Consider the following 144,179-nt stretch of genomic DNA (forward strand, 5'->3'; position numbering starts at 1 on the left):
CAGTCAAGTCTGAACATCAACTCTTAAGTTTACAATGCAAATTTTCTGCTGGATCTACTCTTTTACGCAGCAGCTATTTGTTGTGAGCTAACTGTGGTGTTGAATTTCCCCAGGGATCAATAAAGGACATTCTATTTCTTTTATTCATCCATCCATTTCTACAGCTTGTCGCGAAGGGTGTGGAGCCTCTCAGCTGCATTCAGGCGGAGTACACCGTGGACAAGTCACCACTCATCACAGACATTCGCACTCATATTCACACACAAGGACCAATTTATAGTATTGCCAATCAACCTATCCCCAGGTGCATGTCTTTGGAAGTGAGAGGAAGCCAAAGTACCCAGAAGGAACCCACGCAGTTACGGCAAGATGCAGCCAGGACTACTTAAGACCTTCGTATTGTGAGGGACATGTAATAACCCTTATGCCACCACGCTGCCCAGCAGCTATTATATACTGCAATATTATGTCATATCGCACTAGACTTTGTATCTGAGCTACTGTGCGGAACAATTTCCCTGGTGTTCACTAAACTGTTAAACCATGTCACATTAGCTTGAATTGTCAGTAAAATTGGGATTCTGGGCCTCCCCACTCAGCGTGGCGAAAGTTTAACCGAAACATTCAGTTTATTTGCTGGCAACATCACTTTTAACCATGATAGAATAAAGAGTTGAAAAGTGGCTAATGGTTGAATTAAATCAAATACATGAATGTGCATGTAGTTGACTTGCCGAATGCTTTTAAATAGGTCAATGCTAGGAATTTAAGATCAGCAGATAAAACTGTTATCCAAAGTAATGGTGGTTTGTAAAACTCAGTAACGCTTGCAAATTTAAGTGCAACAAAAAGCTTCAGAATATTCATAAGCCGGAAAAGTATTGCAATAGCTTTAGTATTTTGTGTGCCATGGATGGATGGGCTTTACCGCTAAATGTCAAAAATTAGGTGCAGGTTTGAAAGAAGTTTTCAGTCGAGCTATAAAAGCATGAGCTTTCCTAGAATCACCACTCGAGGAAATATATTCCAAATGAATCGTACTTATTGGAGAATTGCATATTTTTTTATTTATTTTGTTGTGGCACCAAAGCTACACATTGTATCATTTAAAGATGCCACATACCAAAGCAACGAGACAGGTCATACAGGAAACCTACCTGATGGGTGGCGTAGGAACACAATGCCACTTGGGTAGGAAACTCTTTAGCTGTGAAAGGATCCATGACCAAGCATCAGAGCTCACCCTAAAGAAAAATAAGTGTGTTAAGTGTGCACTATTAAAACTTTTTGTCAAAACAAGTCAAGAGCATGCAGCACTATTCATGGGTCTGAAACTCACCACTTAAGTGTAAAGAAAGTACAATTTAGAGGTACACTGTGGGGCGTTAAGACTACTGCGGTGAACTGACGTGGACAGGTCAGAATATTCCATGACTCAAAGAGGCCAGAGCTTTTTTTGGTGATTATCAAAGTGAACTGATGAGCACTACATTCCAGGGGCTTCAAAACATTTCCTCAGGTGTTAAATCAGGAAATTGGTATGTTTGTGGACGACTGATGAGGCAAGGACCAGAAAGAGCGACTCAACTTGGATCTGGGCATTCATGGAAACAAATGACAACTTTGAAGGATGTGAGCAAAGCAAAAGAGATTTTTACCTCACGTGCATTGATTGGCCTACTCTCTCCACAAATGACCTAGGCAAGAGCAGCTTTCATCTCAGTGGAGCACTTGGAGGACGTGTCGGATTGGCAAGTAGCTGAACTTTGAATGCAATGAGGCATTAACAGGACCAAACACCAGCTATACATTCCTGGCGCCGTGGCACAACTACAACAGAGTCAGTCGGCGCAATGCGCTACAATCATTGAGCTCAATTTGAAGGGTCAAATTTGGTGCATTTTGCTTTCAAGTTAAATTTTATCACAGCCAATTAGTACTTCAATGTGCACATCAAATTTGTGATCAATTTTCTCCATGCGACACTTTTGAAAGGCAAGAATCAAAGAATATTTTCCACAATCTGTTTAATGGGCTCCATGAAGCCGAACTGACAAAGAAAAAAAGACCATACAAAGAACATAAGTAGTACAAGTCTGTTCCCGATCGAGATTTTACGTTTTGGAAACTAAGTTACATTTTGTTTGGATCACTTGACAAGATTTGTCCATTTATACAGCACATTAAAAAAAACGTAAATTTTAAGCAAAGCACAGACGAGTCGTTGGCCTGACTGTCTCATGCTGCTGTTTGCAACCTCATGGACAGCCGGCTACTTCGGGTTTGTAGTTCACAGGTTTAAAAGGAAGTCTCAATTTTGGGAAAATTTAACACTGTTTAATTGTGAAAGGGCATAAATCCCCAAAAGTCTGTAAGAGCAAATGAATCTTTCTTCAAAGTTAAAACCTGGCAGGAGGTCAGTCAGTGATCAAGAGGGCAAACTTCAAACAAAAATGGGCCCCATCAAGTAATAATATGAAAAAAAAGATCAAGGACCAGGTAACATTTGAACGTTCTGGACAAAATGGCTCACCGAATTTGTGGCAGCGCAAAGAAAAGGCATGGGGAAGGTGTGGTTTGATCCCCAAATAGGGCTTTGACCTGGTGACTAATGTACTTCAGTTGGGAGGAATCATGTGACCTCCTAGGCAAGGAAAGAAGCTTAATCATTAATATTCCCGTTTAAACATGGATCTCTTGGGTTTTTAGAAAAAAAGAAGGAATGACCAAAACTCATGGCTACATTCTTTTAAAGATGCTTGAGCTACAACAACATAACTAAAAATCTAAGGGTCAGCAATAACACGTGGACGTTTTTTTTCTTGAGGAGCGCATCTTTGAAAAACAGCCAGCCAAGTGATGATCTTGAATCAGGGAGATGTTTACTCGTTTCCAGCTGAGGATAAGAAGTGGGCACACAGGTAAAGACACTGAAAGTTCCAAACACTGGAGTTTTCACAACATCCCACTCAGACCCTCCCACACCATTGGCACCAAAAAGGGACTGTCAGCTGACTGCGCAATAGCACTGCGGGCAAGCAACTGGTCTTGTCGAATTGTGGGCCGGCCTTGGTACTCCCCCCTCCCCCAATGAAGGACTGAATGGCAATAATTTGGTAACCCACTCAAAGGCGCTTCAGGGAGCAAAGAGGTGCAACAAATAGTGATATGTTGGGGCGGCAACATAGAAATTGCACTGATGTTGGCCCCAACATAAGTCTACACAGTATCAATTCAAAGATACTTACTATAGCTGTCGTATGTGTCGCGGTATGAGCTGCGGTCGCCATAGCCACCTTGACCTCTGGAAAACAAAATGAAAAAATGTACAATTAAAATGTAAACATGCAGCGCCACACATGTCAGGAAAAATATGTTGCTCACACTTGCAAGAAACGTCAGCAGCAGCTTCTGTATGCAGGTATCTCACGTGACATAATATACCTGTTGTCTCTGTAGCTGTTGTTGGAATAGCCTCCACTTCTGTATCCGCCTCCTCCGCTGCTCCCGCCAAAGCTTCTATCTCCGCCGCCAAAGCCTCTATCGTTGTAGCTCCTGTCGTATCCTCGGTCCCCGTTGTAGCTGCCACCTACAAAAGACAAGAGGTCGTCGCATTAATAATTTTACTTTGAAAAAGGGCCGATAGGAAGGAACCATTCAGCAGATCACTTTGTGATCTGCCTCTGGAATAACCTCCCCCACCTCTGCCCCTGGAACTTCCAAATCTTCCTCCCCCACCTCCTCCTCGATTTGAACGTCCGCCTCCCTTTCCGGCTTCATCCACGCGAATGTTTCGGCCATCGATAGTCTGCAGAGGTAGTTCCATTGGTGAAAACCCTTCCATTAACGCTCATTAACATAAACCACCATCTATTACCTTGCCATTCATGGCCTCCAAGGCATCCTTGGCATCTTCCACATTTTCATATTTCACAAAGCCAAAACCGCGAGACCTTCCAGTCTCCTTGTCTCGGATCACATCCACTGTTAAAAAAAGGAAAGATTAAGCATTCCCGTTAGACTTGAGACTATAGATTCTAGTAAAGATATAAAATAAAGACTAGAATTAACAAAATATTTTAACTGGGGAAATTAGCTGCTTGACAATTTTGCCTTAACTAACATCTATATATTTAGGAACTAACAGGACTTCCAAGAGTAATTAATTCTGAATAAAACTTGAAAATCTTTGATCATTTTATGTTAAATAATCTTAAAATTGTAATTGAGGGGGAAACTAAAATATTTCACACAATAGAAAAATAATGCTAAGACTATAGGAAAAATACACAAAATAGACCTGATTTAACGATTACATTAACTGCTGAAATTAGCTACCTGGCAACATAATTATGCCTAAAATAGGACTGCCAAGAGTACTTATTCAATTCTGAATAAAACCTGCAAAGCTTTGCTCATTCTAAAGTTAAATAATCTTAAGATTTTTGTCGTGGGGGCAAAAATAGAAACAATCCATGCTTTAGTTACGATTGGTCAACTATAATTAGATCCTAAAGAAAATACATCGTTAATTGCTACCAAGCGTACCTTTCTCGATGGCTCCGTATTTGCCGAAGGCCCCGGCCAACGAATCCTCCGTCGTAGTGAAGTTCAAGCCTCCAACAAACAATTTTCCCTCGTCCGTCATTATAACCCTGTAAGACCCGGACATAGAAATACATGAATAAAAAAAAATTCAACCTGTCAGATGGTGTTGTAGGGGGCATTTGGGAATTAAAATGAAGTGTTGGCAAATATTTCATATTTTGCTAATGTTTTATGGGACCGTTGTAATGATACAACGTTGGGTGAAAAGGGTAGCAAAACTTTCCATAAGCCATTTGTATTCAATTTCTGAACAACATGTTCCACATGTTTTCACTTCAGTCAAACAACTAAGGGTTCATTTGAATGCTAATTGCTCACCACCTTGACTCAGAACACCATAAAATAATTATAATAACATTACTCATTTTTATGAACAGTCAATTTTATTTGAATCAATAAAAAAACACATTTTCAGGAACTTCTAGGGTGGTCTATGCTGTATATAGAAATTGGCTTTGCGTATGATTTTGGTAATGTGTCATGTGCACAACACTGTTGGTGTGATCAAGTTCTGCATTGTTCTTCTGGCAACCAGCATGCATGTGCTGACTATGTTCACTTGCAGTAAAAGTCCAGGAAACAGTTCTTGCTGTCCGAGAAGCAGAGAGGTACTTCACACTTGTGGCATTGTGTGTTGGTGTACCCAGTAGGGCAATGCCTGCAGCGGCTTCTCGTCGTCTTTGGTAAATGCCCAATCTGATCGTGCCGTACATAAAGTGGCAGGTGTCCACACGATTTCTTGTATGGGGTGCTGGTTGAAGCAGAGGATGGTCTCTTGCCAGTGACTGGGCTGCCAGTGACTGTGTCCACCAGAATGAGAGCGGATGCCATCTGTGCTTGGAACCTTCGCAGGTTAAGCTCAGGCTTCTCCTTGAGAGCTTGGCAGTCGCGCTTGCAGAGGAGCCAGGCGTTGACCATTGCAAGTGTGATGGTGTGCCAGAAGATGTACAGGTACCAGCGGCGGGATTTGATGCGGAACTTGTATTTTACAGTGAACAAGTCCAGCAAATCAACACCTCCCATGTACTGATTGTAGTTACCCACAATGTACAGCCTTTCAACTTCAATGTAGGTCTTGTTGGCTTTGTCCCAGCGTTGAATCTTCTGCACAGGTTTCGTTCCAGCAAAGGACGACAAGTCTGACGGCCCTGTTGTCAAACCATTTGACAGCACAGATGTTGTGGTTCGCCTCCACTCTGTGCTCAAAGGTTCCCCTCCCTTTCTTCTTCAAGCTCTTGTCATCTTCAAGGTTGCAATTGGGGATGCAGACTTGCCTCGTTGTACCCACATATTGGATGCCAAGCCCGAGGAGCTTCCCGATCAGTGGGACTGATGTGAAGTACTTATCTGCATAGATCTTGTAGTTTTGGCCCGCCGGCAGAGTTGAAGCAAGCTTCATCACATCACCTGACAAACCAAGTTCAGATTTGGCTCGGACTCCATTGTTGCTCCCTTGGTAGACATCAAAGTCACACATCATGCCAGAGATTCTAGTTCTCACCCATACCTTGAAGCTCCATGGGTGCGGTTTGCCCTGCATGTATTGTTTGATGCTGCTGTATCTTCCTTTGAAAGCAATCATCTCATCCACTGAGTTGTGCTATTCTGGGACCACATTCAGGCACTTCTCTCTTTTCCAGTTGTGTGAAATTCTATAGCCTGTGGGCTATCCTTAAATACAAATTTCAAATGTAAAATCATTGTTAGACTGAACAATAAACCCCAATGACTATGATTTCTAGCATTAAAAGATTAAAGTTAGTACAAAATGCGGCTTCTAGACTTTTGACAATAAGTTTGATCACCTGCACTGGATTCCTGTGCACTTAAGATGTGACTAAGTTTTACTACTTACTTATAGACTACACGGTCTAGCTCCAGCCTATCTTGCCAATTGCATTGTACCATATGTCCCGGCAAGAAATCTGCGTTCAAAAGACTCCGGCTTATTAGTCCGCGGGCTATAGAGAGTTTTCCATTCGGGCTCCAGTACTCTGGAATGCCCTCCCGGTAACATTTCGAGATGCCACCTCAGTAGAAGCATTTAAGTCTCACCTTAAAACTCATTTGTATACGCTAGCCTTTAAATAGACTCCCTTTTTAGACCAATTGATCTGCCGTTTCTTTTCTTTTTCTCCTATGTCCTATTCTCCCTTGTGGAGGGGGTCCGGTCCGATGGCCATGGATGAAGTACTGGCTGTCCAGAGCCGGGACACAGGATGGACCGCTCGCCTGTGTATCGGCTGGGGACATCTCTGCGCTTCTGATCCGCCTCCGCTTGGGACGGTTTCCTGCTGGCTCCGCTGTGGACGGGACTCTCGCTGCTGTGTTGGATCAGCTTTGGACTGAACTCTCACGGCTGCATTGGGTCCACTATGGATTGAACTTTCACAGTATCATGTTAGACCCGCTCGGCATCCATTGCTTTCAGTCCCCTAGAGGGGGGGGTTGCCCACATGTGTGGTCCTCTCCAAGGTTCTCAGTAATCATTGTCAGACGTCCCACTGGGTGTGAGTTTTCCTTGCCCTTAAGTGGGCCTACCGAGGATGTTGTAGTGGTTTGTGCAGCCCTTTGAGACACTAGTATCTAGGGCTATATAAGTAAACATTGATTGATGTTATGTAGTGGGGGGGGGGGGGGGGGGGGGGGTCAAAATTAATAAACTTTTAACCCCTTTTTAAATAAAATAAAAATGTAAATGTATCACTGTGGGTCTTAGAGGGTTAAAAGGAAACATTTAAGATTTTTTCGGTAAAAAGGCGACGCTTTGAAAAAAACAAAAAAAATACGTCATGGCGTACTGCGAGAAACGACAGGGGGGAAAAGTAGGTCGCGACGTAAAAACGCAAAATGTCCCCTTGGCTTGGTGTATTGGCGTCATATGTCGTGGTGTTGCGAAATGTCGCTGAAAATACGTTTAATCGTGCTTTGAGGATATTGTAAAAGGGATACCATTTAAAAGGGCCTCGAGGCCGCAAACGTGGTCTGCTAGTTAGCTTGATGCTAACTAGCAATGGCTTCCTTCCTTTCGGCGCCATTTTAAGTGCGCCACTTTGTTCCACGGCCATACACCATTTGCAATAGCCCAGCGAAACACAGCCGATTTAGCCCTACACTTAAGAGTGAAGTCGTATGCATTTAATTTGCATGAGAAAAAAAAAAGAATTTGGGAAAAAATGGAAATAAGTTTATTAACAACGCTAACGGGTCAAACAAAACAGGCCCCGAATCAAAGCACAGCAAAAAAAAACAAAAATAAAACTTGTTCGAACATTTCACTAAAAACAACACAGTTTAAATGCAGACATATTAAAACCTTATAAAAAGCCAGATAATGAATATGAACAAAACCACAATTACCTTTTCAATAGCTGGAAGCGTACGACTGGTGAGAGGAGCAGCTGAGGAATGAGATCGACGAGCAATGTAGTGTCGTGTCGTTCGCGAATGATTCGTTCGAACGAACTAATCTTTTGAGTGAACGTACTGAACCGAATCACTTCATGAACTGATTCGTTCCTTTCTCAGTTCATTTGAGCTCCGCCGCGGCCATGCCGGTATGAGTGGAACTGGCGCATTCTGTGACTCACAGAACCCTCGACGTCGGCGAACGACGCAGCCAGCTACTCATCATGGGGGCGAGGGGAGGGACTGAGCGAACGATTCGTTCACCGCAGATTGACGACATGAATCACTCAGTGAACGACAACACTCTCGCTCTCTGCTCTGCTCGCCCCAATGCCGCGAGAAATTCTCCTCCCGTCGCGGGGATATGTATGGCGTCACATTATATGTTTCATGTCATTGGCATCCGTTCTCCATTCATTCTCCAAGCTAACGGCAAATGTTGACTCAAGGCACATGAAAACAAGCTATTTATTGTATTTTTTTTATTGCATATTTAAGTTGATATTTCCATTTTAATATTTTTAAATGTATGCTACTGAAATTTTAGTTTTGATGTTGGCATTTCTGGCACTTGGTTTAATATTTATTTTGTTTTATTTAAGGTAGCTTATTTATTTTCTTTTTGTTTGCACATTGAAGTTGATTTTTTCTTTGTTATATTTTCAAATGTAGGCTACAGAACATTTAGTTTTTATGTTGGCATTTCTGGCTCCTAATTTATTTGTTTTATTTTGAAGGTATTTATTTTCTTTTTGTTTGCATATTTAAATTTACATTTTTTTTGTTTCAGATCATTTAGTGCCGTGCGACGAGTCAGCGACTTGTCCAGGATGTACACTGCCTTCCGCCTGATTGTAACTGAGATAGGCGCCAGCGCCCCCCACGACCTCAAAAGGGAATAAGCGGTAGGAAATGGATGGAAGAACATTTAGTTTTTATTTTGGCATTTGTTAAGGGTTTCTTAAAGGCCTACTGAAATGTAATTTTCTTATTTTAAACGGGGATAGCAGGTCCATTCTATGTGTCATACTTGATGCTGTGCTCCAAATTTGGATTACTGTATTTCCTTGAATTGCCGCCGGGGCGCTAATTAATTTAAAACTTCTTCTCACTCCTGTGCTTACCAAAGGTATGCGATAAAAGTAAGCATGCGCTAATTATTCTAAAACCTCTTCTCACTCCATCACTTACCAAAGGTATGCAGTACAAATTTGAGTGTGATGTAAGCTTGGACCTTAAAGGCCTACTGAAATTAGATTTTCTTTTTTAAACGGGGATAGCAGGTCCATCATATGTGTCATACTTGATCATTTCGCAATATTGCCATATTTTTGCTGAAAGGATTTAGTAGAGAACATCCACAATAAAGTTCGCAACTGGAGAATAGCCCTGCCTCTACCGGAAGTCGCAGACGATGACGTCACACGTGTGGGGGCTCCTCACATATTCCCATTGATTTTAATGGGAACCTTCAACAAAAAGTGCTAATCAGACCGAGAAAAAGACAATTTCCCCATTAATTTGAGCGTGGAGCAAAGATTCGTGTTTGAGGATATTGATAGCGACGGACTAGAAAAAAAAAAGTTACATTAAAAAAAACGCGATTGCATTGGGACGGATTCTGATGTTTTTAGACACATATACAAGGTTAATTCTGGGAAATCCCTTATCTTTCTATTGTGTTGCCAGTGTTTTAATGAGTTAAATAGTACCTGATAGTCGGAATTGTGTCTTCACGAGAGTTTTGACGCGCAGTGTCTCAGGGGAGTCGACGGCAGCTAAGCTCAGCTTTTCTCCGGTCAGAACTGACTTCTTAACCACAATTTTCTCACCGAAACCTGCTGGTTGACATGTGGTCGGGATCCATGTTGGCTTGACAGCGCTCTGGTCCATAGGAAAGTGTCACCTCCAGGAATTTTAAACAAGGAATCACCGTGTGTTTGTGTGGCTAAAGGCTAAAGCTTCCCAACTCCATCTTTATACTGACTTCTCCAATATTAATTGAACAAATTGCAAAAGATTCAGCAACACAGATGTCCAAAATACTGTATAATTATGCCGTTAAAGCAGACGACTTTTAGCTGTGTGTGTGTGCAGCGCTCATATTCCTAACAGCCCGTGAGGTCTTGCGTACACGTCATCATTACACGACATTTTCAACAAGAAACTCCCGGGAAATTTAAAAATCCAATTTAGTAAACTAAAAAGGCCGTATTGGCATGTGTTGCAATGTTAATATTTTGTCATTCATATATAAACTATCAAACTGTGTGGTGGATAGTAGTGGGTTTCAGTAGGCCTTTAATTTAATATTTGTTTTTGCACTGAACAAACGAGGCCTACTTATTTAACTGTTAATTTCAAGCATTTCAGTATGCTATTGCTATTTTTTTTATTCCCCACTATTTTCATTTCAATGCAATAAAACATATTTTACAACCAAGACATTTAGTCACACTTTGTTTACTGGACAGGCTGGAAACGCACACACAGTGTTTTTAAAAGTAACAGAATCTCTACTACAGCTGCGGTGTCTGTTTGCGAACGTCAAGGGGAGTCTGTCAGGGCAGAGAGCGATTCACGTGTGTCGCCCTCTGGCCCACAGAACTGTAGCTGAGTGATTCAGGTTCGCTTGAAAAACCTACAAGAACTGACTGGTTGTCGTTGAGGACGTGATTCAGGTTCGCGCTGCACTCACTCACTCGTTTAGAATCAGGACTCGCGAACCTACTGACACAGAGAACTGACTGTGTCACGGAGGAGGACGTCACATTGAGGCTCTCATTCAGTCACTGTGCGCGTCGTTCATTGGGTGCTGAGGGCTTGTGTCGTTGGCAAACTGACACACACCGAGATCTGCCGCTGGGGAAGCTGTTACTGACTGACTCCTGATTCGCCGACCTGCACACAGATTCGTTCATTGGGTGCTGAGAGCTTGTGTCGATCGCGAATTTACACACACCGAGATCTGCCGCTGGGGAATTAAATGATGGAATGGATATTTGCAAACAGCTAAAATTATACACAAAGCAAACTATAATCTGCTACCCAAGAATATACAACAATTCCTCTTGTCAAAAGAGGAAAAATAAAATCTTAGATAAAAATGTAATTTAAAACATTTGTGCGCACATACAACACTTAAGACCTTCAGTATATCAGTACGTGGAATTAAATGATGGAATGGATTAAGTACAGAAATCAAACAATTTACTAATATGATCCAGTTCAAGAAACTCTTCAAACTTAGTGTTTACAAAGTACAAAGAAGAAGAACCGTGATATGGAGTAAATTGTGAATAAATTGACAACAGGAAGTGAACAAAAGTTTTAGCAACTGCTGTGTAAAGGACAAGGAATTGGATTAAATAAGCTCTGCTTCTTCCTACTCCTTTTTAAACATGTTGAATACAGAAACTGGAAATTGTGATGTATCATGTTGTATGCATGCATGTTCCAAACAAACTCAATGTCATTGCTTCAGTTTCTGTGGAGATTGGATAATAGAGTTCAGTGTCAGTTTCAGTTTCAGTTTATATGGAACATGCATACGATAGAATGTAGTGCATCACATATTTCCAGTTGTTTCATTAGAGCAGTGTTTTTCAACCTTTTTTGAGCCAGGGCACATTTTTTTTTGTGTTGAAAAACTCCGGAGGCACACCACCAGCAGAAATCATTAAAAAACAAAACTCAGTTGACAGTAAAAAGTTGTTGTCGCAATTGTTGGATATGACTTTAAACCATAACTCAGCATGCATCACTATAGCTCTTCTCTCAAAGTAGGTGTACTGTCACATCAGGTCGTGAGTTTTTTTTGGTGTTTTCCTGTGTGTAGTGTTTTAGTTATTGTCTTGCCCTCCTATTTTGGTGGCTTTTTTCTGTTTTTGGTATTTTCCTGTAGCAGAATATCCATTCCATCAAAGTCTTCCTTTGAGCAATATTTCCCGCATCTACTTAGTTTTAGCAATCAAAAATATTTCAATCGTATTTATCCTTCTTCGTGGGGACATTGTTGATTGTCATGTCATGTTCGGATGTACATTGTGGACACCGTGTTCGCTTCACAGTAAGTCTTTGCTGTCGTCCAGCATTCTGTTTCTGTTTACTCTGCAGCCAGTTAGTTTCGTTTTGCATAGCCTTCCCTAAGCTTCAATGCCCTTTTCTTAGGGCCATTCACCTTTTGTTTATGTTTGGTTTAAACATTAGACATCTTTTTACCTTCACGGTGCGTCCCGCTGTTTCCGACATCTATCAAGCAATTAGCTACCGCCTGCCACCTACTGATATGGAAGAGTATTACACGGTTACTCTGCCGAGCTCTAGACAGCACCGACACTCAACACAACACATCATTTGCAGATTATAATTACGGGTTTGCAAAAAATATTTTTAACCCAAATAGGTTAAATTAGATTAATCTCCCACGGGAGATTATCTAATTTCACATATTTGAGTTAAAAATATTGTATTGCACAGTGGTTGAAAAACACTGCATTAGAGCACGTCCGAAAAGCAGTAGGAAGAAGCTGAGTTTATTTAATCCCACCCCTTTTCATACCATAGCAATTTTATCCCATTTTTTTGTTCTCTGTAACAGAACAGTGAATTAATAAATAAATATGATATAGCAAGTAAACAGACACTAATATTAAATACATACATAATCTTTATCTAAAAAAAAGGGTTCAAAATGTTCATAATTATTGTTCTGTGTACTTTGTGATCACATGTAGTTTGAACAATCTTAAACTGAATCACTTTAGTGCTTTATTTGCTTAATCCATTCGATAATTTTATTCCATATACAGAAATGCCAACGGTTTTGAGTGTTGTACGTGCATACAAATATTTTCCATTAGTTTCTTCTTAGGTTATATTTCTCTCAAAACAAAGACTTTGGCATATTATTTCAAATTGGGGTATTAAAAGGGTCCCTTCGATGCATTTTATTTTGCATTGAGCTGACCGAAGCAGAAGGTTAGTGGATATAAAAAGGTAGTTGTATTATTCACTAAAATAAAGTGGTGAATCTTCTTTGAATTTGAATTAAATGTGGAAAGTATCTGCAATAATTTTTAGATTGCATTTGACTTTAACTTGTGTACACTCTGCTGGACTCTCCTAATTGATGAACAATAGATGTTTTAATTGTTTGTCGAGGGCTCTTTTTGTGCCCTCTTCTGGAAAATGGTGTACCAGACAGAAAACTGATCAAAATGAGCACTTTTCATCTGATAAGTGAAGAAAACATAGCGTTATCATCAATTAATGAAAACCCAAACTGTACATGGTCAGTTGTTTTTATTTTATAATAAACAGTTGGACGAACACACAATTGGCTTTCCTTGTAGAACATTAACGATGATGGCAATGACGATACGGGTGAGATATTTGTGACAACTTTGAGCTCCTTCGAATTTGCTTGTGATGTCGCTGCTGGTCCATTAAAAACTGCAAGCGCTTTAGCTTGCAGTGCATTGTCTGATTCTCTTCTGACGCTTTAAGGAACCTGTGAGTCTCCTCATCTATGGGCAAAAAAGCAGTAACAATAAATAGTACTGCAATGGTGGCAGGTGTGGCCAACCAGTCAGTGACCGAGGGCCACATTTTATACTGTGTACTGCAAAGAGCCACATCATACACATGGGTGGGCGCACACACACACGACAGATTCATTGAAAATGTTACACACCAACGTGACAGAGGTGAAGACTTGGGTGAGCCGCACTGTAGTTTGGACACCCTCGCTATAATATGATAGCAGTTCAGAAAATAACACTGCGCTCACCTGTAGTTTCAGCGAGGTGCTTTGCCTTGTCTTTGTGGTTGTGCAGCGAGGGGTCAGAAGCATGATAAAAGGGATTTTCCTGGGATGTCTGGTATCGTGAAGCAGCTTTAAAGAGGTCGTCAATAATTTGCATAATAATAGCAATTCCTCGTCGAGGATGGCTCAAGCTGCTTCGGCTGCACGGCGCCAGCAAACCTGTGTGGACGAGAGGTATTGAGTTGGTGGAAGTGTATTATTTACATGTGTTGCACAACATTTGCTTGGAACAGTGGTGGATCAAATCAAATCAACTTTATTTATAAAGCACATTTAAAATTTACCACGGGGGTAACCAAAGTGCTGTACAATGGGCAAGTTAAAAGATAATACCAGAACCGAGCAAACAACACAACACAAACAGAACATGATAAAAAAAAATAAAAACAGGTTCACAGCAGGTGTATAATGGGGCGCCATTGCAGGATGGATATCACTCAGTGTTAAAAGCCAAGGAATAAAAGTATGTTTTTAAAAGAGATTTAAAATCAGGAAGAGAGGAGGCTTGTCTAACACTCAGAGGGTAAGTCGTTCCAGAGTTTGGGAGCAGCAGCGGCGAAAGCTCTGTCACCTCTAAGCTTCAGCCTTGTGTCAGGGACCGGCAGTAGCAGCTGATCTGCTGATCTTAGGGATCGAGTGGGGCAGTAATGCTAAAGGAGGTCGGAGAGATATCTTGGCGCGAGGTTTTTTAGACATTTAAAAACAAATAGGAGTTTAAAATTGATTCGATAACGCACAGGGAGCCAGTGAAAGGACGCTAATATAGGGGTGATGTGCTCACGTGTGCGGGTCTGTGTTAGCAGACGAGCAGCAGAGTTCTGCACGAGCTGCATGTAGACGAGGGAGGACTAGCTAATGCCTACTTACAGGGCATTGCAGTAATCTAAACGATAAAGGCGTGAATTAATTTCTCGAGATCTTGTCCTGACAGAAGCGGTTTCACTTTCGCTATTTGGCGTAATTGATAAAAGCTTTTTTGAACGACGCTGCTGATTTTTTTTCAAATTTAAAATCTGAGTCGAACTTCACCCCCAGGTTTGTGACACAGTCGCTGAGATACGAGGTCAGAATGCCGAGGTCACCGTTGGGGGAGGGAGAGCGACTTGGACCGAACAACATAACTTCTGTTTTGTCTTCATTTAGGGTCAGGAAGTTAGCTGAAAGCCAGGCTTTGATGTCGTGCAGGCCGTCAATGAGATGTTGAACAGTGTTGTTTTGTGCCATGGGAAAATAGATCTGGCAATCATCGGCATAAAAAGGAAATGCAATACCATACTTCCTAAAAATAGAACCAAGGGGGAGAAGGTAAAACGCAAATAGGATTGGGGCAAGGATTGAGCCCTGGGGGACCCCGTGTGGTAGAAGAGCTGCGGAAGACATAAAACTGTCTATTTTTACACAAAAACTCCTGTCGGCTAGGTACGACCGGAACCAGTTGAGGGCGGCGCCCTTAATACCCACACAGTTCTCAAGACGAGTGATTAAAGTTGGGTGGTCGACGGTGTCCAACGCAGCAGACAGATCTAAAAGCACCAGGATGACATATTTACCAGAATCAGTTGACAGGAGGATATCGTTAAAAACTTTTAGAAGCGCTGACTCTGTGCTGTGGAGGGCTTTAAAATCGGACCGGAACAGCTCAGCGATACCATTATCCTCTAAGAAGGGCAACAACTGACTGTAGACAACCTTCTCTAATATTTTGGAAATGTATGGAAGATTAGAGATAGGTCTAAGGTTAGAGAGGAGAGAGGGGTCGGGGCTTGGTTTTTTAAGTAGAGGTCGTAAAAACTGCATGATTAAACTCTACTGGAACTATTCCAGAAGAGAGGCTACTATTGATAATGTTAAGGACACTTGATCCAATAGTAGCAAATACCTCCTTAAACAGGCGAGGTGGGAGGGCATCTGCAGGAGAACCAGAGGGCTTCATATGACTAACTGTGTCATTCAAAAAAGAAAAGGACACCGGCTCAAACTGATGGAAAACAGAAAAGAAATGCAGAAGAACAGAAGGGTCATATGAAGGCTGGGATAAACTGGCTCTAGTTGACACAATTTTGTCAGTGAAAAAATGGAGACAATTTTCACAGAATTCAAAAGAAGCATCAAAACCAACAGATTTGGGAGCATCAATGACAGTGTTAATAGTTTTGAACAGAACTATAAAGTGGATATAGCAAGCACGCACCATTTTGGACGGCACAATTTTACCCGGAACAATATAACCCGAAAACATTAAAACTGACACGGCTAAAAGATAATTGTGGAGGAGCAGTTGCACTGCAGCCGGCGACACATACAGTGAAGAAAATAAGTATTTGGAAACACTGCTATTTTGCAAGTTCTCCCACTTACAAATCATGGAGGGGTATGAAATTTTCACGGTAGGTGCATGTCCACTGTATGAGAGATAACCTAAAAAGAAAAATCCTGAAATCACAATTTATGATTTTTTAACAATTTATTCGTGTGATACGGCTGAAAATAAGTATTTGAACACCAACATTAATATTTGGTAGAGTAGCCTTTGTTTGCAATTACAGAGGTCAAATGTTTCCTGTAGTTCTTCACCAAGTTTGCACAGACTGCAGGAGCGATATTCGCCCACTCTTCCACACAGATCTTCTCTAGATCAGTCAGGTTTCTGGGCTGTCGCTGAGTAACACACACTTTCAGCTCCCTCCAAAGATTTTCAATTGGACTTAGGTCTGGAGACAGGCTAGACCACTCCAGAACCTTGATATGGTTCTTACGAAGCCACTTCTTGGTTTTCCTGGCTGTGTGCTTTGGGTCATGGTCATGTTGGAAGATCCAGCCACGACTCATCTTCAATGATATGACTGAGGGAAGGAGGTTTTTGGCCAAAATCTCACAATACATTGCTGCAGTCAACCTCTCCTTAATACAGTTCAGTCGTCCTGTCCAATGAGCAGAACAACACCCCCAAAGCATGATGCTACCACTCCCATGCTTCACAGTAGGGATGGTGTTCTTGGGATTGTACGCATCATTCTTCTTCCTCCAAACACGCATAGTGGAATTTTGACCAAAATGGTCAATTTTGGTCTCATCTGTCTACAAAACTTGTCATGACTCCTCTGGATCATCCAAAAGGTCATTGGCAAACTTAAAGGCCTACTGAAATTAGATTTTCTTATTTAATCGGGGATAGCAGGTCCATTCTATGTGTCATACTTGATCATTTCGCGATATTGCCATATTTTTGCTGAAAGGATTTAGTAGAGAACATAGACCAGGGGTGGGCATTACGTCGATCGCGATCGACTGGTCGATCTCAAAGGGTGTGTCAGTCGATCTCAAGCCAGGCATTAAAAAATATACATAAAAATGAGCAATCATCAATCATACCAAGACTTCACTTTCGTCAGTTGTTTGACATTCTCGGCACCCGAGGATCTTGTGAGATGACGCTGGCTGCTGCGAGCTCATATTTAAGAAAAAAATCACTAACAGGGCGGACGCAGAGAAACACATTTTATTTCTAGAGACTCCGTACCTACTGTCAAAACTCTAAAGACCGACTGCACAGTTCCTGTCTTCACCATAAAAGACCTGTTTCATCCTGCCTGTGCTAACAAAATAAGAGTCTCAGAAAGCTAGCGTGCACAAGCTAGCAAGCTACGGAGTTTGATGCCAATGTATTTCTCCCCCGCCCTCAGCGACCGCTTTCTCACTTGCTTGCCCACCCGCACACTCACTGACGTCACTCACCTGCTGCCAGACATTAAAGGGCCACACATATGCTACTCTCATAACAAAGTGTTTAAAAACGAGTATGCAAGTTGGACAAATGAGATGCCAAATCCAACCACTTTCATGTGGTATTGGACAGAAAGGAGGACTTTTTTTTTTCCTCCATTTGAAAATGCGGACGTTATCAGCACCACTGTCTAATTCCAATCAATGCAAGTCATCAGAATCAAATACACCAACTTATATTCTTGTCTTCATGAAAGAAAGGAATCTATGTGTGTTAAACATGCTTGTATTATCATTAAACACCATTAACTTGTTAACAAAAATGTGTCTTTCATAAATAAATAAATATAAATTAAAAATAGGAATGAGGTAGATCTCCTCGACTTGGTCAATTGAAAAGTAGCTCGCCTGCAGAAAAAGTGTGAGCGCCCCTGACATAGACGATAAAGTTCGCAACTTTTGGTGCTGATAAAAAAAGCCTTTTTCTTAGCGGAAGTCACAGACGATGACGTCACAAGGGTGAGGGCTCCTCACGTCCTCACATTGTTTTTAATGGGAGCCTCCAGCAGCAAGAGCTATTCGGACCGAGAAAACGAAAATTTCCCCATTAATTTGAGCGAGGATGAAAGATTCGTGGATTATATTGATAGCGAAGGACTAGAAAAAAAAAAAAGGTGATTGCATTGGGATGGATTCAGATGTTTTTAGACACATTTACCAGGATAATTCTGGAAAATCCCATATCTGTCTATTGTGTTGCTAGTGTTTTAGTGGGTTGAATAATACCTGATAGTCGTAGGGGTGTGTCCACAAGTGTCATGAGGCCAGTGTCTGAGGGAAGTCACAGCAGATACAAGGACGGCGCAAACTCCACAGATCTCCGGTAAGAGGCGACTTTTTAACACAATTTTCTCACCGAAAACTGCCGGTTGACAAGTGGTCGGGAACCATGTTCGCTTAACCACTCTGATCCATAGTAAAGCTTCACCTCCGGGAATTTTAAACAAGGAATCACCGTGTGTTTGTGTGGCTAAAGGCTAAAGCTTCCCAACTCCATCTTTCTACTTTGACTTCTCCATTATTAATTGAACAAATTGCAAAAGATTCAGCAACACAGATGTCCAGAATACTGTTTAATTGTGCGATGAAAAGAGACGACATTTAGCCGCAAATAGTTCTGCGCTAATATTTCCTGACAGTCCGTGACGTCACGCGCGCGCGTCATCATTCCGCGACGTTTTCAACAAAAATTTAAAATTGCAATTTAGTAAACTAAACCGGCCATATTGGCATGTGTTGCAATGTTAATATTTCATCATTGATATATAAACTATCAGACTGCGTGGTTGGTAGTAGTGGGTTTCAGTAGGCCTTTAAGACTGGCCTTAACATGTGCTGGTTTAAGCAGGGGAACTCTGTGCCATGCATGATTTCCAAATATGACGTACGTCTTGGTGTATTACCAACAGTGACCATGGAAACAGTGGTCCCAGCTCTTTTCAGGTCATTGACCAAGTCCTGCCATGTAGTCCTGGGCTGATTCCTCACCTTTCTTAGCATCATTGAGACCCCACCAGGTGACATCTTGCATGGGGCTCCACTCCGATTGAGATTGACCGTCATGTTTAGCTTCTTCCATTTTCTAATGATTGCTCCAACAGTGGACCTTTTTTTACCAAGCTGCTTGGCAATTTCTCCGTAGCCTTTTCCATCCTTGTGGAGTTGTACAATTTTGTCTCTGGTGTCTTTGCTCTTAGCCATGCTGAATGTTTTGGTCTTACTGATTGTATGTGGTGGGCAGGCGTCTTTGTGCAGCTAACAACCTCACACAGGTGCATCTGATTCAGGATAATACAGTGGAGCGGAGGAGGACTTTTAAAGGCGGACTAACAGGTATTTGAGGGTCAGAATTCTAGCTGATAGACAGGTGTTCAAATACTTATTTTCAGCTGTATCACTCGAATAAATTGTTAAAAAAAACATAGATTTTGATTTCTGGATTTTTCTTTTTAAGTTATCTCTCATACAGTGGACATGCACCTACTGTGAAAATTTCAGACCCTTCCATGATTTCTAAGTGGGAGAACTTGCAAAATAGCAGGGTATTCAAATATTTTCTTGACTGTACATGCATGAGCTGTACTCCCCCCCAAACCTATAAACCGAGAGGACCCACTTAATTACTCAACTATTTCTTTAATTTGACTCTTTATAATTGTTCTGAACTCCTGTTTTTCATGCCAACTGCTGTATTCGTCAGAATAATGTTGCTAGTCCATGGCTAATTTCACATTTTAATTTAACTAGTTGAGACTGAAACAACATTGCCTTTGCTGGTTGCAGCCAAGTAATGGACTTCATTTTGCCTCAATTGCTATAAGACAAGTATTCATTAACTGCACACAACTGTATGGAAGCTTGTTTCCGACACTGAAAAAAGAAAACATGGTGGTACAAAATGGATGGATGGTTAGTCATTATGAGATAAAAAGTCGAAATGATGGAATAATTAGTCAATTATGAGATAAAAGTCATCAATATGGAATAAAAAGTAATCATTATGAGATAAAGTCTACATTACGCAATAAAGTCAAAATTACGAGATAAAAAGTTTGAATTACGAGATAAAAAAGTAAATTTAAGACAAGTAAAATCAAAATTATCAGACAAAAAGCTAAAAAGGCAAAATTTTGAAATAAAAAAATTGAAATAAGAAAGTCAATCATATGGAAGTCAGTTTCCGCCACTGAAAAAAATATACCCCAATTATAAGTCACCATAAGACAGAAAGTCATAATTATGAGATAAATCGTCAAAATTATTAAATAACAAAGTCCAAATTGTGAGGTAAAAATTAAAAATTATGACATATGTCCTAAACTGCCAAAATTATGAAATACAAAATAATAAAATCATTGGATAGCTGGAATTATGAAATAAAAGTCATAATTATTAAATAAAAACATTGAAATTATTAGATAATAAAATCATAAACATATAGAAGTCAGCCACTGAAAAAATTATACTCCAATTAGAAAGTCATTATTATGACATAAAACATCGGAATTCCTATGTGTCTTGTTCATGTTAAAGAATTGAAAATAAAATAATCTTGAATCTTGAAATGAGGTAAAAAGTAAAAATCATGACATAAAAAGTCCAAATAGGTAAAAAGTCATAATTATGAGAAGAAAAAAAATCATTAGATTGATGAAATTATGAAATAAAAGTAAAAATAAGTAGGTCAAAATTCCGAGATAAAAAGTATGAATTATGAGATTTAAAAAAAGTCGATTAAAGACATAAATGAAGCCAAAATGATCAGACAAAAAACACTGAAAAAATTCCCCCCACAGTATGGGATAAAAAGTCATAATTATGAGATAGTAAGATATAAATATGAGCTATAAAGTCAAAACTATGAAATAAAAAAGTCAAAATTATCAGATAATAGTCATAATCATATAGAAGTCAGTTTCCGCCACGTAAAAAAATAATACCCCAATTATAAGTCATTATAAGATAGAAAGTAATACTTATGAAACAAAACTTTGAAATTATTACTTAAACCTATTATATGGAAGCCTGTTCCTGCCACTGTAAAAAAACATAGTAAGTTAGGACGACAGAGTCAAAATTATGATGACATCATAATTACAAGATAAAAACAAAAATGATGATATAAAAAGTCAAAAATATGAGTGACTTCTTATCTCATACCAAGGGGGTATTTTTTTTCAGTGTGGGAAACAGGCATCCATACAATTGAGAGACTTACCAGAGAAAGTTCCGGAAAAAACTCCTCGAGAGTGACCAACAAAACTTTCTATGACTGCACCTGCTTGCTTGACGGGTTGACCAGAGGAGGAGTGAGCGCTCTGTAAAACATCAAAAACAAAGTGCTTTAAAAATCCCGATCACAATGTGAACAATCCAACAAGGCTGACCTCAGTGAAGGTGGACGCGGGTAAAGGACTCTGAGGAGCAGCACTGGAGGGGTTAGTAAAAGAGACGGGTGTGCTCGCTGGCAGCGGACATGTGGGAGGCGTTGATATGATGGTGTGTGGACGAGAATGCTGGGAAGATGGTCGGCCATTGCACGTTACAGCAGAGACAACAGTCTGGGGTGGACTCTGCATGCAGTATGCAGCTGGACAAGTGTTACTTGTGGCAGTGCGGGAGCAGGTCTCAGGTCTGTTCGGAGCTTCTGAGGGCTCATTCAGCTGCAGTTTAGCCACGTCTTGAGCAGACAGCTGCAGCTGCAAAAACATTGCATTGGCACCCATTGCCAGTTTAAGGGTCAGAGGTGTACGGCCGGAAAGGAAGTCAGTGATCTGTGTGAAGGAAACGGTTAAAAGTCAGACATACTAATCATTGATTTATCACTAAAACACAATAATGGGTTATTTAACACTTAATACCGAGGTACTGATTCTGGGCAAAATACAAAATGTAGCAAAATCCTACACAAAAGCGGATCTGATTAAGTTATTATAAGCCCTAAAACAGGTTAAACGCAACTTAAAAGTCAAATTGCTGCCAAACATACAATCTACAGTACAGGCCAAAAGTTTGGACACACCTTCTCCTCATTCAATGCCTTTTCTTCCTGTGCTTGAAGCTCATCGAGAGAATGAGCTCCACATGTGTTCATTCATAGTTTTGATGCCTTCAGTGACAATCTACAATGTACATAGTCATGAAAGTTCATGACTATTTACATTGTAGATTGTCACTGAAGGCATCAAAACTATGAATGAACACGTGGAGTTATGTACTTAACAAAAAAGGTGAAATAACTGAAAACATATTTTGAATTCTAGTTTCTTCAAAATAGCCACCCTTTGCCGATTACTGCTTCGCACACTCTTGGCATTCTCTCGATGAGCTTCAAGCACACCTGTGAAGTGAAAACCATTTCAGGTGACTACCTCTTGAAGCTCATCGAGAGAATGCCAAGAGTGTGCAAAAAAGTAATCAGAGCAATGTGGCTGTTTTAAAGAAACTAGAATATAAAACATGTTTTCATTTATTTCACCTTTTTTTGTAAAGTATATATCTCCTTGTGTTCATTCATAGTTTTGATGCCTTCAGTGACAAACTACAATGTAAATAGTAATGAAAATAAAGAAAACACCTTGAATGAGGTGTGTCCAAACTTTTGGCCTGTACAATACATCCATCCATCCATTTTCTACCACTTATTCCCTTTTGGGGTCTGTACTGTACATTAGATCTGAATAAAACTGATATGAGAGAGGAGTTTGTTGACATCTAATTGTATCATACACAACCACAATAAACCTAAAGTATCAGTAGAGTGGTAAACAAGTTTGCTTCTATATTGAAGCTATTATCATTTATGACACCAAAAGACTTCCAAAGTTTGCGAATAAATAGATATTATAGATTATTTTTAATTTTAGAAAGTTATATGGTTGAAACTGATAATGATGCCAAAAACCCTAAAAAAACATGGTAAGTTCTCTAATGCTTATTTTGAAAATATAATTTTGTTTATAGATTATATGCAATCTGTTGTGTTACCCAATTCGAGCGACTATAAATGAAGGTGTGTGTTGCTGAGCCCTGGACATAATCTGGACTGCACCTGCTTTTAAGAAGCCTTTATACTATCTAAGTTCATTGACAAGCTGGTGTGGTGACGATAATGTCCTTTATTTTAAAAATACAAAACATTTTCTTCAACAAAAAAGAAACTAAAATAAAATAAAAACATTTACATAGAAATTTGTAATGAATTAAAATGAGTAAAATTAACTGGTTAAAGGTTAGTACTATTAGTGGACCAGCAGCAAACACAATCCTATGTGCCTTACGGACTGTATCCTTCGCAGACTGCATTGATATGCAGGGGATGGCATGGCGAAATTGGTAGATTGGCCGTGCCAGCAATCCGAGGGTTACTGGTTCAATCCCCACCTTCTACCATCCAAGTCACGTCTGTTATGTCCTTAAGCAAGACACTTCACCCTTGCTCCTGATGGGTCCTTGTTAGCGCCGTGCATGGCAGCTCCCGCCATCAGTGTGTGTGTGTGTGTGTGTGTGTGTACGGGTGAATGTGGAAATAGTGTCAAAGCGCTTTGAGTTCCTTAAAAAGGTAGAAAAGCGCTATACAAGTACAACCCATTTACCATTATTGTAGGAACCAGAATATTAATAACAGAAAGAAATAACCCTTGAGTATGAATGGGGGTGGAGGGAGGTTTTTTGGGTTGTTGCACTAACTAAGTGTATATTGTGTTTTTTATGTTGATGAAAAAAAAAAGACGATTTTCCTACTATAACTGAAAAATCACATGCCTGAAGCATATAAAGCCAACTTGTTTTTCCACTCTACTGCTACTTTAACTTAATAAGACTAAAATATATGGCTGGGCGATATATCGATATAAGTGATATATCGCGGGTTTGTCTCTGTGCGATATAGAAAATGACTGTATCGTGATATTCAAGTATACGTTCTCACGCAGTTGTTTTTAGCTGCAGGCATTACACTACAGGCTCTTCCCACTCCATGTGTCTCCTCACGGAATGTAAGCGCACCATCTTACATATGTATATGCCTTCGCAGGGCAGAGAGGTAGCAGCATGGGTAACGTTAGCTGTGATGCTAGTGGAGCCGTGCAAGTGGTAATACGAGAGAAAGACGATGCGAATCTGGTAACAAATGAAGGAAGAATTAATTCCCAAGCAAAACAGCACGGGGTCCATCGTCTGGCGGTCGTTTGGCTTCAAGCAGGAATATTTCGAAAAGACATCTTTAATTTGTCAAGTGTGGGGCACAAGCGTTGCTACCAAAAGTAGCATTACTGCTAATATGTAGCATCATTTGAAAAGTCACCTGCTAACAACTGTTTAATAAAAACAGTTATGGTCATTTAACTTAGTTGTAATTTCCTTCTCTGCATGAAAGTTTAAAATGAGCATATATTAATGCAGTATGAACAAGAATGTTTTAAAACGTAGACAAATAGAATCATCATAATGCTGTGGTTATATGTATCAAGTGTTAATTCAAGGCTAAGGCAAAATATCAAGATATACAGTGGGGCAAAAAAGTATTTAGTCAGCCACCGATTGTGCAATTTCTCCCACTTAAAATGATGACAGAGGTCTGTAATTTTTTTCAACTCTGAGAGACAGAATGTGAAAACAAAATCCAGGAATTCACATTGTAGGAATTATAAAGAATTTATTTGTAAATTATGGTGGAAAATAAGTATTTGGTCAACCATTCAAAGCTCTCACTGATGGAAGGAGGTTTTGGCTCAAAATCTCACGATACATGGCCCCATTCATTCTTTCCTTAACACGGATCAGTCGTCCTGTCCCCTTAGCAGAAAAACAGCCCCAAAGCATGATGTTTCCACCCCCATGCTTCACAGTAGGTGTGGTGTTCTTGGGATGCAACTCAGTATTCTTCTTCCTTCAAACACGACGAGCTGAGTTTATACCAAAATGGATACATGGATGATACAGCAGAGGATTTGGAGAATGTCATGTGGTCAGATGAAACCAAAATAGAACTTCTTGGTATAAACTCAACTCCTCGTGTTTGGAGGAAGAAGAATACTGAGTTGCATCCCAAGAACACCACACCTACTGTGAAGCATGGGGGTGGAAACATCATGCTTTGGGGCTGTTTTTCTGCTAAGGGGACAGGACGACTGATCCGTGTTAAGGAAATAATGAATGGGGCCATGAATCGTGAGATTTTAAGCCAAAACCTCCTTCCATCAGTGAGAGCTTTGAATGGTTGACAAAATACTTATTTTCCACCATAATTTACAAATAAATTCTTTAAAATTCCTACAATGTCAATTCCTGGATTTTTTTTCACATTCTTTCTCTCACAGTTGAAGTGTACCTATGATGAAAATTACAGACCTCTGTCATCATTTTTAGTGGGAGAACTTGCACAATCGGTGGCTGACTAAATACTTTTTTGCCCCACTGTATATCGCGTATCGGGATTTGGCCTAAAAATATCGAGATATTAAGAAAAGGCCATATCGCCCAGCCCTACTATAAGGTACAGGCTTGTATAGCAAAAACAAAAAAGTCTGGCAGAATGTTACGTATTAATTAATATGTTTTATTTGTTTACTCAAATCTTCTTTACCTGGCATTCTGTTAAACTTTCCAAAACCTCCACCATCCTCGCAGCTCTCGCACGCGAACACTGTGGATGCAAAAATAATGAGTTGGACAAAAAACAACTATAGATGCGTTTTTCTCCCACTGGTGTTTCACTTAAAGGCCTACTGAAATCCACTACTACCCACCACGCAGTCTGATAGTTTATATATCAACGATGAAATATTAACATTGCAACACATGCCAATACGACCATTTTCGTTTACTAAATTGCAATTTTAAATTTCCTGGGACTTTTTTCTTGAAAACGTCGTGTAATGATGACGTGTACGCGTGATGTCACAGGCTGTTATGAATATGCGTATACACACAGCTAAAAGTCGTCTGCTTTAACCGCATAACTGCACAGTATTTTGGACATCTGTGTTGCTGAATCCTTTGCAAAAGTTCAATTAATATTGGAAAAGTCAAAGTAGAAAGATGGAGTTGGGAAGCTTTAGCTTTTAGCCACACAAACACACGGTGATTCCTTGTTTAAAATTCACAGAGGTGAAACTTTAATATGGATCAGAGCAGACATGAATCCCAGCCGAATGTCAACCAGCAGGTTTCGGTGAGAAAATTGTGGTTAAAAAGTCGATTCTTACCGGATATCAGCTGAGCTTGTGCCTCCCGTACAGCTGCCGTCGACTTCCCCGAGACACTGCGCGTCAACACCCGGCCGTGGACGTACACTTCCGACTATCAGGAACAGTTAAACTCACTAAAACACTAGCAACACAATAGAAAGATAAGGGATTTCCCAGAATCATCCTAGTAAATGTCTCTAAAAACATATGAATCCGTCTCAATGCAACGCGATTGCAATCGCGTTTTTTTTTTCAACTTTTTTTTTCTTTTTCTAGTCCGTCGCTATCAATATCCTTAAACACAAATCTTTCATCCTCGCTCAAATTAATGTGGACATTTTTGTTTTCTCGGTCCGAATAGCAGTTTTTGTTGGAGGCTCCCATTAAAATCAATGTGAATATATGAGGAGCCATCAACATGTGACGTCATCGTCTGCGACTTCCGGTAGAGGCAGGGCTATTCTCCAGTTGCAAACTTTATCGTGGATGTTCTCTACTAAACCCTTTCAGCAAAAATATGGCAATATCGCGAAATGATCAAGTCTGACACATAGAATGGACCTGCTATCCCCGTTTAAATAAGAAAATCTCATTTCAGTAGGCCTTTAAGGCCTTCACGGTGGCAGAGGGGTTAGTGCGTCTGCCTCACAATACGAAGGTCCTGAGTAGTCAGGGTTCAATCCCGGGCTCGGGATCTTTCCGTGTGGAGTTTGCATGTTCTCCCCGTGAATGCGTGGGTTCCCTCCGGCTACTCCAAAGACATGCACCTGGGGATAGGTTGATTGGCAACACTAAATTGGCCCTAGCGTGTGAATGTGAGTGTTGTCTATCTGTGTTGGCCCTGCGATGAGATGGAGACTTGTCCAGGGTGTACACCGCCTTCCGCCCTATTATACCTGAGATAGGCACCAGCGCCCCCCGCCACCCCAAAGGGAATAAGCGGTATAAAATGGATGGATGGTGTTTCACTTACGAATAAACCGGCTTCAACAACTCCGGGCACCTGTAGTGTGAGTCTGCTGCCATCTGCGACACCTTGCTCCGTTAGACTCCCCGCAGTCAGCTGCCTGTGGTAACGCAGGAACACGTTTCCATTGAACCCCGACAGGTACCATCACGTCAATGCATTGCTTTTGAGCGTGAAGCTAGCATGGCTTACTTGTTTTCATGCAGCAGGGCGATTTTGTCGGTTTGCATTTGAAGTTGACGAGAGAGGCGCGTCCTCAGACCCTCCAACGTCTCTCCTTTGGGGACGAGGAGCTCCACCGGGCCGCCGATGGAGGTGGAGGTGATGAACAGACGCATGGCGGTGGAGCCCGGCGTGAAGACGGTACCCCCTTGTTTCTTTTCACAGCTTCCCAATCCACTAACTTGACACTATATCGTCGTGTTATCTGTCGAATGAGTTTAAAACATTAAAAAAAAAAAATAGTTAGGGAATGTTACTGGTGACAGAGCAAGTAATGGCTTTGATTTGACCGCAACAGCTTTACTCGAACAGATAGTCCACGGTAAGCCCCGCCTAACCGGATGAACAGCCAATCAGAATGAATCGACGCGAATCGTCAACAAGGAGGAGCTTGCTTTCTGCACGTCACCGCCCACTTTAGTGCCTTCCTTAATAATCCTCAAGTAATTATAAATAAAGGTTTATACAAATAAAAAAAAGTCAATTATGGGATAAAAGTCATCAATATGAAATTAAAAGTTATCATTATGAAATAAACAATCAAATTGATGAGATAAAGTCAAAATTCCGAAATAAAATGTCTGAAATACGAGATAAACAAACGTTGATTAAAGGCCAACTGAAACCCACTACAACCCACCACGCAGTCTGATAGTTTATATATCAATGATGAAATATTAACATTGCAACACATGCCAATACGGCCGGTTTAGTTTACTAAATTGCAATTTTAAATTTCCCGGGAGTTTCGTCTTCAAAACGGTGTGTAATGATGACGTGTACGCAAGACGTCACGGGTTTTTAGGAAGTATGAGCGCTGCGCACACACACAGCTACAAGTTGTTTTTTTTAACGGCATAATTATACAGTATTTTTGACATCTGTGTTGCTGAAACTTTTGCAATTTGTTCAATTAATAATGGAGAAGTCACAGTAAAAAGATGGAGTTGGGAAGCTTTAGCCTTTAGCCACACAAACACACGGTGATTCCTTGTTTAAAATTCCTGAAGGTGAAACTTTACTATGGATCAGAGCGCGGTCAAGCCAACATGGATCCCGACCACATGTCAACCAGCAGGTTTCGGTGAGAAAATTGTGGTTAAAAAGTCCGTTTTTACCGGACGAAAGCTGAGCTTGTGCCGTCCGTAGCTGCTGTCGACTCCCCTGAGACACTGCGCGTCAAGACACCCGTGGAGACACCCTTCCTACTATCAGGTACTATTTAACTCACTAAAACACTAGCAACACAATAGAAAGATAAGGGATTTCCCAGAATCAACCTAGTAAATGTGTCTAAAAACATCGGAATCCGTCCCAATGCAATCGTGTTTTTTTTTTTTTTGTAGTCCGTCGCTATCAATATCCTAGAACACAAATCTTTCATCCTCGCTCAAAAGAATGGGGAAATTGTCGTATTATCTGTCCCAATAGCACTTTTTGTTGGAGGCTCCCATTAAAAACACTGTGAATATGTGAGGAACCATCACACGGGTGATGTCATCGTCTGCGACTTCCGGTAGAGGCAGGGCTTTTCTCAAGCACCTAAAGTTACAAACTTTTTCGTGGATGTTCTCTACTAAATCCTTTCAGCAAAAATATGGCAATATTGCGAAATGATCAAGTATGACACAGAATGAACCTGCTATCCCCGTTTAAATAAGAAAATCTAATTTCAGTAGGCCTTTAAAGACATTAATAAAATCAAAAACCACTGAAAAAAATTCCCCACACAGTATGGGATAAAAAGTCATAATTATGAGATAATAAAGTAGAAATTTTGAGATGGGAAGTCATAAATACTAGTTAAAAAAGTCAAAATGATGAAATAAACAATAAGTCAAAATTATGAGATAATAGTCATAATCATATAGAAGTCCGTTTTCGCAACTTAAAAATGAATACCCCAATTATAAGTCATTATCAATCAATCAATCAATGATTATTTATACAGCCTTAAATCACAAGTGTCTCAAAGGGCTGCACAAACCACAACACAAACCACAAGGACATCCTCAGTAGAGCCCACATAAGGGCAAGGAAAACTCACACCCAGTGGGACGTCCGTGACGTTGGTTCCCTCTAGGGGAACCAAAAGCAATGGATGTCGAGCGGGTCCAACATGATACTGTGAAAGTTCAATCCACAGTGGATCCAACACAACCGCGAGAAATGAGATGATTGAATAAGAAAGTCAAAATTATGAGGTGAAAACAGCTTATATAAAGCTTTATTAAAAAAAAAATGTGAATATACATTTAAAACAAATATGTCATTAATAAGTATAGTATTACCTTGTATATTTTTCTCACATAATCTGGTTTTGTTTTATTTTTAAATTGTTGCTGCTTATTTGTTGAGAATTGTTATTATTATTATTTTCTTTTATCCCTCCAATCCCTTTAGTCATGTTTTTGTAATAAAAACGATTAGCAAAGAAATCTGGCATTTGAAAAAATATAAATGAAATAAAATAAAATAAATAAATACATATTAGTCAATTACCAAAATCCACACAATCAACATAAAACTTATTTATATTTACTCCACTTTAGGATTTCAAATGACTTCAATGCATCCACTAGTCATTCAAGTGCATCTTTATTATTGTGGTTCACACATCTTACTGCAACATGTTCATATTCTACCACAATAACAAGCATAATGTTAAACGGAACACTTGCATTGGATCCTATTAGACCACAGGTATCAAACTTACGCCCCGGGGGCCATATCTGGCCCGCCACATCATTTTGAATGGCCCGTGAAAGCTTGGAAATAATATGTATCAATTAAGTACTTTATCTACTTAGCCATATGATTTAAAAGCAAGTTATCCATCACATTGTACTCTGTAAACATGACAATATATATATATATATATATATATATATATATATATATATATATATATTTTTTTTTTTTTTTTAAAACAGCTCGGTCTTCAGAATCGTACCGTAAGACAAAAAAACTGTGGTACCATATTTACATTTACCATAATACACTGTGAAAACAGGCAACCATATTGTTTATGCAAAAAAACAACAAAAAACTGGCAGCTCAATCACCAGAATTTTACAGTAAAATAGACTGTGACCATTTTTGCTGTCAATTTTATAGTAAAATTCTGCCCTTTTTTTGACCGCAAAATCCACAGATTTTTTTTCTTACAGTGTAGGTCAAAGGTGTCAAACTCAAGGCCTGGGGGCCAGTTCTGGGCCGCCACTTCTTGTGACGTGGCCCTTCAAAGCCTGGAAAAAATTGGTTTCACTAAAATACTTTTGAAAAATTTATTTTATTTTTTATTTTTTTTACTAAATGCATTCGTTATTTCAATTTGGACAGAAAAAAATGCATAATTTACTTTAATATTATCTGATCATGCCAATTATATTATATACTGTATTGCAAAACTATTTTTGTGAGATAAAAACATTTAGTTAAATATCCGCTTTACACATATATTTATGATTTTAAAGCAAATTACACATACAAAAATCTAATAATCAAATGTATATGCATTTTGATTAATATAAATAAATAAATAAATGGGTTGTACTTGTATAGCGCTTTTCTACCTTCAAGGTACTCAAAGCACTTTGACACTACTTCCACATTTACCCATTCACACACACATTCACACACTGATGGAGGGAGCTGCCATGCAAGGCGCTAACCCGTTGTGTCGTTCTCAGGACACTACGGACGTGACGAGGTTGGTACTAGGTGGGGATTGAACCAGGGACCCTCAGGTTGCGCACGGCCACTCTGCCACTGCCCCACATGATCAACCACAGGTTATTACCCACATGCATAATCCATCCAACCATTTTCTACAGCTTATTCTCTTTGGGGTCGCTGTAGCCTATCTCAGCTACAATGATTAATCACAGGTTATTACCCACATGCATAATGTAAATTAATTAAAAAAAAGAGGCCCTCTGAAAGCAGCCATTACTGCGATGTGGCCCTCAATGAAAATTCATTGTACGCCCCTGGTGTAGGTAAAATGTACATTTACTAATCAAATGCATTAGTAATGGTGTGACAATATCATGCAGCTAATCCTTATACATGTATGTTTCTTTTATTAATGTTACAAGCTGCCCTCTAAGGGCAACCAAAACTGCAAAGTGGATCTCAATGAATACAAGTTTGACATCCTTGTGTTAGATGGTACAAGTGCATTACATTTGGCAGGCAATACAACAGACCTGGGCAAATTAGGACCCAGGGGCCGCATGCTGCCTGTCAAGCTTTTCAATCTGGCTCGCCAGACATTCCAAAATCCACCCATTTTCTACCGCTTAAACCCTTTGGGGTCGCGGGGGGCGCTGGTGCCTATCTCAGCTACATTCGGGCGGAAGGCGGGGTACACGTGGGTGGGACGGCGTGGCAAAGTTTGTAGATTGGCTGTGCCGGCAATCTGAGGGTTATTGGTTCAATCTCCACCTTCTACCATCCTAATCACATCCATTGTGTCCTTGGGCAAGACACTTCACCCTTGCTCCTGATGGGTCCTGGTGAGTGCCTTGAATGGCAGCTCCCGCCGTCAGTGTGTGAATGTGTGTGTGAATGGGCGAATGTGGAAATACTGTTAAAGCGCTTTGGGCTCCTTAAAAAGGGGTAGAAAAGCACTATACAAGTACAACCCACTGCGATGAGGTGGCGACTTGTCCAGGGTGTACCCCGGCTTCCGCCCGATTGTAGCTGAGATAGGCGCCAGCGCCCCCCCGCGACCCCAAAAGGGAATAAGCGGTAGAAAATGGATGGTTGGAAGTACAACCCATTTACCATTTACCATTTACACCCTGGACAAGATGCCTCCTCATCGCAGGGCCAACACAGATAGACAGACAACATTCACACTCACATTCACACACTAGGGCCAATTTAGAGTTGCCAATCAACCTATCCCCAGGTGCATGTCTTTGGAGGTGGGAGGAAGCCGGAGTACCCGGAGGGAACTCACGCAGTCATAGGGAGGACATGCAAACTCCACACAGAAAGATCCCAAGCCTGAAATTGAACTCAGGACTACTCAGGACCTCCGTATTGTGAGGCAGACGCACTAACCCTTCTTTCACCGTGCTGTCCCATTCCCAAATCATTTTTTTTTAAATCTTTAAGATGGAAACTGTAGCTCCCATATAATGTGCAGTGATGTTTTCAAATGACTGTAGGTCTTGAACTATACAAAGTGTTTCAATGGTTGCAATCTGCGCTTTTGCATGATATACAAGTTACTGTGTTACTGTAATTAGTTACTATGGTAATCATATTAGTTTCTCTGGTGATCTACGTCACAGCAGTTCAGACAAGGCACCAAGCAGTGTGGGTGAGGAGCGTTTCCACAGAGTGTCAGCTTGAAATGCTGGTGTCAGGGACAGACGTGGAAGCAGATTTTTACAACAAAGTTGTAAACCTTAGTAATATATCGGATGTATCAGATTGCAGGTGGGGTTGTTTATTACCATTCACGTTCATATTTAGCTGTTTTTGTTGCGATTCGCTTGATTGTAAAATATGTCAATCGAGGGTGTGTGTGACATTCATATGTTGTCAATATTCAGTGTTTTATCATTCATAGTTAATATTGTAAATCCCACATTCTTTATTTTCATGTACATTCTGGGTGTCTCATTCAGTAAAAAAAAAAAAAAAAAATCCATTTTGTGTCTTAAGGCGGTCCGTCTTAACGTCTTAAGCTTTCAATCAAATGTGTGGTTTTGTATTTGTGTTCTAAAAAATAGATATACCAACCCCCACACACATTTTTTTCTCAAAATGTGTCCCCTCGGGTCAAAATAATTGCCCAGGCCTGCAGTATAGCAAGATGATATAGCAAGAAAACTATTTTATTGTTCATTTGTAAACATTCCAGGTTGGATGCACTGTACCTGCACGTGTGGCTGTTTTATTTCTCCGTGTTCAGACAATGAGAACAGTCCCTCCCTTTGTATTCCGCAGACATCATCCCTGCCTCGTTAGTATTCATGGCCTACCTTTGGTGCGCAGCCGGGCTTTGGGGCTGCACCTGTCGTACGATGCACAGAGGAGAGGGACTCGGCTCATACGTGTCTCCTCACGGCGTCTAAAAATAGGTACACCCACAACGCCCCCACTTTTTCCGGTCTCGTGCGTCACTTTTTCTTTGGTCCAATAGCTACCTTGCTTTTTGTGTTCTCTCACAGTGTGTACATCGGCGCCCTTGGGACTGTGATGCATGTGAGCGCCTCTGTACACACATGCTTCCATTACGCTTATGAGAATGGAGGAGGGCTGGGCTACTTTACATTCTCACAGCATCGCCAGAGAACAATTCCACAGGATGTCCTGCTCTACCGAGCGTGCACAAACGCAATTCTGACGTCAGAGATCACGCAACACGCACACACCGAGACGGACACTGTGTTCCTCCAGCTCCTTCGCATTCCTCCCGCCTCTCCATGGCCTCTCCCTGGCCTCTCCCTGGCCTCTCCCTGGCATTATTCCCCACGTGTTCAATCCTCTGGTATGTTGCACCTCGGCACGTTCAACACCACCACATGAAAGGAGAGTCCTCATTCAGTTTCAGAGGCTATACGGCTCCTAAAGCATTCTAAAAATGCAGTTATTGTACGGCAGGGGTGTCCAGACGACAACCCGTGGGCCAAGTGTGGCCCACCTGGGCTTTTTGTTTGGTCCGCCAGACGTCACAAGTTTAATAAGGAATTTGCTCCGTGGCGTTCCAGCCGCTTTATTTTAAATACTTGTGTGACGGACTCCCAGCCGTCCGCGTGTGGGTTGCGGTGACACTGGACACACGACGCGTCGTAGCAGGTTTGATTTACTTTTATTGTCTCACACGACCTTTCTTCGGGCCAGTTGGGCGCGCCCATTTCTAGTGCGCCGGCTCCTCTTCCTGGTCGCGCTGCATCTTTCGGTGCTCGCCTGCTACGTCTGTGGCGGGGACTCATTTTGGCGTGATCTCGGTTGTCGGGCTCGTGGTCGGGCTGCCGTGGTTTCCTCCTCTCTCTCTCCATTGTGCCCCCTTCGCCTCTCTTAAAGTGTAGGAGCAGATGCGCAGATTGTGAGCAGGTGTGTGTCCTACGCACCTGACTCCGATTGCCGTACTCCTGCCGCTCCGCGAGCGTCACGCTCTCCTCGCCGCCGCGTGCCCCGCCTCCTGGCCTCCATCTTGGTCCAGAGGGCCTCTCTCAGCCCGCTGTCGGCCCCTCGGCTGCGTCTCTCCACAACTTGACTGTCTGATTACTCCAAATTTGCTGCCACGTTGTGGAAAATGTGAGTTAGTCAGATCACCAACCATTAATTTTACCGTATTTTTTGGACTAAAAGGCGTGCTTAAAATCCTTTTATTTCCTCAAAACTCGACAGTGCGCCTTTTAACCCGGTGTGCGGAATAATTTGGGTTGAGCTTACCGACCTCGAAGCTATTTTATTTGGTACATGGTTGAATGATAAGTGTGACCAGTAGATGGCAGTCACACATAAGAGATATGTGTAGACTGCAATATGACTCAAGTAAACAACACCAAAATGTTATATGTTCCATTGAAAATATAGAATGTTACACACAACGCTTAAGAATATATTAAAATGTTTTAGTAAAACTTTGGTAAGCTATGAAGCTGCACTGCTTGATGGATTGTACTGTGCTTCAACATAGGAGTATTATTATGGTGTGTGTATAAGGTAAGACATATCGTCTGGCGTTTTCTTTTGCAATATTATGCAAAAGCAACTCTTCTTACCTTTTTGTACATGTTGATCTGTATTTGGGATCTGCATAAATCCTGAAAATTTGCACGCGTCCGCCTTTGTAGTCCGTTCCGACAACGTAGTCGATAAGCTTCTTCTTTTTCTCTATCTTCTTGTTATGGGACATTCATCCTCTGCTGTTGACATTTCTAATATAAAGTAGTGAAAAATGATTACTTATATCTGTCAATAAACTCACCAAGAAAGCACTGAAACATACCGGTGTAGTGAGTTTACATAATTCACTCAAGGAACTTTAGTTATTAGAGAGTTCCGGTCAGACGTTTTTTCATGTGACACATTTCCGGCATTTTTGTTGCACTAATGAGCCACGGATGAGAAGATGCTGCTCCGTTATTGATTGAAGTAAAGTCTGAATATCATTAAACAGTTAGCTCCATCTTTTGCCACTTCTTCCACTCCTGTACTTGAACGCTACAACAAAGATGACAGGGAGAAGACGCTGCCGAAGGTGAGCCACGTAAATAAGACCGCCCACAAAACAACGCATCGTGCAGCGACTGTCACAAAGCGGCTTAAAAATGATCTGTAAAACATCATCTGTGCAACATTTTGACCAAAGAACCACCATTACATGTTATGTAGACCACAAGGAAGTGTCTCCCATTTAGAAAAAAAATCATAACATGACCTTTCCAGTGCACCTTTTGAATGAAAATAGACCTGTCTAGACCCGCTCATCGGTAGTGCGCCTTATAATCCGGTGCGCCTTATGGTCCGGAAAATACGGTACTTTCACATTTGCATGGCTTAACTTTTCCCACTCGTGGCGCAAATTGTGAGCGACACAGGAAGTTAACACACATGGCCGCACGTTACACAACCTTCTCACTGAACTTAGTGGATATTATAAAAACACGTTCCATCGCTATACATAAATAAAAATTACACCTATTTAAAGCCACTACAATGCATGATGGGAAAAATGCTAAACACTCTCCACACTTATCCATGTTTGGTGCATTTTATCTGCTTGATATTTTTGATTGATTACAAAACTTTAAGGAGGTCGTCACGTAAGTAAACAAGGTCGAAATTTCTTTCTCGTACTCTTGATATCCAATTATATTATCATTAGTATTGATGTAGTCTAGTTCATATCCTTCCAGATCAAAATATATTCCATTTTTTTATCATCAATCCATGTTTCTGTGACAGATATCACTTTTTTAGGGTTCGTTGATGTGTTCCAAAAAGTTCTTAAATAATGTTGTTGTAAATTGCATACAAGCTTCTGCTGTTGAAATGAATAACTGACAATTTGTTATCACATTTAATGTTGCTATTATGTTGTTCATCTGTATAATAAAAACAATTATTACTGATGTGGGAGAAAAAATGTGTATCTGGATCAATATCATTTTCCAAATCCTGGTTTTTGTGATCTTTGTTGCAGAAGTTTTTTAGTTCCATATTTTCTTGTTCAACAAACTTTGATGTTGTTTCAATAATCTCTAAAAGTGTAGGTGGATGCAATCATGAATCTAGATCTTCTTGTTTAGTCGTCCTTGGATCATAGTAGTGTTGATGTTGAATTTAGGTGCTTGTTTTCTGTCAGAGTCCATTATCATCGTTGTTGTGGAAGCTGTGTAAACTTTAAAATTTGTCCAGGTCCTTGATGTCATGGACAACAAGTACTCTTGCTTCTGGACTTCCATTTAGCTTGATGTAGATTTTACAGTTGGCGCTCCAAGTTCCCTGGATTTTTCCCTGCTTTCTCAAGTCTTGTGCTTTCTTGGCGATTCCAGCATTACGTTTTGTGAGATGCTCATTCATGTACATATTTGTTCCCTACAGCTTCTTTCCCTGTCTCAGCAATGCCATTTTAGATTTTCATTGTACGAGTTTCATGAGGACGAATGGAGTGGCGTTGTGGTTTTTTCCGTACAGTCACCCGTTGATGGCTCCTCACATCCTCACATTGTTTATAATGGGAGCCTCCAACAAAAAGAGCTATTCGGACCGAGAAAACGACAATTTCCCCATTAATTTGAGCGAGGATGAAAGATTTGTGTTTGAGGATATTGATAGCGACGGACTAGAAAAAAAAATAAAAAATAAAAATCAAGTAAAAAAATAAAAAAACGCGATTGCATTGGGACGGATTCAGATGTTTTTAGACACATTTACTAGGATAATTCTGGGAAATCCCTTATCTTTCTATTGTGTTGCTAGTGTTTTAGTGAGTTTAATAGTACCTGATAGTCGGAAGGGTGTATCCACGGGTGTGTTGACGCCAGTGTCTGATGGAAGTCGACGGCAGCAATTTGGACAGCGCAAGCTCAGCTGATCTCTGGTAAGTGGCGACTTTTTACCACAATTTTCTCACCGAAAACTGCTGGTTGACAAATGGTCGGGATCCATGCTCGCTTGACCGCTCTGATCCATAGTAAAGCTTCACCTCCGTGAATTTTAAACAAGGAATCACCATGTGTTTGTGTGGCTTTCTACTTTGACTTCTCCATTATTAATTGAACAAATTCCAAACGATTCAGCAACACAGATGTCCAAAATAGTGTGTAATTATGCGGTTAAAGCAGACGACTTTTATCTGTGTGTGTGCGCAGCGCTAATATTTCCTAACAGTCCGTGATGTCACGCGTACACGTCATCATTCCGCGACGTTTTCAACAAGAAACTCCTGGGAAATTTAAAATTGCAATTTAGTAAACTAAACCGGCCGTATTGGCATGTGTTGCAATGTTAATATTTCATCATTGAAGATCCGGGGGAGAAGGTGTAAATCTCGCTCCAAGCCTTACCCATATCCGCAGCAGGTCTCCAAGGTGAACAGCCTCTGGAGACCTATAAGGGTAAATGTAAAGAAACCATTAATGTTGAACTGCCGTAATAATTATGTTGTTGACAGCGCTTGAACTTCAAACCATCATTTTGAAGACTGCGTGGTCGGTAGTAGTGGGTTACAGTAGGCCTTTAATGCTGAAAAGTACATACAGGTTTTGGAGCAACATATGTTGCCATCCAAGCAACATCATTTTCCATGGACGCCCCTGCTTATTTCAGCAAGACAATGCAAGCCACATTCTGCACGTGTTACAACAGTGTGGCTTTGTAGTTAAAGAGTGCAGGTACTAGACTGGCTTGCCTGTAGTCCAGACCTGTCTCCCATTGAAAATGCATTATGAAGCCTAAAATACCACAACAGAGACCACGGACTGTTGAACAACTTAAGCTGTAAATCAAGCAAGAATAGGAAATAATTCCACCTAAAAAGCTTCAAAAATTGGTCTCCTCAGTTCCCAAGCGTTTACTGAGGGTTGTTGAAAGGAAAGGCCATGTAACACAGTGGTAAAAATGCCCCTGTGCAAATCTTTTTGCAATGTGATGCTGCCATTAAATTCTGAGTTAATGATTATTTGCAAAAAAAAAAAATGTTAGTTTCACAGTTGGAACATTACATATCGTATTTTTGCAGTCTATTGTATCAAATACAAGTTGAAAAGGATTGGCAAATCATTGTAGTCTGTTTTTATTTACCATTTACACAATGTGCCAACTTCACCATGAATTGATTAACGTGGACCCCGATTTAAACAACTTGAAAAACTTATTCGGGTGTTACCATTTAGTGGTCAATTGTACAGAATATCTACTGTACTACTAATAAAAGTTTCAATCAACCAATCAATCAATTTACTGGTTTTGGATGTTGTATAATATTATGAGGATGGAGGTTTCCCTCTTTGTAAAAGAAAAATACATTTAAAAAAAAAAAAAAGGAAAATCATAATACGATGTACACTTGACTATATCAAGTCAATGCACAGTGGTGGGTTCATGTAATCTCAAAGTATGGCCCTCATGTGTGTTTTCAGTTGCTATGCTGCCCTTTGTTGAAGTAGGTTGGTTATAGTTGCTCTAGGAGCTAACTGAAGTCCACACAAGCACAATGATGACATGCAATCTAAGAGCATTCGGCCCAGATTGAAACCAGAACCTCTTGGTTGCCATACGACCAAATATGGTGACATGACTTCCCTATGTCACGTTCAAATTCGCTCTCTGGAATGTTTTAGGGTTCCTTGCCTGAGTTAAATAACTTGACACAAGTTGACACAGTCAGTGTCTTTTCTTCACTTTCTGCACATCTATATTTAGATTTTGTAAATAAATAATAAATGGGTTGTACTTGTATAGCGCTTTTCTACCTTCAAGGTACTCAAAGCGCTTTGACACTACTTCCACATTTACCCATTCACACACACATTCACACACTGATGGAGGGAGCTGCCATGCAAGGCGCCAACCAGCACCCATCAGGAGCAAGGGTGAAGTGTCTTGCTCAGGACACAACGGACGTGACGAGGTTGGTACTAGGTCGGATTTGAACCAGGGACCCTCGGGTTGCGCACGGCCACTCTCCCACTGCGCCACGCCGTCCCAGCTGTCTGCAGCTTTTATATACACACACACACACACACACACACACACACACACACACACACACACACACACACACACACACACACACACACACACACACACACACACACACACACACTTTATTGCTCTACCAATGGGATTATTTATTTTGATATTTTTTTATATGTAACTTTACGTTGTTTTCTCTATTTAGACAGCCATAAAAATGAGTCATATAGCATGCTAACGTGCTAACATTAAAGTGCTAACTTTTTGGGGGCAAATGTTATGTAAAACATGCTAACTGTTAGCGCACTAACAGTCACATACCAAGTTATATGAATGTAGTGTAAACAGTTGCAAATGTTGCTCAAAAATCTAGCACATTAATATTAGCGTGCTAACAGTTAGCATGTTTCACATACCAAGTTATATGATTGTAACGACCTACCTCTGAGTGTTAGACAAGCCTCCTCTCTTCCTGTTTTTAAATCTCTCTTAAAAACATACTTTTATTCCTTGGCTTTTAACACTGAGTGATAACCATCCCGCAATGGGGCCCGATTATACACCTGCTGTAAACCTGTTTTTATGTTTTATTTATTTATTTTTTATCATGTTCTGTTTGTGTTGTGTGGTTGGCTCGGTTCTCGTATTATCTTTTAACCTGCCTATTGTACAGCACTTTGGCTACCCCTGTGGTAAATTTTAAATGCGCTTTATAAATAAAGTTGGATTGGATTTGTAAGGTGTATGACTGCGGAATTAGAGGAAAAAAGTGTAAAATTTGCCCCCCAAAAAGTTAGCACTTTAATGTTAGCACGTTGGCATGCTAAATGACTCATTTGTATGGCTGTCTAATTACAGAAAACAACGTAAAGTTACCTAAAAAGTTGGTATGTGACACTTGTTAACTGTTAGCACGCTAATGTTAACATGCTAGCATGCTTACATTGATTGACTGAAACTTTTATTAGTAGATTGCACAGTACAGTACATATTCCGTACAATTGACCACTAAATGGTAACACCCGAATAAGTTTTTCAACTTGTTTAAGTCGGGGTCCACGTAAATCAATTCATGGTAAAGTGCTAACTTTTTTTGTGCAAATTTTGCACTTTTTACTTTAACTTCACAGCCATACACATTACAGTCATAAAACATGGTATAAATGATAAATGGGTTGTACTTGTATAGCGCTTTTCTACCTTCAAGGTACTCAAAGCGCTTTGACACTACTTCCACATTTACCCATTCTCACAAACGCATTCACACACTGATGGAGGGAGCTGCCATGCAAGGCGCTAACCAGCACCCATCAGGAGCAAGGGTGAAGTGTCTTGCTCAGGACACAACGGACGTGACGAGGTTGGTACTAGGTGGGGATTGAACCAGGGACCCTCGGGTTGCACACGGCCACTCTTCCACTGCGGCTTTCCGCCGTTTGTGAAACAAGTTACCTGTTAGCATGCTAACATTTAAATCAGGGGCGCTCACGCTTTTTCTGCAGGCGAGCTACTTTTCAATTGACCAAGTCGAGGAGATCTACCTCATTCCTATTTATAATTTATATTTATTTATTTATGAAAGAGACATTTTTGTTAACAAGTTAATGGTGTTTAATGATAATACAAGCATGTTTAACACACATAGATTCCTTTCTTTCATGAAGACAAGAATATAAGTTGGTGTATTTGATTCTGATGACTTGCATTGATTGGAATTAGACAGTGGTGCTGATAACGTCCGCATTTTCAAATGGAGGAAAAAAAAAGTCCTCCTTTCTGTCCAATACCACATGAAAGTGGTTGGATTTGGCATCTCATTTGTCCAACTTGCATACTCGTTTTTAAACACTTTGTTATGAGGGTAGCATATGTGTGTGGCCCTTTAATGTCTGGCAGCAGGTGAGTGACGTCAGTGAGTGTGCGGGTGGGCAAGCAAGTGAGAAAGCGGTCGCTGAGGGCGGGGGAGAAATACATTGGCATCAAACTCTGTAGCTTGCTAGCTTGTGCACGCTAGCTTTCTGAGACTCTTATTTTGTTAGCACAGGCAGGATGAAACAGGTCTTTTATGGTGAAGACAGTAACTGTGCAGTCGGTCTTTAGAGTTTTGACAGTAGGTACTGAGTCTCTAGAAATAAAATGTGTTTCTCTGCGTCCGCCTTGTTAGTGATTTTTTTCTTAAATATGAGCTCGCAGCAGCCAGCGTCATCTCACAAGATCCTGATTTAAATGCTAACTTTTTCAGCTAATTTCACACTTTTATAACATTTATCAACAACACCCAGAAACGCCACTGGCTTCGCTAGGCCCGAGCTTATCTAAGATGGACTGATGCGAAGTGGAAAAGTGTTCTGTGGTCTTACGAGTCTGCATTTCAAATTGTTTTTGGAAACTGTGGACGTCGTGTCCTCCAGACCAAAGAGGAAAAGAACGATCTGGATTGTTCTAGACGCAAAGTTCAACAGCCATCATCTGTGATGGTATGGGGGTGTATTAGTGCCCAAGGCATGGGTACACATCTGTGAAGGCACCATTAATGCTGAAAGGTACATACAGGTTTTGGAGCAACATATGTTGCCATCTAAGCAACGTTATCATATACGCCCCTGATTATTATAGCAAGACAATGCCAAGCCACGTGTTACAACAGCGTGGCTTCATAGTAAAAGAGTGCGGGTACTAGACTGGCCTGCATGTAGTCCAAACCTGTCTGCCATTGAAAATGTGTGGTGCAATATGAAGCTTAAAATACCACAACGGAGACCCCGGACTGTTGAACAACTTAAGCTTTACATCAAGCAAAAAATGGGAAAGAATTCCACCTGAAAAGCTTCAAAAATTGGTCTGCTCAGTTCCCAGACGTTTACTGAGTGTTGTTAAAAGGAAAGGCCATGTAACACAGTGGTAAACATGCCCCTGTGACAACTTGTTTGCAATTATAAGTTAGTGATTATTTGCAAAAAAAAAAAAAAGGTTCTCAGTTCCAACATTAGGTTTCTTGTCTTTCAATCAATCAATCAATGTTTACTTATATAGCCCTAAATTACTAGTTTCTCAAAGGGTTGCACAAACCACAACACAAACCACTACAACATCTTTGCAGTCTATTCAATGAAATCTAAGTTAAAAAAGGATTTGAAAATAATTGTATTCTGTTTTTATTGACCATTTACACATTGTCTATCTGTGTTGGCCCTGCGATGAGGGGCGACTTGTCCAGGGTGTACACCGCCATTCCGCCTGACTGTAGCTGAGATAGGCGCCAGGGCCCCCTGCGACCCCAAAAAGGGAATAAGCGGTAGAAAATGGATGGATATATATACAACGTGCCAACTTCACTGTATGTACAACATTTCTAGTTGTCTATGAAGGACTCGGCTGCGTCGCCTGCTTTCAGTCGAATCTGTCGGTGCAATGTCGCCACCGCGTGGCACCGTTGTACTTTTTTATTTATTTATTTTTTTTTAATTTTTTTTTTTTACAAGCGGATACCTTCCGACACCATGACAAAACAAACACACGATTAGATGCATAAAGAAATCGAATCAAACACACTCAAGTCATCGATTGTAACACGATGACTGACACCAGCTGTGAATGGAAGAGAGTAAGGGAGGGAGGGGGAGGAAGGAGATTCTCCTCCATCACGCATCATCACCACCATCAGCGGCATCGTCAGCGCGGGTCACGTGGTGCGTCGGAAGCAGGCGGGCGGGTGGGTGTGTCCAATGGCTTTCATTCATAACTCCAGTGCGTTTTTTGGAAGCCCTAATTCAGGGATGCGGAGGACGTCGGGAGCATGCCTGGACCGCAATCTTCATCTCGGTGAGTCCCTTCGCAGCAAACACAGGCGAGTGGACGACGATGCTGATGATGATGCTGATGCTGATGTTTGCTTATGTAAGAAAACGCTGCTGCATGTGGAAGCATAATCAGCCTTCCTTAGCCAGACAAGACAGTTGACAGTTGCTTCCTGGGACTCAGGCGAGTGGAAGATGCTGAGGATGCTGAGGGACGCGCTGTAGGGAAGCTGCTTCCACACCTTCTGTTTTACAACGTAAGACCATGTACTCTACGAAAGTATTCACTCACATTCCTCATGTACTGTATTTCTATGCAACACAATTATAGCATGACGTCTGCAGCTGATAGAGACCCTATCACTGTCGCCGTGTGTGAGAGATTACATAAAATATTGTCTGAGTCACATTGCTGGAGAATGTGCAGCACTTTGCAGTGTGAGTTTGTGTGTGTTCTGGTATTTCTACCCATCTTGAGACATCAACAAGGAAAGGTACCTTCCATAGAAGAAGAAGAAGCATAGACTTTATTGTCATTATATTTGCATATAACGAGATTAAAGACTCCAACTTAAAGGGGAACATTATCACCAGACATATGTAAGCGTCAATATATACCTTGATGTTGCAGAACAAAGATCATATATATTTTTTAACCAATTTCAGAACTCTAAATGGGTGAATTTTGGCGAGTTAAAAGCCTCTCTATTTATTGCTATCGGAGAGATGACATCAGAACGTGACATCACATAGGTAATAAAGCCACCATTTTCTCAAACACATTACAAACACCGGGTCTCAGCTCTGTTATTTTCTGTTTTTTCGACTGTTTTAAGTACCTTGGAGACATCATGGATCGTCGGTGTGTTGTCGGAGGGTGTACCAACGCTAACAAGTTGCACCACTGACCCAAAGATGCGAAAGTGGCAAGAAATTGGACGAAATTTGTTCAAAATGCGAGGGTGTGGGGAAAGCCGACGAAATGGTCAGTCGTTTGTTCCGCACACTTTACCGACGAAAACTATGCTACTACAGAGATGGCAAGATTGTGTGGATATCCTGTGACACTCAAAGCAGATGCATTTCCGATGATAAAGTCAAAGAAATCTGCCGCCAGACCCCCATTGAATGTACCGGAGTATCTGCACATTTTACAGGCGATGCTAAGGCAGACATGGCACAGAGATGTATGGATAACCTGCAGATGCATTTCTAACGATAAAGTCAACGAAATCACAAAGGCAAGTTTTGTTGATGTAATTAACTTATGTGCTAATCAAACATATTTGGTCGTGGCATGACTGCCAGCAAATCGATGCTAACATGCTCTTTAGGCTAGCTGTATGTACATTTGTAGCTATATTTGCATCCAGCGTTTCCCTCCACCCACATTTAATGCCAAACAAACACTTACCAATCGACTGATTAAAGTTGATCCAGTGTCACAAGATGCGAAAGTCCCGAACGTTTGGTCTGCATATTTTACCGACGATGCTAAGGCAGACATGGCTGAATAATGTCAATAGCTATTCGCTCAATAGCTTCAGTTTCTTCTTCAATTTCGTTTTCACTATCTGCCTCCATACTCCAACCCTTCGTTTCAATACATGCGTGATCTGTTGAATCGCTTAAGCCGCTGAAATCCGAGTCTGAATCCAAGCTAATGTCGCTATATCTTGCTGTGCTATCCGTTTGTTTGTATTGGCATCGCTGGATGGCGTCACAGGAAAATGGACGGTGGCTTCACAGATAGCGAAAATCAGGCACATTAAAGCCTTTTTTCGGGATATTCCGGGATGGGTAAAATTTTGAAAAAAAAACTTCGAAAAATAAAATAAACCACTGGGAACTGATTATTATTGGTTTTAACCCTTCTGAAATTGTGATAATGTTCCCCTTTAAGGTGCGGTTGTGGGAACAAATATGGGGTAAAATAAATAACACAAGAGGTAATGAAGGAAAAACTAACAATTGAAATAAACAGACTACTATCCAATAAAAATAACAAGCAATCCTGTACAATATGCAAAACACTACAGAAATACAAAATACTGTACAATATACAGAACATATGAGGAGGTGTGAACAAGTCAGGACAAAAATCATGGTCACAATACTGGAAAACCATTGCATCTAATAGAGAATGTCTCATTTGCACCCCTGGTGGTGAAATCTATCAAAATGAGGGAGGTCCAGAAAAGGAGACATTTTTCGAATCGACAGTTTTAAAAGTGCTTCCCCTCTGGACAACATATATAATAACAAGTGTGTGTAAGCAATTGAAATGCAACCCCTTTGATCAAAATTAATAAAAAATAAAAATAAAATAAATACATATATAGAGAGATACTGTAATGGCAAAGTAAATAATGAAGATTAGAAAACAATTACAAAAAATAAATAACTAAAATCCTATCTTTTTTTTAATATTTGCATAGTATGTATATGTATGTCATTAATGTTGTAAATACAAATCTTTATATATCTAGAAAGGGTGGTCCTAAAGTGCTAGGCATTTTTTGGCGGTCTCAAGAAGGTAACAAACACAAGAATGTGTGTGTGTGTGTGTGTATTTCCCCCGTCTTGAGACATCCATCCATCCATCCATCCATTTTCTACCGCTTATTCCCTTTCGGGGTCGCGGGGGGCGCTGGCGCCTATCTCAGCTATCATCAAGGAAAAGTACCTTCCATATTAGGAGGTGGGAACAAGTAAGGACTCCCCTTCGTGCTCTCCCCCTCTGGCCAACTTGTGTAATAACAAGTGTGTGTAAGAAATTGAAATGCACCCATTTTGGCCTAAATTAATGAAAAGAATAAAAATAAATATGTATATAGAGACATACAGTAATAACTTGAAGTAAATAATAAAGATTAAAAAACAATTAAACCAAAAATTTAAAACACTTTTTTTTTTTACTAAAAGCCTACCTTATTTTATATTTGCATAGTATGTATATATTAATAATGTTGTAAATACCAATCTTTATGTATCTAGAAAGGGTGGTCCTAAAGTGCTAGGCATTTTTCAGACTCAAGAAAGTAACAAATACAAGAATGTCCGTGTGTGTTTTTGTATTTCCATCCTTCTTAAGACATCAAGGGAAAGTACCTTCCATATGAGGAGGTGTGAACAAGTTTGGACATAAATCATGGTCCCAATACGGAAAACCATTGCATCTAATAGAGCAGTGGTTCTCAAATGGGGGTACACGTCCCCTAAAAGTACTTGAAGGTATCCCTAGGGGTACGTGAGATTTTTTTAAAATATTCTAAAAATAGCAACAATTCAAAAATCCTTTATAAATATATTTATTGAATAAAACGTTAAAAAAAATGAATGTAAGTTCATAAACTGTGAAAAGAAATACATCCATCCATCCATTTTCTACCGGTTATTCCCTTTTGGGTTCGCGGGGGGCGCTGGTGCCTATCTCAGCTACAATGGGGCGGAAGGCGGTGTACACCCTGGACAAGTCGCCACCTCATCGCAGGGCCAACACAGATAGACAAGAAATACAACAATGCAATATTTAGTGTTGACAGCTGGATTTTTTTGTGGACATGTTCCATAAATATTGATGTTAAAGATGAATTTTTTTGTGAAGAAATGTTTGGAATGAAGTTGATGAATCCAGATGGATCTCTATTACAATCCCCAAAGAGGGCACTTTAAGTTGATGATTACTTCTATGTGTAGAAATCTTTGTTTATAATTGAATCACTTGTTTATTTTTCAATACGTTTTTTTGCTATTTTTATGTCTTTTTTTCCACATACTTCAAGAAAGACCACTACAAATGAGCAATATTTTGCACTGTTATATAATTTAATAAATCAGAAACTGATGACATAGTGCTGTATTTATATATTTTTTTCAACAAAAAATGCTTTGCTCTGATTAGGGGGTACTTGAATTAAAAAAATGTTCACATGGGGTACATCACTGAAAAAAGGTTGAAAACCACTGTAATACAGAATGTCTCATTTGCACCTCTGGTGGTGAGATCTATCAAAATTAGGGTGGTCCCAAAAAGGAGGGATTTTTCAAATGGACAGTTTTAAAAATGCTCTCCCTCAGGCCAACATATGTATTAACAAGTGTGTGTAAGAAATTGAAATGCCCAAAATGTATTAAAATAAATAAATAAATAAACATGTATATAGAGACATACTGTAATAACTTGAAGTAAATAATGATTAAAAACAAATTACAAAAAAAAAAAAAATAACTAAAAGCTTACCTTACTTATTTGCATAGTATGTATATATTATTAATGATGTAAATACAAATCTTTATATATGTAGCAATGGTGGTCCTAAAGAGGTAGGCATTTTTCGGAGGTTTTAAGATACCAAATACAAGAATGTGTGTGTGTGTGTTTTGTTGTATTTCTACCCTTCTTGAGATATCATCAAGAAAAAGTACCTTCCATATGAGGAGGTGTGAACAAGATAAGTCATAAATCATGGTCCCTATACTGGAAAACCATTGCATCTAATAGAGAATGTCTCATTTGCACCCCTGGTGGTGAAATTGATCAAAATGAGGGTGGTCCCAAAAAGGAAGAATTTTTCAAATTGACTGTGTGTCAGTTTTAAAAGTGCTTCCCCTCTGGTGAACATATGAAATAACAAGCGTGTTCCGCCCGATTGTAGCTGAGATAGGCGCCAGCGCCCCCGCGACCCCGAAAGGGAATAAGCGGTAGAAAATGGATGGATGGATGGATGTAAACATTTGAAGTGCTCCCTCTCTGGCCAACATATATAATAACAAGTGTATGTAAGAAATTGAAACGCGCCCCCTTTGGCCAAAATTGATAAAAAATTTACACAATTAATACAAACATAAATAATGTATTTAGATACATATTGTAACAACTTGAAGTAAATAATGAAGATTAAAAAACAATTACAATATAAAAATTAAACATTAACTAAAAGCTTACCTTTTTTATATTTGCATAGTATGTATATATCAATGTAAATACAAATCTTTATATATCTGGAAAGGATGGTACTAAAGAGGTAGGCGTTTTCAGAGGTCTCAAGAAGGTAACAAATACAAGAATGTGTGTGTGTGTGTGTGTGTCAGGACCCCATCAGGGACCGACAGGTACATAATAGTGTGTTACTGCATGAGTGTTTCCATCGACAAATGCATGTTTTGGCCTAAAATGAGTCCTTTACTTTTACCAAATGTTTGAAAGGACTTAATTCCCCGCAGTTGGATGTGCCCAGATGTGATTGTTTGGGGGGAAAAAATCCTTTTATTCTAATTATTTTCCGTGCAGGGAATTACTGCAATCGCAGATAACAGCCTGGCAAACAACAACACCACCGCCACATCAAATCAGCAGTCTATATAATTGCCCTCAGAGTTTATACTGGATGTCAGTGGGGATTTTCATCAGACACAAAAATGGCTGTAACCCAGCCATCAGGGACTAACTGAAGGCCCAGCAACAGAGTATCATGGTCCACATAGGGACTAAATCAGGGATGTCAAACTGGTTTTCATTGAGGGCCACATGGCAGTTATGGCTGCCATTAGGGGGCCGTTTTTAACAATGAATAATGTATGAATTTGCCTCTGGATTTCATTATTAATTATAGAAATTGTTTTAAGTAGACTGTCAATTTTACAGTGAAAGCTTTACATTTACAAATTGTTAATGTAAAAGTGTGTTTTTAATTTTTCACAACATTTTACGGTAAATGGAAAAACAGTACCACCTTTCGTTCGTTTGTGTGTGTGTGTATGTGTGTGTGGGGGGGTTTACATAAAAAGCCGGCAGCTAACATTTTGTGTTAACTTGACATTGGCTTTTACAACATTATATTGTTAATGGAAAAATAATACGTTATTTCTTTATTTTGGCAACTTAGCAGCCATTTTTTTTACCTGACGGAGATAGATATCTACATATATCCATATTTTAGAGTTATTTCTTTATATTCATAGTCATATTTTAAAACAGGTAGTGTTCTTCCATTTGTTCTCTGTTTGTCTGCAAGTAGACCGTGTGTTAACCTTGGAGCTTTAGGAATGTAGGGAGTAGAAAAACTCCTTCTTCTTATGTCATCCTGTGCCCAGCTGAGGAGGAACAATAGGCTTGTGTATTAGTTCTGGAGGGTGGAGGGCGAGCAACGTAGTGAAAAAGACAGCGCTTCCGTAAGATGTTTGGATCAATTTGGGCAATGCGATTGAAAGGTTGTATCTAGATTGGTCTCCCAAGGCTTTGGTAATAAAATATCAAAATGAGCAACTCTGTCTCGGATTGATTTAAAACCAGCTTATGTGTCGTTGAAAGAACCTGGGGAGGTGACTGGCGGAAGACCGGGTCAAATGCAACATACCGTAAATACAAATTTAGTGTCTTTCCATTTACAGTGATACACCGTTAAAAACAACAGACGTAGATTTTACAGTCAAAAACTGGCAGCTCAGTCAACAGAATTTTAACGCAAAAAACAGTAGTAGTTTTTTTTCAATTTACAGTAATATGGTGTAAAGAAGAATGTAACATCTATTGTCATTTTTATTAATTTGATGGGTAGTTTGCTGTAACCTTGAGTATTTTTATTTAGACAAAAACATGTTTGGAAAGTATGATAATATACCGTAATATTTGTTGCAATAATGGATACTATTAGTTTAAAAGGCATGCAATTTCAAGCAGTACATATATTTTTTCAGTCAAAATGAAAAAAATCCATTACATTTAATAAGAAAATATAAAGTCCTTTATTGACTCATCATTTCCAGGTGTTTGTGGACCAGAAAAAATTATGTTAGGGCCAGATCCGGGTTAAATTTTACACCTGTGGACTTGATTTAGCACTTTCTGGTCAGGTACATGAGGTAGTACATGAAGCAGGAACTACAGCGTATTCAGAAAATATTCACAACACTTAATTTTTTCCACATTTTGTTATGTTAGGCTAATTCCAAAATGGAATACATTCATTATTGTCCTTAAAATTCTACACACAATACCCTATAATGACAAAACTTTTATTTATTTATTTTTTTAGAAATCTTTGCAAATCAATAATTAAAAAAAAATCACATGTATAAGCATTTCCAGCCTTTGCTATGAAGCTCAAACGTGAGCTTAGGTGCATCCTGTTTCAACTGATCATCCTTGAGATGTTCCTACAGCTTAATTGGAGTCCACCTGTGGTAGATTCAGTTGATTGGACATGATTTGGAAAGGCACACACCTGTCTATTCATAAGGTCCCACACTTGACAGTGCATGGTGGAGCACAAACCAAGAATGAAGTTGAAGGAATTGTCTGGAGGCACACATCTAGGGAAGGGTACAGAAACATGTCTGCTGCCTTGAAGGTCCCAATGAGCACAGTGGCTTCCATTATCTGTAAATGGAAGCAGTTTGGAACCACCGGGACTCTTTTTTGAGCTGGCCGACTGTCTAAACTGAAGGACACTAGTCCGGAGGTGACCAAGAACCCAATGGTCACTCTGTCAGAGCTACAGCATTCCTCTGTTGAGAGAGGAGAACCTTCCAGACGAACAACTATCTCTGCAGCAATCCACCAATCAGGCCTGTGTTGTAGAGTGGCCAGAAAGAAGCCAATTGTTAGGAAAAAGTTTGCCAAAATGCACCTGACAGACTCTCAGACCATGAGAAACTAAATGATCTGGTCTTATGAGACAGATATTGAACTATTTGGCATCAATCCCAGGTGTCATGTTTGGAGGAAACCAGGCACTGCTCATCACCAGGCCAATGCCATCCCTACAGTGAAGCATGGTGGTGGCAGCATGCTGTGGGGATGGTTTTTAGTGGCAGGAAATGGGAGACTAGTCAGGATTAAGGGAAATATGAATGCAGCAATGTACAGAGACATCCTGGATGAAAACCTGCTTTAGAAAGTTCTTGACCTCAGACTGTAGCGACGGGTCATCTTTCAGCAACGACCTCAAAGGAATGGCTTCAGGACAGCTCTGTAAATGTCCTTGAGTGGCCCAGCCGGAGCCCAGACTTGAATCCCATTGAACATCTCTGAGATCTTAAAATGGCTGTGCACCAACACTTCCCATCGAACCCGATGGTGCTTGAGAGGTGTGTCAAAGAGGAATGGGCAAAACTGGCCAAAGATAGGTGTGCCAAGTTTGTGGCATCGTCTTCAAAAAGACTTGAGGCTGTAATTGCTGTCAAAGGTGCATCAACAAAGTATTGAACAAAGAATCTGAATACTTATGTACATGTGATTGCATAGTTTTTTACTTTTGATACATTTGCAAAAAAAAAAGTCGTTATAGGGTATTGTGTGTAGAATTTTGAGGACAAAAAATAATTTATTCCATTTTGACACAATGTGGAAAAAGTAAAGCACTTTGAATACTGTCCAGATGCACTGTTGATGCAACTGGTGCGAGGTACAGATAAAGCAGAATCCAGAATACATAAAGCAGGCATCATCAACAATAAATCATGGCCCAGGTACATTCATATGATACAGATCAGTTATAAAATACAGTAGGTACTAGATATAGCAGGGACTAGATAAAGGAGGCACTACATTAAGCAGACAATAGACAAAACAGATTTGAGGTACAGAATGGACTATATATACAGTAATAAGCAGGTTCTAGATCTGGATCCATCCAGTTCTGAATACAATAGGCTCTAAGTATAGCAGAAATGACCAACAATATATCAGGGACCATATAGAGCAGGTTCTATGTCCATACAGTATATAAGTCAGTTACTAGATACAGGGGATACTACAAAACCCAAAACCAGTGGAGTTGGCACATTGTGTAAATGGTAAATAAACACAGAATACAATGATTTTCAAACAATTTTCAACTTATATTCAATTGAATAGACTGCAAAGACAAAATATTTGATGTTCAAACTGAGAAACTTATTTTTTTATCTGCCAATAATCATTAACTTAGAATTTACATGGCCTTTCCTTTTAACAACACTCAGTAAATGTCTGGGAACTGAGAGCCATTTATGAAGCGTTTCAGGTGGAATTCTTTCCCATTCTTGCTTGATGTACAGCTTAAGTTGTTCAACAGTCCGGTGTCTCCGTTGTGGTATTTTAGGCTTCATATTGCGCCACACATTTTCAATGGTAGACAGGTCTGGACTACAAGCAGGCCAGTCTGGTACCCGCACTCTTTTACCACCCAGTCTTGCTGTTGTAACACGTTTAGAATGTGGCTTGGCATTGTCTTGCTGAAATAAGCAGAGGAGTCCATGAAAAAGACGTTGCAGGATGGTAACATATGTTGCTCCAAGACCTGTATGTACCTTTTGGCATTAATGGTGCCTTCACAGATGTGTAAGTTACCCATGCTTTGGGCATTAATACACCCTCAAAACCATCACAGATGCTGGCTTTTGAACTTTGCGCCTATAACAGTCCGGATAGTTATTTTCCTCTTTGGTCCGGAGGACACGATGTCCACAGTTTCCAAAAACAATTACAAATCTGGACTCAAAGCCGGCGGCGTTTCTGGGTGTTGTTGATAAATGGCTGTCGCTTTGCAAAGTTGAGTTTTAACTTGCACTTACAGATGTAGCAACCAACTCTAGTTACTGACAGTGGTTTTCTGAAGTGTTCCTGGGCCCATTTGGTGATATCCTTTACACACAGATGTCGCATTTTGATGCAGTACCACCTGAGGGATCGAAAGTCACGCGCTTGTCACTTATGTGCAGTGATTACTCCAGATTCTCTGAACCTTTTGAGGATACTATGAAGCGTGGATGGTGAATTCCCTAAATTCTTTGCAATAGCTGGTTGACAAATGTTCTTAAAGATCGGCAATTTGCTCACGCATTTGTTCAAAACGTGGTGACCCTGGCCCCATCCTTGTTTGTGAATGACTGAGCATTTCATGGAAGCTGCTTTTATGCCCAATGACACCCACCTGTTCCCAATTAGCCTGATCACCTGTGTGACGTTCCAAATAAGTGTTTGATGAGTATTCCTCAACTTTGTCAGTCTTTTTTGCCACTCGTGCCAGCTTTTTTTAAACATGTTGCAGGCATCAAATTCTAAATGAGCTAATATTTGCAAAAAATAAAGTTTCTCAGTTACAATGTTAAGTATCTTGTCTTTACAATCTATTCAATTAAATATAGGTTGAAAAGGTTTGGCAAATCATTGCATTCTGTTTTTATTTACCATTTACACCAAGTGCCTACTTCACTGGTTTTGAGTTTTGCTTTTTTAATACCTGGCTGGCGATCTATTGACACACCATCCGTGATCGACCGGTAGATCGCGATCGACGTAATGGGCACCCCTGCAGTAGACATTTGATTTTGATCTGTTTATTCTTCTTACAAGAGGGCTTTGTTGTTTTAAGGACCTTCTGCAAAGAACCCAGTCAAAGACCATCTTTATGACAACACTCTAGTGTATTTAAATATCTGCTGGAAAATTTGACTCTCACAAGTTTTTTGAACTGAATAGCTCAAATGATGAAAAAGAGAGGATCTTAAGCAGAGCCTTACTAAATGTATTCTTTTTCTTTTTTGGGAGAAAAAAATATGTGAACTCCATATAATCACAATTTATGTTAACTTAAATATTGTCTAATTATGCAAAACTATATTATTAAGCATTCAAACTATCTTTTAATATAAATAAATACTAATAATAATGTTTTCATAGCAAGTTACCCATCAAATTGTGCAATATAAAAGTAGCAATATATATCATGGTAAAATTGTGAAATTCACTGTGTTTTTTTTTACAGCATTTTTCTCAAAATTAAAAAAACCTGTACTTTTTAAACTGTAGTGCCCTTTTGGGATTTACAGTAATACATCGAAAAATATAGTTGATTTGTGGTAAAAAAAAACAACTGGCAGCTCAGGTGTCAATTATGCTGTAAAATTCCAGTTTTTTAAAGTAAAAAAACAAATGTACATTTTACAGTAAAATTCTAGCAACTGAGCCTTTTTGATTGAAACTTAGAATATTATTTTTACATTGTAAGTAAAAAAAAAAATCAACTAATAAAATGCATTCAAAAATTGTTTAATAAAGTTAAAAGTTAAAGCCCCAGCGATAGTCACACACACACTAGGTGTGGTGAAATTATCCTCTGCATTTGACCTATCATGTTCAGGCCCTGGTAAGTGAGGAGAGCAGTAAGCAGCAGCGGTGGCCGCCATCGGGAATCATTTCGTGATTTAACCCTCAATTCCAACCCTTGATGCTAAGTGACAAGCAGGGAGGCGATGGGTCCCATTTTTATAGTCTTTGGTACGATTTGGTTTGAACGCACAAAACTTCCAGTCTCAGGGCGGACACTAACCACAAGGCCACTGAGTAGGAAACATAATAATAATAATAATATTAAACAAATATTACTATTCACTGTTAGAAGCGGCCCTCTTGGGCCAAACATAACTTGCACGTGGCCCTCAGTGAAAAAGACTTTGACACCTCTGCTCGAGAGAGACCAGGACTTAGACACAGACGACTCCAATAAGAAGGGCAAGCAAAATAGCCTTGCGATAAAACAGATTTAAGTTAATCAAGAACCTGATGGAATACATTCCATATTGGAACAGTTACTAAGTAGAGCAGGCTGGAGATGTGGCACGTTTGAGCTAAACATGCACCAGTGGGGGCTTTAGATGAGCTAGATAGAGCCAGCTCTGTCTGGTGCTCAGTAAAGCGGGCTGAAGATAAAGGTTTCAGACGGTAAATCCAGTGGATATCAGAACACTTTCTAGAGACAGCATGTACCACATAGCATTTTTAAAGAAAACAAGCACGCGTTCAGTTTCCTCACCTTCAACGTACACAATGACATTGAGGTAACAATGATGGATTGTGCTGATGGTTGGACTGTCTCTGACTTTGGTGGTCCTCTCCAGGGTTCACCCACGCTGACCTGGACCATGAGCAATGATTCGCCTGCTCTGACAAGTCTGACAGAGAACTCCACTGTGAGTAATATTTAGATATATTTGAATATGTACAGTGTTAGGACAGCTTGATGTGTATTCAAAGAGGATTGATCGCGTTGTTCATTGTGGTAGAGGTAGTGAAAGCAGCTGATTTTAATGAAACACGTAAGTACACGTGCAGATGAACGAGCATCAAGGTGGATTAACCAACTGCGGATTGCACTCAGCACACAAACATATGTTGAAACGTTACAGGCTGTAGATTACCAGTGCTGCATTTGATGAATATACTAAAAACACACATGACAGAAACGGGGTGCTTGTTGGTTTATTCTGCCCAATAGGCACACTGACTTAGAAACAGGTGTTAAGAATTTTGAAAAAAACTACACATGCGGGCGTATCTTTCAAAGGTGGGGAGGCAAAAAATAACATTTTGTACAGTGGCTTTAATCCTATGTAAAAATCCATCCATCTATTTTCTACCGCTTGTCCCTTTCGGGGTCGCGGGGAGTGCTGGAGTCTCTCAGCTGCATTCGAATGGAAGGTGGTTGTACACCCTGGACAAGTCGCCACCTCATCGCCAACACAGATAGACAGACAACATTCACACTCAACCCATATAAAATAACAAACATGAGATAATTAAAATAAGAATTTTGCACTTAAATTAATACAAAACTAAGATTAAAATAGGTGTGAATAAATAAACCTGACATATTTCATTACATACATTTTATTTTTTACAAAGTATAATCATAACTTAATTATGAAAATAACATTCCAAAATAATTGAACAGATACTACATTTCATTTTTAACCATTTAGTGTATTTAATAAAAGGGTTTTATTATTATTTTTAATTAGACAATACAGTCTAAAAGTTTGGACAAATCTTCTCATTCAATGTCCATCCATCCATCCATCCATATTCTACCGCTTATTCCCTTTGGGGATGCGGGGGGCGCTGGTGCCTATCCCAGCTACATCCGGGCGGAAGGCGGGGTATGCCCTGGACAAGTCGCAGCTCAATCAATGTGTTTTCTTTATTTTAATGAGTATTTACATTGTAGATTGTCACTGAAGGCATCAGAACTATGAATGAACACAAGTGGAGTTATGTACTTAACAAAAAAAGGTCAAATAACTGAAACATTTCAGTTTCTTCAAAATAGCCACCCTTTGCTCTGATTACTGCTTTGCACACCCTTGGCAATCTCTTGAACTTCAAGAGGTAGTCACCTGAAATCGTTTTCCAACAGTCTTGAATGAGTTACCTCATTGAGAGAATGCCAAGAATGTGCAAAGCATTAATCAGAGCAAAGGGTGCCTATTTTGAAGAAACGATAATATATAACATGTTTCTGTCGTATTTCACATTTTTTTTATTAAGTACATAACTCCACATGTACATTCATAGTTTTGATGCCTTCAGTGACAATCTATAATGTCATGAAAATAAAGAAAACTCATTGAATGAGGTGGCCAAACTTTTTGCCTGTACTGTATATTTTATTATCCACGTGCACAGTTTTTTTACATGGTACAATTATAACTTAATTATAAAATATTCTAAAATAATTGTACAGATACTACTTTTGAATTTTAACCCTTCAGTGTACTTTAGTAAAATGGTTATATTTCTGCTTTTAAAAAAAAAATGTTTTTAATATATTTGAATTGAATTGAAATATTTATTTCAAACCTGCACCGTACAACTAAACACAGTTTTTGTTTTTTTTACATGTTGGCAAAGATATTTATGGAAGGCTTGAAAAGGGGTTGGATGAAGCAGCTGCTTATAATAGCCCAACCCCTCTCACTCATTCCACATTTGACATAAACAATATAATACAAAAACAATACTCTATAAACAAAACAAGAAAAGCTCCTGTACACTAACAATACCATGAGACAAGACAAGATGAGACAAAACACACACATGCATGCATACACACACACACACACACACACACACACACACGGGCCCAAACACTCTCCAACCATACACCTCTCTCCCATCGCTCTGTGGTGAGGGCATCACTCTTTTTCCTCATCGTACTTCTTCAGTACTTCTTTTTTAAACAGTGTTTTAAATTGAATCATGCTAGAACACGTTTTTAACTCGTCCCCTAAGTTGTTCCACAGACTGACTCCACGCACTGAAATGCACATTGATTTTAAAGTGGTTCTAAATTTAGGCAAATATAATTTGTTGTTTCCTCTTAAACTGTAACTGTGGTGATCATCTCTGTCATGGAATAGGTTCTGTATATTGGATGGTAGAGAGTTTTGGGATGCCCTAAACATAATTTGAGCAGTTTTAAAATTTATCACATCGTTCAGTTTAAGTTGCTTTAAGTTCATAAATAGTGGATTTGAATCATGTCTGTAGTGAACATTGGAAACAATCCTGATGGCCTTTTTCTGCAGAGTGACTAAAGGGTGTGGATGTGATTTATAACAATTTCCCCAGACTTCAACACAATAGGTTAAATATGACATGATAAATGAATTATATAATAACAGCAAGGCATTGGTGTTCAATAAATGACATGATCTCCTCATCATTCCAACACATTTAGCAGGACAACTATTTCTATTAAATTTATTGCTCATTATTACTGTATATTCAAATCCACCTTTTATTTTCATAGTTTAAAAACAATAGTTATGATAAACTTACTGAATATTACTATACAACTAAATACATTATTATATTAATAACTAAATGCTTGATCTGAATGTAATGAATAACAATAATAAACAATATCAATCAATCAATCAATCAATCAATGTTTACTTATATAGCCCTAAATCACTAGTGTCTCAAAGGGCTGCACAAACCACCACGACATCCTCGGTAGAGCCCACACAAGGGCAAGGAAAACCCACACAGGTGAAAGTTCAATCTGGACACAACACAACAATCTAAGAGTTACTAAAAAAGAACATGATAATGTGTTTGTTTTTGCAAGTTCATTGGTCGTCTTAATCTTTGTAAAGCCTTTTTACCTGATACTCAGCAATTAATGGTAACTTTTAAACATGTTGATCTGTGAAACAGTAATCTAATTATATTTCAGTCCCAAAAAACAATCACAATAACCTTTTTTGGGCTTTCAATCGATCGCAACCGGACTGTTCAGTTTGTCATAGAAGATCTTCCGCCTCTGATCTCAACAGGCCCCACCAGCTCATGCTCATAGTATATAATATATATAGTAATAGTATAAAAAACATAATACAACCATAATACATAATAAAAACTAAAACAATACAGTATACCAAAGCTAATTTATATTTAATACAAAATATTTAAATTTAGTACCTTGAAGGCATTGAAATGTGTTTTTTCCTCTGAATAACCCAGTTACTTGTCACTATCTTTGGAATGTGACATCAGAACAGATGCTGGACGTTCCGCTTGCTGCGGGGATCGTTCATGTGCGTCTGCATCCTCCTCTCATTTCCATTTTTAGCTTGCCGAGGCCTCATTCTCCCAGCCAAACCGCCCCCTCCTCCTCATTGAGAAGAGCTTAGAAATTAAATTAAGGGTCTCGCTGACGTTTCGATTAGCATCCCGGCGCTCACTCTGCCAAGACTGACCGGGAGAGTTTTAAATAGAGCCAGTCCGGGCACAAAAATCACTTGCCAGTCCACACTATTCATTCTATTCCTTATTATATTGACAGAGTATTGAAAAAGTAGCATTATTGTTTCAGCAGTACTAATGCATGATGAGCGAGATATGTGACAGTTGTGTTTTATAATGGTCACATATGCTCACTTATGCAGACAATCTGTCAACATTTAGGCTATTTAATGAGTTAGAAATACATGGAAGTAAGCAGGGAACAGACAAACCTCACTTATAAAGGTCTACATACATCTAGGATGAATGTATGTGGGTGTTTGCATTCATGTAGATGCTAAGCACAAAAATAGAATGTATTCATATTTTCCCTGTAAAACTCCAAATGGAAGCACTAATGCACTGGAACAGAATAAAATGAGTGGTCTTGTTTTATCCCCGACAGGATGTACCTGTGTCGGCAGGCCGGGTGGAAAATTATGTGTTGCTCCTGGTGCTGCTGAGTGTTTTCGCAGGGGGGACGCTGGTCCTCCTCTCTCTGCTGCTGCTCTTCTGCCACCGCTGCTGCAAGGGTGGGCGTCGCTACTCCAGGTGGGCGCTGCATTTTGTCTCACACAGAATAGAATGAAAGATTTTATGTAAAAATAAGCTTTTTTGACCAATTGTCCACCAATGCAAAAACACAGGTAAAACAAAGTTTGGAAATAGCTTAGCACTTATGATTGAAATGGACTGTTTTGGTTTTCACCAATCAAGAATGACATTAGTACATCTGAGTCTTGGGCAGGACATTATGAGCTTTGTTTCTTCATAACCCTGTATGGCACCCCCTTTTTTTTAATCTTTTTTGTGTTAGGCCCCTACAATTGTTTTTTTTACAAATGACAATTTTGTATTGAATAAGCTTTCTTTCGTCTTTCTTTTGTGGAGATAATGAGTATTTTTTGGTCACCATTTGTGTCTGAAATAGTAATTAAAAAAACCTTATCATTTTTTTTAATGTTTAGAAATTATTAAAATTGTTACTTTTTTAAAGAACAAAATATAAAAAAAATGACATTTTAATTTTTATTCTGGCAATATGGATGCAAAAAATTACAAAAAAAAAACATAATAAAAAAAGTTAAAACCAGATAAAATATTATATGAGTAAGAATAACCTTACAACCTTGGGACGGCGTGGCACAGTGGTAGAGTGGCCGTGCGCAACCCGAGGGTCCCTGGTTCAATCCCCACCTAGTACCAACCTCGTCACGTCCGTTGTGTCCTTGAGCAAGACACTTCACCCTTGCTCCTGATGGGTGCTGGTTAGCGCCTTGCATGGCAGCTCCCTCCATCAGTGTGTGAATGTGTGTGTGAATGGGTAAATGTGGAAGTAGTGTCAAAGCGCTTTGAGTACCTTGAAGGTAGAAAAGCGCTATATAAGTACAACCCATTTATCATTTATTTAACCTTAAAAAGTGCCAAATGCTATTTATGAAGTGTGTTATTACTAACAAGCTAATGTAAAGTCTGAATCGGCATAAAATGTGGTTGTTTTAAACAAATTTGTCCAAGACAACCTATCACAGACTAACCTGCAATTTTGCACAATCAATAATTCCAATAAACAATTCCCCTGATTTTAGTATTTCTATACCAAAGCCCAATGAGAATCTGCTGTTTCTGGTGAATTCATTATAAAATTCATGAAGTAAATAAAGAAAAACTGTCATCTGCTGAATGTGGTTAATTGAAATTCTGTTTTAAATATATAATACGAAACAGTACCATTTACTAGATCTGGTGGTGCAGCGCCCTTTCTTGCCCCTAATTTTCTTTTTTCCCCAGAGCGAGCGATGACCCTGAGAAGACCAACACGACTTATGTTGAAGACTCTCAACCCACCCATGGTAAGAGCTGCAAATTTCGAGGTGATATATTTATATGCACTTACTGCATTGTCATCTCTCTCCTTCCATCGTGTAACTTAGAGATCACAATCCGCCTGGATGAATCCGACGCCCTCTCGGCTACGAGCTGCCACGACATGGAGTCAGAGAGGTTCGTTTCCACCGGATTGACGGGCCGCAGAGTCTCCTTCAACGAGTCTGCTCTGTACGAACAGGAGAGGATGGCTCAGGAAAAAGGACGCAGGTACGCGGAAAAATAGTAGTTCTTAATAGAATATTTCTGGTTATAACAATTAATCCCTTCGTCGCTGTGCTTAAGATATACCCTGACCGAGGGGGATTTTCACCATCTGAAAAAGGCTCGGCTGACCCACCTTCACCTGCCGCCAGCTCCATGTGACCTCAAGATCCTCACCATCATGGAGTGCGACTCCACTGAGAGCAGCACTGCTAACATCAGCGAGGCACCAGTGCCCAAACTGCCACTCTCAATCTACCAGGTAAGGGGGATCCATCTCAGCTGTTCCTACAATGAAAAATACAAGGGTGACAACCCAAAAATAATAAATAAATAAAATTATACATATATATATATATATATATATATATATATATATATATACACACACAGTGGGGCAAAAAAGTATTTAGTCAGGCACCGATTGTGCAAGTTCTCCCACTTAAAATGATGACAGAGGAATTTGTAGGAATTTTAAAGAATTTATTTGTAAATTATGGTGGAAAACAAGTATTTGGTCACTTCAAACAAGGAAGATCTCTGGCTCTCACAGACCTGTAACTTCTTCTTTAAAAAGCTCTTCTGGCCTCCACCTGTAACCTGTACTAATGGAACCTGTTTGAACTCGTTATCTGTATAAAAGACACCTGTCCACAGCCTCACACAGTCAGACTTCAAACTACACTATGGCCAAGACCAAAGAGCTGTTGAAGGACACCAGGAAAATAATTGTTGACCTGCACCAGACTGGGAAGAGTGAATCTACAATAGGCAAGCAGCTTGGATTGAAAAAAATCAACTGTGGGAGCAATTATCAGAAAATGGAAGACATACAAGACCACTGATAATCTCCCTCGATCTGGGGCTCCACACAAGATCTAATCACGTGGGCTCAAAATGATCCTGAGAACGGTGAGCAAAAATCCCACAACCACACGGGGGTGGGGTGTGGGGGTTGACCTGCAGAGAGCTGGAACCAAAGTAACAAAGGTTACCATCAGTAACACACTACACTGACAGGGAATCAAATCCTGCAGTGCCAGATGTGTCCCCCTGCTTAAGCCAGTGCATGTCCAGGCCCGTCTGAAGTTTGCCAGAGAGCACATGGATGATACAGCAGAGTATTGGGAGAATGTCATGTGGTCAGATGAATCCAAAATAGAACTTTTTGGTATAAACTCAACTTGTCGTGTTTGGAGGAAGAAGAATACTGAGTTGCATCCCAAAAACACCATACCTACCGTGAAGCATGGGGGTGGAAACATCATGCTTTGGGGCTGTTTTTCTGCTAAGGGGAAAAAGGACGACTGATCCGTGTTAAGTAAAGAATGAATGGGGCCATGTATCGTGAGATTTTGAGCCAAAACCTCCTTCCATCAGTGACAGCTTTGAAGATGAAACATGGCTGGGTCTTCCAGCATGACAATGATCCCAAACACACCGCCCAGGCAACGAAGGAGTGGCTCCGTAAGAAGCATTTGAAAGTCCTAGAGTGGCCTAGCCAGTCTCCAGACCTCAACCCCTTAGAAAATTTGTGGAGGGAGTTGAAAGTCCGTGTTGCTCGGCGACAGCCACAAAACGTCACTGCTCTCGAGAAGATCTGCATAGAGGAATGGGCCAAAATAGCAGCTACTGTGTGTACAAACCTGTTAAAGACCTATAGTAATCGTTTGACCTCTGTTATTGCCATCAAAGGTTATATTACAAAGTATTGAGTCAGATTTTTGTTATTGACCAAATACTTATTTTCCACCATAATTTACAAATAAATTCTTTAAAATTCCTAGAATGTGAATTCCTGGATTTTTTTTTACATTCTGTCTCTCACAGTTAAAGTGTACCTATGATGAAAATTACAGACCTCTGTCATCATTTTAAGTGGGAGAACAAAAAACAATATTTATTATAAAGAACATTATAATATAGCATTATTTTACGTAAAATAATTGTCCTGTTTGTGTCAGTTTTCTAGGTAGAAACAATTAATTTTTTGAAAAATAGTTGTTCTTGTTTACGTCATGAATTGTGTGGTCACTCACTGATCAGCAAGATGGTAAATCATCACTTAATCCAAACCCAGCGCGGAAAAAGGCATACTTCATTGAAATAATTATATCTTCATTAAAACATTTTCTTCTCTTTTATTCACAGGTTTGCATGGCCACTTGTTGCTAGACAGAATTAATTCGGCACAATAATTAGTGCCCTTGAGCCCAATAGAAACATTGATATACTTTAATACACTGGTGTCAAACTCAGGGCCCGGGGGCTTGTTCTGGCCCACCACATCGTTTTATGTAAAACCTGGAAATAATGTGCGTCAATAAAGTACTTCATCTTTTATACTAAATGTATGTACTGCATAAAATTGCATATCTTTTAAACTTTATTATCTGATCATTCAACAAATATGTTACAGTAGACCAGACCTGGGCAAATTAAGGCCCAAGGGCAGCTTTTCAATCTTTAGTGTTTGATCGTTCATAGGTAATATAGTCAATCCGGCATTCTTTATTTTCATGTATATTCTGGGTGTTTCATTCAGTAAAATGTTTTTAAATTCCATTCCGTTTTTAAGGCGGTTTGTCATAACAGTTTTAGCATTCAACTAGACATTATTGTGAGGTTTTGTATAAGTGTTCGTAAAAATATATAAACCGGCCCTCAGACACATTTTTATTCTCTAAATTTGGCCCCCCGAGTCGAAATAATTGCCCAGGCCTGCAATAGACGCACATTGTTTTGGTAAAATTAGATAACTGAATATCTGCTTGTCCCCTTGACGTAAGATTTCAAATCACACTATTGCATAATCAAATGCATTGGTCATTGTGTAATTTAATATTATGAGGTGATTACACTGTACATTTATATTTATTCAATATTACAATTGGCCCTCTTAAGGCAGCCATAACTGCGATTAAGCCCTTAATGAAAACAAATTTCACACACGTTTTAGTACATACTTTTCCTGTTTATGACATATGTTTGCATGGACACTTGTTTCTAGGTAGAATCTGTGGTGCACAACCATTAGCGCTCTTAGTCCAATTGAATGAATGAAACCGTTTTAGCATATTATTGTTAGAAAAAATAGTCACAGGTTTGCGTGGCCACTTGTTGCAACAATCACAGAAGCTGGACTACAAATTGTTTTCTTTTTACTAGCCGACTGACAGAAGAGTGCCTGACTGGTTGGATCAGAGCCTTAGTGGAGGTCTTCCAGGAGACACACATCACTCCATCGTCCTGAACCAGATTCCTAGACAGGATTTGGCCTTGCAAAGCAAACGCTCTCTCACTGTGAGCATTAGCCGTTTTTCTCAGTAGAAGAATATTTGTCATACTGTATTTGACAGATCACTGTAATTGATCACCTGGTCTCTTGGGTTAGTTGGAGGTTCTTGGGGACCGACTAGATCCTCACAGTGATCACACAATAGGAGAGTACGCTCAAGCACAGAGGCAGTCTTCAGTTCTTCAGTTCTTATCGAAACTGCGGCGCCACGCCAGTCTGGAGGGAGCTGGGCCCTATTTTAGGAGGTGGAAGTTTGACAGCAGCCACCGAGCCGCCAGTCTGGATGCCAAAGGTTTGTTTGGGAATTTGACCTTTTAGTAATCCTGAGAAACGCATATTAAAAAGCTAGCATGTGACGGTCTTTCAGGATCCCCAAAGAGAAGGCCTTTCCAGAGGCAGAGAGCTGCAAGTGAAACCACTGACCACACAGGGGATGACTCTTCTCTCCGAGATGATCCAATCAGGTCTTTTCCGCAAACTCCCAGTCAGACTAGTGGCTTGCAGTCCCTGTCTGCCGAGTCCCTCTCACAATCTTCCTTGGGTCCTTCCTCAATCTTTCTCCACAGGTATATCTTGTCTCAAAAATTTGCCATACATACCTTAAAGTCTTAATGGAATAATCGTTTTATCTCTCTGTTAAGGCTTAACCTGGAGGTAGGGAGTGTCACCAGCAGGACAGAAGAACCCGATGAATGTTCCATCCAGAGACAAGAGAGCATCTCAGGCGACCCACCAGGAGTGCAGACAAAGTTACAACAAGATCCCGTCAAAAGGATGGACACTGGAGGGGTTGCGTCTGAATCTTTAGAGGACGACGACTTGTTTGAGCCACAACCGGAAGACTCAACCAGGAAAAATCCTGAAAGTGCAGTGAGGCAAAACTGTGAGGTAGACCAAGATGAAGATAAAGACAGCGTGTTGGGAGCCGAGATCAGACAGAGGGCGGGTTCAGGTTCTTCTCTTTTGTGCATGGAGGCACATTCATCTCTCTACAAAGACATCTGGAGCTTGAGAGCCTCTCTGGAGCAATACGCCTCCTCGGACCAGAGCAGCACAGACCGGGAATCCATCCGAAGTGATGCTGAAAGTGTTTCATCACTGGGCTGTCCAGGCGCTCGCACTGGACATCTAGACAGCTGCTTGTCTCAAGACCTGGACGATGAACCAGAAGCAGAAGGAGAGGCGATGGAAGGAGGTGTCAGAGGGGCATCAGGCAGGGGAAGTGAAATGGGAAGCTTCGTCGACGGAGAAGCTGACGTGGGAAACCGCAAGCTCCTTCAGATGGATAGCGGCTACGCCTCCATTGAAACTCCATTCAAGGCACCAGAGGATATGCGGCTTTTCGGGACTCCTGCAGCCCCGCGTGGGAAGACGGCATCAGAGCGGAGGTTATTCTTCACAAGCTCAGGGAGGAAAGGTACTGTGTGCGAAAGCACAGAGATCAGGTTGTTCCAGGAAGAGTTGGAGGACGACTTACCAAAAAGCACAGAGGGTAACCTCCAAGAACAATATCCACTCACCAAACCACAATCTCAGCTGTTCAAGCCAATCTCTCAGCCCTCCAGTCCTCACCGACCTCGTCTCCACCGCCGCGACTACAGCATCGACGAAAAGACGGACGCTCTTTTCAACGAGTTCCTTCGACACGACCCGCGGTTCGACCAGCAAGACTCACCGTTTCGGACCAGGCATCGATCGAGAGTGAATCTCCGTAAGCAGTGGCAAAGACACAAGCAATATAGCGACCCCGGCTCGGGGACTGGGCGGTACTCGCCATCTTTAGAGAGGCAGACGTTCACTCCACTTCCAAGAGGCGATAGTGCAAGTTACCCTCTGGACACCAGGTATCACAGCACACTGTCACGCATCGCCAGTGCAGCAGATGAAGAAGCCAGTGAGATTGCGGCCGGCGAAGAAACAGCCAAAGAGAGCACAGCATCCAGCGATGGAGCCAACATGACCACCCCAGAGCCCACCAGTCTGGGTGACAAGAATCACCAAACCTCTTCCGGCACAAAAAGCACAAGCAGTTTACCTCGAAGCTGGATGGACCCCAGAGTGGGCAACAGGAACAACAACAGCAGTCAGCAGGTGCGGAACAGCCTGACGGATAAGCTGGCGGAAGCGGTAGAGGAAAGGCTCTACGGCGGCATAAGGAGGGCAGAACTCGGCCAGGGTGGAACCAAGTTGGTGGTCACCGCCTCTCACACAGCCTCACCTGACCACAGTCCTAAATAACCTCATCGTATCCTGTCATCAACTCTTTCAACAATCACATAATATAATCTGAGGGCCAGCATTTCCTCTCAGACCTTGACTTCCACTGTGATGCCCTTTTTAGCTGGTATTGCACAGGTAACTTAGCGTCTCCATATTTAGGAATATTTTCAAACATAAAAATTGTGTATTTTCCGCATGCTACTACTACTACAACTGTAATGTGCAAAGAAATTGTAAGAGAAGACTGTACAGTTTTAAACCTACAAACAAAAAAAGCACTTTCTTGGGAAGTAACAAGCCCACGTTACCCATTTGTATCATGAGCAACCATATCCTCCGCAAGTGTCCTTCTTGTTTCAACCTACATGAAGGCAACAGGGGATCGTTTTTGAGACCACCAGTGTTAGCATCCTGTTCTTATTGTGAAAGGACAACTCGGGCCGGGAGCCAACGGAAATACAGTGGATTATTTTTGTGCACAATGAAGGGAATTCAGGTTAAGTGTTGCATCACCCAAGTGGATGACAGGTGGGGAAGGTGTCATGAAGTTCATATAATGTATTTTGCCAGAAAATCCTCTCCATTGTGACCAAACCTCATCCAAACATTAGGTACACTTACACAATCCAATAGTGGATAACCTGTCTGTCTGAGAGCTGTATCCTAATTGCCTTTCAATAGATAGCCTTACTTCACAATGTTTATTATAGTGTGTTGCATCATACTGAAATGACCGTATAATTATCTTTGTAAAGGCACATTTCAGTATGCAGCTCTTGTATTGGGTCTGATTACAGTAGATTTTGCAGGTATACCTAATAAAGTGTTTCATGAGAGTACTTGTCAACTGTTTTCTATTAAGCCAAGCAACAGTAAATTGTGTTGCTGCGAGATAAATATGGAAATAGTGTTGTAACGATGGCAGCACGGTGAAAGAGGGGTTAGTGCGTCTGCCTCACAATACAAAGGTCCTGAGTAGTCCTGGGTTCAATCCCAGGCTCGGGATCTTTCTGTGTGGAGTTTGCATGTCCTCCCTGTGACTGCGTGGGTTCCCTCCAGGCACTACGGCTTCCTCCCACCTCCAAAGATATGCACCTGAGGATAGGTTGATTGGCAACACTAAATTGGCCCTAGTGTGTGACTGTGAGCGTGAATATTGTCTGTCTATCTGTGTTGGCCCTGCGATGACGTGGCGACTTGTCCAGGGTGTACTCCACGTTCCGATCGATTGTAGCTGAGATAGGCACCAAGGCCCCCTGCTACCCCAAAGGGAATTAGCGAAACCAATATTTTGGTACCGGTACTAAAATTATTTTGGTACTTTTCTAAATAAAGGGGACCACAAAAAATTGCATTATTTGCTTTATTTTAACAAAAAACCTTAGGGTACATCAAAAACATATTTCTTATTGCAGTTAAGTCTCTAAATAAAATAGCGAACATACCAGACAACTTGTCTTATAATAGTAAGTAAACAAACATAGGCTCCTAATTAGTCTGCTGACGTATGCAGTAACATATTGTGTCATTAATCATTCTAATATTTTTTCTACATTATTAAAGACAAGTGATAGAAAATTATTAATGTACTTGTTAATTTAATGTTAATATCTTCTTACTTTCTCTTTCAACATGTTCTATCTACACTTCTGTTAAAATGTAATAATCACTTATTCCTGTTTTCTTTGATACTTTACATTAGTTTTGGATGATACCACAAATGTGGGTATTAATCCGATACAAAGTAGTTAAAGTATCATACATTGGTCATATTCAAAGTCCTCATGTGTCCAGGGACATATTTATTGAGTTTATAAAAATAATATAAATTAAAAAAAAGATATGTGAGGTTAAAAAATATTGATGTAATCATAGTAGTCTCGACTAGATACACTGTTGGCTGAGCGACGTCAGTGAGTGAGTGGGCGAGCAATGAGAGAGAGAGAAGTAGAGCTTGCACGTGTCCTGCAAAATTAATACTAAAACAACCAGATTGTCACAATTGGCGGTCTTGTCATTCTGACGTGAAAGTGGAGCTCCTCTTCTTTGGCATGCATTAGAGCCAAACAGCAGTACAGGTGTAACAACATCATTACCTGTCACTCTTTAAACTCCTAATGCAGATCTGAATGCTTATTATTTAAATGTTTATCTAAGTATGAAGCAAAGGTGCTCATACTAATCGTCACATTGCTTTAAAGCAACACTTGCAGAGCGGCGCTTCAGTGTTTTTAAAGCGTCTCCTTTATTGTTAGTTTTAAAGTCCAAATACCTCCATATTGCGCTTCACGCACACTATTAACCAGTAGAATTGTCATTTTTTGCCATTCCTTCGCTCTAAGATGTTATTGCTTGTATGCACTTTGTGTGTGTGTTTTAACACACTCAACATCATGCGCCTCGGCTCTGTGGTCACCACCACACAGCGGGGATTCGGATGAAAGGACGGTACCGGTACTTTTCAAATGCAGTATAGTATATATTTCAATCAATTAGAATAGCGGTACTTTATTAGTACCGGTAAACCGAACAACCATTTATGGAAACAAACATCACTCACTGAGAGACGTCTTCCACAGTCTGGGTCCCACTAAGTCCAACACAATCTGTTCTATGATGCTCTTTAACTTTCAAGTGGTTCCAAAGTCTAAAATGAAATATTTAACATGAATTACTTACTTGGAGTCATCATTTAAAATGTATTACCTGCACAAGCATGCTTAATGACAAACATTTCCCTCTTTGTACAATAAAACCAGAATAAAGTCTTAAACTATACAAAGTATTTAAATGGTTGGAATCTGCACTTTTGCATGATATACTAGTTACTATGGTAATCTAAGTCACAGCAGCTCAGACGAGGCACCAAGCAGAGTGGGTGGGGAGCGTTTCCACAGAGGCCAGCCTGAAATGCGGGTGTCAGGGACAGACGCGGAAGGAGATCATAACGGCTGTGTTGGAGCCACTATGGATTGAACTTTCACAGTAGCATGTTAGACCCCCTCGACATCCATTGCTTTCGGTCCCCTAGAGGGGGGCGGGGGGGTTGCACACATCTGAGGTCCTCTCCAAGGTTTCTCATAGTCAGCATTCTCCCTGCCCACTGGGTGTGAGTTTTCCTTGCCCTTTTGTGGGTTCTTCCGAGGATGTTGCAGTCGTAATGATTTGTGCAGTCCTTTGAGACATTTGTGATTTGGGGCTATATAAATAAACATTGATTGATTAAACATTGAAAAAAATTCTAAAGTTTAGTGATATATTAGATTGTACTTGGGTTTTTATTTTTTACCATTTGCATTCATATTTCGTTGTTTGTTGCATTTTTGTTGCGTTTCGGTTGATTGTAAAATATGTCGATTAAAGGGGGGGGGGGGTAGTGACATTCATATGTTGTCAATATTCAGTGTTTTATTGTTGCTAGTTAATATTTGTAAATCCCACATTCATTATTTTCATGTACATTCTGGGTGTCTCTGAGTAAAAAATTTAAAATCCCATTCCGTTTATTAAGGTCTGTCATAACGTTTTTAGCATTCATTCAGACATTGGGAGGTTATGTATGAATGTTTCTAAAAATAGATATTCTGGCCCCCAGACACATTTTTTTCTCTAAATTTGCCCCCGCCCCCCGAGTCAAAGTCCAACGCAATCTGTTTTATAACGCCGTTTGACTTTCAAGTTTTTCCAAAGTCTAAAATTAAATATTTAACATGAATTACTTACTTGCAGTCATCATTTAAAATATATTTTCTTTACAGGCCAACATTTCCCTCTTTGTACAATAAAACTAGAATAAAGTAAACTTACTCAACCTTTGATTGACGAGAATGTATTTGCAGCGAGATACCGTCACCTCAGATCATTTTTAGGTAATTCTAGAAATAAATGTACAGTACAGGTCAAAAGTTTGGACACACCTCCTCATTCAATGCATTTTCTTTATTTTCATGACTATTTACATAGTAGGTTGTCACTGAAGGCATCAAAACTATGAACAAACACATGGGATCATGTACTTAACAAAAAAGGTGAAATAACTGAAAACATGTTTTTTTTTATCCTAGTTTCTTTAAAATAGCCACCCTTTGCTCTGATTACTGCTTTGCACACTCTTGGCATTCTCTCGATGAGCTTCAAGCACACATTTGAAGTGAAAACCGTTTCAGGTGATTAACTTTTGAAGCTCACGGAGAGAATGCCAAGAGTGTGCAAAGCAGTAATCAGTGCAAATGGTGGCTATTTTGGAAAGGAAAAAAAAAAAAAAAAAAAAAATAGAATATAAATCATTTTTTCAGTTATTTCACCTTTGTTTTGTTATGTACATAACTCCACATGAGTTCGTTCATAGTTTTGATGCCTTAAGTGACAATTTACAATTTAAATAGTCATGAAAATAAAGAAAAAGCATTTAATGTGGAAAAAGTGTGTTCAAACTTTTGGCCTAGACTGTATTTGCAGCACAATATTGTCACCTCAGATCATTTATAGGTATTTCTAGAAATAAATGTACTTCCATTTTCTGCAGATTACATTTTACATTAGCATCTGCATTGAATAGATTTTCATGAATCAAAATTATTTTCAAATGTTAGGTTCCCTTTCCTGTTGTAAGATTTTTGTTTGTATTTTGCCTTCCCTAATATCCCTCTGTGGTAGTTTTGCAAAAAATAAAAAATAATATACACTTGTAGAAATTCCTGTTGACTTTTTTTATGGAATTAATTCAATGATAAGTTAATTGAATCATTCTTGGACCAGCTGATGAAAAGCAGCATTCCCGGGCGCAGCCACAGCTGCTGCTAACTGCTCTCCTCACCTCCCAGGGGGTGATCAAGGGTGATGGGTCAAATGCAGAGAATAATTTTGCCACACCTAGTGTGTGTGTGACAATCATTGGTACTTTAACTTTAATCTGGAACATTGAACAGATGTAATTAATTACTCATCAAGCTGTTAATTACATGACGGGCATGTCCACAAGGGTGCATAATGTACAATCCGCTGTTTCAAACAGAAGACCTGAGCTGTTGTGTGTGTGTGTGTGTGTGTGTACATCTTGCGTCGTTGTGCCGCACTCTTGCTGATTTTATAGCGAGATGAGTCATGCACAAAATTCTATCTTTCATCCTTGACAAAGAAGACACTAAGGGAGATGACTTCGACTAAAAGGAGAAATGTACTATTTACCCATCGTTTTTGACGTGAAAGTGTTTTTCTTCAGCCTGTGTTTGTGTCCTGTGAAGAGAGAAATTGACCTTGCTGACGTAAAAGGTGCAGCACTCTTTTTCGCTCAGTCGTGACTCACCTGCTCTCTGATCTATTCTCAGAAGGGTGGGGTGGTGTCCAGATAGGTGGGGGCTGCAGGGCTCTTGCTGTTGTGATCAGCACCAACGGATGACAGCTGCAGCTCTATCAATTCTTACGACAAAGACTATGTCAAGAAGTGGCTGAAGGAAATACAAATAACATCGAGCAACAGAAATATTCTCAGTTAAAACGGGGGGTTGAAAAACAGTCAACAGAGCAGATTTTTGGGACATTTTTATATAAATAATAATTAAAAAATATTCATTGGAAAAACAAAACTAAGGGAAATCAAAAGTCCCCAAAAAGGTGGTTGACCTAAAAGACAGTCAGTCAGTCTGCTCTTCCAGCTTTGTACAGCATGCAGGTTTTATGTCGGTAGTAGTAGCAGCACAAGAGCATCATCTTGTCAGATTTAAAAATTGAACTATGCATCAATTTTTTGCTTTTTCTCTTTAGTTACTTTCCCTCCAACACATCACACTGTGCCTTAAAACTGCTATAAGGTTCTGTAAACCCCTGCAAAAAATTGCCAAAAGCCACTTTTAGACATAATTCTGTAATACCGCTGTAAAAAATGACTCCTGGCGCTATTATGCTGCCACAGCGCATCTGTGGCGGATGGCTTGCTAACCCGGGTGACTCTTTTTGCTCCGAGAACTGACTACACTCGCGCAGATTAGTGGAGGGACATGCCCCTCTTCCATTAGTATTTGCTACAGATGTGACAAGAAAAAGGATGAATGATGGGCTTGTGAAGTCCAGTGCACCATTTGCCACCCTCCTGATAGGAGGAGGTCATCATGAAGTTAGGACACTCCAGGAGCTTAACAAGCAAGATCATTGGAGGAAATGGAGGGTTGCCTTCATCTCAGGGCAAAGAGAATGTGTCATGGTGTCCACCTTCTTCACTCGTCGCTTTAAGGGCAGGCTTTTACATGAAGACAGGCCAGTGGTCCATGGAGGTATAAGAGCTCAGCAAGTTTCTCTGCCCGCTGTGGACAGGAGGAGGACAGGGACAGAACACCTGGAAGACAAAGTAAGAAAGGAGATTGACGCACATGCCCTGCTCCTAAGTGACGCTGTTAACACGGAAGGACTCATGTTGTTGTGAAGGAGAGACACAAACATCCTACAGGTTTGGTGCGGCTCCTTCAGGGTGAGTCATTGCATCGTCACGTCAACACGCAGCGACTCCTCCGCGATGCACCCGTGACTGATAAACCCAGAGCATACGGCAGCGTGTGAACGAACGACTTGGGGTAGCTCTTTGGAACGGGAAGTCGTATTTACGTTACAGGCAGGACAGATCGATTTCTGTCGATCGTGTGGCATTTGATCAATCGACTGCCATGAATCAACTGAAGTGTAATGGATTCTGCAAACAGCAGAAGGTACACTCCAATCAGGCCCTTAGTCTGTTACCTAAATAGCAGAGTAATCATGAACACCAAGTAGGAGTGAATATTGCGATACCACAACTGATCACAGTCATTTGGCATTCAGAATAGGCATTTGCATTTGATTTTTTGACTCTGAACCACAAGTACAGCTGTTTTTATGATTTTATTGGAACACGTCGTTAATTGTGTAAAAGCTAGGGTTTAAAATTCCTTCATGGTTCTTTGAAAAACAAAGAATACATAGAAAAAAACGAAATAATGGTATTTTCTCGACCATAGGGCGCACCGGATTATAAAGTACACTGCCGAGTCTAGTTTTTTTCATATTTAAGACACACCGTTGCATTAAAGCGCGCATTAAAGGGGTACGATTACTATTTTTTTAATTTAAAACATTTCCTTGTGGTCTACATAACATGTAATGGTGGTTCTTTGGTCAACATATTGCACAGATTATGTTTTACAGATCATCTTCAAGCCGCTTTCTGACAGTCGCTTCAGGATTAACCGTTTTGTGGGCGGTCTTATTTACGTGGCTCACCTTCGACAGTGTCTTTTCTCCGTTTTCGTTGTTGTAACGGTCTAGCGTGCAAGGACGGGAGTGGAGGAAGTGGCCAAAGATGGAGCTAACTGTTGACATTCAGACTTTACTTAAACCAATAAAAGAGCAGCTTCTTCTCATCTGCGGCTCAAAAGTGCAATAACAACGCTGGAAATGTGTCCCGTGAAAAAACGTCCGACCGGAACTCTCTATAATAACGAAAGTTCCTTGGGTGAATAATGTAAACTCACTACACTGGTATGTTTCAGTGCTTTCAAGGCCAGTTTACTGACAGATATAAGTAAGAACTTTACACTACTTTATATTAGTAGAGGATGAATGTCCCATAACAAGATAGACGAAAAGAAGCTTATTGACTGCGGTGTCGATATGCAGACCCCAAATACAGATCAGCAGGTACCAGAAGGTAATGAAAGTTGATTTTGTATAACATTGCGAAACAAAAAGCCAGATAATACAGTGGGGAAAAAAAGTATTTAGTCAGCCAGGGATTGTGCAAATTCTCCCACTTAAAATGATGACAGAGGTCTGTAATTTTCATCATAGGTACACTTCAACTGTGAGAGACAGAATGTGAAAAAAAATCCAGGAATTCACATTGTAGGAATTTTAAATAATTTATTTGTAAATGATGGTGGAAAATAAGTATTTGGTCAACCATTCAAAGCTCTCACTGATGGAAGGATGTTTTGGCTCAAAATCTCACGATACATGGCCCCATTCATTCTTTCCTTAACACGGATCAATCGTCCTGTCTCCTTAGCAGAAAAACAGCCCCAAAGCATGATGTTTCTACCCCCATGCTTCACAGTACATGTGGTGTTCTTGGGATGCAACTCAGTATTCTTCTTCCTCCAAACACGACAAGTTGAGTTTATACCAAAAAGTTCTATTTTGGTTTCATCTGACCACATGACATTCTCCCAATCCTTTGCTGTATCATCCATGTATCCATTTTGGTAGTATGCGCCTGCCTAAAATTACTGCCGGGTGAAACTCGTTTTGCAAAATAATTAGCACATGCTTAGCATTACCGCCAGCTCAGGATTAACGCCGGGTCAAACTCGTTTCGCAAAATATTATTTTTATTAGCGCATGTCTAGAATTTCCGCCGGGTCAAACTCATTTCGCAAAATAATTAGCATATGCGTGGAATTTCCGCTGAGTCAAACTCGTCACGTCACGAGTGACACTTCACCCGTCATCATTTTCAAAATGGAGGAGGCTGATTTCAATAATTTGAAATCGCATAGAGGGAAGAAGATTAAGAGCTTCTCAGTGGGATTTAAGGATTAAGCTATTGAATATGCTAAAAAGAACAGTAAGCATCTATGTTTTATTACTATACCGTAGCTGCGTGTGTCAAATATGAGTCATTAAAGGACTTCCGCATCCTAGTGGTAGAGGGCGCTAGTTATCCTTCTTGCGACTACTCGGCTGCAGAAGAAGTGACAACAAGCAGCAAGAATGAGCAGCGATCGTTTATTTTTTCCTCTCGCTTGCACTTTTAACATGGAGGATTACATATAAAAAATAAAACAACTATTTTCTAAACCGGACTTTCAATCGAAGCAGGAGGTAATAAAGGAAGATCTCCATCGAGACAGAGAGACTTTTAAAACTGAAGAAAGATAAGACAGACTTCTATAAACAAGTTATCAATGCTTTTGATCAGAAGGAGCCGCGCATGGACTTCATTTATAAGTAAAGGTAAGACCATAGTAACGTTTTTTTTTATAAAATGTGCTTTTCATGATGGTATCCTTACATCCCACTCAAATTTCTAAGCGCAGGGCTAAATTTACCGCATGCCTTTGGTAAGCGCCGGAGTGAGAAGAGGTTTTAAAAATAATTAGCGCTTGCTTGCCTTTACCGCATGCCTTTGGTAAATGCCGGAGTGAGAAGAGGTTTTAAATTAATTAGCGCACCAGCGGCAATTCAAGGAAAGACGGTAATTACTTTGATAGTCACACAACATTTTTAACAGAAAAGGCTACAGATCCGACACCGACCATCTGATACTTCGCTGGAATTGTGCATTTTGGACCACTCAACCAAACAAGTACCTGAATGAAACAAAGGAGTGCAGCACAACCCATGGTATGTGGAACTCAGTTCATTCATACTGTGAAGTACACTTGCCTGGACACAGTTGATGCTGGTTACTGCTGCATATTGGATAGCTGTGGCTGTCATTTTGATGTCATTATTGCTTGGGATTGAATTAATCTGTGGAAAAGTGGTTTGCTTATTTGTGCACAATAAAAGGAGTGATGTTAAATGTGGAAATTTGATGCATTTATTGCCGATGGTCAAGCCTGAAATAAAATGTGGATTTGGAAGCAATAGTGTATTCATGTATGGAGTCAAATTTGTTTCAAAACAAAGCAGCAAAGTTTGATGTGGATTAATGATGCAAATGTGGATTGGGACATATGCTCTCTGAAATTTTGTGGTGCACATATTGCTGGATTTCAAGATGAGTGGATCCAAAGCTGGTTCAAATGTAAATGAAATTGATTTCAATGAAACTGTTAAGAGAAAAATAATTCTCACTGAAAAGGACTTGGTGTGCAAAATGGAGAAGCTTAAAAAAAAAACACCAAGCAAGAGGGAATACAATGAAATGTATCGGCATTGTTTTAAAGAAGCTTGTGGAGCATGATGAAAATGTTTCACAGGTGAAAACAACTGGATGTTTTGATGCAATTACATAAGGAAACAACTTCCCTGCATGAGTCATTGGTGGAAATAGTACCTGAGGTGGAAAAGGACAAACAAAAGGCGTGGTTTGCAAGCATCAATAAATACAACAAAGGATTTATTGAGGATGTGACACAGTGGCTCTCTGAAACTAAGAGACCAGTCTCAGGATATGCACCAAATGACAATGTGGAGGAGAAGGCCACATAGAAAGTAGTGCATGATGACATTCAGCTAGAGGACAGCATTTCAAATGTTGGAAGCAAAAATCATGGATCAAAAACTGGGACTTCAAGAACTTCAAACTCCTCCACTTCCTCTTCATGTGTCAAAGCAGAGGCTGAAATGGCTGCTATTCTCGCTCGTCAAAAATTGCTCAAACAAAAGAAGGAGCTGGATCAGCAAGAGAAAGAAATAAGGAAAAGGAAAGAGATTTGAGCTTGAAGTGGAGAGAGCAGCCGCTCAGGCTTGGATGGAGGTCCTAAGAGTTTCAGGAAGCAGTGTGAAAGGCACCAGTTATAAAAAAAAATTGGATGGTATGAAATCTTATATGGTCAAAGGAGCACATGCTGCTCTTAATGCTGGGACTGATTAATTTGTGCCTGGTGGTCATGGAGTGTATGACAGTCAAAGTACATCAAAGTCTTATTTAACAAAGCCAAATGAAAGGAAAGTTACTGTTGATGTTGGATCTCAAATATTTCAGCAAAGGCTGCCTGGACTCCCAATGGCTCCTAATGTGAACAGTAATGCTTCAGCTTCTCAATACACAACAAATTCAAATGTTCAAATGCCAGTCATTAATGACAATAACAATTTGCTATCCATAATGGCAAGGCAAAATGAGATTTCTGCTCTACTGGCGAGACAACAGAACATCTCTCATTTGCCAAGGAGAGAGACCCAGGTGTTTGATGGAGATCCTCTTCAATATCATGCCTTTATAAGATATTTTGGCCTACTCAGTGGCCTAGTGGTGAGAGTGTCCGCCCTGAGATCGGAAGGTTGGGAATTCAAACCCTGGCCCACTCATACCAAAGACTATTAAAAAAAATGGGACCCATTGCCTCCCTGCTTGGCACTCAGCATCAAGGGTTGGAATTGGGGGTTAAATCACCATAAATGATTCCCGGGCGCGGCACCGCTGCTGCCCGCTGTTCCCCCCACTTCCCAGGGGGTGATCAAGGGGATGGGTCAAATGCAGAGGACACATTTCACCACACCTAGTGTGTGTGTGACAATCATTGGTACTTTAACTTTAACTTTTGAACACAATGTTGAAGAAAGGACAGGTGACGCTGGAGATTGCTTGCAATTCCTGGCACAATTAACACAAAGGGACAACCACATGAGCTTTTTCAAAGCTGTCAGGGAATGCCTCCAGACAGAGCATATCAAAGGGCAAAGGCTTTTTTGGAAGAGCATTTTGGGAATGGGCAAAAGATTGCTTCTGCTAATTTGGACAAAGCACTATCATGGCCTTTGGTTAAAGCAGAGAATGCCACTTTTTAAGAGGACATTTTAATTCCATGGATGACAGAGTACATGTCTGAGCTTAACGTGCCTGCGAACATGCTGATAGTGAACAAGAAGTTACCGTATAAGCTGAGAGACCAATGGAGGACGGTAGCTTGTGATATTCGAGAGACCCGTTGTCGAAAAGCTACTTTCTCTGACATTGTCAGTTGTATTGAACGTCAGGTAAAAATTGCAACAGACCCTATATTTGGAAATATACAGGATCCTCCAAAGACTCCATGTACTGCATCACATTTTGTTTCTTAGTTTTGAATGTATTACTTAGTTATTCAATAAATATAATTAAATGTATTTAAATTACTTGCCTGTTCAACGTCAATGTCAGAAAATTCCATATATATACTTTTTTTCCCCCCAGAACGTGCCTGATTTACTTTTTTAAGTACCGGTTCGAGCATTGTTTTGTAAGTACCAATTTAGTACCGATATTGGTTAAAATGTAAGCAATACCCATTTCCTAATCAAGATACGACTTAACATTTCCACATGATATTTGGAAGAACTCTTAACAAAATCCACATTAAAAAAAAATTTAATAAAAAGCAGCAATCTATTCAAATCGCTGTCCCTATCTAGAATGTGCTCTTCTTCCTCATGAAAAGCTACACTCTAACCCACAGCAGTGTTAATGGTGATGATGGGAATGTTTGAGTGTAGAGTTTACAGCTGAGTCAGAGTACTGCTTGCTGAATACCAATAACGGCCGCTCTCTGAATGCCACTAATACGCCTCCATCTGCATGATAATCTGTCTCATTTCTACTATTTATTGTTCTATTAGCAAAGGCTGTGTCTTCTTTTTCTCTTTCAGTAACTGTCTCCGGTTGAATGAACTCCCAACGCCCACTTTCTCTTTCAAGTTTTCTCATGCAAAGTCACACACTCACCAGGTGGGCTGCTGCTGACAGAGACCGGAGAGTAGAGGGACGGAACGTCACTGCTGTTTGCAGGTGGAGAGCTTTCGGATCTTGCTGACTGTGGACACCCCTTTCCGGGAGGGGTTGGATGAGGACGAGGGCCGACGTTCCACTTTAGCCTTGCTGGTTAGAGACACTCCTTCGGTCCCGTTCACACAGACGGGCTTAGTCACTGGCGGGCTGTAGTCTGCGAGGCCAAGATCGTGGTCTTCTTCAGCAACTTGACCTACATGTCCAACACAAAGATGGACGTGATATCAGTTAATAGCCATTGAAAAGGTGTTGTTTTAAAGTGCGAGAGGGACCAGAAGACTTTAGAAGAGATTTCAAAACATTTTATCAATCTTAGGATGAATACAATTGCCCCGGTATGTTTAAAAGCAAAATTAATCAATTTTTACTTACTACGATGACTTAGAAAACAGGATAGGCAGAAAATGCCACACAATATGCTTCAGAAATCAGTTTGTCAGGGCCCAGTTGTAATAGACTTAGACAAACTTTAATGATCCACAAGGGAAATTGTTCCACACAGCAGCTCAGCTACAAATGATGGAAAGGATCATGCACACAAGGGCACAAAAAGAGGGTGAAAACAAAAGGTACGATGTAAACTAAAAATGTAACATAGAAGCAATATAAAATATAACATAATAGTTACATATCATATGCACAGTATATAATATATCCTATTATATTATTTTATAATATATACAATTTATAACAAATTCCAAATACCATGTACAATATTACAGTAACAGCTGCAACAAAAAGAGGGCAGCAAAAAATAATGAGTAGATCCAGCAGAAAATATACATTATAAACATAGAGAGGTAGCTAACATAGAATAATACAGTACAGGCCAAAAGTTTGGACACACTTTTTCATTCACAACAAAACTGATGGTCCCAACCCCATTGATAAAGCAAAACATTCCACTAATCAACCCTGATAAGGCACACCTTTGAAGTAAAAACAATTTCAGATGACTACCTCTTGAAGCTCATCGAGAGAATGCCAACAGTGTGCAAAAGCCGTAATCAGATCAAAGAGTGGCTATTTAGAAGAAACTAGAATATAAAACATGTTTTCAGTTGTTTCACCTTTTTTTGTTAAGTACATAACTCCACGTGTTCATTTGTAGTTTTGATGCTTTCAGTGACAATCTACAATGTAAATAGTCATGAAAATAAAGAAAATGCATTAAATGAGAAGGTGTGTCCAAACTTTGGCCTGTACTGTATATTCACCAAGGGCGGAGTTCAGGATGCCATACTTAAACTCCTGCATTAAATCATAAATGATTGAACTACACTGCTTTTTTACTACGGTTGCCGTAGCGGTTTCTCGCCATGCATTTATGTGACAAGTGTCAACGCAATACGTACAACATTGCTTTGAACACATGGGTGTGAATCCTGGAAAACAGTTCACATTTTCAACAATAAAACCATCTCCACTGGACTATTTCTAGAGCACTCCATTCACATTCTGCGGCTCCATCTGGACTTAAGTGGGCCAACACTTGTAGATGTTCGGTCAGCACTGACTGCTGCATTTATCATTGCAGGCTGTTGCCTAGCAACTGATATAGGTCGCAGATGAAAAAAGAAGGGAAGGAAGTCTTCACGTCACAGAAGATATGGTCATTATTTTCGCATCCAGAATTAATTCCACCCTCCGTCGAGAATGCACTGCATCCTGATGTCATGTCAAACTAATAACCTGCCATTGCCTCAGCACATCAAATACTTGGAAGCAAAAGCAAGCACTTAGCACCAAGCTAAGGAGAAAGTGTAAAAAACAAATAGTGCCTAAAGTGCCCACAAACCTGGCACAGTGAAATCCTGAGTGTATATGATCTCGTCCTCGCCATCATAAAGCTCGTCGTCGTCCTCTTCGGTGTAGCCATGGAGGTCCTCCAGGTAGGGCACCACCGTCATGCTGCGCCAAGGGTCCCTGCCCTCGGCACTAGCAGGGATGGGCACGGGGAGCTCAGTCGGAGGGTGTTTCTTACGCACCCAGCTGGCAGAACAGGAGAATTGGCGCATGAGTGACAAACATTTCTTTTTTGATTCCTTAGAAGAGTGGAAACTGTTTCCATATTTGGTTCAAAATGGCTTACTTGTGTTGCCTTATGTTTTGTATGGAGAATCTCTTTGTAGGGTCATACTCGAGCATCCCTGAGAACATAACATATACATCAAGTCAACCAATATTTTTTTATAGTCGTCTTATAGATTACTTTTAATAAACACATAAATGACCCTCATCATTGATTAGAAGACATTCAAGGTACAATATTAAATGTACCAAAGAAAAATGTGTCATTTATGTTTGGTTATACCAAAAAACACACTTTATTAGTATTTTGAGTGGGATTTGTTCTATCTAAACCAGTCTTTGATGGTATAAAATGTAGCGCTTTAACAGAAGACAGTTCGCAAAGAGCGGTAACAAGCAGGAGGATATCATACATTCATTTAGTTGTTGCAGCCAACCACAAATAAACATATAAACAAAAAAACATTTTTAAGATTAAAAGTTAGAGCTTCCATGTAATATATGTGCTGCCCTCTCCCGAAAATCATATCCCACATAACATTGACTACGTTAGTTGTTTAGAGTTTGAGGCAACAATACATGCACATGATCATTGAAAATTGCACTTTTGAAATGTGTGTATTGATTAAAATAAAGAAATAAAAAAACTCTTCGCCATTTTCCGCCACACAGACCATGGCCCCCCACACGCCACCAATCTCATAGGCACAATATTGCAGCAGCTGTGCGGAAACTATGTCCACATACACAAACACAAACCCTTTATTTATTGAATCACAGATATTGAAATTCGACGATTTTGTGAATTTGCAAACTGCTAAAAGTATGTACAAAGCAAACTATAACGTGCTACCCAATAATGTACGATTCTTCTCAACAAAAAAGAAATATAACCTAAATCCAAATTAAAACATTTGTAGGCTTGTGCAACACTTAAAACCTTTAGCATATCCGTATGTGGAATTAAATTATGGAAAGGATTAACCAAAGAAATCAAACAAAGCACTAATATAATTCAATTTGAGACTGTTCAAACTACAAGTGTTCACAAAGTACACAAAATGATAGTTATGAACATCTTGAACCGTTTTTTTTTTTTTAGATAGAGATTTATGTATTTAATATGTGTTGACTAACTATGGTATATTATTTATTTATTCACTGTTCTGTTACAGGGAACAAGGAAATGGGATAAAATTGCTATGGTATGAAAAGAGGTAGGATTTAATAAGCTCCGCTTCTTCCTGCTCCTTTTCGGACGTGCTGTAATAAGACAGCATTACATTGTATCGTATGCATATTCCAAATAAACTGAAGCTGAACTGAACATATTTAAAGCTACAGACAGACCATAGAATCCAGATTTTTTTTATTTTTATTAATTACACTCAAACAATTAATCAAAACAACAAAACATAAATCAACACTTTGGTCTATTGCAATAAATTTATTTAACTGATTAATAATATTCAGTTAATAATTTTACCTATTGACGTGATTGTCTCATAATGGATGTCATTGTCAATGTTCCGACATCTACTTTCCAAAACAGTTTTGTCTTTTCCAAACCGCTTCTATTGGCGGTATCTTAGAGGGATTTGTTTCAATCAATCTGATATTTTGGTATGGCAAACTGTGTCAGGCTGTTTAGGATATTGAAACACATCCCCCAGTTTGACCTGCCAACAGTGAGCTATGTGAATATGAGCACTGATGATACATGTTTGGCTCTCTCTTATCCGGTGGGCAGAATGTGGCAATAGTAGAATGTCAGCATGATGATACAGCGGTGATGTGTTGCAGATACAGAACACATATAATAAAGATCTCTCGGCAGTGCTGATCAGAATGGTGGGTTTATTTTAGTCAGTGTCATTACGGGCCGACTATCTCTCAGGTGATGTGTCATCACACACAAACGTCATACACAAGCCTGAAGTGTTATGACACCTTTGCAGAGTGCATGCTTTAAATTGAACAGTGACAGGCATTGATGAAACCCAACCCTCAAAAGGCCTCAATCATTTAATCGTTCTTGTCGTACTCATTGGGCTAAATCTGGGGACCTCAGGTTCTAAATTTTGTGCCATCTCATGTGTGCTGGTGGAGCAATTAATTAAGTTCCTTAAATCCTTGAACTAATCTCTCCTGCATGGAGGAATGCTTCATTTGTAGGAGCATACCCCGCCTTACGCCCAAATGCAGCTGAGATAGGCGCCGGCACCCCCTGCCACCCCAAACGGGACAAGCGGTAGAAAATAGATGGATGGATGGATTTCCATATAAAAAAAAATTTAATACATTTAACATGTAAGTGTTTAGTGTCAAGTCTTGACACCTTCACATAAGAGTCTTGCCAGGGTTTTTTGGGGGGGAATCTTAGGGCTGTTACTTTTGTTTTGACATAAAGCCAATACAAGGTCCACTGTTTAAGTCTCTTCACTTCTTTTGTTTTAGCAGGGGGGCTTTACAGCATTTCACAGGGGAGATGCGGAGTCTTCCGAAGTGTTTAGTATTCAGCTGTTGGCCCCAGATCAATAAAAACTACGTCAGCAGCTGAAGGGATTTCTATAGCGTGGGTAGGGAAACATGCAATGCTGGCAAGATTCGCAATGTCAGAGCACCATCTGCTGGATATATTAATAAAATACACTGGGTGGGAATTTTGTCACTGCAGGGATAGCAATTGCCTCTGTCAGAAATATGTGTTGCCGTTAGTTAGCACGATTTTGTAAAAATAATTTAAGATGTATCAACATAACTTTGCACACGAGTGGTGAACGAGCAAGGACATAAAAGTTTAGGGAAGCCTCACGAGTGATGCAAGGAATCTCGTAACAATAGAGCATACAGTGTGGTGCAGTCCCATATTTGGGTTGGAGTGGCGAATGTCTGCACTCTATTAACTCTAGTTTGTTCTTTTTACATCTTTTACACCAATTGAAGACATCATGTTGTCTATTTAGGCAAATGAGTTATACTTGTATAGCGCTTTTCTACCTTCAAGGTACTCAAAGCGCTTTGCCACTATATGACACCCATTCCACACAGTGATGGCGGGAGCTGCCATGAAAGGCTCTAGCCACGACCCATCAGGGGCAAAGGTTTAGTGTCTTGCTCAAGGACACAAAAAACATTAGTAGGATTTTTGCCTACATTTATTTTAGTGCAATGTATTATTCATTCTTTTATTATGGTGTTTTATTCTGGCTTGTCCCAAATCCTATCTGATTGAGATTGTATACATTATATCCTTTTTATGGGGAATTTGGAGTACATGTACTAGTTTAAGATCTTGGCAATGTTTGTGATGATTGTTATGTTGTAGGTCTTTGTATTGCATATCTAAGGTGTTCCTTTTTCTGTATGTTTAAATGGATGTTCTGATCTTGCTGGCTGCAGAACAAATTTACCTTTGGGTACTAAAAGTAACCTAACCTAGGATAGCTGAAGCTGGGAATCGAACTACGGCCGCTCTACCAACCGAGCCACGCCATCCTGTATTGATCCAAGGTACTGTATTGAGCCAAGTAAAACACTGTAGCTCTAAGATTTCGCAGGCTTTTTGTGACTGTTGCTGCCTGAATTTTAAAGCTTTTTTGCAAAAAGTAGTTGCAAAAGTTGCAATGTTATGAGTATATTCGACCAATTATGGCGCCGATATTTGGCATTTTCACGAATACAACAGAACTACGTCAGCAGATACAATATAATACTTAAATAATTAGTAAAGTAGATAGCAATATCAGCTGCTCAAGCTCCAGCCATTTTGCCCTGCATGAGGAAAGTTCCCTTTTTGCTGGAGCCCAATGTTTCTCTAATTCATTTAAGAATAAAGATTACGTATATTCTCAATATTTCTCCCAAACTATGTTTTATATTTATTTGAGTTGAAAAGGGAATTCTTCTCCGGTCTGCTCAGCTGCTTTAACGGCGGTGCTCATCGCTATCTCTCCTCCTAATGTCGCCTGCAGTACGTCTCCTCTGCTTTCCTGTTAAAATATGATGTATTAATTATATCAATAATAAAATTGGATAAATGGCAAGTTATTGTGATGTAGAAAAATCCCATATTTTTAATAATTTTTTTCAGGAGATTTCCCATATTTTGAAAAGCAATCGTTGATGCTCCTCTTAAACACACTGGTCCGACGTTTCTTAATTTTTTTTTTTTTTTAAAACAACTCGAAACCTTGTCAAGTTGTTTACTGACATATACTATTCATGTTTAAATAACTTTTACTACAAATGAATATCGACTCCAAATATCGGTTATTGGCCTCTCTGACTACAGATAGTCTGTATCAGCCCTGACGCTTATTTGTGATTTAACTTGTGATTTTATGAATTTGTTATCAAATGTTATAGGGGTCTCTTAATCCCCAAAAGCACAGAATAAATACTATGTTGTTTTATACCACACAGACTTAAAAGTAAACACAGGATGGCAGTAAAATCACATATTTCGAGCGCATTGTTAATTTACTGTGCTGTTTTAATTAATTATTAGGAATAATGGAAATAATCATTACGGAATGAAACAACACCAAAGGCTTCCTGCTGTGCACAAATTACAAACATTCTCTGTGTATGTTTTACGTTCAAAAAGTTTTTGTCCATTTTAAACATTTACCCCCGCCCGATACTAGCATTTGCAAACTGTTGAGAGCGATTCATAGCAATATTTTTTATCTTTTTCTTGCCTTTTAATAAATAAAGGTTTGCTAAATCATGGCTGAATTATCATAGGATAGTAAATGTTTATTTACTACATTACCCAGAAGGCTTACTGCTGTAGACAGAAGTAGAAAGTAGGTTTGAGATCCGCGGGAGGATGACAATTGTGTCGTTTGAGCAATAAAGAGTTGATATATTGTTACACATTGCTGTTCCTGCTTTGACAACACAAGAAATAAACATACTGTAAATTCTGGAGAATAAGACGCAACCTTTTTTACTACGGTTTGAACCCTGTGGCTTATAAAACAGTGCGGCTAAGATATGGAACTTTTTTGTTGACGACCATAATGCAAATAGTAAAAAACAAAAAAACAAGCAAGGACACTGAACAGGTGGGTTCTTGTTTGTGTATACCACCCTCTTTTGGATGAGTTTGTTTACTGCAAGTGCCCTTTTTAAAATTATTAACCAGGAGAAGGGCCGATCCATCTTTTAACCAACCATAGGGTTTCTACTCGAATGGATTCTTCGTCCATCACGCTAAGCAACATTTGTAGGTTTTACGCTGTAACAAAAACTGTTTGTACTTACTAAACCGTCCCGTGTGTGATGTCTGTAGGAGGGTTTTCATGCATATTTGTACGTGCTGTCATAATGTAATGAAGTTTGCATCGTTAGCATTAGTTAATATGGTGACATGTTTTCAAGTGTCTGTGTTAGTATTATCAATTTACAACGACATTCTTTTCGGATTGTCTTAGTTTCACAAATTCCTCAGTAAATTCACTAAGACGTCACCGTGGAGTTTTTGAGTCTGTTTAGCTGATTGGAGAGCTAGCTTACGCAGCTAGTGGAATAACAATGACAATAACTTCTAAACATTTACTAAATCTTTCTGTGAAAATAACTCATTTCACACGGTGAGCTCGATAGTCCGGGAAATACAATACACTGTGATTAGACATTTGGTGTGCGCGTTTGAGTGTCGCTCAGAGAAACATTCCATTAGTGAAAATGACGCTGACTGGACAGAATGTGCGGGGAAGTTGCGGGATTTGGACAAAGTCCCGAGGTCCTATAGTCCCAAGTCCCATAATTGAAATGAATAAATGAACTTGTGCCGTCATGACATCGCAAATTCCTGGAGTGAATCATAAGATGGTATTTTTTCCCCAATGAAAACACGCCACATGAGGTATTTAGAAATTACAGTGTCATATTTGTCAAGTCTCCCACTCACCTCGCAGCAGGTCTGAAAGAGGGGGTCCGCACTCTTCAGGAATTGTAAATTCTCCTTTTCCAATGTTCTCAAATAGCTTATAGATGTTGTCCCCTTCGAATGGATAAAGACTTGTAGTAATGTTGTATCTAAATGGAAGGATAAATAAAGGCAATCATTGCTTTGAATTTGAATATCGTTTAACAATCCCTCTTGCTCTTTTGTCAACATTTCTATGATAAACTTGTAGAAAATCCTCCGAAAAGAATAAACTGTTACAGTATATAAAACCCAAAACAAGTGAAGTTGGCACGTTGTGTAAATCGTAAAGAAAAACAGAATACAATGATTTGCAAACCTATATGCAATTGCATACACTGCAAATATAAGATATTTAATTTTCAAACTGCTAAACTTTATTATTTTTTGCAAATATTATCTCATTTAGAATTTGATGCCTGCAACATGTTTCAAAAGAGCTGGCACAGGTGGCAAAAAAGACTGAGAAATTTGAGGAATACTCATCAAACACTTATTTGGAACATCCCACAGGTGAACAGGCTAATTGGGAACAGGTGGGTGCCATGATTGGGTATAAAAGCAGCTTCCATGAAATGCTGAGTCACTCACAAACAAGGATGGGTCGAGGGACACCACTTTGTAAACAAATGCGTGAGCAAAGTGTTTCAGAACAACATTTCTCAACCAGCTATTGCAAGGAATATAGGGATTTCACCATCTACGGTCCGTAATACCATCAAAGGGTTCAGAGAATCTGGAGAAATTACTGCACATAAGCGGCAATGCCTAAGACTTTGGATCCCTCAGGCAGTACTGCATCAAAAAGTGACATCAATGTTTAAAAGATATCACCACATGGGCTCAGGAACACTTCAGAAAACCACTGTCAGTAACTACAGTTGGTTACTACATCTGTAAGTGCAGGTTAAAACTCTACTATGCAAAGCGAAAGCCGTTTATCAACAACACCCAGAAATACCTCCGGCTTTGCTGGGCCCGAGATCATCTAAGATGGACTGATGCAAAGTGGAAAAGTGTTCTGTGGTCTGATGAGTCCACATTTCAAATAGTTTTTGGTAATTGTGGAACGTTGTGTCCTCTGGACAGAAGAGGAAAAGAACCATCTGGACTAAAGATTTAAAAAAACCTCTGGACTGTTCTAGGCACAAAGTTCAAAAGCTAGCATCTGTGATGGTATGGAGGTGAATTACACATCTGAGAAGGCACCATTAATGCTGAAAGGTACATACATGATTTGGAGCAACATATGTTGCCATCCAAGCAACATCTTTTTATTTGAGCAAGACAATGCCAAGCAACATTTTTCACGTGTTACAACAGCGTCGTTTCGTGGTATGAGTGTAAAAGAGTAATAGATGGCCTGCCTGTAGTCCACCACCTGTCTCCCATTGAATATGTGTGGTGCATTGTGAAGCGTCAAATACCTCAACAGAGACCCGGACTGTTGAACTTAAGCTGTAAATCAAGCAAAAATGGAAAATAATTCCACCTGAAAAGTTTTAAAAAATTGGTCTCCTCAGTTCTCAAACATTTCCTGAGTATTGTTGAAAGGAAAGGCCATGTAACAGTGGTAAAAATGCCCCTGTGCCAACTTTTTTAGCAATGTGTTGCTGCCATTAATTTCTAAGTTAATGATTATTTGCCACAAAAAAATTAAGTTTTACAGTTTGAACATTAAATATCTTGTCTTTGCAGTGAATTATATTGAATATAAGTTGAAAATAATTTGAAAATCATTGTATTCTGTTTGGGCTTCACGGTGGAAGAGGGGTTAGTGCGTCTGCCTCACAATACGACGGTCCTGCAGTCCTGGGTTCAATCCCAGGCTCGGGATCTTTCTGTGTGGAGTTTGCATGTCCTCCCCGTGAATGTGTGGGTTCCCTCCGGGTACTCCGGCTTCCTCCCACCACCAAAGACATGCACCTGGGGGTAGGTTGATTGGCAACACTAAATGGTCCCTAGTGTGTGAATGTGAGTGTGAATGTTGTCTATCTGTGTTGGCCCTGCGATGAGCTGGCGACTTGTCCAGGGTGTACGCCGCCTTACGGCCGATTGTAGCTGAGATAGGCGCCAGCGCACCCCGCAACCCCAAAAGGGAATAAGCAGTATGAAATGGATAGATGGATGGATGTATTCCGTTTTTATTTACGATTTACACAACATGCCGACTTCACTGGTTTTGGGTTTTGTATTACACTAATTGGTCCATACAATAAAGCACAATAATAAAGCCTGTGACTACTCACAATGTTACTCCCGCAGACCAAATGTCCACTTTAAACCCTGAAAAGGTGTCCAGGCCGTTGGCGATCTCGGGCGGCTGAAAAGCCGGAGAGCCCTGGCTGGTGCGACATGTGTCATCCTCTGCAAATGGGTGCAGCGCCTGCCCACAAAAAACAGCATTTTACTCCCTCTCTATTCATTTTATTTAGCATGTGTTTCCATGCTTCGAAACAAGGAGGGTGAGGATCACTTTGTTTCCAGATGAGCTCACCTCTGCTACTCCCAGGTCAGAGATTTTAAGTGCCCCGTCTGTTGTCAACAGCAGATTGCCTGGTTTAATGTCTTTGTGAACTATTCCCTGGCTGTGCAAATATTCAAGGCCATCTAATAGCTGGCAAAAGTACCTACAGAAAGCAAAGAGGCGGTCACATTAAGCTTCAAGTTCAGCCTGCGATAAGATTCATGCAATATATGGTGAGGTATTCTGAAAAGCACAAGCCCAGCAGTCTTAGGTCTAAATTTAGGCCGGGAGCTATTGTTGCGGAGAGGATAAGACTAATAATAGAAGTGAGATGGAGAAGAAAGGGGGTGAAAAGTCAGGGGTGCTAACGGCGAGGAGGAAACGTACCCGTGAGCTTGAAATATAGGAAACCTTTTTTCCGGGACGCTGTCCAGCATTTGTTGCATCCCGCACACGCAGTACTCCATCACCATATACGTACAGTACGAGTCAAGGGCATTTGAAACAAATACAATGTAAATGCAACAACATCTGTCTTGACAAAGACAACAGTGCTCATATCGGGTTAATAGTGAAGTGCCTTTGGACCAGATAATAAAGTGAGAAGAATAAGGATATATTTTCTGTTTCTCTTCATTGTACAGAACATCCACCAACTGTATCACATTCTTGTGCTGGAGTCTTCTTAGCAGCTGAATCTCCCTGAAAAAAAACCCGAAAAAAAACAACAACAAAAAAAAAACACATGTTGGTATCATATAGCATCATAAATCACCAGCACAAAAAAATTAAATTTTTTATTTAAGCCACAACAACTTTGAAATTAGTTTTTGTGGTTAACGTTTGTAAGATGAACTGCATGCTCATTGAATTACAATCTATGTATTCCGAAGAAACTTGTGTACGCAGAAGTCATTCCAATCCCGGGCATGGCAGGTCTGAAAGTGTTGCCATGGAAACAAGACCAGTATTGCTCAATCAACGGCTCAAGAAAATTTCCATGGCGATGCTGTGCAAGCGGTAAATGCAGAGAAAAAAGTGGAAAAGTAAAATAATAGGGGTGTGTGTGAGTTGGGAAGGGGGAAACTCTCACAGGCCTCAACACGTCTTGCTTGAGGTGTACACCATGTAAGATGAATAGATGCAGTGTACGTGCGTGAGAAGAAAATTCTAAAAACACGCCATCTTGAAGACTATCTTCCCGCTGCGTGAACTCATGCGGCTGTTCCCCGATGCTCCCGCTATAATTAGCACTGGCTGCAGTAATACTTAATGATGTGTGGTGTGATTAATTCCTCTGGTAGTTGGCAGGAAATTAGGAACACAGAAATGTTGAATCGTAGACTGTTGTGAGTCGTCGATAAATAACTTGTGCCGTCACCGGAGGTTATAAGGTCATAAATTGGTCACAGTGACACTTATTTTATGTGGATGATGTATCTCTGTCTCATCCCCACAATTTCCCCTTCTGTCTCCCCCCCCGTTTCTATCCCCTTCTGTTCCGGTCCAGCAGCACTAAACACTAAATGTTTCCATTCAATTAAGTCAAATACACAAAGTAGGGGTGTCAAACTCATTTTAGCTTAGAGGCTGCATGGAGGAAAATCTGTGCACACGCGTGCAAAATCATGGCATTGAAATTAAAATATAAAGACAACTTAAGATTGTTTTATTTGTCTTACTTTGGCCAAAAATAGAAGACATTCTGAAAATATTTCAATAAAAATATAGAAATGCATTTTTCTTTTGTATTATTTTTAATGAATTAAGTAATACTTATTACAACCTTTTTCCAAAACACAATATAGAATGTGAGATATAAGCGGATAATGCATTCATTCATCATTTGTTTTCAAAACGGTTACAAAAAAGTGGGACCCCATTTATATGACTGGGACCCCATTAGAAAATCTCTAGCGCCAACACTGATGGAGTATTGGTGCGTGCAAAACAGCAGCAGGTGGCTGTGGCCTGCGGGCAGGTTCTAATACTAATTAAATATCATCCCTGTGGCCATAGATCATTCATTCGCGAGGGGAAACTGGCCCACAGGCCTTGGTTTTGACACATAAGACATAAGGCAACAAGATAATTATCCCACATCTCTTGTGTATAGCAATTCTGTACAGCAGACATGGGCATCTACATCCACAATATGATTTGCCTGAGTGGTTGGACTGGAGATTTAAAAAAAAAAAAAAGAATGACACAGGTACAGCGGTAGGAAATGGTTGGACGGAAGATGCTGGGACTTTATACTTAAAGATCAAGGTGGGCATACAATGGTACGTTATAATTTTATGTCCAGAAGTTTTTCATGAGCAATGGTCTGTCGCATATGATTCATTTCTAGAAAAGGGGCTCTAAACAGTAAGCAGTAACTAGTACCCTATGGGCGCTGCAGGTGCAGCCGTAGCAACCACCTGAATACAATCATGGTCCGAATTGGTCATACTCACGGCCACGGACCCGAGCAGTCATTATAGGTACATCACGGAGTACTATTTAGGTCTTCGGTACGTGACTCAGCATCTGCTGCAATAGTAGAGACTTGAGGTCATACAAAGCGGAAAGTGAGGAAAAATATGCTTTAAGAATGAATCATGTCAGACCACAGCTAAGCAAGCATCAAGGCATACATAAGATCTTCCTTTGGTTTTTATGTAATACATACTCCAAAACATGGGCCGTCATCTTGGCAAAGTTATGGGTAACGTCATCGTATCAAGGGGGACCTCAATGAACTTTACGATAACGCTTTTTCCACCTTTATTCCAAAATAAGTCACAGTCACAACCATGGGTAAAAAGATGTGGCATTAAAAGTAGGGATGTTACGATCAAATTTTTATGCTGCCAATTCCAATCATCCATTAATGAGATAGGCCAATGCCAATACCGATCACATGTATTAATTGTACATTTTTCTATGTGCCTATGGTGAGCGCTATTAACAATTTAACAATACAAACATAATATTTTAACTAGTTCCTTATTTTCTTTTATTACATACAATTATTTCAGCAAACATAATAGTACACACACACTAAACAAAAGCAAAAACTACTATCTCCCACTCAATTAAATCCTTTGAATTTTTCCCTAAAAGCCCTCCTTTGTTCAGAGATTTATTCACAAAGTTTGTAAACATTAAAAACAAAAAAGTACATATATTTTCAGAAAATAAAAATATCGATCTTATCCCTCTAGCATCGATCTTATACTTATACTAACCTTATGTTATAATGGCCGTCATTTTCGTACTCACGCGCAGTCACGTGATGATCTTGCGCTGTTTGAGTTAGTTCCGGTTTCCTGTTGCGAGAGGCACGCACGTTCATTTAAGCAGTCGAACTCCTTCGATGAAATTGATAGTTGAAGCCCCCTCTTTAGTCCAGCTGGTGCTCTTTAGCGCTGGAGTCGCTAAAGAAAGTGAGTTTGGGGGTAACCATAATACGCTGATAGGGATAAGTTTGTCTTCTCGGCATTCTGTTAACATTAGCCTGTTAGCTTGTACATTTGTCTATTTGTGGCCATTGTAAAGACGATTTATAGTGTGTTTAGAAGTATTTGTTTGCTACCACCAGGTAATGCCTTCTAGTGGCTAATGTTATTAAAGTAGCTGGCAATTATTACGCTGTTGTGGGGGCGGGAACAATGTTGAACATTGTTGAAATGTGAGCTTTTGCAATTGCCATGTCGGGTTTGTTTGTCGCCACTAGACAGCATTGTATTACTTTTAATACGTTTCTCAGCTGAGTGCATTGTATTTTGCATTATACTTTCCACCGTTTTTACAGAACTCCATTCCCGTGTCCATTCCATTCCATCGATATATCCATTTAATTAGTCCATCATATATATAAATTAATTACAGTGATATCAACATCAGCAGAATTAAAGCCAATTAAGAACATTTAGATTGTCATTCCTTCCCCCTGTGTTCTAACATACACCATCTTTCCTATAGTTAGTCCAATGAAAAAATAAGCCCCTCAGCTAACGCTTCTCTAACATTTTGGTCCTTAGAGCCGGATAATGTATTAAAGATGGACCCAGTAGAAGAGATGCATCCCGCTTTGAGACAGAAGACTGCTGGACTACAAAGTGGATCACTTGTGATATCATAAATCAGATCTATCACCTTCAAGTACAATACGGTCTCTACTGTCCTACCTACCAAGAGTACTTGGCTCAGCCTCCCTTCCATATACCTCTCTTCCAACGCTCCTATGGGAATGCTGCTCACTCTGACACTCTTTAGCTTGCCCCAAGTCACCTCCAGAGAACCAGTGTGGAATGGAACAACTTGCACAGTGCAGTCCCCTACCAAACAAGCCCTTACCACAACTACCCCACCTGCCAGGAGATCTAAATAATACAGGAGGAGAACACAACGTTGCATCACTCACAGCAGGGGTTCCAGTCAGGCATGAAGGAATTGAATGAAGCCCTAACTGAGATTAAGACACTAATAGACATTGCCCAATCCTTGAAAACAGAAATGTCTCAAAGCAGTAGCCCAGCACAGAGGACAGAGACACCCAAAGTTGTTGCAGATCTTACCAGCCACCCTCTAAAGGCAGGACCTCAGAAGGAAATTGAGTGCCCTCTCCTACCATGGCCTGAACCTTAGCCAGAGCTGTACAGCAATATGAAGTCTGTCAAGTGAGAGGAGGGTAGCAACCAGCCCCTCTATCCTCCCCCTCTTAACGACTCTGTTGATCCTCCCATATGGCCTGCTCCACCACCTCCATGTCATCACCACATTCCTCCTCCCTGTCGGAGCATCCTACCACCTGTAACTGAACCAATCTACAGAGGTCCTACCCCACTATTCCTAAATTCAGCAATCCAGATCCCAACGAGTTGGCGCGGCTTCCAAGGCTTTAGAGAACATGCTTCCATCTAAATATATTAAACTGTTTCGCTATCAGGAACTTGTAGACCATCTTAGGTTAGAATAAGCCAACTCCCCAACCCCATTCACTGACACCATGGCAGCCCTCCACAACAAGTTTGGCCAAACACATCAAATAGCCCTCAAGAAGATAGCTAATGTCCTTGAAGCCCCTAAAGTTAGGTGTGGTGACATTGCTGCATTTCAGAAGTTCTCCCTACAGATACAGTCCCTTGTAGGATTGCTGCAGACCTTAGGTCCATCGGGGGGAAATTTAATTAAACTGTGGTTCCCATGTAGCCTGTCTACTAAGCAAGCTCCCCACTGAACAGCACTCGTATTTGCGCCGACATCAGTTCAAGCAGTCGGGAACAAGCCATACCCTCCGTGGCCTGTCAGAATGGCTCTGATATGAGTCGTGCTGTAAAGGGTTTGACGGTCAAACTACTGCACATACTAGCAAGGAAGTGCGGAGCAGAAGGAATGACAGCCTTGCTGGGAAACGAGCAGTCATAGTCCTACAAGGACCCAACCAGCTTGCAGAACCCCAACCATCAAGAATAGAGCGTATAATTCCCAGTTTAAGGCAACGGTATACTGCGCCTACTGTGACAGCAATGAACATGATCTCAGCCAATGCAGTAAGGTTTCCAAACATTCAGAAGAACAGCTCAAAGAGTGGATACAGGTCAACAAACGCTACTGATGCTGTGCACATGCCCATCTAATTGCCCAATGCATATTGAGAAGGTCATGTAGTATTTGCCAGGGAAAGCACCTCCTGCTCCTCTATGAAATCAACAGTAGGTTAAAGAGGGACAATGAAGGAGTAGCTGAGAAACAAGAAATCTGTCTTGATAACTCCACCTCCCGCTCTCTCTACCTTGATCAACCAAGTGCAGGAAACATAGTAATGTTGAAGGTGGTTCCCATCCTCATCCACTCTCTGCAAAGTAAGGCAGGACATCAAAGTAATGATAAATAATAAATGGGTTGAACTTGTATAGCGCTTTTCTACCTTGAAGGTACTCAAAGCGCTTTGACACTACTTCCACATTTACCCATTCACACACTGATGGAGGGAGCTGCCATGCAAGGTGCTAACCAGCTCCCATCAGGAGCAAGGTTGAAGTGTCTTGCTCAAGGACACAACGGACGTGACGAGGTTGGTAATAGATGGGGATTGAAAGTACTTCAGGTTACACCGTGTCCTTCCATATCTCCTCGGTCAACAATCCTACCAAGCGCCATAACATTGAAGGAGCGTTCACCGCCAGCCGCCTTAGCTTCGCCAAGCACACTTACCCTGTAGAGTGCCTCCAGAAAAAGTTCAGACACCTCCGTGGCCATACCATACCTGCCCTCAGGCACAACCCATCGGCTCTCACCAGCCTCACCTATTGACACTAGTTGAATCGGTCAGGCTTGGCCCACCTGGCAGCCCTGCTGCAATCCACACAAGACTGGGGTGGACCCACCAAGGCCCGATCCAGTTCATGGGGCAGCCCGCAAACCGTGTCTAAATGTCTCTTCACTTCCGCTCCTCCCTAGTTTGAAGAAGTATACAAACATTTCGAAAGGTTGTGGCATATGGATTCAGTCTCCTACTAACCTGAAAGGGTAGTGATAAGATCAAAGCAAAACAAGCTAACTGTAGCTGTACTTGATGCTAAAACCGTCTGCATGAAGGTCGATGGCACCCAGAGGTATGCTACACCACTGCTCCATCATACTGACACGCCGCCGCTTGCTTCACCTAAAGACTGTCATGCTCTTGCTGCAAAGCACCGAAGGGCGCCTCCTAAAGAACCCGAACCAGGCTGAGGCCTACAAAAGGGGAGATACAGAACCTAATCGATAACGGTGCTGTGCTCGAAGTCTGCCAAGAAACCCCCCATAAGGAAAAGTGCTACATCCCTCACCACCTTGTCAGCCACAATGGGACGTTTTGTCTGGTCTTCAACTGCCCTAGCCTGGGAGTTTTTTTGTTGGGAGTCATGTTGAGGTTTTGTGAACGTCCCGTAGCAGTACGTGGAGATATAAAAGGCATTTTTCATCAGGTACGCCTCCTCTCTGAGGATTGGCCCTTACTTAGAGTCCTGTGGCGAGACTTACAAGTGGACGAACACCCCAGAGATTTTGAATGGCAAATCCTTCCGTTTGGCGCAGCCTGCAGCCCGTGCTGTGCAACCTATACCCTGCAACGCCATGAGGTGGACTCCAACCAATCTTATAACGCCCTCAAGTTTTAAGTAAAGAATTGTTTTTATATCGACAATAGTCTCCGAAGCTTGCACACCCAAGATAAAGCCAAGTCCCTTGTGGATTGCTTCAGAGCCCTTTTAGCCACAGCAAGATTTGACTTGCACCAGTGGGCTTGCAATGACGCAAATGTCCTGAGTCATCTCCAGCAAGAAGCCAAATATGAGAGCCTGGACAAGTGGTTAGCCTACAACAGCTCCAACCCCCAATAATCTACTCTTGGTCTTAGTTGGAACTGGGCAACGGACTCCCTGAGCTATAAACACAGACCTGTGACCCATGACGTCGCAACCCTGTGAAACATTTACAAAGTCCTCACCTCCCAATATGATCCCTTTTGTTACTCGTTGGCTCATTCCACCCGAGCAAAGCTGTTTGTCCGACAGTTGTGGGATAAGCAGCTAGGCTGGGAAGACACAAACTTTTCCTATGAACTTGTGCAAGCCTGGTCGAGTTGGGAAGCAGAACTTGAGTGTTTGTTTCGTTTGTCATTCCCCCGCCCTTATGTTTCCCCAGGTTCTGTGCTGGAAGGTGCTAATGTACGAAGTTCACGTCTTTGCAGATGCCTCCAAACAAGCTTATGGTGCCGTGGCGTACCTAAGAACCGAAGACAGGGATGGTCAAATTCATGAATCCTTTATCCTTGCCTGGTTTCGTGTAGCTCCCAAACGCATGTAGTCCATACCACGCTTGGAACTCTGTGCGGCCCTAGTGGCAGCACAGCTCAACCATCTACTTGAGAAGGAATTGACCCTGACAGTGACCCGCATGGGGCTGTGGTCCTATTCTAAGACAGTCTTAATCTGGTTGCAGTCCCAGTCCTGCCACTACAAAGTCTTTGTGGGGGCGAAAGCAGCCGAAATCCAAGAGCTCACACAGAACTGTACCTGGCGCTATGTAGACTCCGCCAACAACACTGCAGACATTCTCACACTGGGTCAGTGCCGGAGAGCCCAGATGTTCACAAGGCCCTCCCTTCCATGGGAAAGACCCAGACACCTGGCCAGAGAAGCCTACTACAGAAGCATGGGAGGACCCAACAGAGATCCGGAAAGCTCCCTTCTCTGCCCTGACGGTTACCTTGCCTATGAGCTCCAATTAAAAAGTGTATGACACCTGGAAGGAGTGCATTAAGGTCAAGGTTTCGGAGATACCTAGAGAGCTCCCCCGAATATCCTCTGAATGCTAAAGAGTATCAGAGAGCAGAGAAAATGGTGTTCCTACAGGCACAACAAGAACTGTTTCCTGAGTACTACAACCTGCTAGCAAAGGGAAAACCTGCCTCATCCAATAGTCAGTTACTTACTTTATCCCCCAAATAGGACCAATCATTTGGCCTAATAAGAGTGGGTGGGCGACTGCAGCGTTCAGAAGGCCTTAGTTACTTTACATTATATCCAGTTGTTCTGGATCCATTACACTCTTTACAGTTTGTTCCCTGACATGTATGTGTATTGGATGCTGTAGATTTAGACGTGTATATTATACACAATTTGTTTGTTTATTAAAGAACTCCATTTCAGTGTCCATTCCATTATATCGATGTATCCATTTAATTCATCCATCCTATATATAAATAAATTATAGTGCTGTTAACATCAGCAGAAATTAAGCCAATGAAGAATATTTTGATTGTCATCCCTTCCCCCCTGTGTCGACAGACACACCATATTTCCTATAGATAGTCCTAAAACCAAAACAAAAAAATATCTCCTCAGCTATCGCCTCCCAAACACCTTGGTGTACTAATACTACCCTTGGTATCGACCCCACCAATTTATGGCTCTGTCTGCCCTCCTTTCACATGTTGTGTACTGACTGTGACAATGCTGACACGCAGTGATGGGCAGTACCAAACTACATGTAGCTGCGCTACGTGGCTTAACTACATTCTCCAGTAGCTACTAATAGACTCTTGCAGCTAGGTAGCTTACATCAAATCTACAAAGAGAGAAAATGGGAACTGCGAATCCAAGCCATAGAATATATGGAGAAAATACAATGACCTGGATAAAAAGAACATCCATAAGGACGGACAAAATCCATGATGACTGGTTGGTGTTCCTTTGATGAGTGACAATTGGTTAAGTTTAGGGCGAAACATTACAGACTGGCCAATCAGAGGCAACATCAAAACCAGGAAGCAAAATCATAAGGTCAGTCAGTCATGTCATGATGACGAGGGAGTTAGAGAAAGAGGGCACTTCAAGCTGACAGACTGATAGCAGTAAATTTCATTTTACACCTGTGTGAAAATGAAGAATTTTGATAAATAAGGCACATTTGCATCACTCTTATGTTATTTAAGTTCGATGTCTTAGCGCCCGATTGCAATTTTATTTATGGGGTACATTAATAACTTCCACAGCTGAACGAAGTGCTGTACAGAAATAAAATAAAATTCAAAATAGTGGCAATGTTAACAATTGTAAACGTATTAAAAGACTTACACAACATTTCAAGTAAAAAATATTTTTTTGATGACAAAAAGTTTACCCCGGAACAGATAATTTCTAGGGATAATATTCCAATGGGAACATTTTTTGTAATATCCTAAATATTTGGAAGTTTAAAAAAAGCATCGCAGAACTGACTGTCTTCAATCCCAGAGCTTCCACTCTAAAGTATGGTCATAAAATTGGTCAAATACAGAGTTTAGCCTAACTTATAGACAGACCTTTTGCCCCATTTTTAAATTACCGTATTTTATGGACCATAGGGTGCACTGGATTATAAAGCACACTGCCGATGAACTGCTCTAGTCAGTTCCATTTTCATACAAAAGGCGCACTGGATTAAAGGGCGCATTAAAAGTGGTCATATTATTATTTTTTTCTAAATTGAAAACACTTGCTTGTGGTCTACTCTACATAACATGTAACGGTGGTTCTTTGGTCATAATGTTGCATAGATTATGTTTTACTGATCAACTTCAAGCCGCTCTCTGACGGTCGTTTCAGAATGCACCGTTTTGTGAGACGTCTTATTTACGTGACTCACATTTGGCAGCGTCTTTTCTCCGTCATCTTTGTTGTAGCGGTGTAGCGCGCAAGGACGGGAGTGGAAGAAGTGTCAAAAGACGGAGCTAACTGTTTTAATGTCATTCAGACTCTATTTCAATCAACAATGGAGCATCTTCTCATCCGTGGCTCACTAGTGCAATAACAACGCCGGAAATGTGTCCAGTGAAAGACTGTCCGATCGAAACTCTCCAATAACTAAAGTTCCTTGGGTGAATGATGTAAACTCACTACACTGGTATGTTATAGCGGTTTCATGGCGAGTTTACTGACAGATATAAGAAATAACTCCACACTACTTTGTATTAGAAATGGCTACAGTGGAGGATGAATGTACCATAACAAGACAGAGAAAGAGAAAAAGCTTATCGACTATGGCGTCAGCACTGACTACAAAGTTAAGTTAAAGTACCAATAATTGTCACACATACTAGGTGTGGAGAAATCTGTCCTCTGCATTTGACCCATCCCCTTGTTCACCTCGTGGGAGGTGAGGGGAGCAATGAGCAGCAGCAGTAGCTGCGCTCAGGAATCTAAGTCGGAAGCACGCAAAATTTCTGGACTTATGCAGAGCCCAAACACAGATCAGCAGGTACCATAAGGTAAGAAAAGTTGCTTTTGCATAATATTGCGAGACAAAACGCCGGATAATGTCTTAACTTATACACACCATAATAATACTTGTATGTTGAAGCACAGTACAATTCATTAAGCAGTGCGGCTTCGTAGCTTACCAAAGTCGTACTAAAACATTTAGATTTTTGAGAGCCGTGTGTAATGTTCTATATTTTCAATGTAACATACAATTTTGGTGTTGTTTACTTGAATCATATCGCAGTCTACACGTGTCGCTAATGTTTGACTGCCATCCACTGGTCACACTTATTTCACCATGTACCAAATTAAATAGCTTCGAGATCGGTAAGCACAGCCAACATTATTCCTTACATTAGGCGCACTGTCGAGTAATGATTTTTTAAACAGAAGCATATACCTTGTTCTGCACATGAAATTGTGATGGGACACTCAGCTGGGTAAAAATGGTGATATATTATGATGCATGAATCATAATTTTTTATAAAACACGCTGTGAATAAAAAGGTAGAAAAGGTACCACTCACTTTTTCACATTTGCTTCTCCGTTGGGAATCCTCCTTAGCTTCTTCTTTTTCAGTATCTTGACAGCCCGCCGACAGAGGGTTTCAGAGTCCAGCATCTCTTTCACTTTGCCATACGATCCCTCCCCCAGCAGATCGCCCATCAAGTACTTTCCTATCAACTTCGCCCTTTTCCTCCGCGGCTGATAAATTACCTCGCTGGAGTCGATGCGGTGAATAAACGTGTCCATCTCCATCAGTTCGTTCTCGTTCAGGTAATCAAGGTGATGTATCTCCCCGGTGCTCATGACCAAGCCGCAGTTGGAACCTCCCCGCGCAAACTGGGCCGAGTGTCAGTGCGTAATCCACAGTTCTTGCCCGAAAAGGATTCCACAAGAGGAAGAGGTAATGGATCAAATCTGAAATACTGGAAATGGGACCAGGGGGAATTAAGGCCAGGGTTGGGGTCAGTCCTGGCTTGTAAACATTAGGGTTGTTATTAATCAAAAGCTGCACACAGAGGTAAAAATATGTTGGTTCCACCAACAAAAAATGTTTTCACTCTTCTGTTCTATATTAATTTAACACCATTTGAGTAGAGGCAAGCTGCCCCGGTTCAAGGCCATGCAGCACAACATTTCTGTCAAGGATCCGTGCTGCATGGCAGGAGTCTGCCTGGGGACACATAAGCGTGTACTCCTGGGTTCGATCCAAACACACTTCCAATGCCAGATTCATGCAGCGCTGTCAGCCACACTTCTGCGAACGGAGCCTTCCAAAAAAAAAAAAAAGGAAAAAAAAGAAAGTTGTCCTGTCTTCAGGTGTTCTCCATGCCAGTGTGGTTCCAACTGTCGGGAAGCAGTGGGTGTTTAAACATTAATGAGAACGCACAAACAAGAATCCAAAACGATTTGATTTGTTTCACACATTCAAGTTACTTGTTTACACTCGCACAATTCAACATGTCCGAAAAAGAGTAATTATTTAAATCTAATCCGTTTACTCCCTAGGTCAGGGGTTTCAAAAGTACGGTATAAAAATCAGCTGCTCTTTTTTTTTTAACGGAAGAAACTGCTGTTCTAAATGTGTCTACTGGGTGTCACAATAGCAATTCTGTTAGGCAAGCTAACGGTTTATACCGGGGCCAAGCAAGAGGTACACAGCTAAGGGTGATTGTGGCTCCTCCTCTGCGACCCACATGAAACCTAAAACCTGACGATTTATGTCTTCTGCTTCAAACACGTTGTCATTCGGCACCCTCGTTGCCCCAAAATGTCTCTTGTCAAACACAAGAAAAGTGAACTTTTAACTCTTTTGAAAATTTGTTTTTACTTCCTTTACTTACGTTTTGTTGATTTATCTCTGGATTGATACGTGGTCATGACAAAGGAGGTATTTGATACCTAGAAGAGTTTAAAGAATGTGTTTTTTGTTGAATCCCAGAAAAACGGTGACTTAAAGTTTAATCCTGGCTTTGTAGATGCATTTTGAAGCTGCATAAATTTCCTCAGAATTTTCAACACACTTTTAAGTGTTTTGTCGAGAGGTTTAGTTGTGATTTACACATTTTCATAATGTGCTTGTTCTATTTTTGGACAAAGCAAAACAAAAAAACAAGAACATGGAGTTGTCTTTATTTCCAAGTTATCATGCCATGATTTTACCATTAAGGCCCACTTGGGAATAGATTTTTCCTCCATGCGGCCCCTGAGCTAAAATTAGTTTGACACCCATGCCCTAGCAATACATGTTTACATGAGAAGAACAAAGAACGTGACCCAATTATTAAACTTCAAAAAGGGTAATTTGAATAATACATAAAGCGTGCGACTATAAACCTACCAATTCATTATTCATAAGTTCTAATGTGTTAACGCTTGCTGCGGGGTCGTTCTCCCAGGAAGGCAGACAGACTACTCGGGACATGGCATTTAGTTAAAAACATGACTTAATTTAAACTAAAAAAAGATACAAACAAAAATCGCTCACAGCGGAGGCACAACTTGGGCTAAGGAAGAAAGCTAACGCATAAACAGACTATGAACATAAATCAAACAAAACTTACTTGGCATGGCATGAAGCACGAAACTATGGCAAGGCATGAAACAAGTCAGCACAGAGCAAGAAAAGATCACATTGACGCCAGGGCGACTGACTGGCAAAGACAAGCTTAAATACTGCCTCTGATTAGTGCTCGGGAAGCAGGTGAGTGGGCATTTGGTCCACCAGAGACAGTTGGACAAAATGAGTAACCAAGGAAACCAGACAAGGGAGTGGAAAAAAAACAGGAACCTAAAGAGTCCAAAAGACAAACAGCACATGGCCAAACAAAAACATGATCAACAGACATGACATTTTATTTATTATTGGTTGGCTTCAGAATAACAATGTTATGAAAAAGAAGAGACTTTTTATACTCTAAAAATGTTGGTCTTACTTAAAAATGCACGCATTTAGTTGTATTGAGTGTTAAAAAATATGATATGGCTCTCACGGAAATACATTTTGAAATATTTGGCTTTCATTGCTCTCTCAGCCAAAAAGGTTCCCGACCCCTGCTGTATAGTGATGAATCCAATAAACATTTAATTTGATTTGACATTAAATTTGCAAAATGCGGTTGCGCATTTTGCAAATTGCGCACCATTGGTATTGTGCTTACAACACAAACCTCAGTGATGAGTTGACATGTAGTTCTTTAAGTTTTAAGAACGCCTTGAAAGGTGAAATAATGGAAAATTATCAAATATAGCAACGATTACTTTCTTCCCATTGATTTTTTGAATGTTGATGTTCCAGGAAATCTAATTTTCAGTGAATTTTTATGATAGGCAAATATAAGCCTTGGCTTCAGTCTATTCCTTTTTTGGTCATTATTTTTCTTTTTGTGTGTATGTGTAGAATTGTTAATATGTATTATCTTTGCTGTTAAATTAATCACACAAAAATGCTTCAGTCTATTCCTTTTTCAGATATTGTTTTTAAAAACAATGGAAATTATGTTTTGAGTCAAGAACAACAGCCTTCCAGCTTGTATCCTGAGGTTATCTAAACTAAAAGGAGAAAACTATAATTTAGGCAGGATATTGATTTTTTAAATATCTAAAGTAAGAACAAACATACAATACACACGCATTTCAGTTTTAGGAGTTAAATGGTAAAACACCATCAGTGATGAGTTGACATGTAGTTCTTTAAGTTTTAAGAACACCTTGAAAGGTGAAATAATGGAAAATTATCAAATATAGCAATGATTACTTTCATCCCATTGATTTTGAATGTTGATGTTCCAGGAAGTCTAATTTTCAGTGAATTTTTAGGATAGGCAAATATAAGCCTTGGCTTCAGTCTATTCCTTTTTCGGTCATTTTTCTTTTTGTGTGTATGTGTAGAGTTGTTAATATGTATAATCTGTGCTGTTAAATTGATCACACAAAATGGTTCATTAAAGGCCTACTGAAACCCACTACTACCCACCACGCAGTCTGATAGTTTATATATCAATGATGAAATATTAACATTGCAACACATGCCAGGACGGCCTTTTTAGTTTACTAAATTACAATTTTAAATTTTCCGGGAGTTTCGTCTTCAAAACGTTGTGTAATGATGACGTGTACGCAAGACGTCACAGGTTTTTAGGAGGTATGAGCGCTGCGCACACACACAGCTAAAAGTTGTCTGCTTTAACCGCATAATTACACAGTATTTTGGACATCTGTGTTGCTGAATCTTTTGCAATATGTTCAATTAATATTGGAGAAGTCACAGAAGAAAGATGGAGTTGGGAAGCTTTAGCCTTTAGCCACACAAACACACGGTGATTCCTTGTTTAAAATTCCTGGAAGTGAAACTTTCCTATGGATCAGAACGCGGTCAAGCCAACATGGATCCCGACCAAAGTCAACCAGCAGGTTTCGGTGAGAAAATTGTGGTTAAAAAGTCAGTTCTTACCGAAGAAAAGCTGAGCTTGTGCCGTCAATAGCTGCCGTCGACTCCCCTGAGACACTGCGCGTCAAGACACCAGTGGAGACACCCTTCCGACTATCAGGTAATATTAAACTCACTAAAACACTAGCAACACAATAGAAAGATAAGAGATTTCCCAGAATTAACCTAGTAAATGTGTCTAAAAACATCGGAATCCGTCCCAATGCAATCGTGTTTTTTTTTTTTAAAACTCCGTTTTCTTTTTCTAGTCCGTTGCTATCAAAATCCACAAACACGAATCTTTCATCCTTGCTCAAATTAATGGGGAAATTGTCGTTTTCTCGGTCCGAATAGCACTTTTTGTTGGAGGCTCCCATTAAAAACAATGTGAATATATGAGGAGCCATCACACGGGTGACGTCATCGTCTGCGACTTCCGGTAGAGGCAGGGCATTTCTCTTAGCACCGAAAGTTGCGAACTTTATCGTGGATGTTCTCTACTAAATCCTTTCAGCAAAAATATGGCAATACCGCGAAATGATCAAGTATGACACATAGAATGGACCTGCTATCCCCGTTTAAATAAGAAAATGTAATTTCAGCAGGCCTTTAAATGACAGTAATGAACTCATTTCATTCATTCACAAAAGAAAATTAAAAAGTGTTAAAAATAGAATAAATAGATTGAATGTTATGTATAAAAACTGACAGGAACATTAAAAAGTGCGTGGCATCGACTAAAATATAGACGTATCGGACAACAACAAACATTTTAATCCAAAAGGCATGATGCGTTGACAGCGTTACTGCTAGCTGGCTAACAGCTTGAATGAACCAGCTTGCCGTGCAACTCTTAATAACACCGCTGCCATTTTCAGTATACACGTTAGGTAAAAACAAGATGAACTTTTAAAGCAAACATTTTCAGAGGAAGTGCACAAAGGCGAGCATGAATTGGGTCTGAGTGAAACGTCGTCACACAAGTGAAGCTCGCGTTGACACATAGCTTAGCCGTTGATTGGCACTACAAACCAAGCTGCTTTGCCGATGGAAGCAGTGATTCAACTGATAACCGTGGAAATGTGCTCACCACAAGCAAACAGGACGATAAGAAATCCCCTCACATCCACAGCGGCGACCGGGGGAAGCATCCAGAGAAATCTAGCTAACGCAAGCTAACCGGGGTTGCGTTCAGGTTCCACTGTAAAAACGGTTAGCCAGCGAGCTAATCGCAAACTCCTATAGTGTGCAAACTCACCTTAATCCTCGTAAATGGTTGTCCCTCTCGCAGGCTTTACTTGCTTCTCGTGAATGTGCATTTGATGCAACACAAGTCAAATTGGAGCCGAGCTGCGTATCACTGGAAAATGTTGAGACTCTTCGTAAATTGCTGCTGCCACTCAGGTTGTCGCCATCTTGCTTACGCCCCCTCCCCTTTCCCCCTGTCATGCCACACATTACTGCGTCAAATCAAAGTTTGGCCTCAAAGTGCAAGAGTGACAGCAATACACATCATTTTCACAAATAAATCACTCAACGATTAGTATTTCATCGCTTCAACATAATCACTTTGACGGATGCGATAAGCCGGTGACGTGCATTCATTTGAACTAATGTGTATCATGTAGGCCAGTGGTGTCAAACTCATTTAGGATCGCGGGCCACTTGGAGAAAAATCCACTCCCAAGTGGGCCGGACTGGTAAAGTCACGGCAAAATAACTTAAAAATAAAGACAACTTCAGATTGTTTTCTTTGTTTACAAATAGAACAAGCACATGCTGAAAATGTACAAATTATAATTTTTTTTTTTTTTTACACTTACATGTTGGGTAACTTAATAGTATTCTACCTTTATTTATTGTTATTTATACTTTCTGACTAAATGTTCATCAGTGAACTAATTGGTGTTATTTTTCAATCTATCAAGATAAAAAAATAATATCAAAATCAATTACATGATGCAATTGATATAGTTTGCTCATTTTCATCAACTGGTGCACAAACCCATCCATCCATCTTCTTTCGCTTGTCCAAAGTCGGGTGGTGGGGGCAGCAGCCTAAGCAGGGAAGCCCAGACTTCCTTCTCCCGGGGCGTTCCCAGGCCAGCCGGGAGAGAGAGTCTTCCCAACGTGTCCTGGGTCTTCCCCGTGGCCTCCTAGCGGTCGGACGTGCTCGAAAGATCTCCCTCCCTAGGGAGGCGCTCGGGTGGCATCCTGACCAGATGCCCGAACCACCTCATCTGGCTCCTCCCGATGTGGAGGAGCAGTGGCTTCACTTTGAGCTCCTCCCGGATGGCAGAGCTTCTCACCCTACCTTTAAGGGAGAGCCGTGCTCCCGGCGTAGGAAACTCATTTCGGCAGCTTGTACCCGTGATCTTATCCTTTCGGTCATAACCCAAAGCTCATGACCATGGGTGAGGATGGGAACGTAGATCGATCGGTAAATTGAGTGCTTTGCCTTCCGGCTCAGCTCCTTCTTCACCACAACAGATTGATACAGCGTCCGCATTACTGAAGATGCCGCACCGATCCGCCTGTCGATCTCACGATCCACTCTTCCCTCACTCGTGAACAAGACTCCGAGGTACTTGAACTCTTCCAATTGGGTCAAGATCTCCTCCCCAATCCGGAGATGGTACTCAACCCTTTTCCAGGCAAGAACCATGGACTCGGACTTTGAGGTGCTGATTGTCATGCCAGTTGCTTCACATTCGGCTGCGAACCGATCCAGTGAGAGCTGAAGATCTATGCCAGATGAAGCCATCAGGACCACATCGTCTGCAAAACGCAGAGACCTGATCCTGCAGCCACCAAACCAGATACCCTCAACGCCCTGACTGCACCTAGAAATTCTGTCCATAAAAGTTATGAACAGAATCAGTGACAAAGGGCAGCCTTGGCGCAGTCCAACCTTCACTGGAAACGGGTCTGACCTACCGCCGGCAATGCGGAGCAAGCTCTGACACTGATTATACAGGGAGCAGACTGCCACAATAAGACAGTCCGTTGCCCAATACTCTCTAAGTACTCCCCACAGGACTTCCCGGGGTACACGGTCGAATGCCTTCTCCAAGTCCACAAAGCACATATAGACTGGTTGGGCAAACTCCCATGCACCCTCAAAGACCCTGCCGAAAGTATAGAGCTGGTCCACAGTTCCGCGACCAGGACAAAAAGTACACTGTTCTTCCTGAATCGGAGGTTCGACTATCCGACGTAGCCTCCTCTCCAGTACACCTGAATAGACCTTACCGGGAAGGCTGAGGAGTGTGATCCCACGATAGTGGGAACACACCCTCCGGTTCCCCTTCTTAAAGAGAGGAACCACCACCCCGGTCTGCCAATCCAGAGGTACCGCCCCCGATGTCAACGCGATGTTGCAGAGTCTTGTCAACCAAGACAGCCCCACAGCATCCAGAGCCTTAAGGAACTCCGGGGGGATCTCATCCACCCCTGGGGCCTTGCCACCGAGGAGCTTTTTAACTACCTCAGCAACCTCAGCCCCAGAAATAGGAGAGCCCACCACAGCTTCCCCAGGCACTGCTTCCTCATAGGAAGATGTGCTGGTAGGATTGAGGTCTTCGAAGTATTCCTTCCACCGATCCACAACATCCGCAGTCGAAGTCAGCAGAACACCATCCCCACCATTGATCAATTCCAAGATGGCGGCGCCCGAACGGGCTGCGTCCTCGCGGAGCTCCTGCTAAAGATGAAACATTTGGCAGAAATACCGGACAATTCCACAGACTTTATGGCTGGCTCACATCGTGGTCACTCCGTGATCACGTACGACCGCCAGACACTTCTGGATGTGGACATATCGGGCCGTTTTGGACTGATAGACGCGTGCGTGCTAAACATGCTAACTAGCATGGGAATACGTCGGCGGCTACATCCAGCGGCCTGTGAAGCAGGGGAGTCTAGTAGCAGCGGGGGCCGTCTACGGAGCAGACGCCAGCGGTGTGATCGGAAACGCGGATGTCGAGCGGGGCTAAAAACAAAGCAGAAGGCTAATCCCCACAGAACACCACTTCCCTCCATCCTGCAGCCAGATTTAAATGGAAAATGCGAGACTACTGGTCTGGGTAAGGAGTCAGTTAAATTTGAACAAGTTTTTTCTGCTTTGAGTGTTTCAGAGTTGGACATGTGTGTTACTGAGGTGGCTAACTATGATGCGTGCAGTTTATCAAAGCAACAAACAAACAATCGGAAAATCCCCGTTACTGAGGTGGCTAACTATGATGCGTGCAGTTTATCAAAGCAACAAACAAACAATCGGAAAATTCCTGTCGTATCAATTCCTAGATATGGTCGTAACTATACTAAATGCACTGGGCATAATAAACACAACATTATTAATATTGCTACTACGGATAATTTGATCAAAAACTCCCTAAAACAGCCCACTACCTATAATATAGGTTTTTTAAACATAAGATCATTGTCTCCCAAAACGTTGTTAGTTAATGATATTATCAGAGACAACAATCTTAACGTCATCGGTCTCAGCGAAACCTGGCTTAAACCAAACGACTTTTTTGCGCTAAATGAGGCATGTCCTCCTAACTTTACACATGCGCATATTGCCCGTCCGCTTAAAAGGGGTGGGGGGGTCGCACTAATATACAACGAAAACTTTAACCTTAGTCCTAACATAAATAATAAATATAAATCGTTTGAGGTGCTTACTATGAAGTCTGTCACACCGCTGCCTCTATACCTGGCTGTTATCTACCGCCCCCCAGGGCCCTATTCGGACTTTATCAATGAATTCTCAGAGTTCGTTGCTGATCTTGTGACACACGCCGATAATATAATCATAATGGGGGACTTTAATATCCATATGAATACCCCATCGGACCCACCGTGCGTAGCGCTCCAGACTGTAATTGATAGCTGTGGTCTCACACAAATAATAAATGAACCCACGCATCGCAACGGTAATACGATAGACCTAGTGCTTGTCAGGGGTATCACCGTCTCCAAAGTTACGATACTCCCGTATACTAAAGTATTGTCCGATCATTACCTTATAAAATTCGAGGTTCAGACGCATGTTCGTCAAACTAATAATAACTGCTATAGCAGCCGCAACATTAATACGGCCACAACAACAACTCTTGCTGACCTACTGCTCTCGGTTATGGCACCATTCCCAAAGTATGTGGGCTCTATTGATAACCTCACTAACAACTTTAACGACACCCTGCGCGAAACCATTGATAACATAGCACCGCTAAAGTTAAAAAAGGCTCCAAAAAAGCGCACCCCGTGGTTTACAGAAGAAACTAGAGCTCAGAAATTATTATGCAGAAAGCTGGAACGCAAATGGCGCACGACTAAACTTGAGGTGCACCATCAAGCATGGAGTGATGGTTTAATAACTTATAAACGCATGCTTACCTCAGCTAAAGCTAAATATTACTCAAATCTCATCCACCGTAATAAAAACGATCCTAAATTTTTGTTTAGTACGGTAGCATCGCTAACCCAACAAGGGACCCCTTCCAGTAACTCAACCCACTCAGCTGATGACTTTATGCAATTCTTTAGTAAGAAAATTGAAGTCATTAGAAAGGAGATTAAAGACAATGCGTCCCAGCTACAACGGGGTTCTATTAACACTGATACGATGGTATATACGGCGGATACTGCCCTCCAAAATAGTTTCTCTCGTTTTGAGGAAATAACATTAGAGGAATTGTTACAACGTGTAAATGGAATAAAACAGACAACATGCTTACTTTGCAGCATCGCGTGGACATCGGGGGCGGTACCTCTGGATTGGCAGACCGGGGTGGTGGTTCCTCTCTTTAAGAAGGGGGACCGGAGGGTGTGTTCCAACTATCGTGGGATCACACTCCTCAGCCTTCCCGGTAAGGTTTATTCAGGTGTACTGGAGAGGAGGCTACGTCGGATAGTCGAACCTCGGATTCAGGAGGAACAGTGTGGTTTTCGTCCTGGTCGTGGAACTGTGGACCAGCTCTATACTCTCGGCAGGGTTCTTGAGGGTGCATGGGAGTTTGCCCAACCAGTCTATATGTGCTTTGTGGACTTGGAGAAGGCATTCGACCGTGTCCCTCGGGAAGTCCTGTGGGGAGTGCTCAGAGAGTATGGGGTATTGGACTGTCTTATTGTGGCGGTCCGTTCCCTGTACTATCAGTGCCAGAGCTTGGTTCGCATTGCCGGCAGTAAGTCGAACACATTTCCAGTGAGGGTTGGACTCCGCCAAGGCTGTCCTTTGTCACCGATTCTGTTCATAACTTTTATGGACAGAATTTCTAGGCGCAGTCAAGGCGTTGAGGGGTTCCGGTTTGGTAACCGCAGGATTAGGTCTCTGCTTTTTGCAGATGATGTGGTCCTGATGGCTTCATCTGACCGGGATCTTCAGCTCTCGCTGGATCGGTTCGCAGCCGAGTGTGAAGCGACCGGAATGAGAATCAGCACCTCCAAGTCCGAGTCCATGGTTCTCGCCCGGAAAAGGGTGGAGTGCCATCTCCGGGTTGGGGAGGAGACCCTGCCCCAAGTGGAGGAGTTCAAGTACCTAGGAGTCTTGTTCACGAGTGAGGGAAGAGTGGATCGTGAGATCGACAGGCGGATCGGTGCGGCGTCTTCAGTAATGCGGACGTTGTACCGATCCGTTGTGGTGAAGAAGGAGCTGAGCCGGAAGGCAAAGCTCTCAATTTACCGGTCGATCTACGTTCCCATCCTCACCTATGGTCATGAACTTTGGGTCATGACCGAAAGGATAAGATCACGGGTACAAGCGGCCGAAATGAGTTTCCTCCGCCGTGTGGCGGGGCTCTCCCTTAGAGATAGGGTGAGAAGCTCTGCCATCCGGGAGGGACTCAAAGTAAAGCCGCTGCTCCTTCACATCGAGAGGAGCCAGATGAGGTGGTTCGGGCATCTGGTCAGGATGCCACCCGAACGCCTCCCTAGGGAGGTGTTTAGGGCACGTCCAACCGGTAGGAGGCCACGGGGAAGACCCAGGACACGTTGGGAAGACTATGTCTCCCGGCTGGCCTGGGAACGCCTCGGGATCCCCCGGGAAGAGCTGGACGAAGTGGCTGGGGAGAGGGAAGTCTGGGTTTCCCTGCTTAGGCTGTTGCCCCCGCGACCCGACCTCGGATAAGCGGAAGATGATGGATGGATGAACATGCTTACTTGACCCTCTTCCTGGGAAACTGATCAAGGAGCTCTTTGTATTATTAGGTCCATCAGTGCTAAATATTATAAACTTATCACTCTCCTCGGGCACTGTTCCCCTAGCATTCAAAAAAGCGGTTATTCATCCTCTTCTTAAAAGACCTAACCTCGATCCTGACCTCATGGTAAACTACCGACCGGTGTCTCACCTTCCCTTTATTTCAAAAATCCTTGAAAAAATTGTTGCGGAGCAGTTAAATGAACACTTAGCGTCTAACAATCTATGTGAAACCTTTCAATCCGGTTTCAGAGCAAATCACTCCACGGAGACAGCCCTCGCAAAAATGACAAATGATCTATTGCTAACAATGGATTCTGATGAGTCATCTATGTTGCTGCTCCTCGATCTTAGCGCTGCTTTCGATACCGTCGATCATAATATTTTATTAGAACGTATCAAAACACGAATTGGTATGTCAGACTTAGCCCTGTCTTGGTTTAACTCTTATCTTACTGATAGGATGCAGTGTGTCTCCCATAACAATGTGACCTCGGACTACGTTAAGGTAACGTGTGGAGTTCCCCAGGGTTCGGTCCTTGGCCCTGCACTCTTCAGCATCTACATGCTGCCGCTAGGTGACATCATACGCAAATACGGTGTTAGCTTTCACTGTTATGCTGATGACACCCAACTCTACATGCCCCTAAAGCTGACCAACACGCCGGATTGTAGTCAGCGGGAGGCGTGTCTTAATGAAATTAAACAATGGATGTCCGCTAAATTTTTGCAACTCAACGCCAAAAAAACGGAAATGCTGATTATCGGTCCTGCTAGACACCGAACTCTATTTAATAATACAACTCTAACATTTGACAACCAAACAATTAAACAAGGCGACACGGTAAAGAATCTGGGTATTATCTTCGACCCAACTCTCTCCTTTGAGGCACACATTAAAAGCGTTACTAAAACGGCCTTCTTTCATCTCCGCAATATCGCTAAAATTCGCTCCATTCTGTCCACTAAAGACGCTGAGATCATTATCCATGCGTTTGTTACGTCTCGCCTCGACTACTGTAACGTATTATTTTCGGGTCTCCCCATGTCTAGCATTAAAAGATTACAGTTGGTACAAAATGCGGCTGCTAGACTTTTGACAAGAACAAGAAAGTTTGATCACATTACGCCTGTACTGGCTCACCTGCACTGGCTTCCTGTGCACTTAAGATGTGACTTTAAGGTTTTACTACTTACGTATAAAATACTACACGGTCTAGCTCCATCCTATCTTGCCGATTGTATTGTACCATATGTCCCGGCAAGAAATCTGCGTTCAAAGGACTCCGGCTTATTAGTGATTCCCAAAGCCCAAAAAAAGTCTGCGGGCTATAGAGCGTTTTCCGTTCGGGCTCCAGTACTCTGGAATGCCCTCCCGGTAACAGTTCGAGATGCCACCTCAGTAGAAGCATTTAAGTCTCACCTTAAAACTCATTTGTATACTCTAGCCTTTAAATAGACTCCCTTTTTAGACCAGTTGATCTGCTGTTTCTTTTCTTTTTCTTCTATGTCCCACTCTCCCCTGTGGAGGGGGTCCGGTCCGATCCGGTGGCCATGTACTGCTCGCCTGTGTATCGGCTGGGGACATCTCTGCGCTGCTGATTCGCCTCCACTTGGGATGGTTTCCTGCTGGCTCCGCTGTGGACGGGACTCTCGCTGCTGTGTTGGATCCGCTTTGGACTGGACTCTCGCGACTGTGTTGGATCCATTGTGGATTGAACTTTCACAGTATCATGTTAGACCCGCTCGACATCCATTGCTTTCCTCCTCTCTAAGGTTCTCATAGTCATTATTGTCACCGACGTCCCACTGGGTCATTATTGTCACCGATGTCCCACTGGGTGTGAGTTTTCCTTGCCCTTATGTGGGCCTACCGAGGATGTCGTGGTGGTTTGTGCAGCCCTTTGAGACACTAGTGATTTAGGGCTATATAAGTAAACATTGATTGATGATACACGGTGTTGCACTGTTTCCCTTTCCTGAGGCGGCGGATGGTGGTCCAGAATCGCTTCGAAGCTGTCCGGAAGTCGTTTTCCATGGCTGCCCCCAACTCCTCCCATGTCCGAGTTTTTTCCTCCGCGACCGCTGAAGCTGCTCCAGCTTGGCCTGTCAGTACCTGTCTGCTGCCTCCGGAGTCCTATGAGCCAAAAGAGCCCGACAGGACTCTTTCTTCAGATTGACAGCATCCCTCACCGCTGCAGCGGGTTCTAGGACTACCGCCACGACAGGCACCAACCACCTTGCGGCCACAGCTCCAATCGGCCACCTCGACAATAGAGGTACGGAACATGGTCCACTCGGACTCAATGTCCAGCACCTCCCTCGTGACATGTTCAAAGTTCTTCCGGAGGTGGGAATTGAAACTCTCTGACAGGAGACTCTGCCAAGCGTTTCCAGCAAACCCTCACAATGTGTTTGGGCCTGCCAGGTCTGTCCGGCATCCTCCCCCACCATCGCAGCCAACTCACCACCAGGTGGTCATCGGTAGAAAGCTGCGCCCCTGTCTTTACCCAAGTGTCCAAAACATTAGACCGCAAATCCGATGACACAACTACAAAGTCGATCATAGAACTGAGGCCTAGGGTGTCCTGGTGCCAAGTGCACACATGGACACCCTTATGTTTGAACATGGTGTTTGTTATGGACAATCTGTAATGAGCACAGAAGTCCAATAACAAAACACCACTCAGGTTCAGATCCGGGCGGCCATTTTTCCCAATCATTCCTCACCAGGTTTCACTATCGTTGCCAACAAGAGCTTTGAAGTGCCCCAGTAGAACGAAGGAATCACCCGGGGGAGCACTCTCGAGTACTCAATCGAGTAAATCAAAAAAGCGTGGGTACTCTGAGCGGCTGTTTGGCGCGTAAGCACAAACAACAGTCAGGATTCGTCTCCCCACCCGAAAGCGGAGGGAAGCTACCCTCTTGTCCACCGAGTTGAACTCCAACATGCAGGCTTTGAGCAGGGGGGAAACAAGAATTTCCACCCCAGCCCGTCGCCTCTCACTGCCGGCAACGCCAGAGTGGAAGAGAGTCCATCCCCTCTCAAGAGAAATGGTACCAGAGACCTTGCTGTGCGTCAAGGTGAGTCCGACTATATCTAGCTGGAACTTCTCCACCTCACGCACTATCTCAGGCTCTTTCCCCCCCAGTGAGGTGACGTTCCACATCCCAAGAGCTAGCTTATGTAGCCGAAGATCGGACCGCCAAGTGCCCTGCCTTTGGCTGCCGCCCAGCTCACACTGCACCCGACCTCTATGGCCCCTGCTATGGGTGGTGAGCCCATTGGAGGGGAGACCCAAGTTGCCTTTTCAGGCTGTGCCCGGCCGGGCACCATGGGGACAGGCCCAGCCACCAGGCGCTCGCCATCGTGCCCCACCTCCGGGCCCGGCTCCAGAGGGGGGCCCCGGTGACCCGCGTCCGGGCGAAGGAAATCTGGGTCATTTTTTTGTGTGTGTCAAAGAGGTCTTCGAGCTGCTCTTTGTCTGATCCCTCACCGAGGACCAGTTTGTCTTGGGAGACCCTGCCAGGGGGCAGAGAAGCCCCCAGACAACATAGCTCCTAGGATCATTGGGAAACGCAAACTCCTCAACCACGTTAAGGTGGCAGCTCAGAGAGGTGCACTAACATCATGTGGATTATTTTTTTACATATGTAACATCATCTATAAAGAATTGCTACTGCGACATCTAGTGGACACATTTAGAAAAGCAGTTTCTTTCATTCAAAAATTTTGGCTCATTTTTATATGTCCCACGGGCCTTACGTTTGACACCGTTGATGTAGTTCTACTACAGGGGTGTCAAATGTACAGCCCGAATCAGGCCCACCCCGCGAACAGGATTTATCCGGCCCGCGGGATGAGTTTGCTAAGTATAAAAATTAACCTGACATTTTTAATAAATGGAACAACTGTTTTATATGTGTTCACTGGATGTCACAATAGCAATTTTTTGTATCTTTGTAGATGATACTAGATATGAACAAAATAAACCACACGGTGCACCAGTCGATGAAAATGATCTAACTACATAAATCACATCCTGTAATTTGATTTTGATACAATTGTTTTTAATCTTGATTGAAAATTGACGTTACACCAATGAGTTGACTGATGAACATTATCACATAATTTATTCAGAAAATATAAATGACGACAAATGATTAACCGCAACATGTAAGTGTGAAAAAAACAACAACGTTATGATTTGTACATTTGTGCAGGTTCTATTTTCAAACAAAGAAAATCTGAAGTTGTCTTTATTTTTAAGTTATCGTTCTGTGATTTTACCAGTCCGGCCCACTAGGTAGTAGATTTTTCTCCATGTGGCCCCCGATATAAAATGAGTTTGACACCCCTACTACCCTACTACTTCACTCTTTAGTAATAACCTCTGATTGGCAAATACGCAAGTAATTGTGACACAAATGCATGTAAGGTCATTTTCATTATATACATAATTTAGGCATCTTTGATGCATGGTTATTAGCACCCCCAACTGTTTATTTCCCCTTAATGCCTTTGTTGCAGTAAGCATATTGACGCCATGGCCAATTCTGGAGTGACTTTTGCTTGGCTGGGACTTCACAAGTTATTATTATCTAAGGTGAGCCCCCCCCATAGCCCCTGAAGGAATGGCAAAGTGAAGCTCTGATTTCACTTATCTGTCTGTCACCTTCCTCCTCCAAACGGGAGTAACTCTTCCTTACAAGCCCATAAATTTATATTGTTTACAATAGTTCACATGCATGGATGAATGCCTGTAGACCAGGAAGTAACTCAACCAAACACGCTGGTATCTTGCAGCGTACTTGAAAAGTAAAAATAGACGCATGCCAAACAGCTTTGCATCGCGTTACAGTAATTGCCTAAAAATGTATTTCAAGCGCAGCAAAACGAGGTAATTGGTTGTAGAAAAAGAAAAGGATGTCTTCACGGAGCACTGAAATAATGTGGGTCACAACAGGTTTTTTAATAATTTCAAGTGATATTGAAATCCCAACTCGAGTAATTTTGTGATTACGTAAATGAAATAGTTGATATTTTCAAAACCACATTGAAAAGTGTTGTCCTGCTCAAACACTCACACAAACCCACACACACACACACACACACGCACGCACGCACGCACGCACACAAGCATATGTAAATTGTCAATATAGCTATTGTTCAACAAAATCAACATTTTCTTTAGTGTCAGTAATATGGCCTCCGAGGATTATTCTGTAAAAAAACAACAACATTTGATTAAACTCCATAATCATGAATAGTTTTGTAGTATATAAAAAAGGCAAAAAAAAAAATGAGAGGGTTTACCAGAGGGTTGGGCCTAAAGCGGTATGCAAGCATCATCCTCTTCCTGAAGGCATCATACTCGTCATCGCTTTTTGTAAGGTCGGCCGGGCGGTCGACTCCAAACCCTGCGCCATTCACGGGTGTAGTTCCCCTAGGATGGGTCACAGATCCACTTAGTCCGTTTTTAAAACAGCCAACAGTATAGTTTTTATCCATACATGTAAGGTAGTGCTAATAATTTATTGCAGTGGAGCTTAATTATTTTCTGCCACTCCACACCTCCAGAGGACATAATTTTTTTCACATCCTCCTGAATTGAAATACAATGGTGACTCAACTTAAGAGTGCCCTGGTTGTCGACTAATTGTTATGCTTTAAGTTGCAAGCAAAGAGTTCAGAGTGAACCCCATAACATCCAGCCAAAACCTCTGGTCTTACCCGCGATATATATTATAGTTAGAGATGGACATACTTTTGTTTTCCAACCATGGTAACAATGGGAAGGAAGACAGTAAGGAAAAGAACATTTTGATGATTTTTATTGAATTAAAGGAAGTACCGTATTATCTGGAACAGAGGGCACACCGGATTATAAGGCGCACTGCCGATGGGAGGGTCTAGTCAGGTCTATTTTCAAACAAAAGGCGCACCGGTTTATAGGGCACATTAAAGGGGTCACGTTATTTTTTTTTTTTTATATAAATGGAAAACATTTCCTTGTGGTCTACATAACATGTAATGGTGGTTCTTCAGTCAAAATGTTGCACAGATGATGTTTTACAGATAATTTTTAAGCCGCTTTGTGACAGTTGCTGCACGATGCGTTGTTTTGTGGGCGGTCTTATTTATGTGGCTCACCTTCGGCCTCGTCTTTTTTCCCTCATCTTTGTTGTAGCAGTGTAGCGTGCAAGAACAGGAGTTGTAGTGTCAAAAGATGGAGCTAACTGTTTTAATGACATTCAGACTTTAATACAATCAATAACGGAGCAGCATCTTCTCATCCGCAGCTCACTAGTGCAATAACGCCGAAAATGTGTCCTGTTAAAAAAACGTCCGACCGGAACTCTGTAATAACTAAAGTTATTTGGGTGAAAAATTTAACTCACAATAGCGGTATGTTTTAGCGCTTTCATGGCGAGTTTACTGACACATATAAGTAATAACTTTACACCACTTTATAGTAGAAATGGCAACAGCAGAGAATGACTGTCCCATAACAGGAAGATGGAGAAAAAGAAGAAGCTTATCGACTATGGAGTCGGCACAGACTACAAAGGCGGATCGCACACATTTTCAGGACTTATGCACATCCCAAATACAGATCAGCAGATACCAGAAGGTAAAAAAGTTGTTTTGGCAGAATATTGCGAAACAAAATGCCAGATAATATGTCTTACCTTATACACACACCATAATATTACTCATATATTGAAGCACAGTACAATCCATTAAGCGGTGCAGCTTTATAGCTTACCAAAGTCATACTAAAACATTTTGATAGATTTTTGAGCGTTGTCTGTAATGTTGTATATTTTCAATTGTACATATACAATTTTGGTGTTGTTTACTTGAGTCATATTGCATTCTACACGTATCTCGTATGTGTGAATGCCATCTACCGGTTACACTTATCATTTCACCATGTACCAAATAAAATTGCTTCAAGGAGCACAATTTATACTGATCATGATACACGCAGCATATCATGCGTGTTATTACAACTACAGTACATACCCTGTCTTGCTAGCTGTGTACAAACAAAACATGAAATAATACTTTACAGATACTGTAATATGATTGTTCATGTTTTTCATTCAGTACAGGTTGTCTTATCACATTGTGTTTGCATTACAAATTCAAACATTTCGTGCTGACGTAAAAGCTAGCTTATGTCTTTTACAGCTAATACCGAAGCATTCGTGGTTGAATGAATGAACGTATGTATGTATGTATGTGTATGCTTGCTTTAGTACTCCCATTTTGTGTTTTTATGTATAGCGTTTTTCTGCTTACCACCATGTTTCAGCATTCCATGCATACACTGTCCTCTCGACCCCCTGCCAAAAGCTTCTTCTAGCCTACTCTGGGGGACCCTTTAACTCACCACCATCCTTAAATGGATATTCATTACTGTTGTAAATGTAATATGGTATTGTGAGTAAATAAACTTGAACATGCTGATGTGTTACGAAGCTAGAAAAAGAGTTCCTCTGTGTTCGCTCTTAGAATAACAATATCGCTACAGTTTGGTTTTTTTACAGGTGACGGAATTTGATGAAGTATTGGTGATACATTTTTAAAGTGATTTAGCGGTAGAATTGATTGCTCCCATTAGCTGCATTGCTAGCTACAAAGGACGAGCCAATTTTTACATGTTAGAATGCAAAAAAAAACTTCTGTATTCTTGTCTCCCATAATGATTGTGAACAACAGGCAACATTCCAAAAAAGTGCAGTTCCCTTTTAAGTTCATTAACTAATTTTGTAACATTTAAACATGACTGCTTGGTCTGTTTGATTCTCGAAAACAATTCACTGGGATTTTTGTTTTAATATTGATAATAATACTTTACTTAAATATTAATACTAAAACAAATAGGATATTGAATGTTGGAATTGAAACAACTGCAATGCATGAGAAAACATAATATATTACAACGTGTAATGCATTTAAACAAATGACATCTGATAAAATGATGAGTGGGTTTATTATTATGATGATATGTGGATGTAATTATATCTGATTAGTATATTGTAATAATATATTAAATAATGTTGTACATATGGTGATTATGTATTGTATCATTAATCAAGAATCTGATTATAATATCTGAGTGTTGTTTTCTTCCTGCTTTTCGGACATGTTTTATTTCTTAAATTTTTGATTTTTTAGTTTCTAATTTTCTTCAGTAATTTTGGTAAATTGTGCCAGAAAAAAACAAAAAAAATATAAAATCAGATTAAAATTATATCATGTTGTCATTAAAATGTTAGCTCAATCTATTTGGAAAAATATGTCATCATTTGGTCAAATTTAAAGAAACAACACAATTTTTGGCCCATAATGAGATAGATGTTGAAATGTTCAGACACAAATTAAAAAACAAATCGATAAGAGAATACGCACTTGTTAACAGGAGCCTTGATGCCCTGTCCATCGCTTCCGAGGCCTTCTCCTTCCTTCCAGCCCATCTTCATCAACATACGGAAACCAAGATTCTCCACCGTCAACTTAAACTCTTTGTATTCAGAGTAATCGGGGTCCCGCCCTTCCTGTAACGGGATAGGGTATTATTGCAATGCACTGTCAATAAAACATACAGTACAGGTCAAAAGTCTGGACACACCTTCTCATTCAATGGGTTTGCTTTATTTTCATGACTATTTACATTGTAGATTGTCAGTGAAGGCATCAAACTATGAATGAACACGTGGAGTTATGTACTTAACAAAAAAGGTGAAATAACTGAAAACATGTTTTATATTGCTACAATCGTGCGGAAGGCAGGGTACACCCTGGACAAGTTGTAGTTTCTTCAAAATAGCCCCCCTTTGCTCTGACTACTGCTTTGCACACTCTTGGCATTCTCTTGAAGCAGTAATCAGAGCAAAGGGTGGCTATTTTGAAGAAACTACAATATAAAACATGTTTTCAGTTATTTCACCTTTTTTTGTTAAGTACGTAACTCCACGTGTGTTCATTCATAGTTTTGATGACTTCAGTGACAGTCTACAATGTAAACAGTCATGAAAATAATGAAAATGCATTAAATGAGAAAGTGTGTCCAAATTTTTGGCCTGTACTGTAAATATTATTACCTCTTTAAAGGGTTACACTAATAATGGTTTTATTATTGAAATAGCCAGGAAGTGTGGTAATTAAAATTTGTAACGGTTTAAAGAACAAATCCCGTTATACAACAACTGACCTTAAGTGCCTTGAAAGTCTCCATAAATTTCTCCAGCTCCTCAGGAGGGAGGAAGTCTCCGATAAAATGTTTCCCTTTGCCCATATCTGTCAAAGACTCTGCCCACTCTGCGGGGAATAGGTACCAAAAAGGAATGATCTTAATGAGATTTCAGAAAAGAAATAGTCATGACCGCATGGTCGTACCTCGTGTCTTTTCCATTTCCATTTTCCGGAGACGATGCTCCCAGGTGCCTGCCTGCTGATCAACCTCTTCATCGCTGTCGTACTCGTGCTGGTGGTCTTTCATGGCCTTCTCCCACATCACCTGCATCTCGGCCATTGCTCGCTTGTGCTTCATGATCATGTCATACATCTCTTGCATCTATGAGGAGTGCAGAAACAGTACGGTGTACATGCACTTGTTACAACAAAGGAATTTACAAAACCAGTAAAGTTGGCACGTTGTGTAAATCGTAAATAAAAACAGAATACAATGATATGAAAATCCTTTTCAACTTATATTCAATTGAATAGACTGCAAAGACAAGATACTTAACATTCAAATTAGAAAACAATTATTTTTTGCAAATATTAGCTCATTTGGAATTTGATGCCTGAACCATGTTTCAAAAAAGGTGGCACAAGTGGCACAAACGACTGAGAAACTTGAGGAATGCTCATCCATCCATCCATTTTCTACCGCTTATTCTCTTTCGGGGTCGCGGGGGGCGCTGGCGCCTTTCTCAGCTACAATCGGGCGGAAGGCAGGGTACACCCTGGACAAGTCGCCACCTCATCGCAGGGCCAACACAGATAGACAGACAACATTCACACTCACATTCACACATCAAACACTTATTTGGAACATCCCACAGGTGAACAGGCTAATTGGGAACATGTGGGTGCCATTATTGGGTATAAAAGCAGCTTCCATGAAATGCTCAGTCATTCACAAACAAGGATGGGGCGAGGGGTCACCACCTTGTTAACAAATGTGTGACCAAATTTTCCAACAGTTTAAGAACAACATTTCTCAACGAGCCCTTGCAAAGAATTTAGGGATTTTACCATCTACGGTCTGTAATATCGTCAAAAGGTACAGAGAATCTGAAAAAAAATCACTGTACGTAAGCGATGATATTACGGACATTCAATCCCTCAGGCGGTACTGCACCAAAAAGCGACATCAGTGTGTAAAGGATATCACCACATGGGCCCAGGAACACTTCAGAAAACCACTGTCAGTGACTACAGTTGGTCGCTACATCTGTAAGTACAAGTTAAAACTGTACTATGCGAAGCGAAAGCCATTTATCAACAACACCCAGAAACGCTGCCATGTAACAGTGGTAAAAATGCCCGAGCCAATTTTTTTGCAATATGTTGCTGCCATTAAATTCTAAGTTAATGATTATTTGCAAAAAAAAAAGGTTCTCAGTTCGAACATTAAATATCTTGTCTTTGCAGTCTATTCAATTGAATATAAGTTGAAAAGGATTTGCAAAACATTGGTTTATGTTTTTATTTACGAATTACACAACATGCTAACTTCACTGGTTTTGGGTTTTGTACATGCCAAGGTTATATCCTTTCTGTTTTGTACCTCTTGTTGCTCTTTTAGCTGTTTCTTCTGGTCTTCGGACAGTTCCGTCACACCGACGAGACCCAGAGGCTTCCCCTTCTTATAACCAAGACCTTGCAGATCTTGAGCTTAACATATGACACAATACAATACTATTAAATACAAAAAACATATTTTGTGGATTTTATGGATGCGATAACATTGAGGGAGTTTTTTAGTAAATCTCAATAGAAAATGTAGTAATGAAACATGGATATACTTTGGAGTCGTCAGTGTGCTGCTTGTATAAATTTACTATCCATTGAAAATAAGTCAACTCACAGCCATTGTTGTCTAAGTAGCAGGCAACACAAGTAGGTACACATCAAAATGTGCTAATTGTCAATATCTAGTATGAGAACCATTGCATCCCGAACCCCTCGCTGGGAAGGTTTTTCGGGCACGTCTGGCCGATAGAAGGCCACGGGTATGACCCAGGGCCATGTCTCCAGGAGAAGCTGGACAAAGTTGCTGAGGAGAAGAAAGTCCGGGTTTCTCTGCTTAAGCTGCTGCCCCCGCGACTCCATCCTGGATAGCAGAAGTAGATTGATGGATGGAGAATCTTTGTTATTTAGCATGACATGTCGGCCTCACAACACGAAGTTCCTGCAGTCCTGGGTTCAAATCCAGGCTCGGGATCTTTCTGTGTAGAGTTTGCATGTTCTCCCCGTGAATGCGTGGGTTCCCTCCGGGTACTCCGGCTTCCTCCCACTTCCAAAAACATGCACCTGGGGATAGGTTGATTGGCAACACTAAATTGGTCCTAGTGTGTGAATTTGAGTGTGAATGTTGTCTGTCTATCTGTGTTGGCCCTGCGATGAGGTGGCGACTTGTCCAGGGTGTACCCCGCCCTTCGCCCGATTGTAGCTGAGAAAGGCGCCAGCGCCCCACGCGACCCCAAAAGGGAATAAGCGGTAGAAAATGGATGGATGGATGTCGGCCAGTTAACTGAGGGACAATGTCACAGTACATGTTGGAATGTTTCCCTCCATGAACCACAGCTACACAGTGCCGGCAGCACTCATGCAGCAGTGACCCTACCAGCACCATGATTGTCTTTAGGCAAGTTGTGTTGCCAGATAAGTAAATAATTGTGGCTGTGATTTGACTCATTTTCACTGAATAGTACATCTATACTGCTTTACAAGCTGTACATTGACTCCCCGAAGTACAGTACAGGCCAAAAATTTGGACACACCTTCTCATTCAATGTGTTTTCTTTATTTTCATGACTATTTACATTGTAGATTGTCACTGAAGGCATCAAAACTATGAACGAAAACATGTGGAGTTATGTACTTAACAAAAAAAGGTGAAATAACTGAAAACATGTTTTATATTCTAGTTTCTTCAAAACACCCTTTGCTTTGATTACTGCTTCGCTCTCTCTTGGCATTCTCTCGATGAGCTTGAAGAGGTGGTCACCTGAAATGGTTTTCCAACAGTCTTAAAAGGAGTTAGTTAGCTCATTGCCAAAAGTGAGCAAAGCGGTACTCAAGAGCAAAGGGTGGCTATTTTGAAGAAACTAGATAGGCTTCGGCACCCCCCGCGACCCTGAAAGGGACAAGCAGTAGAAAATGGATGGATTGATAGAATATAAAACACGTTCAGTTACTTCACTTTTTTTTGTTAAGTACATAACTCCACGTGTTCATTCATAGTTTTGATGCCTTCAGTGACAATCTACAATGTAGTCGTGAAAATAAAGAAATTGCATTGATTGAGGAGAAGGTGTGTCCAAACATTTGGTCTGTACTGTATATCAAAGGCGCCAGCACCCCCCGCGACCCCAAAAGGGAATAAGCGGTAGAAAATGGATGGATGGATGTATATCAAAGTTTAATTTCTTTGTGTGGCTTTGATATATATCACTAGCAAGTACCAGAGAGAGACGGCATGTCGGGGTCCAGAACATGAATGTCCTGTGGGACAACAATGTTCTGAATGGGCAGCTCCACTTTGTCATCCTCGGCCCCCCATCTACTCTTCCTCTTTCGTTTGACAGGCGCAGTGTCTGTGACCTGACTGAGACCAGGTTGACACGCTAAGTTCACCGGAGGGGGAATTTGTGCTCGTGGAGGAGGAGTAGCAGCCGGTCGCTGTAGCTCTGTCCTAGATTCTGCTGCTGGAGGTGAAAAGGTCTGGGAGGCCGCAGCACGATGCTCTCGTAACTTTTCTCTGTAGTATTGGTATGCGGGGTTGTGGCGATCAAATAAAAAACTGCAGGGATAAAAAGACAATAACCAAATCAACATTTATTGAGTTCATGTCAAATTTGACCTTATAGAACCTCACCTAAAGGTAGGGTTGTCCCGGTTGCGCTCGATAGCGATGCTTTCCACCTCTGGGCCACCCTCAGCCACAAACTTGGCCAGCTCCTCAACCACTTGCTGGGTTTCGGCATCCACTGGGGGGGAGACTTTAAGCAGTCTATCAGTACTGGGGCTCAAATGAAACTCTACTACTGTACCATACTCAACTGGCATCATACATCACCAGTCTAGAGCTAATGGAGGATAAAAAAGAGGGAGGAGGAGCAACGAGGACAGTACTGATGAATGAGACACTTTTACTAGAACAGTGACAACTAATTATATTGAATCTTTTATCTTATAGTACTGGTTAATTATTTGGAGACACCTTCGTATTCAATTTTGATGTGCAGAACCACTGAATTTCTTTACGATCCGATACAGAGTAAAATGTTGGTTGGTATCGGCGATACCGATCCGTTACTTTGTGCAAATATACCTAATGTGTCAAGTAAAATTTTAATAGTAGTCTATGTTAAGCGTTGCAGCTTCACCAATTTAGTCATAATTTCTGCGCTTAAGAAACTTCTCCATGACTTTAGCTCTTGACTTCTTCTGTTTGTTTGAGATTGTCATTACTGCCAAAAGTGGTGGGAAAGTGTATTACCACTGAGTACCACTGCAGCACATACATACCACACCTGAGAAACAGGTATTTTTGGTGGCGCTCTAAAGGGCATTATGTCAAAGGTGCTGTTTGCAACTTCCTCACTGTACCATTTTTCAAAGGAAAAATATAACAAGAACAGCACCGGCGAACTCAGGCCTGGGCAATTATTTTGACTCAAGGGGCCAAATTTAGAGAAAGAAATGTGTCTGGGGGCCTGTATATCTATTTTTAGGAACACTAATACAAAACCTCACAATGTCTGATTGAAAGCTAAAAACGTTATGACGGACCACATTAAACGGCATGGAATTTTAATTTTTTTCTGAGACAACCAGGATGTACGTGAAAATAAAGAATGAGTGATTTACAATATAAACTATGAAGGATAAAACACTGAATATTGACAACATTTGAACGTCACACCCCCTCTCGATCGACATATTTTACATTCAAGCCAAACACAACAAAAATGCAACAAACACAGCGAAATATGAACGCAAAGGGTAAAAAAACCCCACCTACTATCTAATATATCACTAAGCTTTGGAACTTTGTTAAAAAAAATCTCCTTCTGCGTCTGTCCCTGACACCTGCAATTCAGGCTGGCCGCTCTAGAAAGCCTGTGGAAACGCTCCCCACCCACTCTGCTTGGTACCTCGTCTGAGCTGCTGTGACTTAGATTACCATAGTTACTAATTAGATTACCATAGTAAGTAGTATATTATGCAAAAGCACAGATTCCAACCATTGAAATACTTAGTACAGTTCAAGACTTAACGGTATTTTGAAAACATCACTGCACATCATATTGGCAGCCACAGTTTCGATCTTAAAGATCATATGAAAACCCCATCGGACCCACCATGCGTGGCGCTCCAGACTATAATTGATAGCTGTGGTTTTACACAAATAATAAATGAATCCACGCAATGCAACGGTAATACGATAGACCTAGTGCTTGTCAGGGGTATCACCGTTTACAAAGTTATGATACTCCCGTATACTAAAGTAATGTCCGATCATTACCTTATAAAATTCGAAGTTCAGACTCATGTTCGGCAAGCTAATAATAATAATAATTGCTATTGCAGCCGCAACATTAATGCTGCCACGACGACGACGACTCTTGTTGGCCTACTGCCCTCGGTAATGGCACCATTCCCAAATTATGTGGGCTCTATTGATAACCTCACTAACAGCTTTAACGACGCCCTGCGCGAAACCATTGATAGTATAGCACCGCTGAAGTTAAAAAGAGCCCCAAAAGGGCGTACCCTATGGTTATTAGAAACTAGAGCTCATAAAATATCATGTAAAGCTGTAACGCAAATGGCACGCGACTAAACTTTAGGTTTTCCATCAAGCATGGAGTGATAGTTTAATAACTTACAAACGCATGCTTACCTTAGCTCAGCGGTAGGGAACCTATGGCTCGCGAGCCAGATGTGGCTCTTTTGATGACTGCATCTGGCTCTCGGACAAATCTGAGCTGACATTGCTTAACACGATAAGTACAGTAATTAATAATTCCACTTTTAATCACAGTGTTAAAAATAATGTTCAAAATATAAAACATTCTCATGCATTTTTAATCCATCCATCCATCCGTTTTCTACAGCACCTGTTCAAGAAGTTGCGTTAATGGAAAGAAGTTATTTATTTATTATTGGTTAGTGTGGGGCTTGCCCTCCTGGGGGTTCTTCAGACCACCAAGCACTGACATGAGAGCCTGTTTCAGGGTTACAATATTGTTTTATTTTTCAATGAGTCTCTCAGTTGCTTTCCAGCAATTGTATTTTTCTCTTTCGTTCTCGCTCGCGCTCTGGCTACAGCCCCAACCCCGTCTCTCCTCCTGGCTGCTGCTTGTAACAGAGCAACAGGTGATTTGATAACAAGGCCCAGGTGGGCCATCTATGCACCTGTCGCTGATTTCGAGGCCGGTCCTGGCACACGCCAGTTTGTTGCAGGCCCGAAGGCCACGCCCCCTCCACAGTTAGCTTCAGAATAACAATGTTATTACAAAGAATAAGAGACCTATTATACTCTAGAAATGTTGGTCTTACTTAAAAATGCACGCTTTTAGTTGTGTTCAGTGTTAAAAAATATTATATGGCTCTTTTGGAAATACATTTTAAAATATTTGGCATATTGGCTTTCTCAGCCAAAAAGGTTCCCGACCCCTGCCTTAGCTGAAGCTAAATACTACTCAAATCTTATCCGCCTTAATTAAAACGATCTTAAATTTTTGTTTAGTAGAGTAGCATAGCATCGCTAACCAAACAAGGGACTCCTTCCAGTAGCTCCACCCACTCGGCAGATGACTTTATGAATTTCTTTAATAAGCAAACATATGCGGTCCTCTCCAAGGTTTCTCATAGTCATCATTGTCACTGTCACCGACGTCCCACTGGGTGTTAGTTTTTCCTTGTCCTTATGTGGGCTTTGTACCGAGGATGTTGTTGTGGTTTGTGCAGCCCTTTGAGACAATTGTAATTTAGGGCTGTATAAATAAAATATTGATTGATTGAAAGATATAAAAAAATTATTTGGGAATGTTCTGCAGGCCAGATTGAAAAGCTTATGTTACCCTTAGTGGTTTAACAGAACACATTTGTTTTATAATTGTCTGTATTTTTTCACAATTACTAAGTTTACGGAATAAAACTGTTTACGGGCCTGAATAAAATGATTTGTGTTTCTCATCAACACGTACAAAAGCAGTCTAAGGTAAGCAAAGAACAATTTGCAGTCATGTTGTTATGATCGAATATACATTTAATGACAGCTAACGCTAGCTACCCAAATTGTTATTATTAGTTAACAACACCTACAGCTAATGTACGTGCATGTGCTACATACGAGGAGCCGTAAGACGGCGGGAAATACTGTGCAAAACACATTGGAAAATTAGCGCCCTCGAGGCATCTGTGTAAATGTTGCAAACAGCCCCTTTACGAAACACGGATTTAAAAAAAATCTCAATGATTTAGTTAGATTAGATTAGATAGTACTTTATTTATTCCCTAAGGAAAATTATAATTTTCAGCACAATCCCATTCAAGATCAGACAAACATTACAGGGAGACAGAACAGTTACTTTACGCTGTGATCCTGATAATGATATACATTATTTAAAATAACGAAAGTATCAAAAGTATCGATATTCTGATTTGAGAATCAATATTAGAGCACAAGGAACTGGAATCGATACCTTAGTATCCATCCACATCACTAGTATTCAGCAGCACAAGAAAGTGTCTCCAAACTTTTGACTGGTACTGTATAGCTTAGTTGTACATCGTTCTTAGGCCTAAGTGGTGCACCTTACCATAAATTGGTCAAATTAATCAAAAATTTAAATACTTAGAACACAACTTACAGACTTTGAATATTTTGACAAATTGAACAAAAAAGAAGCAACATACCGCATTGACACAAATATAAGATCGTATTTTCTTTAGACTGAGTATTCTCCGTCTTGAAATTCACACATGCAAACCAAAAGGTAGTGCCAAATGACCTATTTTCAAGCAAGTCACAGCTTGTCTTCCCGCCACTCACAAAAAGCACTTTAAAGCAGGGTACACACAAAGACAATCTGGCTGTTTTGTCCCCATTGCTTAAGTCTTATAAGATTGTCTTGTGGTTTGCATAAGAGGTTTTAAGTGTAAACGTTACCCGATAATTGGCTACAAAAGGGGTCAGCCCGACAATCGTAAATACTGAACTTGTTCAAAATTTGTTAGCAAAGCTCATCAACTCTGTGGGGAAAGCCTATGCTTCCGAGTCCTCGCTCCATAGAGTGTGACATGCCAGAGAAAGTAGCCAATCTGATTTTGTTGATCAATAGGGGCAGATGACACTTAGAATTTTGGTATCGATCCAATGAAATACAGGGCGAGTATCGCTGACATTGATATCAATACTTTTGACTAAAAACGTCATCATCATGAAATAGTTTTCTGAATTTGCCTCTAATTAGTTGACTAGGAAAACAAAGGAACATTTTTCTGGAGACTAAAATGTATTTACAAATAAATAAAAACATCTAAAACCAGTAAAGTTGGCACGTTGTGTAAATGGTAAATAAAAATACAATGCAATGATTTGCAAATCCTTTTCAACTTATATTCAATTGAATAGACTGCAAAGACAAGATACTTAACGTTCGAACTGGTAAACTTTTATTTTTTGCAAATATTAGCTCATTTGGAATTTGATGCCTGCAACATGTTTCAAAAAAGCTGAAAAGCAGGAGCGTCCTTGTTAACGTTGCATAGATGGCAACACATGTTGCTCCAAAACCTGGATGTACATTTCAGCATTAATGGTGCCTTCACAGGTGTGTAAAAACCCCGTTTCCATATGAGTTGGGAAATTGTGTTAGATGTAAATATAAACTGAATACAATGATTTGCAAATCATTTTCAACCCATATTCAGTTGAATATGCTACAAAGACAACATATTTGATGTTCACACTGATAGACATTTTTTTTTTGTGCAAATAATCATTAACTTTAGAATTTGATGCCAGCAACACGTGACAAAGAAGTTGGGAAAGGTGGCCATAAATAAATACTGATAAAGTTAAGGAATACTCATCAAACACTTATTTGGAACATCCCACAGGTGTGCAGGTTAATTGGGAACAGGTGGGTGCCATGATTGGGTATAAAAACAGCTTCCCAAAAAATGCTCAGTCTTTCACAAGAAAGAATGGGGCGAGGTACACCCTTTGTCCACAACTGCGTGAGCAAATAGTCAAACAGTTTAAGAACAACGTTTCTCAAAGAGAAATTGCAAAAAATTTAGGGATTTCAACATCTACGGTCCATAATATGATTAAAAGGTTCAGAGAATCTGGAGAAATCACTCCACGTAAGCGGCATGGCCGGAAACCAACACTGAATGACCGTGACCTTTACTCCCTCAGACGGCACAGTATCAAAAACCGACATCAATGTCTAAAGGATATCACCACATGGGCTCAGGAACACTTCAGAAAACCACTGTCACTAAATACAGTTTGTCGCTACATCTGTAAGTGCAAGTTAAAGCTGTACAATGCAAAGCGTAAGCTGTCACGCCAAATTTCTTCCCCCCTACAAAAACCTTCCCCCCGGAAGACATTTGGCGTGACAGGCCCTTTAATGCCTGAAGGACCCCAATGAGGGCGTGATAATACAAGTTATATGACTCTTAAGGGTCACAGCTGCAAAATTAGCGAAGCAAAAATAGCTTGAAAACTTAGCATGCTGGAATGCTAATATTTTTCCCTCACCGTTATTTTTCACCAATGACAATCAGCCAATTATAATGCTTTTAAAACAGGCAGCTGTGTGGGCTGCTATAGGCAAGTTAAATAACTCTTAAGGGTTATAGCTGTAAAATTAGCGAAGCAAAAATAGCTTGAAAGGTTAGCATGCTGGAATGCTAATATTTTTTCCTCACCGTTATTTTTCACCAATGACAATCAGCCAATTATAATGCTTTTAAAACAGGCAGCTGTGTGTGCTGCTTTAAGGTCCTTCCACCCTCATTGGGGTCCTTCAGGCATTAGAGGGGCTGTCACACCAAATGTCTTCCGGGGGAAAGGTTTTTGTAGGGGGGAAGAAATTTGGCGTGACAAAGCCATTGATCAACATCCAGAAACGCCGCCGGCTCTTCTGGGCCCGAGATCATCTAAGATGGACTGATGCAAAATGGAAAAGTGTTCTGTGGTCTGACGAGTCCACATTTCAAATTTTTTCGAGAAATACTCGACATCGTGTCATCCGAACTAAAGGGGAAGCGAACCATCCAGACTGTTATAGACGCAAAGTTCAAAAGTCAGCATCTGTGATGGTATGGGGGTGCATTAGTGCCCAAGGCATGGGTAACTTACACATCTGTGAAGGCACCATTAATGCTGAAAGGTACATACAGGTTTTGGAACAACATATACTGCCATCTAAGCGCTGTCTTTTTCATGAACGCTCCTGCTTATTTCAGCAAGACAATGCCAAGCCACATTCAGCACGTGTTACAACAGCGTAACTTTGTTAAAAAAAGAGTGTGGGTACTATCCTGGCCCGCCTTCAGTCCAGACCTGTGTCTCCCATGGAAAATGTGTGGCGCATTATGAAGCGTAAAATATGACAGCGGAGACCCCGGACTGTTGAACGACTGAAGCTCTACATAAAACAAGGATGGGAAAGAATTCCACTTTCAAAGCTTTAACAATTATTTTCCTCAGTTCCCAAATGTTTATTGAGTGTTGTTAAAAGAAAAGGTAATTCAACACAGTGGTGAACATGCCCTATCCCAACTACTTTGGCACGTGATGCAGCCATGAAATTCTAAGTTAATTATTATTTGATAAGATTAAGATTCCACGACCCCAAAAGGGAATAAGCGGTAGAAAATGGATGGATGGAAGATTCTCTGAACCTTTTGATCATATTACAGAGCGTATATGTTGAAATCCCTAAATTCCCTGCAATAGCTTGTTGACTAATGTTGTTTTTAAACTGTTGGACAATTTGCTCTCGCATTTGTTCACAAAGTGGTGACCCTCGCTCCATCCTTGTTTGTGAATAACTGAGCATTTCATTGAAGCTGCTTTTATACCCAATCATGGCACCCACATGTTGCCAATTTGCCTGTTCATCTGTGGTATTTTCCAAATAAGTGTTTGATGATGATTCCTTTATTTTCTCAGTCGTTTTTGCCACTCGTGCCAGCTTTTTTGAAACATGAGCTGATATTTGCAAAAAATAACGTTTTCCAGTTTGAACGTTAAGTATCTTGTGTTTTCAGTCCATTCAATTGAATATAGGTTGAAAAGCATTTGCAAATCACGGTGGCAGAGGGGTTAGTGCGTCTGCCTCACAATACGAAGTTCCTGCAATCCTGGGTTCAAATCCAGGCTCGGGATCTTTCTGTGTGGAGTTTGCATGTTCTCCCCGTGAATGCGTGGGTTCCCTCCGGGTACTCCGGCTTCCTCCCACTTCCAAAGACATGCACCTGGGGATAGGTTGATTGGCAACACTAAATTGGCCCTAGTGTGTGAATGTGAGTGTTGTCTGTCTATCTGTGTTGGCCCTGCGATGAGGTGGCGACTTGTCCGGGGTGTGCCCTGCCTTCCGCCCGATTGTAGCTGGGATGGGCGCCAGCGCCCCCCGCGACCCCGAAGGGGAATGGGCGGTGGAAAATGGATGGATGGATGTATTTTGTTTTTATTTACTATTTACACAACGTGCCAAATTCATTGTTTTTTTGGTTTGTATATAAATACAAAAAATATTCTATGACACGCATTTGTTTGTGAAAAAAATTCAATAGTTTTTATATTCCAAATAATGCCCAAATTTTACATGAAAAAATAAGAAAAACGGGTTGATGGGTCTAAGAGGAAAATAAGTGTTGGATATCTCCTGCAGCAGTTAAGCTAATTTAAAACGGTCATGCCACAAAAGTACACAAAACAGAATTAATGGGCCAAAACTTGGAAAACCAAATATTCTTTAAAGACTATATATTTAGGGAAAAGGTTTGGCTATGATATCAATTTAAATAGTATGATCGTTTTATAAATACGGCCATAACTGTCACGAGAGGCCATTTAAAGCTAAGTTATTCTAGTCATTATCTCAATAGGCTTTTCAGTGCTGCTAAACCATAATAAAACTACTACAAAGGACATGTTGGTTCATTGCTAAGTAGAAGTTTAGCAGAAACAACGTATAACTGTAACCATGAGAAAATTTAGTCCATCAGAGTAAAAATGGCAAGGACGTCACAGCACCACAACCACTAAGGTGACCGGTCGCCATAACCATGTAGCCTCCAATAGTCATTGTGGCACTATTAAAATCACATCGTGTGTTAATTGATGCGCTGTTTGCATTGATAGTCTAGCAGAGACGCTGGGATCGCATATATGCAGAGGAAAATCGAGTAATTTGCTGGACATGTAGAAGGGAAACTGCAATAAAAGTATCAATCCCACCACACTAGAATCGATCCGATTCCAGTGCTCATCTTGGTATCGATATTATTGGTATTTCGATATGCCCATGGCTCTCCCTCGATAAATCGCGTTTGTTCACGCAAGATTTCAGGCTTCACAGGCTAGAGTCTGGCTTGGTGGTGGGACAGAATAGTTATTTGTGTTCTGTTTTGATGCTTTTGTGGCTCATCCCACATAAAAAATTAAATAGCTCAATGCCTAATTATTTATCTTTATGTGTGGCGTCTGTAACAGATGAACAATCTCAGGATTTTGAAAATCGTAGGTGATGAATAAAATATAACTTAAAGTACCAGTAAAATGAAAAAAAAAGTTTACTTTATATGCTTAATTGAATTTAATTGTATCCATTAAAACAAGGGTCGGGAACCTTTTTGGCTGAAAGAGCCATGAAAGCCAAATACTTTAAAAATGTAATTCCCTGAGAGCCATGTAATATTTTTTAACACTGAATATGACTAATTGCATGCATTTTTACGTAAGACCAATATTTTTCAGAGTATATTTAGTCTCTTATTTCTTTTAATAACATTGTTATTCTGAAGTTAAACAGTAATAAATCAAATACGTCTTAACAATTAATGCGACTTTGCGAACAACTGCGGTAGAAAACAGATGCATTGATTAAAATGCATGAGAATTTTTTGTATTTTGAACGTTATTTGTAAGACTGGGATTACCAGCGTAATTATTCATTACTTATCGTGTTAAGCATAGTCAGATAAGATTTATCTGAGAGCCAGATGTAGTCATCAAAAGAGCCACATCTGGCTCGAGAGCCATGGGTTCCCTACCCCTGTATTAAACCATATCGGGACGGCATGGCGCAGTGGAAGATTGGCCGTGCGCAACCCGAGGGTCCCTGGTTCAATCCCCACCTAGTACCGACCTCGTCACGTCCGTTGTGTCCTGAGCAAGACACTTCACCCTTGCTCCTGATGGGTGCTGGTTAGCGCCTTGCATGGCAGCTCCCTCCATCAGTGTGTGAATGTGTGTGTGAATGGGTAAATGTGGAAGTAGTGTCAAAGCACTTTGAGTACCTTGAAGGTAGAAAAGCGCTATACAATTACAACACATTTATAATTTATATCCAACTGTATTTCCAAACCGCAAAGTATGTGAATATACCGTCTAAACATAAAGAAATGCCACATTTTCAGATGGCTATTTTGAATATTCCACTCTTAATGTCTTCGACAATTTCTGTAATTTTGTGGTCCTATGACAGGGGTCGGCAACCCACGGCTCCGGAGCCGCATGCGGCTCTTTGACCACTCTGGTGTTGCTCAGCTGTAAACTTGCCGACCTTCCTGAATTTCCCGGGAGATTTCTGACCTCAGTGCCTTTCCCTAAAATTGTCTGAGGTTTGCATACTGCGATTTTCACTCGGAAAGCAACATTGAGAGGCGGGCCGTGATGGCAGTGTCCATAACATCTTCTAATACAGTGGGGCAAAAAAAGTATTTAGTCAGCCACCGATTGTGCAAGTTCTTCCACTTACAATGATGACAGAGGTCTGTAATTTTCATCATAGGTACACTTCAATTGTGAAACACAGAATGTGAAAAAAATCCAGGAATACAAATTGTAGGAATTTTAAATAATTTATTTGTAAATTATGGTGGAAAATAAGTATTTGGTCAACCATTCAAAGCTCTCACTGATGGAAGGAGGTTTTGGCTCAAAATCTCACGATACATGGCCCCAATCGTCTTGTCCCCTTAGCAGAAAAACAGCCCCAAAGCATGATGTTTCCACCCCCATGCTTCACAGTAGGTGTGGTGTTCTTGGGATGCAACTCAGTATTCTTCTTCCTCCAAACAGGTCAAACAGTTGAGTTTATACCCAAAAGTTTTATTTTGGTTACATCTGACCACATGACATTCTCCTAATCCTCTGCTGTATCATCCATGTGCTCTCTGGCAAACTTCAGACCCTGGACATGCACTGGCTTAAGCAGGGGAGCACGTCTGGCACTGCAGGATTTGATTCCCTGTTGGCGTAGTGAGCTACTGATGGTAACCTTTATAACTTTGGTACCAGCTCTGTGCAGGGCATTCACCGGGTCCCCCTGTGTGGTTTTGGGATTTTTGCTCACCGTTCTCAGGATCATTTTGAGCCCACGTGATTAGATCTTGTGTGGAGCCCCAGATCGAGGGAGATTATCAGTGCTCTTGTATGTCTTCCATTTTCGGATAATTGCTCCCACAGTTGATTTTTTCACACCAAGCTGCTTGCCTATTGTGGTTTCACTCTTCCCAGTCTGGTGCAGGTCTACAATTATTTTCCTGGTGTCCTTCGACAGCTCTTTGGTCTTGGCCATAGTGGAGCTTGGAGTCTGACTGTTTGAGGCTGTGGACAGGTGTCTTTTATACAGATAAGGAGTTCAAACAAGTGCCATTAGTACAGGTAACGAGTGGAGGACAGAAGAACTTCTTAAAGAAGAAGTTACAGGTCTGTGAGAGCCAGAGATCTTCTTTGTTTGAAGTGACCAAATACTTATTTTCCACCATAATCTACAAATAAATTCATTGAAATTCCTACAATGTGAATTCTTGGATTTTTTTTCACATTCTGTCTCTCAGAGTTAAAGTGTACCTATGATGAAAATTACAGACCTCTGTCATCATTATAAGTGGGAGAAGTTGCACAATCGGTGGCTGAGTAAATACTTTTTTGCCCCACTGTACTGGTAGTTGTGCACGCTTTTAAACAACAATATGTGCATGCCGGCCGGTCACATATTGTGTGGAACCTCAATTACAGTCCTCAAGCGATTGTAAGGCATACTTGTTCAACAGCCATGCAGGTTACACTGAGGGTTGTGATATAAACAACTTTAAGACTCTTACTAATAGGCGCCACACTGTGAACCCACACCAAACAAAAATGACAAACACAAGTTTGGGAAAACATCCGCACTGTAACACAAGATAAATACCCAGAATCCCATGCAACCTTGACTTTTCCAGGCTACATTATACACCCCGCCCCCCAACCCCGCCCACCTCAATTGACCCAGGAGGGGGCGGGGGGAGGTTGGTGCTAGCGGGGTGTATAATGCAGCCTGGAAGAGTCAGGGTTGCATGGGATTCTGGGTATTTGTTATGTTGTGTTTATGTTGTGATACAGTCCAGATGTTTTCCCGAAATGCGTTTGTCATTGTTGTTTGGTGTGGGTTCACAGTGTGGCGCATATTTGTAACAGTGTTAAAGTTGTTTAGACTGGCACCCTCAGTGTGACCCGTATGGCTTTTGAACAAGAATGCCTTGCAGTCACATGTGTCCGTCCGCAGAGGCCACATACAACACGTAACCTGACTGGTAAGCTGTTTGTACAATTTTCGAAGGGCATTAAAGACAGCGCCATCGTAGCACGCCCTTGTATTCGTTGAATGGGTTTTACACAACAGACGTCCGACGGAATAGTCACTCTAAAACCCGTGAGTCACCCGGACAAATCGGGAGGAATTGTATGCGCGATGCTAATAAGGGGCATTCATATAAAACTCACTGGCCGCACTAACATCAAATCTTCATATTTAATTGCGGGCCGCGTGTCTGAGACCCCTGGTTTATACATAGCACAAAGCAAAAAAAACCCTCTGTATACATTGTTATTTCAATATAAATTTCAAGAGTCTTGTGGCTTCCATTATTTTCTTTATTTTGTGAAACGGGTCGAAATGGCTCTTTGAGTGGTAAAGGTTGCCGACCCCTGTCCTATGACCTCAAGATGGGAACGCTTCTGCACTCCGACATGTCAGCAGATTAGTCATACAGGAGATACGCAAAAATTAGGAAGAGATGCGCTGTTTATCATTCACAATCCCTTTGTAAGACACGAACACATGTTTTTATTTTTTTTATGCATTTTAAGTCGTAAATAAATTAATAAATACAAATTCTGCTAATAACGGAGTGAATGGGACTCTCTATTCAGCCCAAAAAACCTTTCCAAACACGCCAACAATACTCCATTTACAAACCCTGTTTCCATATGAGTTGGGAAATTGTGTTAGATGTAAATATAAACGGAATACAATGATTCGAACAATCCTTTTCATCCCATATTCAGTTGAATATGCTACAGAAAACAACATATTTGATGTTCAAACTGATATTTTAAATTTTTTTGTGCAAATAATCATTAACTTTAGAATTTGATGCAACATGTGACAAAGAAGTTGGGAAAGGGCATGTTCACCACTGTGTTACATCACCTTTTCTTTTAACAACACTCAATAAACGCTTGGGAACTGAGGAAACTAATTGTTGAAGCTTTGAAAGTGGAATTATTTCCCATTTTTGTTTTATGTAGAGCTTCAGTCGTTCAACAGTTCGGGGTCTCCGCTGTCGTATTTTAAACTTCATAATGCGCCACACATTTTCGATGGGAGACAGGTCTGCGCTGATAACTAATTGTTATCAGCGCATTGATAACAGAGAGCTAACGAGCCCTCTGCTGCTATATTATGAGCCGGCCAGTGTCCTGCTACCGCTGCTGCTGCATCGCAACTCAGCTCGTCAAAGTTATTCTAGATTACAGATCATGCCTTTCATCTGAATAACAGCAGGATTTAGCCATGAATCTAAAAGTTGTTCACCTGTGACTTTCAATTTATACCCAGAGATTGACACAGAGACACGACAACCGAAGACGGTTTCTAGAAACAGCAACTTTTCTTTTTAAGCCTTTATTTGAAATATGATTAATTCTTCATCTAAACGGGAAGATATGGACAGCCTATTAGCCGTCATCGCAGCGAGAGCAGATATTGTACAGTAAGCGATCGTTTTATTACCATTGTAGTTTGTATTTCTTGTTTAGCACGTAGCAACACTGCTACATAATGTTTTATGTTTCACTAAAGCTTGATCTGTTTAGCAGACATCTTCTAAAACATTTAGTTCACTCTCCTCAGATTCAGGCTCAGAAATACAAGGTTCTGAATCATATTTTACCCCAAAGTAATTGCTGTTGGCTCTCACAAAGTCTCCCTGATAAACACTGTTGTTGATGGGGAAGAGCTCTGTGGTACCCACCTCTACGTGACTGGCTTGCTCATTATCTCTGAAAATGGCTCAGGAATCTGCGATACTGATACTATTTTGATCATAACTATTTAGTCGCTAACTCTGAAAGTCTTTGTGTTATAAATCATATATATATGACAATAGCTTCAATATAGAAAAAAACTATTTTTTCCATTTTACTAGTACTTTAATTCTTTTTTCAAAGTCAGTTAAAGAAACAAGCATTGCCCTATAAATAATAATACTGACCTTTTATTGTCAGGTCTTGAAAAAGAGGTTGTTGATTGATTGATCAAAACTTTTATTAGTAGATTGCACAGTTCAGTACATATTTCGTACAATTGACCACTAAATGGTAACACCCGAAGAAGTTTTTCCACTTGTTTAAGTCGGGGTCCACGTTAATCAATTCATGGTAATTCATTGTCTAATATTTGTGTCAATACGGTCTGACAAACTTGATTGAGCGGTTGATCAATGTCATTCAATGTTATTACAATTGACAATATTATTGTATTCTGCGCACCCTACATACTTTGAATTACAGTTTCTAAGATGAAGAAAGAAAAGATGGCTCCGAGAAGACACCATCTTACCATTATTGGATGTGCTTTCCAGTTTGAGTTCCGCAACTCTCTTTTTGTAGTAGAGATACTCCATACTGCTTGTGTCGTATAAAAATCTAAAAGGGTTGAGAGTAGTGGCGATTTAAGAGATTAAGTCTTTCAATACAACTGGTGAAAAAAGAACACAATATTCCCTTCAGACTTACGAAAAAACCGGATTGTCCTTGTAGTCCTCCTTGGCTCTCTTCTCCAGCTCAGATCCCCCCTCTGCCACAAAAGAGGCCATCTTGTCGATAATGAGTCTGGTGTCTGAGTCCTCTGGGGGAGAGACTTTAAGCAGGCTATCAGTACATTGACTTGGGTCATCATATGACAAAATGCCAGTCATACGCCAAGTGTGCCTTTGGAGCAGGCAGAGGATGTACTGAAATGACCGAGCCAGGCCTTGATTTACCTTTCATGTTTAATAAATCAGAGAGATCAATCTCTTCCTCATCATCATCATCTGGGGAGCAAAACACGCTTGGCCTCTGGCTGATGACTGGATTCTTCTTAGACTGGGAATAACTCTTAAACTGACTGAGCATGCTGCCGACGCCAGCGCCGGACCGCTTTCCAAAAATAATGTTTTTTCTTTGCGGAGTGTTTCCTATTGGAGATGTTGAGGACGATTGACTTTTGGTATCACTGGAGGAACCTACAGAAAGCATCCAATAAACATAACAGGTACAATGTCAGTATTTGACTTTTAAGTATTAACATGTTATCATGATGACATTTCTTATTGACCAGGGTAAATTATTAAAAACTGCAGGTTTGTAAAAAAACAATTCTAAACCAAACATAAAATTTAAGCCATTTGTGTAAAGAAAACAAGTAAGGGCACTGACCAGAAACACTGTTGGTTTTCTGCTTCTGCATCATCATGAACTGCTGTAAGAAGCTCCCATCGTTTATAAACTTGTTGGAGGAATCATCTTGCACAGTAGGAGAACTGAAATGTTGGTAATTGTTATCACAACTCATCTGTAGCATGACATGAGTATGTCCTTACCAAGAAGGGAGAGGTTTGTTCGGGGTGTGTGCGTTCATTTTGGCTTGCAGTGCCAATTTGGCCTCAATCTCCTTCTTCTTTTCGGCTATCAGCTGCTCTTGGCGCTGGATATTCATGTTCATCTTCTGTTTATGTGGCTGCACATTCTTATTTTTCCATCCTAACTTCCCTGTGGGAAAATATAAGTACATTGTTTAAGTTTTCAAAAATTGCTAATCACTGCACAGTGTATGGCCTACGGCAGTAAAATTTTTAAGGCATTTTAAATTGCTAAGGATGAATAACAGTTGTGGCGTAAGTTCATATCATAAGTTAAAGGTGAAGTACCACTGATAGTCATACACACATTAGGTGTGGTGAAATTACTCTGTATTTGACCCATCCCCTTGTTCCACCCCCTGGGAGGTGATCGGACCAGTGAGCAGCAGCGGGGGCCGCGCTCGGAAATCATTTTGGTGATTTAACCCCCAATTCCTCTTAGCTCCACTTTAACTGCCTATTGGTGAAAACGATTACTTTGTTTTGCTGACTATAAGTTTGATATAAGGAAATGGTCCCTGAACAAAAAGTAAGGGGTATTATTGAGCCCACATAATAATATATTATGTGGGATAATAATGCCAATGTATGTGGGCAGACGCACATTTCACTTCATTGTTGGACTCGTTATGAATCAGAAACGAGCTTGTGGCGTCTATACTGTTTCCCTGAATTTACATTTTCTTGTATTACAACCGAGCTAAAGTCCAAACTAACCCGAGACCAACGCTTGCATGCCAGTGATGCTAATAAACAGTCATTTCACGGCTACATGATGCTAGCTTGCACCAAAAAGGCTAACATGAATTATTCACACAAACTGCGGTCAAACGTGGAACATTTCACCAGAGAACAGAACAAATGTACCTGCATCTCTAAACTCCATCGTCGTTGCAGGGAATAAATAAAAAAATAACGAATGTCGTGCACAAACAATAATATTGCAACGTCTTGTCGTTGCTACTGAGATTGCGTTGCTATTTGGGGGATTGGAGTTACCAAATATTAAACAAGACTCCTACTTCCGGTAAAGATCTTTCCGAATAAAAGCACATGTAGCCTATCGCCCATGAGCGTTATAAAGGTTACATGCTTTAAATTTTTAGACACAACCGGATGTTGTACTACAATATCCTTAGGATATATTTTGAGGATTATTAATAATACAGTATTGATAATACTATAAATATTACAAATATATGTGGTTGTGTGTATTTTGTTTTTCTATATTCATTAAAATATTTACATAAACGCATTTTGTTTCTTTTTATTGCAAACCTTTAGTTGCGTTTTTTGTCATAGACATGATTTTTGTAGTCTCCAAAAACGTCAACAGTCGTGATCCAATCTCTTTCTTACTATGGAAATAGAGAAATACTCCGATGTGCTCGGATTCCCATCCCAGAATGCACTGCTCTGTGTCAGTTCTCGCGATCTTTGGCATTGAGAATGACAGCCCGTGTCAGTGCGTGAGAGCGCGTGCTCTCGCGCGTGCGTGTGTGTGTATGTGTAAAAATGGCGGAAGCTTCCTCACCGTCCTGCCGGTTTTTCTGCCACCGGTGTTCAACAGAGATCAGCCCGCTTTTACCGGTAAGGGCGAAAGAGTTCGATGTGTTGTTGCGTTGACGAGTGAGAGTGTAGTCCGGTGTGGCGAGGGTGTTGTTTATGTCGGAGGGGAACAGCTCGTCACGTCGCCACTGTTGTGTAGCCACACACGTTAGCTAGCAGGTACTCTCCAGAGTGTAATTATAGTTCTGTAATCCTATTAAAATGTAGTATGGTAAACATAAACAAATATTTCAATAATTTTGTGGGATCAAGACCAACTGTGCTGTCATTTAGGAAATGTCATTGTCGGTGATTGTTGTGTGCATAAACAAATGTTTTGGGGTTTGTATAGACTAATATTTACAGCAGTGGTCTCAGACGCGCGGCCCGCGGGCCAATTGCGGTACTCGAGACGTTATTTTGCGGCCCACACCTTGATATGTAAATTTAGTGATAGTGTGGCCCGGGAGTTTTAGATGAATGGCGCTTGACAGCGTCATATTTGTCATATTTGTCATATTTGCTATAATTATCAACCCTCACGAATTTTCCGGGAGACTCCGGTATTTCAAGAGTAAGCATTCCCGCGAACATCTGTCAGTTTTCACCCAAACAACAATGTTCAATGGGTGCCTTGCTGACACTGCCTTTGATGCCCTCTACAACTTGTAGTAACAGCGTATCATTCCAGATATTCCTGTATTTGGCTTTTATTAACACAAGTCATAGCATCACCTTTTCATCAAACATACAACATACAGTCTCAGCCAGACGTTCTGTAAGGTTTCTGCAAACACTTGTCAGTGACTGCAAGGCATACTTAGAGGTCACACCGACGGTGGCTGTATAAACAAGTTTATCACTGTTACAAATATGCGCCACACTGTGAACCCACACCAAACAAGAATGACAAACACATTTCGGGAGAACATCTGCACCGTAACACAACAGAAACAAATACCCAGAATCCCATGCAACCCTGACTATTCCGGGCTACAATATACACCCCCGCTACCACCAAACCCCCCCACCCCCCCAACCACACCCCCCTACCCATGAGTTAGGGCTGCACGGTGTTCTGGGTATTTGTTCTGTTGTGTTTATGTTGTGGTACAGTGCGGATGTTCTCCCAAAATGTGTTTGTCATTCTTGTTTGGTGTGTTTGTTCACAGTGTGGCGCATATTTGTAACAGTGATAAACTTCTTTATATGGCCACCCTCAGTGTGACCTGTATGGCTGTTGATCAAGTATGTCTTGCAGTCACTCACGTGTATCCACATATGTCTCTAGCGGTATGTATTTAGGCTGGCACGCTGATAACATGATGTAATGTCAGAAGCGATGACATGTTGTAAAGGGCGTTAAAGGCAGTGCTAAGATGGTACGCTTATTATATTATTGACTGGGTGAAAATCAGGACAATTTTTTAGAGAACGCTTAGCCCGGGAAATTGTCGGGAGGTGCACTGAAATGCGGGAGTCTCCTGTAAAAATGGGGAGGGTTGGCTAGTATGTTGCTAGAGCGGGAAAGCCATTCAAAGAAGGTGAATTCATTAAAATGTGCATGTTAGATTTTTTAAGAAATCTTTTCTTGTGGCCCAGCCTCACCCAGTGTCGGCATCCAGTGGCCCCCAGGCAAATTGAGTTTGAGACCCCTGATTTACAGTGTTATTGAGAGTACAGAAGGGCTGGAAGTGCATGATATAAGAAGGCCATCCTAAAATTATACACAAAGCAAACTATAATCTGCTACCCAAGAATATACAACCACCCTTCTCAAACAAAAGGGGAGAAATATAATCTTAGAGAAAAATGTAATTTAAAATATTTTTACGCACGTACAACACTTAATACCTTCAATATATCAGTATGTGGAATTAAATGATGGAATGTATTAAGCAAATAAATCAAAACATTTACTAAAATGATCCACTTTAAGAAACTCTTCAAACTAAATGTGTTTACATAGTACAAAGAAGAAAAACCATGATAAACATCATGAATTTATTCCATCTACCCATTCATTTTGTAGATACCGTATTTCCTTGAATTACCGCTGGGCATATAGTATAAGCCTGCCTTGAATTACTGCCGGGTCAAACTCTCCTCCCAAAATGATTAGCGTATGCTTAGTATTACCGCCTGGTCAAACTCGTGACGTCACGAGTGACACTTCCCCTGTCATCATTTTCAAAATGGAGGAGGCTGATTTCAATACTGGTAATTTGAAATCGC

General features: G+C 40.8%; 6 protein-coding genes across 15 annotated transcripts in view; 2 read left to right on the plus strand and 4 right to left on the minus strand.

The window, feature by feature from the left end:
- Positions 1-2,010: 2,010 nt before the first annotated feature.
- Positions 2,011-8,131, minus strand: LOC133568346 (cold-inducible RNA-binding protein A-like). Of its 2 annotated transcripts, none has more exons than XM_061920222.1 (7): positions 7,969-8,131; positions 4,549-4,655; positions 3,878-3,984; positions 3,739-3,808; positions 3,445-3,589; positions 3,249-3,304; positions 2,011-2,896 (listed from the first exon to the last, which is right to left on the minus strand). In XM_061920222.1, exons 2-7 carry the CDS (start codon positions 4,646-4,648, stop codon positions 2,883-2,885), a joined length of 492 nt encoding a protein of 163 aa, XP_061776206.1. In that variant the 5' UTR covers positions 4,649-4,655; positions 7,969-8,131; the 3' UTR covers positions 2,011-2,882. The 2 variants fall into 2 exon arrangements, with proteins under 2 accessions (XP_061776206.1, XP_061776205.1); XM_061920221.1 differs by having other exon boundaries at positions 3,703-3,808.
- Positions 8,132-13,305: 5,174 nt separating this feature from the next.
- On the minus strand, positions 13,306-27,891 carry LOC133568348 (midnolin-A-like). Of its 3 annotated transcripts, XM_061920224.1 has the most exons (7): positions 27,476-27,889; positions 27,290-27,383; positions 25,713-25,772; positions 21,514-21,900; positions 21,345-21,444; positions 13,808-14,002; positions 13,306-13,544 (listed from the first exon to the last, which is right to left on the minus strand). In XM_061920224.1, exons 1-7 carry the CDS (start codon positions 27,619-27,621, stop codon positions 13,375-13,377), a joined length of 1,152 nt encoding a protein of 383 aa, XP_061776208.1. In that variant the 5' UTR covers positions 27,622-27,889; the 3' UTR covers positions 13,306-13,374. The 3 variants fall into 3 exon arrangements, with proteins under 3 accessions (XP_061776208.1, XP_061776210.1, XP_061776209.1); XM_061920226.1 differs by lacking the exon at positions 25,713-25,772 and having other exon boundaries at positions 27,320-27,383; positions 27,476-27,891; XM_061920225.1 differs by lacking the exon at positions 25,713-25,772 and having other exon boundaries at positions 27,476-27,891.
- Positions 27,892-43,318: 15,427 nt separating this feature from the next.
- LOC133568350 (voltage-dependent calcium channel beta subunit-associated regulatory protein) lies at positions 43,319-67,468 on the plus strand. Of its 3 annotated transcripts, none has more exons than XM_061920228.1 (11): positions 43,372-43,498; positions 43,579-43,730; positions 55,357-55,428; positions 59,430-59,575; positions 60,815-60,876; positions 60,958-61,120; positions 61,196-61,376; positions 64,283-64,417; positions 64,509-64,704; positions 64,780-64,978; positions 65,054-67,468. In XM_061920228.1, the coding sequence occupies exons 3-11, from the start codon at positions 55,381-55,383 to the stop codon at positions 66,648-66,650; spliced, it is 2,727 nt and encodes a 908-aa protein (XP_061776212.1). In that variant the 5' UTR covers positions 43,372-43,498; positions 43,579-43,730; positions 55,357-55,380; the 3' UTR covers positions 66,651-67,468. The 3 variants fall into 3 exon arrangements, with proteins under 3 accessions (XP_061776213.1, XP_061776212.1, XP_061776211.1); XM_061920227.1 differs by having other exon boundaries at positions 43,414-43,573; positions 43,658-43,730; XM_061920229.1 differs by lacking the exon at positions 43,579-43,730 and having other exon boundaries at positions 43,319-43,498.
- Positions 67,469-72,155: 4,687 nt separating this feature from the next.
- Positions 72,156-106,351, minus strand: stk11 (serine/threonine kinase 11). Of its 4 annotated transcripts, none has more exons than XM_061920231.1 (11): positions 105,995-106,143; positions 100,831-101,654; positions 90,147-90,230; positions 89,916-90,005; positions 89,559-89,691; positions 89,311-89,447; positions 87,044-87,171; positions 81,185-81,242; positions 80,891-81,084; positions 79,030-79,285; positions 72,156-72,963 (listed from the first exon to the last, which is right to left on the minus strand). In XM_061920231.1, exons 2-10 carry the CDS (start codon positions 101,112-101,114, stop codon positions 79,077-79,079), a joined length of 1,317 nt encoding a protein of 438 aa, XP_061776215.1. In that variant the 5' UTR covers positions 101,115-101,654; positions 105,995-106,143; the 3' UTR covers positions 72,156-72,963; positions 79,030-79,076. The 4 variants fall into 4 exon arrangements, with proteins under 4 accessions (XP_061776215.1, XP_061776214.1, XP_061776216.1 ...); XM_061920230.1 differs by lacking the exon at positions 105,995-106,143 and adding an exon at positions 105,827-105,943; XM_061920232.1 differs by lacking the exon at positions 100,831-101,654 and having other exon boundaries at positions 105,995-106,351.
- Positions 106,352-116,889: 10,538 nt separating this feature from the next.
- sugp1 (SURP and G patch domain containing 1) lies at positions 116,890-141,432 on the minus strand. Of its 2 annotated transcripts, XM_061920234.1 has the most exons (14): positions 141,264-141,432; positions 140,358-140,526; positions 140,194-140,297; positions 139,758-140,000; positions 139,510-139,633; positions 139,334-139,419; positions 125,062-125,185; positions 124,649-124,986; positions 122,749-122,855; positions 121,350-121,527; positions 121,165-121,271; positions 120,363-120,508; positions 117,258-117,387; positions 116,890-117,164 (listed from the first exon to the last, which is right to left on the minus strand). In XM_061920234.1, the coding sequence occupies exons 1-14, from the start codon at positions 141,280-141,282 to the stop codon at positions 117,138-117,140; spliced, it is 1,902 nt and encodes a 633-aa protein (XP_061776218.1). In that variant the 5' UTR covers positions 141,283-141,432; the 3' UTR covers positions 116,890-117,137. The 2 variants fall into 2 exon arrangements, with proteins under 2 accessions (XP_061776218.1, XP_061776219.1); XM_061920235.1 differs by lacking the exon at positions 141,264-141,432 and having other exon boundaries at positions 140,194-140,280; positions 140,358-140,497.
- Positions 141,433-141,831: 399 nt separating this feature from the next.
- Positions 141,832-144,179, plus strand: part of LOC133568354 (E3 ubiquitin-protein ligase RNF126-like) — an 18,492-nt gene continuing 16,144 nt past the window's right edge. The window contains exon 1 of the mRNA XM_061920236.1: positions 141,832-141,986. Coding sequence (XP_061776220.1) covers positions 141,912-141,986 — 75 coding nt within the window. The 5' untranslated portion in view covers positions 141,832-141,911. The remainder of the gene's footprint in view (positions 141,987-144,179) is intronic.

This window comes from Nerophis ophidion, linkage group LG14 (genome assembly GCF_033978795.1).
Source record: "Nerophis ophidion isolate RoL-2023_Sa linkage group LG14, RoL_Noph_v1.0, whole genome shotgun sequence".
Lineage (NCBI taxonomy): Eukaryota > Metazoa > Chordata > Actinopteri > Syngnathiformes > Syngnathidae > Nerophis > Nerophis ophidion.

What these genes read in the sequence shown, in the direction of transcription:
- LOC133568348 (XM_061920224.1), bottom strand. Translation starts at nt 27,621, where the DNA reads ATGCGTCTGTTCATCACCTCCACCTCCATCGGCGGCCCGGTGGAGCTC. An exon ending in GCCCTGCTGCATGAAAACAA is followed by an intron (nt 27,384 to 27,475) that starts GTAAGCCATGCT and finishes GCGTTACCACAG; the next exon opens with GCAGCTGACTGCGGGGAGTC. An exon ending in TTGTTGAAGCCGGTTTATTC is followed by an intron (nt 25,773 to 27,289) that starts GTAAGTGAAACA and finishes TTGCATCCACAG; the next exon opens with TGTTCGCGTGCGAGAGCTGC.
- LOC133568346 (XM_061920221.1), bottom strand. Translation starts at nt 4,648, where the DNA reads ATGACGGACGAGGGAAAATTGTTTGTTGGAGGCTTGAACTTCACTACG. An exon ending in ATACGGAGCCATCGAGAAAG is followed by an intron (nt 3,985 to 4,548) that starts GTACGCTTGGTA and finishes TTTTTTTAACAG; the next exon opens with TGGATGTGATCCGAGACAAG. An exon ending in TGGAAGTTCCAGGGGCAGAG is followed by an intron (nt 3,590 to 3,702) that starts GTGGGGGAGGTT and finishes TGTCTTTTGTAG; the next exon opens with GTGGCAGCTACAACGGGGAC.
- stk11 (XM_061920231.1), bottom strand. Translation starts at nt 101,114, where the DNA reads ATGAGCACCGGGGAGATACATCACCTTGATTACCTGAACGAGAACGAA. An exon ending in TGGTCTGCGGGAGTAACATT is followed by an intron (nt 87,172 to 89,310) that starts GTGAGTAGTCAC and finishes CCTTCCATTTAG; the next exon opens with ATACAACATTACTACAAGTC. An exon ending in CAAAACATAAGGCAACACAA is followed by an intron (nt 81,085 to 81,184) that starts GTAAGCCATTTT and finishes CTGTTCTGCCAG; the next exon opens with CTGGGTGCGTAAGAAACACC.
- LOC133568350 (XM_061920227.1), top strand. An exon ending in GCTCAGGAAAAAGGACGCAG is followed by an intron (nt 61,121 to 61,195) that starts GTACGCGGAAAA and finishes GCTGTGCTTAAG; the next exon opens with ATATACCCTGACCGAGGGGG. An exon ending in AAAGCAAACGCTCTCTCACT is followed by an intron (nt 64,418 to 64,508) that starts GTGAGCATTAGC and finishes CTCTTGGGTTAG; the next exon opens with TTGGAGGTTCTTGGGGACCG.
- sugp1 (XM_061920234.1), bottom strand. An exon ending in CGGGACAACCCTACCTTTAG is followed by an intron (nt 124,987 to 125,061) that starts GTGAGGTTCTAT and finishes TTATCCCTGCAG; the next exon opens with TTTTTTATTTGATCGCCACA. An exon ending in CGACATGCCGTCTCTCTCTG is followed by an intron (nt 122,856 to 124,648) that starts GTACTTGCTAGT and finishes TCATATGTTAAG; the next exon opens with CTCAAGATCTGCAAGGTCTT.